Here is a 144179-nt window from a genome sequence, read left to right on the forward strand (position 1 = left end):
CGGCGGCCTTTTTAATCTATGCCAGCGTCTATTGCGAAAAGTTCCCTGAGCGCTGTGTTTCCTTGTTTAAATATATGGATGTTATTAGGAAAGCACAAATAACAAGGAATGATTTTGCATGGGCGCAGTATGATGAAGAGTTCAGGGCGCGCATGGCCTGGGACCCGGAGGCAAAATGGGGGGAGTTAGACACAGATCTTTGGCAGCATACTATGGGTTCCTCTGCTAGTGGTAAGACTATTTTTACTGCTAGTGGTTTTCCTTTGGTTTATCGCCCCTTTCAGGCGCGACCCACCCGGGGAGGGGTGGGGGCCAGTTCGCCAGCGCAATCCAGTTCAGGCACATGTTGGGATTTCAATAAAGGGGCGTGTAATAGAGAATTTTGCAAGTTCCGGCATGAATGTTCCCAATGTGGACGGAAAAATCACCCCTTGTCGAGATGCTGGGGACCTAGGCCTTCCGGGGGTCACCAGGGGCCACAGCAGGGGTCAGGATCTTATGTTGCACCACAGCCACCTCCAGCTCCCAGGGGAGGGAAATCGTCAACTGGCGTTGGGCCCAAAGGCTCATACACCGGTTAATGTTCTTCATCTGGCTGCCACTTTACAGGACTATGAGCCTGCGGAGCTGCGGACGTTTTTATTATCAGGTTTTCAGGATGGTTTTCATCTGGGTTACGAGGGTCCTCGTTTGAGGCGTTGGTCTAAGAACTTGAAGTTGGCAAGTGAACATACTGCTGTGGTCCAAGAAAAGTTAAATAAGGAAGTGTGTGAGGGCAGAATGGCAGGTCCTTTTGATGATTGGCCTTTAGAGAATCTAATTGTTTCTCCTATCGGAGTGGTCCCCAAAAAGGAACGTGGGCAGTTCCGGCTCATCCAACATTTGTCTTGGCCAGAGGGTGGGTCGGTGAATGATTTTATCGACAATGAAGCTGCCTCCGTGTCCTATTCTTCTGTTGACGTGGCTATGGCATTGGTTGTAACAGCAGGCCCTTCTGCTTTAATGGCAAAATGCGATATTAAATCGGCATTTAGACTGCTTCCAGTCCATCCTGAGGACTGGAGTCTTCTGGGTATCCATTTCCTTGGAAAATGGTACGTGGACAAGGCATTGCCAATGGGTTGCTCCATGTCATGTGCATTGTTTGAAACATTCAGTACGTTTTTACAATGGTTTTTCACTCAACAAAGTGGACATACGTTGGTCACACATTATTTGGATGATTTCTTTTTTGTGGGTGCGACAGATTCTTTGGACTGCCAGACTGCTCTGTCAACGTTTCAAACGCTTATGGCTCATTTGGGTGTGCCACTGGCTCCTGAAAAGACCATGGGTCCTTGTGCGACCATGTCTTTTTTGGGAATAGAACTTGATTCACAGACTATGCAGGCGCGTCTACCACTGGACAAGAAGCAAAAAATGTTGGAATTGGTGGGGGTGATGTTGTCTAAGGAGAAAGTTTTGGTGAGGGAGGTTCCAGTTTTGCTGGGTCACCTTAATTTTGCATGTAGGGTGGTCAGGGCGGGCAGAACTTTCTGTAGGAGGTTGGGGAGGGCTCTCTCTGGCCATTACTTGCCACATCACCGAGTTCGTTTGTCAGCAGGGGTCAAGGAAGATTTGCGTATGTGGGTCACTTTTTTGCATTCTTTCAATGGTGTACCTTTATGTAGGGAGGTTGACTGGTTGTGGGATGTTCAGATTTTCTCTGATGCGGCTGGCAGCGAGGGTTTCGGTTTGTACTGGCAGGGAAAGTGGTGTGCACAACAATGGCCGGAGAGTTGGAAGAATGGAGGCAGGAGCATTGCCTTTTTGGAATTGTTCCCGGTTGTGGTGGCAGTTACTTTGTGGGGCCAGGATTTTGCTCACAAGAAGGTTCTTTTCAGAATTGATAATATGGCTGTGGTGCAAGTGATCAATAAACAATCGCTAAGGATCTGCAGATCCTCAAACTTCTCAGAGTTTTTGTGCTAGGTTGCCTTAAATTTGACATTTGCTTTAGGGCCCTGCATGTTCCTGGTGTGGACAATGACATTGCGGATGCTTTGTCTCGTTCACAGTGGGAGAGATTCCGTGGGCTCGCTTTGGAGGCAGACGAGGAGCCGACTCCCATGCCGGAGCATCTGTGGACGGTAGGCAACACAGGGTTGTTCAGTTGGTTTTAGGTTCTTTGGCTCCATCTACTAAGTTGGCATATGAGTTGGCTTGGAATGAGTTTTTGGCCTCAGGAGCTTGTAAGAGGGAGATTCTTTGGCAGAGGTCAGAAGACGTGGTTCAGTTCATTTTGTGGTTAATGGATAAAGGTTTATCCAGAGTTACAATTGCTGGTAAGTTAGCGGGTGTTTCTTTCATGGGTAAGTTGTTATGGGGCTATGCTCCGTCGGCTGGGGAGTTGGGTAGGAGAATGTTGGAAGGGTGGTCCCGGGAGCGGGGCAGTGTTCGGGCGCTGAGGTCCCCTTTGTCTTTGCAGAAGTTGTTCAGTATCATATCAGTGTTGCCTGTGGTGTGTACGGATAGGACGGAAGCTTGTCTTTTTGCCACTTTGATGGTATGGATGTTTTTTGGAGCGTTTCGGGTGTCTGAGCTGTTGGGCAATAAAGTTTCAAAAGGTATTTTGGTGGGGGATGTTCAGTTGTCGGTTAGGGGTGTTCATATTTGGCTGTCTCATTCTAAGACGGATCAGAGGAATACAGGCAAAGGAATTTGGCTGGAGGCGGTTTCCCCCCCCGGAGATTTGCCCTTTGCGGTGGGCTCATTGCTGGTGGGAGCTTTCGGGTGGTGCTGTTGAGCATCCTGTTTTTCAACACTTGGATGGTTCTGTAGTGACCAATTATCAATTGCGCATGGTACTGCGAAAAGCGCTGCGTCATCTTGGCCTTGATGAGACTTTATATGGCACACACTCTTTCAGGATTGGGGCTGCAACCGAGGCCTTTAACAAGGGTTGGTCGAGGGAAGACATTATGGGCTTGGGGCGCTGGACTTCAAACTGCTTTCAGCGCTATGTCAGACGGGAGACTGGGGGAGCGCTTGCGTCTGCTTCTGTTTTGCCTCTCTGATACTTTTTTCTTTTTCAGGTTCCGTGGCTGGTCCTCGCGCCGAGTTCTTAACTGTGTGGATCGTGGGGCATTCATTCATAAAGAGAGCGCATCTTCAAGCTCGTCTGAGTTATTTTGGCTCGATGTTGGGGTTTAATGATCGTTTATTTAATGTTGTTTGGAAGGGGAAGGGGGGTATGTTGTGGAAAGACTTGATTCCAGCCCTAAATTCTTGGTTGGTAGGTGGGGTTTGTCCAGATGTTTTAGTTATCCATCTTGGGGAAAATGATTTGGGTTTGGTTAAGGGTGTTGTTCTTCTTCGTGCTATGAAAAAAGATCTTTCTTTGTTGCATCAGCATTGGTCAGGGTGCCACGTCTTGTGGACTGAGTTGATTCCTAGGAGGGTTTGGAGGAATGCTGTGAAACCGAAGGCCATTGATAAATCTCGTAGGAAACTCAATCTTGAGGTTTCTCGGTTTTGTAGGGATTCAGGCTTCGGGCGCATTGTGCATAGTGACATTCGTTACCATGCGGTGGAATTTTTTTAAGGTGATGGAGTACATTTGTCTAGAATGGGGATGGATTTACATCTCCTTGAGTTGCGAGAGGTACTGTCTCGCTGTTTGACGATTCAGAATTTCTTGGGTGAGTAGTATATCCTGTTGGTGTTTTCTGCTTCGTGTCAACCCCCACCCCCGTCCCCCAGTTATTTGGTTTCTTTGTGGGGGGGCAGAAAGGTGAGGGGTTTCCTTCGGCCTCTTCCCCCACTGCTTTCTGGGTGGCAGATTATTTTGGTTTGCCAGTTTTGGGCCATGATGGGACCCGATAGTTTTTGAAGTTGGATTTGTTGGGGGAAGTTGTACAGGTTGAGTTTGTGTTCGGAGATATGGGTTGGGGGATCTGGATTGGCTTGGGATGTAATTGGGGTTTTGAGTTATGGCTTTGGGAAATGTTGAAGTTATAATGTTGTTGTGGGATTGTGGTATGGTTTATTATGTGATTGGGTATGTACGGGTGGGGGCGGGTTCGATGGAGGGTGAGGGGCGGGGGCGGGTTTTGGGGGTTTGAAAAGTATACAAACAAATTTGGTAAGGTTTAGATTGTTAGGCATTTGCCGAGGTTAGTGTTGTGTAAATGTGCACCTGTTTCATTAAAGCGGCCTTTTTCACACTCTTTCGGTTTCTTGGTCTGCTCACTCTCCCCCACCCCTCCCTCCCAAGGGGGGCTTGGGGGAGGGCAGCCGACCCCTGGGAGGTCTCCTCCCCCGGGCTGTTTGGGAGGTTTGGGTGAGGGTTCTTTTTCGAGCAGTTTCCATTTGGGCTTCTTTTGGGCTTCTTTTGGTTGTTTTTGGAGCCCAGCATATAAATGGGTTGGGCTCCTCCTCCCGGTCACCATTTTAGGCTTAGGTGACCTGGTGGCCGGTTGGTTTTGCAGCTAGTTTTTGTCCCTCCCTTTTCTGCGATTCTTTGCTGTTTCTTCTTCTTTTCTTTTGCATTTATTAATTATTTTTGGCGGCTGGTTGCAACAGGTGGACATAGGGTTTTTTTCTATGTTGTTATGCTTTGTCGTTTGGAACAGGTGCGGGGCGGATTATTTTGTTTGCCAGTTTTGGGCCATGATGGGACCCGATAGTTTTTGAAGTTTGATTTGTTGGGGGAAGTTGTACAGGTTGAGTTTGTGTTCGGAGATATGGGTTGGGGGATCTGGATTGGCTTGGGATGTAATTGGGGTTTTGAGTTATGGCTTTGGGAAATGTTGAAGTTATAATGTTGTTGTGGGATTGTGGTATGGTTTATTATGTGATTGGGTATGTACGGGTGGGGGCGGGTTCGATGGAGGGTGAGGGGCGGGGGCGGGTTTTGGGGGTTTGAAAAGTATACAAACAAATTTGGTAAGGTTTAGATTGTTAGGCATTTGCCGAGGTTATTGTTGTGTAAATGTGCACCTGTTTCATTAAAGCGGCCTTTTTCACACTCTTTCGGTTTCTTGGTCTGCTCACTCTCCCCCACCCCTCCCTCCCAAACAGAGCGTCCTTAGGGGTGAGGGGAGCCGCGACCAAGTCAGCAGGGCTCGCTCCGGGTGCCAGGGGTAAAAATCCTTCAGAGTCAAATCCGACGAGCCGTGACCAGGTCAGCAGGGCTCTCTCAGACAACATCAAAAACGACCCCCTCGAATCAGACCGGTGCACCAGTTATAGTCCTCGTTTCTTTGAAGTCCTCAGCTGTCCCAGGCAGGTCCCTAGTGCCCCGGTGCTGATTAAGGGCTTCCTGCCAGCTGGCGCCTTGTCCCTTTGAAGTCTTGCCGACGGGTTTCCAGACGACCGGCGGGGAGTGGGGCCATCCCTGGGGGAGGCAGGAGGTGTGTTTGAAACTGCTCCACCCCCCTCATTTGGGAGAGGCTTGCTACCCTCAGCCTGGCATGGTGCGTTTGGCGCCCAGGTTTTCCTCGGTTCGGGACCCTGCATGGGGGGTTACGGAGTCAAGGGTCTTAGGAACGGTTGAATCCTAAACTAGGCCTTCTATTGTTTCTACTCTTGTGACTAGGCTTCATGAGCCCGGGGGATCGTGGGTGCTATGCTGGGGTTTCTCTTATTTCCCCGAGGTCCTGGGGAATCGGTGAGGACAGAGACCAGGGTTACATCAGGGGGGCCTCGCACGGGGCTACTGTGGGGGCACAGGGGCGTCTAGCCTGAAGAGTGGGTCATGCACATGGGGGGGGGGGGTTAGGAGAGTAATGTAAGGAGACCCACGTCAAGGATGCCAGGTCTAACACAGTAAGTAATCAGAACATTACTTCTACGTCCCTTGTCCTCGACCCAGTCATAACACATGAGGTATGCTAAAGCACCAATCAAGTGAAGACCTTTGCAACACCACCAGAAAACAAATCAGTCAGCACACAAGATGGAAGCGCTCCTCAGTGAAATGTTTAATAACACATCAGAATCAAGGGTGGGTAACAGGCTCCACAGTATTCAAAACACCACAACCCAAATTCAAACGGTCATCCGGCGAGCAATTCAACTTGTAATGTTTAACAAAGGTAGAATCAGAAGCCCAAGTCCCAGCACAACAGACTGTATCCAAAGACACCCCATGAAAGGCAGCCTAGGAAGCCAGAACACCCCTCGTGGAATGTGCCTGCACCCCTAAGGGACAAGGCAAATCAGAGCCCTGATAAACCAAAGAGATAACAAACTTGATCCAACTTTCCAGAGTAAGGCAAGAAGCAGCCTTCCCCCACCAGCCAGGCCAAACATCCCAAACAGACTGTCCGAGGAACGGAAAGCTACCGAACGGTCCACATACCTGGTCAAAGCACACCTCATATCTAGAGTGTGCAACATCTGATCAGCAGGAGAAAAAGAAGAAGGGTATAAAGAAGGCAAGATCAACTCCTGAGAGGTATGAAACCTAGAACGGACTTTAGGCAGAAAACCAGGGCCCAAACGTAAGATCACAGTGTCGCCCACAATCCTCAAAAGGGGGAGGGGGACAGCGCAAAGCAGAAAGCTCACCCAACCTCCGAGCTGAGGTAATGGCCACCAGAAAAGCCACCTTAAAAGACAAGAACTTGAGATCAACAGACAACAGGGGTTCAAAGGGAGAGGACTGGAGAGCACGCAGGACCAGAGCAAGGTCCCACGGAAGCACTGAAGAATGAACAACAGGAGAGGAGAGAGAAAAACTCTACAGAGGACAAGTAACCTGGGTCACGAATAGCTCAAAGGGCCACCCACTCGCCCTTCAGGGTACACAAACTGTAGAATATCAGAGACAGAACAAGAACTAGAAGATAGACCAAGACCAGAGCACCAGGAGTCGAAAGAAAACCAATGCCTAGAATAAGAAGACAACGTTGACCTCCTACGGGAGGCCTGCACCACAGAAATAATGTGGTCAGGCAAACCTCGGCCCCCTAGTGACCGCCATCCAACCTCCAGACCACTAAGGTGAGAGGAACCAGCTGGGGAGTCAAAGAAGACCTCAGGGTATCTCAGCAAGATCGAAAGAGGAGCCACTACTGACTCAGCAACAATGGGAACCAAGCCCTCCTGGGCCAGTGAGGTAACACAGCCACCACCTGAGCCTCCACCCTCTGAACCTTCAACAAAAACTCAGGAATGAGAGGAAAAGGAGAAAAGGCATACATCAACCAAGGGAGCCACAGGAGGGACAAGGCCACCACCCCCACGCACCCTGTTGTGGAATCCGGGTAACAAAAGAGGATTATAGCTTAGACATGAAGAGAGGCATCATAATGTGGTCAGGATCTTTCCATTCCTTCAAAAGCATGTCCATCACAAAAGGATGAATGGGCAACTCCTTCGTAGCCTGCTTCCGAAACTGGCATAAGACCATATCACTGACATGGGACAGAATGTCCGGCAACATATCCTTAGAGATATATTTCCCCTTAAGGTCCACAGCACCCAAGGAGGAACCATTGGAAGATTCAGAGCAGGAAATATCGGAGTAGAGGTCTTGACCCCCATCAAAGCGCATACCAGCAGCCTTCCTGGAGTACTTCATATCAGATAAATTCTCCAAAATCAGCTTTTTCAGACGAGTTTCATCATACAATTAACTCTGCTTGAAAGGAGCAGCGGAATCCACACTGCCTCCTGACAAAGATGGAGAAGAAAAAAGAGAAACATGCCTGCACTTCTGATAATATTTCCCCATAGTGAAACAAGTGCAAGTGACCAAGGAACCACCGATAGACCCTTAAGTAAGGAAAACTTTACCCCCTTTTATGTAAATAACCATCATTTTTTTCTTATATATGCAGAATAAGCAGCCCTTCCCCGCCGCCAGTTAACGCGAGGAATGAAAGGAATGAAGGGGGCGTGGCAAATGACATCACGCTGTCGTAGAAATTAGGCAAGGAAGCTGCCGCCATAGGCCAGACCGGAAGAGGAGGGGTCCCCGCCCCAACACACAGAAGCGGGCCAGCACAACCTCTGGATTGTCTCCTCCCACTGGAGGCCGAACACGAGTGCCGAACGACAATTGGCTGAGCGAGGTGGCCTCCCATCCCAACGCCAATGAGGCCCCACCTTGGTTCTTCCTACAACGTAGCGGAGAAGGGGAAGTCCACGAGGAAGGCCCGAAATCACCGCATAAGCTGGAGCGCCGCTAAAAAGATGTCAGTACCCCCACTGCGCCATAGAACACCGCGGGGTGCCGACTCAGATCGGAGAACCACCTGGATCATTTAGCATACAGCAATACGGCATCCAAAATGAGTGCAGAGAGCACGCACAGGAATGGGACCACAACAAGATGGAAGAAGAAGGCACGAGGCCTGACAAGCCCAGCAACCCAGGCACCAAGCGCCACTCACCGAGTCTGGGAGGCCATGTGTCCTGACTCCAGCTGTTCCCACGAAAGTCAAAAGGTACCCCCAGAACCCAGCAAAGGAGATGTTAATGTTAATGTTAAGCAGAATTTATAGAGCGCACAGCTACTCAGCAGAGTGCTCCGGCACTAAGACAGAGGAGGCAGGGGACTTGAAAGCTCAGAGACCGAACACAAGCTGGTTTTTAGCTGTTTTCTAAAAGCCAACAAAGTCATGGCCTGCCTTAGTGATAGTGGCATGCTGTTCCATGCACGGGCAACTTGCACTTGAAAGTAGCGGCCACCACAACGGACTCTACAAAACGTGGGTACCTTAATTAGATGATGATGTGCTGATCTAAGCGATCTGTGTGGTGTGTAGAGGAGAACTCTTTCTTGAATGTAATGGGCCCCCAATCCATGCAGTGCCTTAAAAGCCAGAACTAGGGCTTTAAAAAGGATTCTGGACCGCACAGGCAGCCAATGTAATTTCTTTAAATGATGCAAAATTTGTTCTCTAGTCCCTAGCGTAAGGACGGCTCTGGCGACGGAGTTTTGGACAATTTGAAGTCTGCTCAGTAAATACTATGGCAGTCCCAGATAAAGAAAATTGACATAATCCAATCTGGAAACAACAAGTGCCTGTAAATTTCCTGAGCATTTTCAACAGTCCAAAACAGGTGCCCACCACTGCCTGCACCTGAGATTTCATGGATAGTGTATCATCCATCTTTACTCCCAGGTTTTTGACCGTATTAACTGCCGACTGAGGAGGTGACATGTCATCTGGCCACCATTGCTTCCAAACATCAAGAGGCGGGGTACCAAAGAAGATAACATCTGACTTCTCGGGATTGCATTTCAATTGATTGAGATGAAACCAGGCAAACATTTCTGTCAGACAGTTTCTGATCTTCTGTCCATTAAACACGTCCACGTAAACAGTAAATGAGTATCATCCTCGTAGAATATTATTTTTCGCCTCACCAGCTTCCGCCAATGTGGCCGGGGGGGCCACGTAAAGATTAAATAATACAGGGCTCAAAATAGAACCTTGGTGGAACCCCCCATTCAGAGGAGGAATGCTGGCTACGAAGGGAGTGGACAAGACCTCTTGCTTTCTATCCTTAAAAAGGAAGAGAACCATTTCAACACCGTCCCACCTAGGCCACACACCTGTAGCCTCTGCAATAGGCGATTATGGGGCACGGTGTTGAACGCTGCAGAGAGGTCTAAGAGAATCAGTACCGCCTTTCCTCCCAGTGGACATCAAACAATAAGGTAAGAGCCCAGCAATTACCACAGCGTCCACCGTCATGTCCACAGAAAACAAAACAGGAAGTGCTTTCTGCTGGCTATGGTGTTATAGCCCTCTGGCAGGAGGGTGGGTTGAGCCTAAAAGCATTTCCTGTTTTGTTTCTTGTCAGTGGAATATACCTCATGTATTATGACTGGGTCGGGGACGAGGGACGTAGAAGTAATGATTAAATACATGGTAGTTGTGTTTTTAGGTAGTCAGCTTTTCTTATAGCTAGTTGAAGGCATACTACTGCTCTACAGCTCTGGTAAACCATAGTGTACAGGCCAGCAAGTTTTCTAAATGGTGAGGTATATATATACTAATTGTAAACACATTTGACTATATTAACACATGCTGGGGCAGGAAAAGGAAAACGGTGCATACCTCCTTCTGTTCATATCATTTATTTTTAACCACAAATTGAACACAAACAATTCTTTCATTGGGTGGTCAACATTTGAACGAGTTGGCTACCATTTTTTTAATTAAACCTTTATTTTACTGTTTAATGAACAGCATCACCAACAGAGGCAGAAATTAACAGTGAGGGAAATACAGATGGAGCAGATCTTTGTCATCGCACAACATCACAAATCAGTGCATAATAAATTATCAACTTTAGTAGACATTAAACAGCATTAACATTATAGTAAGAATATCAACGCCTCAACAGGCATCCTCCTTCGTTGTATATCCATAGGCATCTGATTAAACCTGATCGCTCAAGTGCCCCACACGGTTCAAGAACACATGGCATAGCTCCCTCCAAGACCTGAGGTCCTCCTCCAGCCTCTCATCCCTTCTACTAACCTTAATGTGCATCCCCTCAGCCAAAGTCCACTCACGTAAATCCCTCAACCATGCATCCAGGGAGGGGGGAGTGCGTCCCAATCCATGTTATCACCACCCTGCGCTTGCCTAGGACCAGAAGGTGTTGTAGTAATTTGTACTCCAGTTTGTGTTTCCTAGGTTTTGTAACATGACCCAGTAGACAATGTCTGCACCCAAAAACCTGTGCCATTTCTTATCATCTCCACAACCCAGGACCAGAAGCAGTGTGTCTCAGGACAGCCCCAGGCCAGATGTAAAAAGTCTGCCCCCGTGACACCACAGCGTGTGCACGTATCTGAATGTGTGGGGTCGAGACGGCTTAGGTCCAACGTAGTTATATATGTGCGATGTAAGTAGTTAAAGTGTATCAGGTTGAAGCACATGTTGCAGGACACTGTACATGTGGGGGTGTTTATGGCTTTGCACTTTGACTTAGACACGGGATTTGACAGGTCTCCAGCCCATGCCAAGCGATCCCTTGGGGGTGTCCCACTACATCCAATCTCATAGCACTATAAAGAAGGGAAATAAGCCGATGGCCTGAGCCGCAAGTAAGCTTTATGTCCAAAGTTTGGGTTGTGGGCTGGATGTTGGGGTGTGTGATCCATGTTTCCTTAGCTAGGTCTAAGAGACCAGCATATTGAAGAAATCGGCCCCTACCCAACCCAAAGCAGTCACAATCCTGCTCGTATGAGATAAACGTTTCGTTTGGGTACACGTCTGCCAACACATGGCAACCCCCCTCCCTCCATACCTGGAATGACATCCTTCCATCATTTTTTGGACTGGTGTGAGTATCCGTATGGGGAGTTCCTGTGGAAAGACGCATGCTTTAATATGCGTTCTACAAACAATTGTCAAACTTGTGTGGTCCGTTTGACCACATATGGCATGTCACCTACTGCTCCAGCATCCTCCATCAGAGCCATTTGAAGTCTCTCTGGCTGAACTCACCCCTCAGGAGCCTTTTTTCCCAGTTGTCACCCTCGTCCAACCATCGGGCAGCATATTGCAACTGTGGGGCATAGTAGTAGAGATCCAACCTGTGGGCTTCAAGTCCCCCCTCCTCATACCTCTGTGTCAATACAAGCATAGCAACTCTGCTGCGGTGACCCGGCCAGAACAGGGAGACCAACACCGAATTTAGTTGCTTCACTACACGCATAGGATCATTGCACATCGAATTCTGAAGCACGTATTGGCATCGCAGCAGCACCACCATCCTAGCGACTGCACACCTGCCCATAAGAGAGAGTGGCAGAGAGTTCCAGAATGCCACCGACCCCTTCAGTACCTCCACCACCCTGGAGACATTGAGGTGCAGGGATTGCAAATCATCACGAGTCACCTGCACACCCAGATATCTGAGGTGACTAGTCTCCCATCTCAGACCCAGATCAGGAAGTCGCTCCAACAGCTAAGCAGATAGGCTAGCCAGAGGGAAGAGTAAAGATTTGCGCTTGTTTAATCGTAAGCCAGAGCACAATCGAAGGTTTCGAAGAGCTGAAGTAGCCTAGGTATCGAATCACTGGGAAAGGATGTATAGAAAAGGGCTTCATCGGCCTATAGAAAGACTACCTGTGGACAACCACCCACCCCTATGCCCCAGCCCTCGAGGTCCCTGCATGCACAGATTGCAAGTGGTTCAATGGCCAGTGCAAAAAGTAGCGGGGAGAGTGGGCAGCCCTGGTGTGTTCCTCAACCCAGTGTCCACCTCTCTGACCAACATGGGCCCACCCATACCCGGGCACAAGGGTCTGTGTAGAGGAGTTTTACCCATCTACATAACCACGGACCAAAACCCACCGACCTCAGAACTTCCAGAAGATACCCGAAGTCAATGGTGTCAAACGCCTTCTCGAAGTCCACGGTCACTAGTGCCAGCTCCTTGTATGAGCCCCGAACCTCATGCATTACATAGGTTAAATGTTGTATTTTCATGCCTGTGCTGCGGCCAGGGATGAACCTGCATTGATCATGTATCAAGATCATGTATCAAGAGGGGCATGTATGGAGACAGACGCGTAGCCAGAACTTTACACGGTATTTTAACGTCAGTGTTGATCATGGTTAGTGGGCGATATGCGGCTGGGCCCCGTTTGTCGCCCCCCTGTTTCAAAAACATGCAAATCTTCCCTTCCAGCATGGTTGGGGAAAAACTCCACGGTCAAACGCCTCATCAAATACCTGTAACAAGGGCTGGGCCAGCTTCTCCGAGAAGCTCTGGTAAAATTCTGGTGGGGGGACCCGTCTCTCCCCGGTACTTTAGCCCTAGGGAGCTCCCTCAGTACCGCTAGAATTTCCTCTAGCATCAACCATGCATCCAACTCCTTCGTCCCCTCTGGAGGGAGGCGGATCCATGCCATTCCCTGCAGGCAATGGACATAACGTTCCACACAAATGGTAGCATCTGCTGTGTAAACCATCTGTACGTGCTGTTTAAAGATTTCCATTGTGCCCGCCCTGGTGTAAACCATTCACCCAATGAAATCTTGCAATGGTGGAGACTGTTTCCGTCTAGGTATCCATGCCAGTAGGTGGCCGTATTCATCCCCTTCGGCGTGCAGCCGCAGGCGATACCGGCAGAGCGTGTATTTTTCCAGCTTGTCCCTTGTGCTGCTAATCCATTCACGAATCTCGTGCTTGTGACCGTCAGCTTTAGAATGTGCTGAGTTATCCATCTGGGCCTCTACTAGTTTGTCTTCTCTTTCTCTTAATTCCCGTTACAGCAGACGCCTAATTCCACAGGTCAACCCCAAAGCCTGCCCCCCGTAACACTGCTTTTAGCGCCTGCCATTACGTGGCTCTGTTAGAGGCCACCCTCCAGTTATCCAACATATAGTCCGTTATACCCCAGGAAAGCATCTCCCTCTCCTGATCTTCCAATATGTCAGGCGACAAACCTCCATCTCCGCGGTCCTAGTGAAGGAGGATGCTACTGAGCCAACAACTAACCGTAGCGTGGTCTGACAGGAATCTGTCCAAATGGGTCACCTCCAACTCCAGAAAGGCCGGCATGCCAGATACTAGCGCCCTATCGAGTCTTCTGTGCATATTGTGTGTGGATGAGTAACTCGTAAAGACCTTCTGGGTTGGGTGCCGTTCCCGCCAGGCATCGTGCATGCCCAGTTCCCCCCATTACAGCATGCAGTTTCTTGGTCATTTGTGGTTCCGTGCCGCTTCTGGGAGTATGCCTGTCCAAGTCGGGATCTAGGATGCAGTTGAAGTTCCCCAGCCAGCAACAGAGGTGGCACATCCAGATCTGCAGCTACCAGGTCTAGTATTGTCTGCTAAAAGGCAGGTTCGTCTGTGTTTGGTGCATAAGAGTTCAATATTGCAAGTTCACGCCCATCAAGGATGCCTCTTAGTAGTACATTCCGGCAACCCACATCAGCCCCCACATACTGCGGGGTGAATGGGACACCCAAGGCCACCTACACAAAAGTCCCTCTAGCATATGCTGAGTAGGAGGAACGAAATGACGGACCCTGCGCCAGCTACCTTGATAGGTTTCTAAGCAAGAATACTATGTGTTCCAAGTATAGTCAATAGATGTTCGCAGATCACAAAAATATTAAGAACTTATTCCCAAAAAGTCCTCAAAGATGCCTCGTAAAAGGGTTCATCAAATATTCACATCTTGAATCATCTTCATTGATAAAACTTTCAACCAACACGTGACATGGTTAACCTGCAAAGTATATTCTTGTAATGCACTACTTGGTGAAAATCCAAAATATTATCTAAAATAGTGCTTAATTACCATCAAAATGAAGATAATATGGACAGATTCTGTTAGTTGTGTAAAGCTAATACACAGCAAAATTGTGTAAGAAATATAATAAACGGAATCCTTGTCAGAATGAACCACAAAAGTCACTAAATAAACCTGTGCTTAACCGTCGGGTAGCTTGACACAAAACTGTCAGACTTAATATATGTGTAAATTATTTATGCAGCACAAAAACACTAATAAAGTGAAATCACAACACAATAAAAATACCAACCCTATATATTTTAATAAATAAAATACCACCAACATAACAAACCTCCCAATCAGTAGAACAGGAGATGTGATTTTTTTAGAACGTTTTAGGTGAAAATAGTGCCAGGAAGCACAAGATGCCACTTAAGGTCATCTGCTTTGGGTGGACAGGGGATAGTCACAGGTTCAGGCCTACTGCAATGGATTGCAAGTTGGATACAGGAACCTGGTTAGTCCTGCTGAAGAGTTATCATTTAAAATCTCAAAATATACTGTTTCCATTGGTGGGGACCACAGGAGGTTGTTTTTGGCATGAGGAGCAGGTCAAGCATCGCTGACTGTCGCTGCTGTAGTGCAAAGAGTCTGTAGTCACTGGAGATTCATGTTGCTGGTTGATGTGGGCAGTCGTTGTCAGTGCGAAGAACAGGTTTCACTGGAGCTTCGAGTTGGTGCTTGTAGGGGGTGGTTGTTGTTGGCGCGAAGAGCTGGTCCTCCTGAAACTTTGCATTGGCAGTTATCAAGGGCAGTCAATTTTCAAAACAAAGAGGTCACTTGGTGGTCAAGAGGAACCCAAATTGCTTGTTTCTACACCTTTTCTTCAGGAAGAGTATACTCTGATGCCAGCCACAGGTCCAGGCCCTGGGGACACCTCTTGGGGATCCACCCACAAGGTATAAAGTGAAACCCAATTTACAATCTCACTAGTAATGTGGTTCCTACTTTTGTGGGAAGTACATTGTTTTTTTAAAATACCCCTCACCCACCAAAAGGGCCCTTGGTGTCATGTTTCATCATAGGGGTCTTCGCACCCCTCTACGGAGCGCGGCGAGCTACTAACTAGCGAATACGCTGGAGCACTTGATATGACCTTTATGTGTAGTGTGTGAGAGAGATTGGAAGTGAGTGGTAGGGTCAGAGGTGAATAGTGAGTAAATGTTAAAAAATACCTGGCAGGTAGGACTAGAAAGAATTTTAATAAACCTCCTGCTGGTATTGTTAAAAGACGTGAGGCAGAGGATTATAATGTATTAATGTACAAAAAGCCTCCTATGTGTCTGTGTCAACGTGTTTCAAAGTTGGATACTTCTTCATCAGGACGGGTACACAGATCCCTACCCTGAAACATGTTTTTACAATACCAGCAGGAGGTTTATTAAAATTCTTTCTAGTCCTACCTGCCAGGTATTTTTTACCATGTACCCTGCACTATGAGTGGTTAGGGCCTACCTTAGGGGTGACTTATATGTTTTAAAAATGAAGGGTGAGTCTGTCAAAAGGTTTGTTCTGACAGGTCAAAATGGCAGTTTAAAACTGAACTACAGGATGTAGTGGCAGATCTGAGACAGATTTTTAAAGGATACTTTAGTAGGTGGTAGCATGCGTGATGGTGTCCACTAACACCATTTAATTTACAGTCCCTCTGTACATATAGTACTATATACTAGATACTTACAAGTAAATTCAATGTGCCAATTAGGCATAAGTCCATTTTACCATGCTTACCGGAGAGAGCACAAGTACTTTGCCACTGGATAGCAGGGGGAAAGTACACAGAGTCCTGAAGCCAACAAAAACGAGTACAGCATAAACTACGGAGAGACGGAAACAAATCTGGGGAATACCACGCCATGGATGTCAGGTCTAACACAGTAACAGTCTCTTTCTTGTGTTATCATCTTTTATAGATATTGTACAATATAACAATGCAAGTATGTTGTTAATTAGTTATCTTTTCCATGATGTACACAAGTCACAGTGACTATACAATTAGATATACCCCAGTGCCAGGTAAGGCAAAAGAGTGCTGTAAATCCCTTAATCCATAAAATACTTATGGCATAAAAAATACTTAAGTAGCCAGGAATGACTGTACATAGAGATTAAGCAAGGATACAGCCAGATTTATTACTTGACTTTACCCTTAAGTGAACCTCTCTGTAAATCCCTTAATCCATAAAATACTTATGGCATAAAACATACTTAAGTAGCCAGGAATGACTGTACATAGAGATTAAGCAAGGATACAGCCAGATTTATTACTTGACTTTACCCTTAAGTGAACCTCTCTGTAAATCCCTTAATCCATAAAATACTTATGGCATAAAACATACTTAAGTAGCCAGGAATTACTGTACATAGAGATTAAGCAAGGATACAGCCAGATTTATTACTTGACTTTACCCTTAAGTGAACCTCTCTGTAAATCCCTTAATCCATAAAATACTTATGGCATAAAACATACTTAAGTAGCCAGGAATTACTGTACATAGAGATTAAGCAAGGATACAGCCAGATTTATTACTTGACTTTACCCTTAAGTGAACCTATGTCATATATGGCAATGGCACCTGTTAGGGAAATACTTTTACACCCTCCCAGGAGCAATGAAAGAAACATACCAGACATTGCAGTTACTCAGTTACAAAATGAAATGTATTTGTAGGTACCATTGTTTGCTGGCCAGAAAGGAAGAAGTCAGTGCACATAATGGTGCTCTCAGTCTGCTTCTTCCCTACATGACTGGTTTTTGGGCCATATATATAATTAGTAATGCAACTTCAGCAGAACTGAAAAAGGACAAGGTGCCAAACATGGGCAAAAGAGAAATGCAAAATCAGCACCGTGCCAATTATAATTAAGGCTCCCGTTTTTATGGTATTTTTTATTTACATTTCCGTCTTTATTTATCCATATTTATTTATTGCCCATCTTGTTGGTATTTATACATATTTATTTTGCGTTTTGCAAATATATGGAGTCATAAAGTGGTATATTTCGACATTTATTTAACAGATAAACATGCACTCATACTTTGCTGCCTGTCGCGTTTTAGCAAATTAAGCAGCCAAATATAGCAAAACACTTCACCTTCAGGTAAATATAAACATTATAATACAAATATATGTTACCATACACCTGCATTTAGGGAAATATAAACCTATTTTTAACTTCCCATGCTGCCTATCTGCTCAGCTGAAAAATCATGAAAAACAGCATGGAGAGTCACCCACAAGAAGCACACGTTTCTGAATTTTTCCACTTTTGAAAATAAATACAGACAGGAACCACTTTGGGGGCCGCCCGCAACCCTATTGGTGCTGGGACCGGCCGCCAGTGGTGCAGCGCTCCCGCACCGCCAATTAGGATGCCACCGCCACCATAGTGGTCGCATCCTGTATATTTAACATTGTGGCAGGGGTGCTGTATTCAGCACCCGCCACAATGTTAAAAGGGCATGTTGTGCATTTGCATGCACAACGTAACAGGCGGTGCCTGCCACTTTGTGCATGGAAATGTCGGGGGTACCATGGGTACCCCCCAAGAGCAGCCACCCACCCTCCAACCTCCTGGGGACCCCCAACAGACCCCCAAAGGCATTCTCCGCATTCCTTTCCATGGCCATGGACTCTGCCATGGAAAGGCATGAGACCGCCATCATCATTATATTGATGGCCTTTTTTCGGCCCGGTAGACAATCAGGTGGATTGACTACCGGCGGAAAACTGGCAGACTGTCTTTCCGTCCACCTGGGTCCTCACCGCCATTGTAATATGGCGAGGGAAAATGTTAGGCGGGCGGACGGAAATGGCGGGCAGATCGCCACCGCCATACGGGCGGTGGCGATCTGCCCTCCATCCTAATAGACCCCTTTTGTTTTCTGTCTGTAATTATCTGTAAAAATCAGTAAAAACGGAAAACCGGAGCCTTACTTATAATACAAACAAACAGTGTAAGCAGAAATGTACAACCTGATGAGCAAACTAACATGGAAGTCAGGAAGAAGAAAGTGACCTCTAAGTTAGTTCTGAACAGCTGTTGAAGCTTGTCCAGGCAAGGTCAAATTGGAAGCCTTTGCAGCTCCATGCCAATTGTTACAGAGAGAAGGGGGGTAGTGTGGGTGGAATCAAGAACTAAGTATCATATCTATGAAGTGCATACATATGGATATATATTTTAACCAACAGTACTTACCAAATAAATATATTACTCTAATTCATACAACAATGTCCAAGAGTCATAAATATCTGAAAATCTAAATTAGACCACTGTGCAAATTAAGTGTACTAGGATGCTGCTGTAACTAATATTACACTGGGCAATGTATGTGAGTACATTTGCTTCTTTACACCTAGCACTGACATCCTGGTTCCATGATGAGTGTGTTTGTGCATAATGAGAGCCTGTGGCACAGGAAATAGGACTCTGCATTTCTATGTCTGAGTACTGAAGCCAGTGAGATCCATATTAGATGCCCTTGGTTGTGGCATGGCATTAGATGGAGAATAGGTATAGCTTCCCCAGAGAGTGGAAGTGTATTGCCTGTATTCCTGTTGCTGGAGGTTTGAGACCCAGACACTGAAGTTAGGAGGATGGAGACATGGGGCTACCTTTAGAAATCCCATGAAGACTTTGTTAGCAAGAGGCTTGCTATTAGTTCTTCCTGAGCTCTGCTAATTGGTAGATGGCAGGGTTCAAAGGTGAGAGTGCAGTATTCAAGGTGGGGACTTGTATAGTCCTGCCCTGTTGTTTTTCTTGTCTCTGATTACTGCTTTAGGATGGCGACCCTACTACACTGAGAAGCCTGTGATGGCTCACCCTCACTTCTTTTAGAGTCAATCATGGAAAGGGTTGTATTTGGCCCAATTTGCAGCCCCATGGTAGGATATGCCCCAGGACACCAATGACAAACGATGGCAACCTTCACAGTTGTGGTCCAGTAACCACTGTCTGCACCGTGGGCCCCCGAGTTCTGACAAAGGGTAATGCAATTTGTGTGTGAAAGTACAAGGTATTTCAAAGGGAACAGTGTTTGTGTACAGGGCAAACTTTGCATTCATGAGTAGAAGTGATAGAGCGCGCAGTTCACCCGGGTCACCAATTTCTTACACGCACTGGGCCCTGGCGTGTATTCAATTTCAATTAGTGATTCCCGTGAACCGGGTGAAATCCTGGCATGCTTCTATGAGTAATAAATAGTTCAGGATAACCTCTGCTTACCATGTACCTGACTTACCACAGATACAAATTAACGACGGACCTAGAGCTATCAGGGAAAATAGTAGACAGGAACCTAAAACATTTCTTTACGGCAGTACATACTTATTCACTTTCTGTAAAATGACCACAGACACCTGATGAAGTTTAACACTTTATATGAAGATTCAAAGAGAAGATGCCAAGATAATAAGCGATATGCAGAATAATATGTCAAACATCAATATCAACACCAATAGGTAACTTTGCACAAAAAATATGACCATTAGGATATATGGGAAGACTAGAGGTAGGGTTTAGAACAGAACTAGTCACTGCAATTATATACTAAGACAAGAGTTATTAATGGACCTAAAAACATGTACTTATCCTTATCACTTTAGACTATTCTTGCTAAGTTCACTGCAATCCACTAAAGGAAAGGGAAAAATGGGAACAAGCTATTACTTATAATAGAATCAATGAGCTCCTAAAGGAGGGGGGGGGGGAGAGAAGGAACCAACTAAATCAGACACATATACTTGATGTTTCAACGGCAATAGAGCAAAATCACAGGTAAAAATGCTTTAATAGATTATACGAGGGAGAGAAAGAAAGAGAGAGAGATAGAGATACGCAAACCCACAATCAATATTTACCTAATTCAGATTGAAGACCAACCCTGGCCACGGGTCAGTTGGGAAGACGGGGACAGGGACCCTCGGAAAAGGAACACCAGATGCGAAAAGGTACAACCCACGGACAGATCAGGACAGGATACCCCTCAGGTTCGGGTCAAAGGACTGGGCCTCCCAGGGTACGACCAACACCCACAGCTTCGGACAGCAACGCCTGCGTTACCCCCTTCTGCAAGTAATCCGCCAGAAACCCCGATTGGATTTTCGAATTTCCCAGCAAAGTGCTTCGCCAGCACTTAGGATTTTCCACCCCTTAGGAGTTTGTGGAAAGTATGGACAAAGTGCTCCGCAGCACTTTCAGATTGAGCACCTATTGAGATCGTAGGGTCAGTGACAGGTCTGCTACTCGGACAAGTCGGACAATTTTCCTAAGCTAAACTAGGGTAGTTATACAGTTTTGGGGACCCTCAGACCACCCACTAATGTTGCAAGTGACAGCTTCTCATATTATGATTGGTCAAGAGAGGTGGTGCGATCATTACCACCTCCTAAATTCAGCTTTCTCATATTTAATATTCAGATTTGCACACCCGCCCCCCGGGTTCACTTTCCCAGGCATAGGAATACAGAATACAATACAAGAGTACAGTATATAGCAACAGTGTATGACAGTTCAAGGTACAATCTTGCATCTTCGGGATGGGTTCCCAGGCGCATTGTGCTTCAGGAGCCAGCTGGCTGGTGTTAGCTTCTGCGCAGTTAGGACTTTCCCTGGTCAGCTGACAGGGTTCAGAGGAGCCTCAGTATGGCGTTGCTCACGTATGCCCCAACCCACAAAGACGCGGTACATGAAAAGTAAGCGAGAACAAATTAAAATCACATCCAAATGATTACTCTGTATACCATGATAGAACATTAACCAACCCTTACTTTATAATGACTATAGCATTATGGTTTAGTGCGAAAGGACAGATAGGCTAAAGCAGCGGTAGCAAGCAGAAAGCGTGGTGAGAGACAAGCGGCCATTTTTGCAACAGTGCGCATGAGCACAAAACTCCCTCCAGAATGCGAGTGCGTCACATCACATGGGTATGACCGACGCATGCGCAGACTGAATTTCGGCGAAGCAGCCATTTTCCTTAATGCAAGCTTCGTTAATATGAAAAAGACATACAAGCAAGCATCCGGGGACACCCGCGTGTTTGGGAAAACGTACAATAAACGACAAACAATGATTTTAGTAGTATTATACATTTGGCGAGGTTCTTGCACTGGGCAAGGCGCTTCACGTGCGAATCCTTGCTCCATCAATCCCCTCTTTGATGATATTTACTATCATCACTACATAAAGGAAACAGATGCCAACTTTTTCATTCATCCATATCACTCATTTCAATTTCAACAAATTTATTGTTCAGTTTTCTTTCAGCTTCTCTATGAGAGTGGTGATTTTTCGCCTTTTTGTAGATTGTATTCTTTAATTCTTCTAATTCCAGTTCATCAATATTTCTTTTCACCCCCCTCTGATTTACTGTGTATTTCTTTTTACACTTCTGGCATTTGCAGCAGATAAAAATAATCAATATAATTATACCTATCACAACTATTGGCATCAGTATTTTCCATAAAATATTTTTACCTAGGTTAGAAAACCAACTACCTATAGAGGAGAGACCTCCAGTCAGTCTCGTCCATGCACTGTCAACCTCCAATGGTTTGAGTTCCTTTTCCAAATTAGTTATGTTCTTCACATATTGTTTTAATTCGATACTTTTGTCAGGAATGTAAGTGCAACAATGTTGCGCCTTCAACATTCTACAGACTCCGCCCTCTTTTGCTAATAGGGTGTCAAGGGCAAGACGGTTTTGTAAAACCATTGATCTGATCGCAACCATTTCAGTATTGACCATCAGGAATCCAGCAGCAGTGTCCGTTGATAACCGGTCCACTACTGTAGACAATTTGCAGATTCTATGGGTGTTCAGAACTACCCCCATTCCAGGTATCAGTGCACTAAAAATATCACCTATAATTTCACCTATACTTTCGCGTTTACTACGCACTAAGCCATTAGTTTCTTCATTGCTTCCAGCTGCATTATTCACATGGTATATTTTCGGGAAAACAATGCCAAAATAGCAGCTTCCATACCAGTGATCCGGTAATTTGAAATACGCCTTGTTCCCACATATATAATATATTCCGGGAAACACAGGTTCTGACCCATTTTTGAAACCCCAACCTCCAATTACCTTGTAATTATGTTCACACTCGCTGGAACCGATGAATTCATTGTTATAGTACTCTGTCTTTTCCCTATGGATACAAAGTTTCCCCTTTCGTTCAAAATCCAGCAACAAGGCAGGATTAGCTTCACCCTGCGAGGTGTTATCCATGTGTTCAGCCCACCTAGGGACTCTATCCTTTTCGTCATTTGCCTTTTTCTGAAATTTTTCTCTCCTTCTGTCTGCCATCTTTATGAACATCTTTTCCTGCTCTTGCAGAGAACAGGTCAGATTAGATTCTCGAGCTTCATTTAAATCTATGTTACCTATAGTCAGAAAATATTCTCCCATATAACGGGTCACGTCACTTGTAGTATGTACACGGTTCAAGTGTCCTCTAATGGGAAGTTCAGAAAATACTACGTCATCATTTGAATAATAGTATTGTAAAGTGCTTCTATAGAACAAGCTAGCTAAAATACTGCAGGAAATTCCATAGGTTAACGGTAGATGATGGTATGTCACGCCTTCAGCTACTGAGGTAGGTAGCTTCATGCAGACATAACAGTCTTCTATTTCCATAGCTTCTACATAATGCACTAACAAGTTAGCAAAAACATTTAAATGTGTCCTGTTTTTCATTTTGTGAAAATGTAGTCCATCCTCATCTGATGCTTCTAAGTTAGGTCGTGTGTGTGTCAGACTCGCTTGTTTGTCGCGTCTTTCTAAGTTTCGTGGTGTTTCTGCAGTCGGGTCAGCCCCTACGTCTACTGCTTCAGGTTCAGTAGGGGAAAAGTTAGGATTCTTACTTATCATAAACGGTAAGAAGATTGTTAGTCCTATCCACATTACTATTAGCATAGCTACGCTACATAAGCATATTTTACAGCAAGTTTTGAGACACCCACATCTGGATCTCCCAGAGACACTCGGATCAGACATTTTAGCTTACAGGAGGCTTTTGCTACCCCTCTTCGTCTCCTTGTACCAGAGGTTCACTTCTGGGCTCTCTCAAGGAGGGTCTTCGTCCGAACTCCGATCAGCAATGGACTCGTCGTCACTGTTGCCACTGAGGTGTGGTTCGTCAATTTCTTCCAACACAAAGTAAGTCCATTCAGGGCTTCGATACAGCCGGTTCTGTTTCTTTATTCTGTCGCTCTTTCTCAGCGATTTGCCTTTGGCTGCCTCCCTTTCACTTTCAGCCCTTTTTCGGTCTTTCAGTCTTTCTCCGACTGTTTTCAGTCTGAGCCTTAGTCTCTTGACGTATCGGGGTGCACTTCTGCCTCCTTTCCTCCCAGTAGTTGAGGAAACTTGCCCTTCTTCGTGCACTCTTTTTTCTGTTTGTTGTGGCACTTCTGTTTCCCTACCTGACTGACTAGTTCCAGGTCTTTCATCTATCTCTTCTGCCTGGTCCCTAGTCTGACCCTGCTCAGATTCAAATCGTACTTGCTTTTTCTGTTTAGTTGGTTTTATTTCTGGTGTCTGAGCACATTGATCTATTTCTATCTGTTCCTGTTCATGCTCTTCGATCTCTTCGTTCTCTTCTGCATGAACGTCAGCTCTAATTACTATCTGTCCCTTTCCGGACTCCGGAGTTCCAGGAGGAGTCTTGATGCCTTGATCTGACCCTACTTGGCCTACTTCCTGATCAGGTGTGATGTGATTCTCGTGGACCTGATCTGCTTCGTCTATTTCTAGCTCACCTGGACTATCCCACTCACTGTCTAAGTAGGAATATTTCCTGGTTCGTATTGGATCATGAACCGGGTCGTCGGCGGGGAACCATTCAATGTCTTGACTTGTGCTCGGCAGTTCGATGTCAGCTAGTTCCGGACTCCCCTCTTCGGAAGCCTCTTCAGCTGCGCTGCCTTCAGCTTCAGTCGCGTCTTCTCCAGTTACCCGCTTGGTGTGGCTGGCGTGGATCCACTTCGGTACACCAGCACACTTTACAGCAGTGGTAGTGACGAGGATCACTTGTCGTGGCTTTCCCCACCTGGGTTTCAGGCAACTGCTCCGGGTGTGTTTCTTTAACGCCACCCAATCTCCTGGTTGCAGTTTATGTGCTGGAGTCTTTGGCCACTCGTCTTCTGTCTCCCCAATCTGCTGAGAGAGAGAACGCACTTGGTCACCCAGCTGCTTGCAGTATTCTAGCACCATATCATCAGAAATGCTTAGCAGTTTGTGTCCGGGTACCCATGCCTGCCGCATCACTCTTCCCATCAACACTTCATGGGGACTCAGGCCAGTCTTTCGGTTCGGGATACTTCTCAAACTCATCAGCACAAGGGGTAAAGCCTCTATCCAGTTCATTTTTGTGGAATCACACATTTTTCCCAACCTGGACTTCAGGGTGCCGTTTATTTGTTCCACTACTCCAGAAGCCTCTGGATGGTAGGCACAATGTAGTCTTTGCTTCATTTTGAATGCTTTACAGAGTTCCAATAGGACATCGTTGGCAAAATGCCCACCTTGGTCCGTTTCAATAGTCTCTGGGATCCCATACCTAGGTATCAACTCCCTGAGCAATAGCTTAGCTGTAGTTAGGGCATCATTCTTCTTTGCTGGGTAAGCCTCCACCCACCTGGAGAACAGACAAACTATGACTAGGATATATCTATATCCTTTGCAATTTGGCATGGTTACAAAGTCTGCCTGCATTCTGACAAAGGGACCTACTGCCTTCCCAATGGTACTCTGTTCTACCACAGTCCTTTTTCCTGCATTAAATTGCTGACACACTAGGCACCTCTGGCAAAGCCTTTCCGCCTGGTTCCTGAATTTTGAGTTACAGAACACCTTGTCAAACACCCGACACATTGCGTCTCTTCCCATATGTGTTGGTTCATGTATCATTCTGATCATGGGGTCTACCAAGCTATCAGGCAGCACAGGCACCCCAGTCGCGCTTACCACCACTCCATCCTCTCTCAACTTGCATTCATTTGCAGCCCACCTGCCTTTTTCTTGCCTGTCTGTTGCCTGTTGCAAATCCTTTAGTTCTTCCCACGTTGACACATTCTCAAACAACATAAGTTGGCAGCTGTTTCCACTCCACAATGCAATTTGGAGAGACATGTGATGTCGAGCACAAAACTGTGCAATTTGGTCAGCGTATCTATTACCGGCGGTCACATCATCGTTTCCTGATCTGTGAGCCGCACACTTGACCACAGCCAATTCTTTGGGCAATTGGATAGCTTCCAGTAAGTTATGCACCACTTTTCCATTTCTGATGGGGGTGCCTGAGGAAGTCATGAATTCTCTTTGCAACCACAACTGGCCGAAGTCATGAACAACCCCGTAACAATACTGGCTGTCTGTGTACACAGTTATTCTTTTGTTCTTACCCCTCTTACAGGCTCTAGTTAACGCGATGAGCTCTGCCACTTGTGCAGATTTCACCTCGCTTAGGTATGATGCCTCTATGGTTTTCGTCAACGTGACCACTGCGTAGGCAGCACACAGACCTCCATTCTCATGTCTCAAACATGAGCCGTCCACAAACATTGTCTCATCCCCATCAAGTAATGCTATTTCACGGATGTCCGGACGGGGCTTAGTACTGAACTCAGTCAGATCAATGCAATTATGTTCCCCTTCTTCTTCTGGTTCTACCTCCAGGGGGACAGGTAACAGTGTCGCTGGGTTTAGGACATTGCACCGGGAAATGGTGACGTTTTCAGCACCAATCAGGATTCTTTCATACTTAGTCAGCCGACTAGGTGTGAGGTACTGGGTCTTAGTTCTAGTTAGCAGGATTACAACAGAGTGAGGAACATATACAGTGACGTGATGTCCCATGACAATGTTCTCACTCTGTTCCAGACTGACACAAGTAGCAGCAACTGCCTTCAGACACCCCGGCAATCCAGCAGCCACCGGATCTAGGGTGGCCGAAAAATAGGCCACTGGGCGTCTAACTAATCCGTGCTCCTGGGTCAGAACTGAAAGAGCACAATTTTCTCTGGTGTCACAGAATAGTTCAAAAGATTTAGAGTAGTCCGGCATACCTAATGCAGGAGCTGTACATAGGCAATTTCTCAACGTTACCCAAGCGTTCATGCTTTCGTTGTCCCAACTGACGGGGTCTTCTACTCCTTTCTTGGTCATTTTTATCAGGGGCCTGGCCAGTGCAGCAAATCCTGCAATCCATTGTCTACAGTAACCCACAACTCCTAGAAACATTCTCACTTCTTTCTGAGTTTTGGGCAGTTCCATTGCTCTAATTATTTTGATTCTTTCAGTAGTTACTTTCCTGATTCCTTTTTCTATCTGGTGCCCCAGATACTTCACTGAGTTCTTGCAAAATTGTAACTTGTCAGGTGACACTTTATGTCCTCCCTTTCCTAGGTGATTCAGCAAGGCAATGGTGTCGGTGACACAGTCGGTCTGGGTTTTAGATGCCACCAATAGGTCATCTATGTATTGCACTAAAACAGACTCTCTTGGCAGCACTAGAGTCTCAAGGCACTTCTTTAGTATCTGGTTGAAAATCGATGGACTTTCAGTGTACCCCTGAGGGACACGATTCCAGACATAGATATGACTGTCAAATTCAAAACTGAAAAGGAACTTGCTTTCTGGATGCAATGGGATAGAAAAGAATGCATGACACAGGTCGATGACAGTGAACCATTCTGCATTCCAGGGAATCTGATATAGTATCACAGCAGGGTTGGGTACAATAGGGCAGCAAGGTACAACAATTTGGTTTACTTTGCGCAAATCTTGCACTACCCGGTACTTCCCACTAGGCTTTTTGATCCCAATGATAGGCGAATTACAGGGGCTGCTCATCACTTCTTCTATTATTTCTGCTTCGAGCAGCCTGGTAATTTCAGTCGCCACTCCTGCTTTCACTTCTGCACTCATTTTGTACTGTCTGGTTTTGGGGTATACAGCATTCGTTTTTATTGCTATTTTAACTGGGTCCACATTTGCCATCAGGCCTACATCTTTTCCTGTGAAATCCCACACTTCTGGTACTACTCTTAACTGGAGCTCTTCAGGTAAATCCTCAACTGTTAACGGTTTTATATCAGCATCTTGTCTGACTAACATCAGTTTGTACAGGCCATCTTCATCGGGGGTCTGAATTTCGACGCCATTTGGTGTGCAGCAAATGGTACAACGCATCTTGCACAACAAATCTCGTCCTAGCAGATTCACAGGACTAGAATCACAGACCACAAATCTGTGCATTTCTTTGAAATTACCTATGGAGATTTCCATTGGTTCGGTTACTGGAGTACTTATTATTTGATTTGAGACGCCCACTACTTGGATCGCTTCTCCCGAGAGGGGTAGGTTAGGAACATCCACTGTTCTTACAGTAGATCTGGTAGCACCAGTGTCCAACAGAAAGGTGACATCTTTTCCTTCAACCTTTCCTTCAATGTATGGTCCAGTCTGGTCTACCGGCAAGGAGGCGCCAAGTACGCACTCCTCATCCTCCCCTCTCAGGCCCCGTCAATCTTGATCTTCACAGAAGAAGGTATCATTTAACAAATATTGTGGAATGACTGCGTTTCTTTCATTCTCGACTTCCCATGCTTCCGCCCTTTCATTCTGCTGACCCTGATTCTTAAAATTCTGTCTAGGAGCGCGAGGTACGGGGGGTAATTTTACCTGTTGCTGGTTCTTCCTCGTCCCCTCTTTCTGCACCTGTGGGGTTAAACCATTTACAGGGGCATTACCGGCCTGCAGGTGTGGACACTCGTCTCTCCAATGCCCCATCTGGCCGCACCCATGGCACGGGAATTTCTTCATGGCCTCTTCCCTACTCATTTTAGTGCGGGGCTTCCCTCCTCCCCCAGCAGTGGCATTCGGTGTGGTTTTATTAGAATTCAAGTTACTTAACTGTTGTTCTTGTTGTTCAGCCAATTTCACCTGTGCCCACATTACCTTCTCCTTGAGGGCCTTCCTTTTGTTTTCGATTTCATCTTCGCAGTATTTTGCATATTTCAAGACATCATCTATTGGTTTTCCCTGCCAACTGATTTTATTGTCTCTAATCCATTGGGAAATTTCGGGCCTTAATCCTAGCACAAATCTGTAACTGAAATGTGTCATGTCTTTCATGTCCACATTGTCGATACCGCTGTATGTTTTAAACACTTGCAGTAGCCTTTCATAATAGGAGTGAACAGTTTCATCACGTTCTTGGGTGGTTCTATCTATTCGGGTCCAGTCTGTTTCCTTTGCGGGAACCTTTTTCTTGAGATATTGTATGACTTGTTCATACTTCCTCATCACTTCAGGTGCAGGCGCACCTGTTTTCTCATCTCTGGGAAATTCCTCACTGGGCCAATCAATTTCAATTTTACAGTCGGTCCACAGATCTACAGGGACCACAATGTCGAAAAACCCATCCAGGTCTTTCAGCAGACATTTCTGAACTTTTATGAAGCGTTCTACCTGCCTGTACCAATCAACAGGCTTCTCCCGTAATTTCGGGAAGTCATTTGTAAATGACACAATATCCTGTCGGGACCAAGGGACATGGACATATTTTCCTCCCGGGACCTCCCTCATGGGGCACAATTTTTCTGTTGGTGTTACTTCCTTTAATACGAATTCTGAAGTTACTGACCCAGCCCTGCTGCTTTCCTTTTTCTTTGCCCACCGGGTCCTCCACTTCCCCACCTCGCCCCACTTCTGCAGGAGTTTCAACAATTCTTTTACTTGGATCTGTTTTCCCATCACATTCAGGCTTTCTAAATCTTTGTCTGAGAAATCCACTCTGTAAGGTTTCTGAAGAATTTTGGAGCGACTAACATCAATTCCCATTTCTTCTGCTGTATCCATTATCTTTTCATGGAGCAACCTAGCACTCCGGGTAAGATTTTTACTGATAAACAGTAACTCTTCTTCATTATACGAGCTTAGGCGCTCAACTCCTACGTTCCCAGCCATCATTTCTTCTATTTCTATTCTCAATTTATATATTTCCAATGCTCTGGGTTGGGGAGTGACCTCTTTCTCTAGCTCCTTTGTCCATTTGTCCAATTCTTCTGGGGAAACCAAGGTGGCACTCTTAATCCCAGTTGCACTTTCAATCAACACTTCCTTTTGTCTGGGCTGACTTTTTGTCCCTATTATACTAGCCCTCGATTCTCTAATGGGCAGATCCATCAGAACCACAGATTCACACTCACTCTCTTGATCCTCATCTATGAATACCTCCTTCCTCGGGGTCGGGATGCTAGAAGTAGGCAGCATTGAGGTGACAACAGGAGGATGGGGACTAGTCATGTCATTTCTATACAGTGGAATAGCTGGACCAATAGTTACTGGAATAGTCAAGGAATCAGGATGGGGATGCATCTGGGCAATGGTTCGAACTAATTCATCTCGCTGTTTAGACAGGGCCTCTCTCTCTTTTTCTCCTAATACCTTTCCGGCAGATTTGTCATGCAATACTTGAGTTACTAAGGACGGATAAATATTCGGAGCTGTCGGAGTGACCAATCGAGGTGGATCTTCTCCGAATGGCTGATAATTCGGGACTGTGGATTTAGGTCTGCAAAACCCGTCCCTTTCACTGGTTTTACTGTCTGTCCCTGTTCCATCTGTATTACTGTCCCTCCTACATCTGGGATAATTTGTAAAGGGATTTCGAGAGGGCACAGGTTCTGAGTCTGCATCATAGGGAGGTGGATTTTTCATTAGCAAATCTTCCAAGTGTTCATCATCTAAGTCCCCCATAGGTGCTAGGTGATGGGTCTTTTCTTTGCATTTTCCTTTCCTTTCTTCCAACACCCCCATCATAGGGAATAGTCCTTCAGTTAACATAGATTGCCTCCACTGTTTCATTTTCTGCTCTTTGGTTGGAGTTGGAAGCTTGGGATACCATTTACTCACTCCCTTATCCATCCGGGGTTTATCTCGCTCTGCAGCCTCAATCTCCCATTCCTCCAGAGCTTCGTACTGGGTCAACCTAGGTCTAGGGTGTAATTCATTCATACGGGTCCTTAAGTTAAACAGGATCCGACCATTAAAGGTACCTTCAACAGGGAATGCTAGAACTCCGTCATCTACAGTATATTTTGCCCAATTTTCTAACCAGACACAAGTGTGATACCCTTTATCAAACATCATGAAAGAAGCAGGAGTATTCGGCGGGGGAATGAGCACACCTTCCCTCGTCCTAATGGGCTTGTCGGGTTTGAAGAAATTCTTTACCTTGTCAGTAAATGACATTTTCCTCTTTATTCCATACATCATGTGTGGTCTACCTCGTCTAAGCTGATCCTTATAAAATCCTAGGTATTTGGGATGAGGTATAAAATCTGGATACCACATATAATCTTCGGGACTCTCTTCGAACTCGGCTTGATTAATTTTGTTTACCTTTGTACTTCCAATGCTAGCGCGACTTTTATTTCACAATACCCAATCAGGTCTGTGAATACAGAAATTCTTAACCAATGGGTGCGCGGCCTTTCACGAGAACAAGTCTCACGCTCCGGCACTCACCCCTCCTTCACAAGTTCAGCTTCACTACACACCCGCTGTCTTGACCAATACCAGCGCGGCACGGAGTGACGTCAGAGCAGCTCTCCGACTGACTCCCTCCTTCACAAGGTAACGGAAACTTTTAACTTTTCCTAAAGTGCAAATGTAAAACTTAGTTACTAACACACAACGTCTGCCACTATGTCTGAGTGTTCTAAAGAGATAGAAAAACTTCCTTTCACTGCAAGTAAACCACTTCTGTCTACTTCTCATTCACTCTGGGTAGACTTCTTTGCCTAACCTCACACTCGAGTAATATAGAACCCGTTATTCTTCCGACTCATCCACTTTCGTCAGGGATATGTACTGAGCCGGGATTTCACCAGTGAACTATTTTACTTACCAGTCAAGCCTCGGAGACCCTACTACTCCTTTCCGTATGCGACCCTTACTAGGTGATATCGCAATGAACGTTTTATACCGGACTCGTAGCTATCAATTATTCAGATATAACAAAGATCCTAATTAGTGCTTCCAGTTATTCTTTTAACCCTGCACTAATGATTCAGACCCTAGTGACTTCAACAGCTAACCGGATTCTGCTCACCGTTAGCTAAAATACTTCCCCGGGGATTCGGACTACACTGAACACTTACAAACAATCCTGGGTTAATTCAACATGTAATATCTATAGCAAAAATGCAAAAAAATCATATACTTTTACACATAAATCCTTAAAATATTTCAAAATATTTCAAACAATATAGTAGAAAATCAGCAGCACATTTTATATTCACGGTTTGTTTCTTAATTTCCCTGTCTACCTAATCTAACTAGTCCAAACCATCCTCTGGCTGCCAGAAATTACTGATAGAGCGCGCAGTTCACCCGGGTCACCAATTTCTTACACGCACTGGGCCCTGGCGTGTATTCAATTTCAATTAGTGATTCCCGTGAACCGGGTGAAATCCTGGCACGCTTCTATGAGTAATAAATAGTTCAGGATAACCTCTGCTTACCATGTACCTGACTTACCACAGATACAAATTAACGACGGACCTAGAGCTATCAGGGAAAATAGTAGACAGGAACCTAAAACATTTCTTTACGGCAGTACATACTTATTCACTTTCTGTAAAATGACCACAGACACCTGATGAAGTTTAACACTTTATATGAAGATTCAAAGAGAAGATGCCAAGATAATAAGCGATATGCAGAATAATATGTCAAACATCAATATCAACACCAATAGGTAACTTTGCACAAAAAATATGACCATTAGGATATATGGGAAGACTAGAGGTAGGGTTTAGAACAGAACTAGTCACTGCAATTATATACTAAGACAAGAGTTATGAATGGACCTAAAAACATGTACTTATCCTTATCACTTTAGACTATTCTTGCTAAGTTCACTGCAATCCACTAAAGGAAAGGGAAAAATGGGAACAAGCTATTACTTATAATAGAATCAATGAGCTCCTAAAGGAGGGGGGGGGGGAGAGAAGGAACCAACTAAATCAGACACATATACTTGATGTTTCAACGGCAATAGAGCAAAATCACAGGTAAAAATGCTTTAATAGATTATACGAGGGAGAGAAAGAAAGAGAGAGAGATAGAGATACGCAAACCCACAATCAATATTTACCTAATTCAGATTGAAGACCAACCCTGGCCACGGGTCAGTTGGGAAGACGGGGACAGGGACCCTCGGAAAAGGAACACCAGATGCGAAAAGGTACAACCCACGGACAGATCAGGACAGGATACCCCTCAGGTTCGGGTCAAAGGACTGGGCCTCCCAGGGTACGACCAACACCCACAGCTTCGGACAGCAACGCCTGCGTTACCCCCTTCTGCAAGTAATCCGCCAGAAACCCCGATTGGATTTTCGAATTTCCCAGCAAAGTGCTTCGCCAGCACTTAGGATTTTCCACCCCTTAGGAGTTTGTGGAAAGTATGGACAAAGTGCTCCGCAGCACTTTCAGATTGAGCACCTATTGAGATCGTAGGGTCAGTGACAGGTCTGCTACTCGGACAAGTCGGACAATTTTCCTAAGCTAAACTAGGGTAGTTATACAGTTTTGGGGACCCTCAGACCACCCACTAATGTTGCAAGTGACAGCTTCTCATATTATGATTGGTCAAGAGAGGTGGTGCGATCATTACCACCTCCTAAATTCAGCTTTCTCATATTTAATATTCAGATTTGCACACCCGCCCCCCGGGTTCACTTTCCCAGGCATAGGAATACAGAATACAATACAAGAGTACAGTATATAGCAACAGTGTATGACAGTTCAAGGTACAATCTTGCATCTTCGGGATGGGTTCCCAGGCGCATTGTGCTTCAGGAGCCAGCTGGCTAGTGTTAGCTTCTGCGCAGTTAGGACTTTCCCTGGTCAGCTGACAGGGTTCAGAGGAGCCTCAGTATGGCGTTGCTCACGTATGCCCCAACCCACAAAGACGCGGTACATGAAAAGTAAGCGAGAACAAATTAAAATCACATCCAAATGATTACTCTGTATACCATGATAGAACATTAACCAACCCTTACTTTATAATGACTATAGCATTATGGTTTAGTGCGAAAGGACAGATAGGCTAAAGCAGCGGTAGCAAGCAGAAAGCGTGGTGAGAGACAAGCGGCCATTTTTGCAACAGTGCGCATGAGCACAAAACTCCCTCCAGAATGCGAGTGCGTCACATCACATGGGTATGACCGACGCATGCGCAGACTGAATTTCGGCGAAGCAGCCATTTTCCTTAATGCAAGCTTCGTTAATATGAAAAAGACATACAAGCAAGCATCCGGGGACACCCGCGTGTTTGGGAAAACGTACAATAAACGACAAACAATGATTTTAGTAGTATTATACATTTGGCGAGGTTCTTGCACTGGGCAAGGCGCTTCACGTGCGAATCCTTGCTCCATCAGAAGCATGTACATAATTTGTAGTAGTATAAAGTAATCTCACTTTATTTCAGCAGGAGTACTAATAACCAACCTCTTATGGTAGTGTCATGGCTATGAGACCATTAAAGTGCTTTGTTGTGGTCGATGTTGCATATTCATCTGCAGACTATTGCTGATGTCCTGTATCGCCATTTCTGTCTATAGGCAAGTGAAAATAGTGCTGCTTCGGTTTCGGTCAGCTAAAGGATCCTGGTCAGTTGATTAAGGCCTTATTTAGAGCTTGGGTATACTCCTTCGCAAGTGTGGCAGATAGCACAAGTTCACTGCAGCCTATGAAACTTGCAATATGGAAGCCAGGAAATCCATCAGGCTTTGATGGAGTATCCCTTCTGCCAAACTTTTAAGAATGCCCAAAGTCTTTTCAGAGAAATTGTATTTTTATAAGTTCAAAAGTTTATTTTCAGAACTGATGTTATGGCCAGGAATAGACATTTAGGACCATTCATTGGGTGCTCCAACCCACTCTGTGGCCTGGGCAGTAGGTCCTGCAGTCAACTCTTCGGTGGTGGCAGGCTGAGCACTCCAGTCATCTTGAGGTGCTATTGGGATAATGGCGATGTCTGCACACTCGGCAGGGAACTGCTGGATGGGCACAGAGGGCATCTTCACTCCTTCGGACCAGTCAACCACCTCGGGCTGGGGAAAATCAGATACGGGTGCGGTCCATTTTCCCTGGAACTCCTCCTTCGTGATGGCCTTTTCTGCTGCTGCCTGTTCGCCCTTTTCAATCTCCTACGGGTCACGGTAGAGGTACAGATCATGCATCACTTCCCACTGGTGCTCACTGCAGTTAGTGCATCACATGCGCAGCACTTCACGCGCAAGCATTCACCACATCAGACCAACAGAGTGGGCTCCCTTGCTGTTGCAGGAGATTGCGATGTCAACATAGCACAGGGGCGAATCCGTGTTGCATAGAGAGATGGTGGAGATATTGACATAGGAGTCCTCAGTGAGCGGCAGGTGGTCAGCTCACGGATCAGTCTCCACCAGGAGGTGCAGTTCTGTAGTAGGGGATCTCTGTGTATAGTCATAATCTAGTGAATAGTCCCACTCATGTGCGTGGACCCCGGCAATTAAAAATAATCTCTTAAGTTGTCAAAAAATTGCAGAACTGCAAAGACACTTAAGAGAGAATTTAAAGACAAATAATGCAGCCTATATCCACAGGTAGGCGTTCCTGTTTTCAGTTTCTATTCTTGGTAAATTCTGGTGGTGTTTTTTCAGTGTTTTCCAGTGATTTCAATACCTCAAAAAAACAGTGCTTTTCAGTGGTTACTCATTTTCGCGCCAAAAAAACCAACTGAAACAGTGTTTTACCGGTGTTTATGGAACTCTTTGCTTTTATTATTGCTTGCTTTCTTCATTGATGCATGGTATATAGACAGTCTATGTACAGTGTATATGAGGTCCAAATACATTTTGACAAGTCGAAAGTTAAGTCAGCACTTTCAGAAATTTGCCTGAAAAGGGAGGCTTTGTGCAAGGCACACCTCTTGAACTGCGGAGTACAGAGAGAACTTTTTGGAAATGAGAGATTTCTGGCGGTGTTGGGCGTTGTAGGCACGCAGGCAGTTCTCATAGTTCATTTAGAATCAATGTGTTGTCATTTGAAGAAAGTGAGAGCTTGACATGTGTTTGGTTTTGGGCACTCCTCACAAATCATGTAGCATGATGGCACAGCTCTGAGTAAAGCTAGGCTGGATTTCACTGCTATTTTTACCCCCTCAGATTTATATAGTGCTAACTTGACCAGAAGGTATTGAAGCGCTTCACATGAGCACCTGTTGGGTTACACAAGGGCACATTCATTTTTGTTAGGGATGGGTGGATTATGTGATTTGCCCAGAATCACAGGATGTTGAGCGTCATTGCCGAGACTCTAACCCTGTTCGCCAGATTTGAGGTCCACGGCCCTAACCATTACACTACATCCTCTCCTGCTGTTATTTTCAAGGTTTATGGAAGAGTCTATGCTTTAAGTGTTTGAGTTTGTGAAGTTGAAATCTTGCCATTGCAGCATCACACTGATTACAAAAACATGTTTTGTAAAAGAATGATAACTGGTTTGCTCAAACAAGTCACCATTACCGAATTTTAAACTAGATAGACCTGTGGTTTTGGAGCCGTGAGAGAATGCCTTCCTGAACTAACAACATACTTTGAATGGTTACAAGTGAATTAGCTCAAGTAGTAAATAAAGATGGAAACGTACCCCTGTACTTGTTATGTAGACACAAGGCTAAAAAAAAAGATGCTCTCAAAGAGAGAGTAGGCGGTCAGCTATTTGAAGGGGAGGGTGTCTTGACGAATTCTACCAAGTAACAAGACCTGGTTTACAGTTTTATCGAATCTAGATGTCCTGCGTCTGTCGATGCACCAGTTACAGACACCAAACTGGTCTTGGGCGGTCAAAATATTGTCTTTTTTGTTTGGTTTTGACAAAACAATATTTTTTCTTTTAGCAAAACAATCATTTTCATAATAAAGTTGGTGGTGAATATACTGTAGCTTTTGGATTTGACTGAGTGTGTTATTGACAGTTACGCAGACGTTTTTGTGTAGCGACTTTTAATTGACTAATATTGGCTCTGTGTTCTTTACATGGAGAGGCGCCTATGGGCAAAAGAAAATAACGGGAGAGGGAGAAAATATGTTGTCTTATATCTTAATTAAATGTCACGGTCATTTTAGTTTAGTATGTGTATCGCAGACAGTCTTGCCGTTTTAGAGAGGAATTATTTTCTTTTTATGGGCCTGTATATTAAATGCAACTCTTTTCAACTAGGTGAAGTTTTAAGGGTTTCATTTTTTTTTGGTGCATTTTCCACCATTTACTCTTATTATCAAAAATAGTTGATTCTTCTTCCAAAAACGGACAGAGGGTGTGGGTAAAGTACAGACTCAACATATACATCACATTGTTATTCTTCCTATGGCTTTAACCCTCCCTCCCACCAGAAACAAAATAAAACTACCGGACCACATTCACAGAAATGACACCAGGGTATACTACAAAACAGAAGGTGGTGCCATCCCATCTGTATCCTAATATTTCACCTGCAGTTTATAGAGGACACTAGTAACCATCCATGTACATGCTTTGTGCTAAATCAAAACACTGTTACGTTTTCAGTGTTCCTGGGCACAGGGAAACAAATCATTTTCAAAGAGAAAGGGTGGTGGTGCACAGACTCACACATTTTGGGTTCTTAGGTCTGGCGCACTAGAGATCCCAAAAAGACTGTCAAATGCACTTCGAATGATTGAGGCATAGGAACTTACCTTTGGGGATTTGAGAAACTGCTTCCAAATGCATGCATCAAGCATGGAGACTACTGCTGCATGGGGCGTCGCTGCCGGGGCTGCCCTCGGGGCCCGGTGCTCTCTGCCTGACTGCATTTCTTCTGCCCCTGGATCCCCTCGGTGCAGCAGCGTCTGCAATGTACCCGGTTAATGCCACTGCTCTCTACATTTCCGCAAGCCATCTGGTGCTCCATTATCAGCCCGGGGACCCGAGGCACTTTTCTGACATCAACAAACTACTGCCCTTCTTCCGACTGTCTCTAGCCTGCTGTTTATAGTAGTGCTGGAGATGATATCAAAACCGAAGAGCTTTTTGGCATGCAAAGTGTCTGTAATGCAGTCTCAGCCAGTGACTTTTGCACAGAGGATATGGACATTTGTGCTTTTGATGATGATTTAAAGTCTGGCGACTTTTTGTTGATTAGTGTGGAGGAAGTGCTCTGCAGTTTGGAAAACGTTTCAAGGGTTTCTTTTAACTTTCTAAAGAAACAAAGTTTGCTTCTCTTTGGGGTTTACCGGCAGCCAGGTCACGGGGTTTCTGTTGCCCTGCCACTTATTTTGACACACACGCTGAGTTTTCTGCCTCCAAGCCACCTCTTGTGGAAAGTCACTGGAGGCAGGCAGCGCGTTCCCCATATCAAAACGGTTATGAAAAAACAAATACATTAGGTAAGCACCCAGCCGTCCATTGCTAATCACCGAGCAAGCTGTGTGGAATATTCAAGGAGGGATGATGTGGATCCGGGCACAAGCTATTTAACCCCACCTGCCCACCGTGTCTCATAATGGGAATACTGCACGCGCCTTGGAAGTATATTTATTTTAATGTCAAACAACATGATTGATTGCGCAATGGCTGTATCAACATGAGAGCATGCCTCTCTCCTGTGGCATGATTGTGCGTGTTCAACATTTAAATAAAGTGGGGACGTTTTGCTAATTTTGCATCCAATCTAGTGGCACACATTGAAAAATAGATCCCCTACCATCTGGTTTTTGCTCGAGATTGTTGTTGCACACCCCTATCCTTTTTATTTTCTTAAATCGTTCAACAACACTGGTTAAATAAAAGTAACGCATCAGGAAAGCTAAACGGGTCAAGGGTTTCTTTCTGTCTGAAGATTTGCGCCGTGTTTTCAAAATGCAATCTTGCTCACTATTAATGTATTACAACACATATAACTACACACAAAATAAAGTGCTTAATCAAAAAGGAGGAATTCTAGTAAAAAGTGATTATTAGACATTGGCTTTGGCATGCCTCCAGCCACCTCTTGTGGAAAGTCACTGGAGGCTGCAGACAAAGCCTCATTAACAAGTAAGTGGTCTTAATGAGCTGTGAAGTACTCGGGTGCGGCTGGCAGACCAAAAACGTGTCTTTGTGTGTGCCCTGGAGGCTGCTCAGCCCGGGCTGACACACTACGGGGGGGGGGAGGGGGGGGAGGTGGGAGGGGGGACGGGACTGAAGCCGGTTTGAGCTCAATATGTGTCTGCTTCCCAGCTTCCTGGTGCAGGGCCGGCTGCCAGACATGTGACAACACCGCAAGATGTTTATGCGCTCTGAGAAGGGGCGACAGAACAAAGCCTCATTAAATGAATGGTCTTTTTAAAGACGTGAGAAGTACTCTGGTGCGGCCGAAGTAAAACAGACGGCAGAGCACAACAGCTGATCTCCGCCCACGCCAGCTATGAAAATCAGTGACACTCGGTTGAAACCGGGTCACCTGATTTTCATCCGGATGTGTGTTGTTGAGGAGACTCGGTTTTAACCGAATTCCGGACAGGCTATCCACAGGCTACACTGTCCAGTACTTCAACTAGAAATTCCACCAAAAACACCAGACATACAACACAGCCTGCCCAGTTTCCTCACAGAGAAACTTGCCTCTACCAGTAAAAACCTCTGTAATGATAGAGAGGAAGGCCTGGACAGACAAGCCCCATAGGCTGTCATTATGTGGCTTAAATAGGATACTGTGCCTTTAAGAGAACTTTTAAGAACTTCTCCCAGTATCCCAGAATGCACAGCAGGTCCCATTTACTTTCAGTTCTTTTTTCCGGCTCCTGCTAACAGGACCCTGGTGCATTGAGCTCTCCCTTTTTCAAGGATTTATTGGATTTTTGTGCACTTTGTGATTTAAAAGTGTTTTCAGTTTGTGTCTTGGTGCTTTCCCTTCACTCCTGTGTGTTTGTTCAGGCTTTTTAGGGCTCTAAAATGCCTGCTCTTTTCGACAAATGCCCAGCATGTGGGAGGAAGAAGGCCAAGACTGATCCACACGACGTCTGCATCATCTGCCTTCCTGAAGCACATGTCCCTGAAGAGTGTGACATCTGCAAGAACCTTTCTGCCATGACTCTGAGGGAAAGGCTGAAGATTAGGCTCCAAGGCCTAGAGGACAGACAACTGCAGGCTGCAGGTGGGTCTGGGCAGACCGGGAAGGCTCCCTCTGCCTCTCCGGGTCGAGACGACGGGAAAGATCAACGTCGAAGGGCCGGAGTAGGCCTCCGTCAAAATCCCAGTCGACGGCCTCTTCGTCGCTGACGTCAGCGTCGAGCCATCGACGTCGAAGAAGGCATGACAGGCTTCGGCGCTCGCCGTCGAGGCGACACCGCCGTTCACCGGCGAGAAGACGATCGGCGTCGAGAAGACGTTCGGCGTCAAAACGACGATCGACGTCAAGGGGAACCTCGCCGTCGAGGTCCTCGAAGGAGCGGTCGGCGTCGAGGAAGAGCCGACGTTCGTCGTCGAGGTCTGAACGTTCGACTTCGCGGAGGCGGCGTTCGGCGTCGAGGAAGAAGCGTTCGACGTTGCGGAGGCGGCGATTGACGCCGGAGTCGCGGAGACGACATTCGACGCCGCAGACACGACGCTCGGCGTCGAGGAGGAAGAGATCAGCATCTAGGAGTTGTTCCAACTCTCCTAAGAGGCGCAGAAGGAGTTCTGGTGCCTGAAGTCACGCTGGTTCTGGTGGAGGGCTCCGGAGACGGCGAACGCCTGCTGGAGGGGCTGGTTCACAGTCCCCTCCCCCGAAGAAGTCACCGGGCTCGATGTACATAATGGTTTATACACCACCTCGGCCAAAGACCTGCCCCTGTTCCTAAGGAGGATCCTCCCATCAAACCTCCACTTCCGCCACTACCTCCCTCAGGACAACCACCACCACTTCCGCCTTGTGGGCCCGTCCCTCAGTCGGAGATACCTCCCGTTCCTCCGCCAAGATCGGCGTCACTGCCTCCCCTTCCAACACCACCTAAGGGGACGCCAAAACCGAAACCCCAGGATAAGCCACGGAGAACACCTCCACGGAAACCTGCGGAACGTCCACGGACTGGGAGGTTGCGTTCTCGTTCCAGGAGGAGGGAAAGATCACGCAACAGGGTCTCGTTCCCTGACGAGGTCCTCAGAGACCAGGGACTACTCCCCAAATCTGTCGGGGTCACCAGAGACGAGAGTATCACAGGTGGACGATCTGGTGTCCTTTCACGACGTCCTGTTAAGGGGTGCAGCTAAGTTGGGCATCTCGTTGACGGTGCCCACTCCCAAGACGTCGGTAATTTTCGAGACGCTGCACCAAAAACATCTGTCTCGACCATTACTGCCACTGGTGCCGGACCTTTTTCTCACCCCGGCGGTGACTAAGGCGGCCCCCTCGAGACTACAGAAAAAGTACCGGGCTCCCGATTCGGATCCGGCCTTTTTAAGAGTGGAACCCCCTCCAGACTCTGTGATAGTGACGGCGGCTCGTAAACAACATGCCACCACTCCGTCATCCACGGTCCCACCAGATAAAGAATCTAGGTGGATGGATTCTGCTGGGAGGAAGGTTTGTGGAACGTCGGCTACGTCTATGAAGGCGGCGAGCGCTACGGCCCTGTTGGGGCGCTACGACCGCGCACTCTGGGAATCCCTCCAGCAGTTTGTGGAACACCTGCCTCGTGACAAAAGGGAAGATTTCCAGGAGGTGTTAAACGAGGGGATGTTGGTGGCGAATCAGGTCATCAGTGCTGCGGCCGATTCTTCTCTCCTGGCGGCGCATGGCTTCTATAATACAAAAAAGAGTAACTGTGGGTCAACTATGTGTCAAAATGTGTCTAGATGACTGAGTGTGTGCTTAGTGTGTTAGAGAAGCACACAACAAGATATCGCACTGTATGGGAAGATATCCATCAGTTACTCGCCCTTTACTGCCTTTCATCATTTGAACCACTTCCCAGAGTGGAGAGTCTTAGTTGTTGCCACCTTCTATGGGAAGGGTTGCTGTTGTAAAGCAGAGGACCTAGAGGGAAGTTCTATTAGTAACTGAGGAGCAGTGCAAAAAAGAAGAATGGTGAAAAACCAAAAGGGGGAAGAATGTGCTCTATGATAAGATTGAATAATGAAAGCAAAACTATTTTATTCTGGTGCCGTTCATTTCCAAAGCTAAAAATAATTCAGTGCAAAGTTGCCAGTGATTAACCCTAATAGTCACTGGCCCAATATGATAGTCGACATGTTTCTGCTGTAAATTAAAGATCACTAAGTATCTCCCGCTTCTTCAGGACCTATAACATTTGCTACTGCTAGATGGTGCGATATATAAAAAAAAGGGATATATGATACAGATATCACCTGATCAAACCTGGTAGTCCTCCTCTAGGGTAAGAGGAACGTGCCACTCCTCGCCTGGCAACAGCTCAGGAAGATAGTGCACTGCTCTGCCCGTCGGTACACTCTGCAGCCATCTGGGCTGTATGGGGAGGATAGCTTCTGCCATGGGATTAACCAGAGACGACACTCTTGGCTCCGCCTCACGTCGTTAAAACCTGACGCCCAACAGAGGGTTGCCAATTTGCCATTCTCTGGCGAAACTCTGTTCGGGAAACATGCGGATGACGAAATGGCCCGCATGAAGGCTGAGGCTGAGACACTCACGGCTGTAGGCCTGGAGAAGCCCAAAGAGACTAAGAAGTCATACCGACCGTTCCAGAGGCAGTTCGGCGGACAGGGTAGAGGGCGTGGCCAACCTTCGGGACAGCAGCAACAACAACAACAGCAGTTCCGAAGGCCGTTCCAGAAGCGCCAGAAAGGCAGAGGAGGCCAACAGTCGGCAACAGCGACCAAAGGCCCGGCCGGGTCTAGGCCCTGAGCGCTTACTTCCCCTACATCCGTTACCCACTCCGGTGGGGGGAAGCGTTCAATTTTTTCTGGCAGAGTGGAGAAAAATTACTCAGGACAAGTGGGTGCTGAATATTGTTTGCAATGGATACAGTCTTCGGTTCACCAGCCCGCCTCCAGCAATTCCGCCGTTCAGCTTGCAGTTTCAACTGCGCGAGCTTCAGGCGGAGGCAGATATCCTGTTAAGGAAAAGGGCGATAGAAGACGTTCCGCTGTCTCAGAGAGGAAGAGGTCTGTACTCCCGGTTCTTCCTCGTTCGCAAGAAGGACAAGAACGAGTTCAGGCCCATTCTAGACTTAAGGCAGGCAAACAAGTGGATTCGCAGAGAAAAGTTTTGCATGCTGTCGTTGCATCAGATTTATCCTCAGTTGCAACAGGGACACTGCTATGTGCTATAGACCTACAGGAGCGTACTTCCATGTGCCCATTGCACACAAACACAGGAAGTTCCTGCGATTCCAAGTCGGCGCCAATCATTATCAATACACAGTACTCCCATTCAGACTGAAGTCTGCACCAAGAACATTCTCGAAATGCATGGCGGTGGTAGCAGCACACCTGAGGAAGAACAAGGTGTTCGTCTACCCGTACCTGGACGATTGGTTGATCAAGGCCTCCTCCTTCTCGGAAGCTCGAGCACACTTCCAGAAGACGTGCGTTCTCTTGAACAAGCTGGGGTTGCACATCAACATGTCCAAGTCTGTCCCGACTCCGGCCCAATGCATACAGTACTTGGGAGCCTCCATCAATACGCTGTCAGCAAGCGTGTCTCCTTCGGAGGAGCGACGCTTATCACTCCTTCGGAAGGCTCAGGCTCTTTTGACCACTCCATCTACAACAGTGAGGACGGTGTCTTCTCTACTGGGATCGATGGCCTCTTGTATCTTCCTAACGCCACACGCACGACTGCACATGAGACCGTTGCAAGAGTGCTTGGAGGACCAGTGGGATCAGAGGAAAGGATCTTGGGATGACAAGATACGACTGTCTTTGCATGCTCTTCAGTCTCTGAAGTGGTGGTGTTCGGTGGAGAATCTCCTCAGAGGGGTTCCCTTCCACAAGGACATTCCCACGCAGACCGTCGTGACGGATGCTTCCCTCCACGGCTGGGGGGCGCATTCCCGAGCCCTACAGATTCAAGGAACGTGGTCCCCGATGGAGTCCACGTAGAACATCAATTTCCTGGAACTCAGAGCTGTTCACTTGGCACTGAAGGCCTTTCATCCGTCCTTCCAGACCAACTCTCTGCTTGTACAGAAGGACAATACGACCACGATGTATTACCTCAACAAGCAGGGGGGTTCGAGATCACGCACTCTGTCGCAGGAGGCGCAGGCGATCTGGCACTGGCTTCTGGCCAGAGGACTGACGATAACGGCTACCCATCTGCCAGGTGTGCAGAATGTTCAGGCGGACGAACTGAGCAGACTGATTCAGGAAAACCACGAATGGGTCATAAATGACGAAGTACTAGGAGAAGTCTTCGCAAGGTGGGGGACTCCATACGTAGATCTGTTCGCCACCGCCGAAAACAGCAAATGCCGAGACTTCGCCTCCAGGTACTACCAGCAGGGGACGCTGGGGAATGCGCTATGGATCGACTGGTCGAACAGCTTTCTGTACGCTTTTCCACCCATTCCCCTGATTCCGGCGGTACTCATCAAGTTGGCCCAGTCCAGGGCGAGGATGATACTCATTGCCCCGGAATGGCCCAGGCAGTGGTGGTTCACGCACCTGCTTCACCGGTTTCTCCTTCCTCACATACGGCTGCCGTGCAGGCCGGACCTTCTCACGAAGTTCGGGGGGCAGATGTTGCACCCCAACCTCTCGTCTTTGAGTTTGGCGGCATGGCTCCTGAGATAGTGCAATATGGCCATTTGAATCTACCTGACGATTGCATGGACATACTGAAGGAGTCTAAGAGGCCTTCCACTCGGACTTCCTATGCTTACAAGTGGAAGAGGTTCTGTATCTAGTGCAAGTCCAAGAACTATGACCCGACGACGTGCAAGGAAGATGTCATCCTTCCTTACCTTCTACATTTGGCGCAGTCTGGACTTAATGTTCACTCCATTAAGGTTCATCTCGCTGCATTGACTGCCTACAGGAAATGCCCTTCACAGACTTCCTTCTTCCAGATCCCTGTGATCAAAGATTTTCTGGAAGGCTTGAAGAAAGTATTCCCTCCTGTCAGGCTCCCTTCGCCTTCATGGGAATTGAATGTGGTGCTGTCCAGATTGATGAAGGAGCCTTTTGAACCTATTCATAAGGCTTCGTTGCAGCACCTGTCCTGGAAGGCGGTGTTCCTCGTGGCCATTACATCGGCCCGCAGGGTGAGTGAAATTCAGGTGTTGTGTTGCCAAGAACCTAATACTGTATTTCATGCTGCTAAGGTTGTTATGCGTACTTAATTTCTTCCCAAGGTTATTTCTGATTTTCATGTCAACCAGACCATAACTTTGCCTACGTTTTTTCAGAATCCTTCATCTCCAGCGGAAAGGTCTCTACATTCCCTGGATGTTTGGAGGGTGTTGAAATTTTATCTGGATAAAACCAAAGATATTCGTAGGTCTGACCAATTGTTTATCAATTATGGATCAGTCAGGACGGGTCTTGCTACCTCTAAGCAGTCCATTTCTAGGTGGATTGTGTCCTGCATACAATTGTGTTACCAAAAAGCTAATAAGACCTTAAGAGGTAAGCCTAAGGCTCATTCCACCAGGGGCGAAGCTGCCACGACAGCCTTGCTCCGTAACGTGCCGATTGCAGAAATCTGCAAGGCAGCCACTTGGAATTCGGTTCATACATTTGCTAAGCATTACTGTCTGAACAATGATGCCAGGACAGACGCTCAGGTTGGACAGGCTTCGCTGCAAAATCTGTTCGCACAGTAGTGGTGTTAATTTTCTTCTCTCCACCGCCGCTTTGGTGTGGGGATGGGCTTGCCATTCTATTCACTAGATTATGACTATACACAGAGATCCCCTACTACAGAAGGAGTAGTTTCTGTCCTGTAACTCCAGTTCTGTAGTAGGGGTATCTCTGTTATAATCATAAGCGCCCTCCCGCCTCCCGGGTGGAGAAAGTTATTCATGTAAGGAATGCTACAGGTCTGGCGTGTTACGCCTTCAAAAAGAACTGAAAGTAAATGGGACCTGCTGTGCATTCTGGGATACTGGGAGAAGTTCTGGAAAGTTCTCTTAAAGGCACAGTATCCTATTTAAGCCGCATAATGACAGCCTATGGGGCTTGTCTGTCCAGGCCTTCCTCTCTATCATTCCAGAGGCTTTTACTGGTAGAGGCAAGTTTCTCTGTGAGGAAACTGGGCAGGCTGTGTTGTATGTGTGGTGTTTTTGGTGGAATTTCTAGTTGAAGTACTCAACAGTGTAGCTTGTGGATATAGGCTGCATTATTTGTCTTTAAATTCTCTCTTAAGTGTCTTTGCAGTTCTGCAATTTTTTGACAAGTTTAGAGATTATTTTTGATTGCCGGGGTCCACGCACATGAGCGGGACTATTCACTAGATTATGACTATAACAGAGATACCCCTACTACAGAACTGGATTTACAGGACAGAAACTACTCCTTCTCGCAAAGCTGCCTGGATCTGGTTGGTGAAGTTTCCAGGGGTGAAGCGACTGGCAATGGGAGTAGCGCCGCACGATGAAGCCAACTTTAGTACAGCAAGCTGCCCAGTGTTTCTGGACGGGAGGACGCACACGTCCGCTGGGTTGTCAATGGCGACAAAGGCGCGGGCAGCCAGCAGCATCTTCTCCCAAGTGCGTTTTAAGTTTTTGATGTAAATTCCATCGCTTTTCCTCTTGTAAATGTACTGCTACATCTGGAAGTTTAGGTTGGTGCCTCCCAGGTGATTTAAAAGAAACAAAAGGTCCTCAGCATAAAGGAATAAGTACAGGGAAATATTATATAGACCACAATCGGCTACTATATACTTCAATCCATAGTCCAGCCGGACAGGGAATTTAATAATCAAACACATCATTCAAATTTAAGAATACATATAAGCAACAAAGCATTGTAGTTACAGTAGAGCACAGTCCTGTGACGTACAAGAGAAGCAAAAAGTGAGAAAGTAGTAAAGTGAAGAAATATCAGGCAAACAAGGTGAGCTATCAGGCCACTGCTTTGGATCAGAATTGGCAGTGTGTCCTGGAGTAAAACATACATACAGCAATATAATAGGGTGAAACGTATGTCTACTCAAAGGAGTCGACGTTTCGATCCTGTGCTCAATTTATAGGGATCATCTTCAGGACTTAGGGAATTGTTATTGCCTGAATTGGAATTTACACGCCTGTAGGGAAAACAGGGGAAAAACAAAAGATAGAAAGGTATAGTCATTTTTAGGAAGAATATTGAGGGACATCAGCTTCAACCATTATACTTACAATATTCGGATCCGAAGTGAAAAAGTGTTGCCTGATGGCGTGGGCATTCAGCGCAAAACATATCTGTAATAGGTGAAAAGTGAATTTGCCGCAGTGCTAGACAACTATCTGCTAATGTTATGGAGGCCAGGTTCTATGCTGACATCTATTGTGGGACAAATTGTTAATTTAACATTGCGCGGTGATGTGATTCCGGATTGTGGTTCATGGCCGGACGTAGTGAGCGTCAATGCTAACAGCAGGGTGATGGCATCCTTATGATGCAAAGTATTGCTGCTGGTTAAGTAGAACGCTCAGAAACAATACCGGTGCTGATTTATCCGGTGTTATTACATGTTTCTTTGAAGGGTAAATTATGCAAGACCTACCCATGCGTGGGCTTGTGGGACTTCAAATGGGTTGGCAGCTATTAATTAATGGCCGGTTGCAGGAACTTGCAAAGCCTCTGTGGAGGGTGCAGTTGTCTGATCTTGGGCGTCCAAGCTATCGGATGCTGGGGAAAGAAGAGAGATGTTTAGGACATTGTTAGGGGTGCGTGAAGCAGGATAATTACAAGGCGCCAACATTTACCGTGATGATTTGTTGAAGCCACCTAGCAGGGTCAACATGGATAGATAGAAGGCCAGTGTTAAGGCTCCGTGTGGGCTTCAATTGGCACAGATTGGTGTGCAAGAAGTGCACCACTGTTGAGGAGGAGGAGAAGATTAGGGCCAAAATGGGAGTGATGAATCTTAATTAAGCAAGTAAAGCGGTGCGTGCAGTTTTACCCTTAGTTTCTCGATATCCCTGAGTGGTCTGAGTGAGCCGATGTCCTGATAAGGGCGTGGCAAGCGTCCAAATTCGCATAGTTGAAGTGCCGAGATTGCGCTACTATGGGGGGAGAAAGGAATTAATACCAAGTAGGGGGCCGGTTACGATTGTAGCCAGTGATGGGCCGCGCGATATTACCTTAAGGGTCAAGTAATCCTCAAGTAGTCTCTGCGTCTGATTAACCAGGGTGTCAATGTAACCAGCTTATGCGTTGATGCCGTCTTGGGAATGCGGTCAGATAATTGACTGATCCGCTAAAGAGGAAGGAACACTAGGTTAGAACAGCGTACAGCTCTGTACATAAGGGAGTCTATCGTAGTGAGACTTACCGGAATTCAGTGGGATGACTGGACGCAAGTTGCGAGCTGTGCCTTGCCGGATCGCAGTCAGCACCCTAAGGTGCTGGCATCTTATTGGACATGAGGCGGTCACGTGACGTGAGCCTTTAGGGAGCCAGTATAGCTTCAAATATTACGCGACCGCCATCTTAGAACGGTGCGCAATTAGTGTTAGCTATGTGGTTGTAATAGCCTAGCAATCTAGTTGTGGTTACAGGGCGCGTGCACTGTAAAGATGAATCAATACCTTGCAGCCGCCATCATTGAACGGAGCGCGAATAGTATTACCTATGTAGCTGTGATAGCCTTGCAATATGGTGGTGGTTACAGCGCGAGTGTGTTGAAAATAATTAATTAAAATTACGTCGCAAGTGATAGTGAGGGAAAGGATTAAAATAATGTAACCCGGAAAGGGAGATGTGAACAGTGTGTCAAACGTGACATAATTATATATTAAAAAACATTTCAGATGTCAGAAAATTCGTCTGGGGCCATAGCTCTCATTGTTTTGATCAAAAGTGCTCAATTTTGATAAGGACACTGTCTTTCAGGGTATGATTTCATAGGAGAGCTGTCCAGTCCTCACTCCTGTTCAATCCTGTGTGGATGGTGTTAAATTGGATAATAGTTTTAAGGTCCTCGCGGTTTAGGATCTAGCCCAGGTTGCCTCCTCTTGGTGGTAGTTTTATCGCTTTCAGAATTGTCCATTTGATGTCGTCTGCGGTGTGGTTGAGTTCAGAGAAATGTTCAACAAGAGGTGTGTTGGGAGTCCCGCATCTGATTTGACTCCTGTGTTGACATATTCAGGTCTTTGCTTTTTGGGTGGTTTGGCCCACATACATTTTGGGGCAAGGGCAAAGAATTGCATAGATGACGTTACAGCTGTTGCAGTTGGTGAAACTTTTTATTTCTACAGTCACACCATTGTGACTAAAGTGACAAGCCTCAATCGTGAACTCACATACAGTGCAGCTTCCACACTTAGTGTGCCCCAAGATAGGTGGTAATCCCCAATTAGATTCAATGGTTGTCCTGACAGTGGGGGCAGGTAAGGCTGCTCTGACCAAATGGTCCTTTGTAAATGTAAATGTAAATTGATACTTGTATAGCGCACTACTCACCCGCAAGGGTCTCAAGGCGCTTGTACGAATACCGCTGTGGAACCCATCCTGGCTTTCCCTGTGAGGTGTCTACTCCTGGGCACCCCCAAGGTGGAGGCCAGGCCTCCTTAGCGTTGTGGGGGCCGTTGTGGAGATTAAGCAAGCTATTGCCCAGAGTTGCAGAGTGGGACTCCATGATTGGAATAGGCACCGAGGCGAGAATTATCAGGTCCGTGGAATTTTGAACCCAAGACCCGCCGAGGCGGGGAATTGAATCCTGGTCCCGGGCCAGACCTCTGCATCAGGGTCTGCCGCTCTAACCATTGAGCCACACTTCTCCACCTTTAGGTTCTTACTTTTCTTGAAAGCGAAGAGTGGTCTCTCTAAATGTATGGGACCTGCGTTTAACGTTGGCCAATGTTTAAGGATAGATTTGCGAATTTTGTTAGAGACAGGAGAAAAAGTGGTTACACAGGCTATTCTCTCTGTTTTGTCATGTGTCTTGGGTGTGAGGAGGACCTCTCGTGGGCAGTACCAGGCCCTTTTGGATGCAGTTTTTACAAGTCTTCTAGGGTATCCACGAGTTTTTAGTTTGTTAGCAAGTGTGTTGGCTTCCCTAAAATAGTCTGCCTTTGATGAACAATTTCTCCTAATCCTTAGAAATTGGGAATAGGGCATGGAGTCTTTTGGAGCCCTAGGATGATTGCTATCATAGCTAAGGAGGGTGTTTTGTTCCGTTGGTTTCCTGTATAGGCGTGTTAGTAATTCGCCTTCTTGGTGGAAGATAGTGAGGTCTAGGAAGGCTATTTGGTCTTTGTCATAGGCAAGGGTGAAATTAAGTTCTGCACAGTTGTTATTTAGCCAGTGATTAAAAGAGTTCAATGAAGCAATATCAAGGTTCTAAATCAGGAAAATGTCGTCTATATAACGACGCCAGAGTGCAATTCCTGTAAAAAATGGGTTTCTTTCTGTTAGGATACTACCAGTTTCGAGTGCATCCATAAATAGAATGGCCAGGTTGGGGGCGAAAATCGCCCCCATCGAAGTTCCCTTGATTTGTTGATAATAAATATTATCAAACAGAAAGTAGTTTCTAGAGAGACATAGCTCCAGGAGCTGCAAGATGAAAAGTGTGGGGACCCTGTGTGGACGAGGACGTGAATCAAGGGTTCTCTTGATGACCAGAAGAGCCGCTGTCTCGGGGATATTAGTGTAGAGCGACTCTACGTCCATGGTGCAGAGGGTGTTAACTGCAGGGTCATAGGGATAGTGTTCGACTAAGTTTATCATCGCCAGGCTATCTCTTACATAGCAGGCTGTGGATTGTACAAATTCTTTTATGAAGTAATCCACATAGGCTCCTAGAGGTTCTAGGATTGAGCCACAAGCTGAGACTATCGGTCTCCCAGGTGGGTTCTCGATATTCTTATGCACCTTCGGGAGGGTGTAAATGACTGGTAGGCGGGGACTTTTAACATTAAGGAAACAGTGTTCCTTTGTACTCAGGTAGCCTTCAGACAAGGCATCCGTTGTTAGTTTCAGTTTGGTATCTTGGATACTTTTGGTGGGGTTACCAGGCAATCTCTGGTAATGGTCTGTGTTGCTGAGCTGGCTTTGAATTTCATTCTTGTAGGATTCAATGTCCTGGAGAACAATACCGCCACCCTTGTCTGCACTCTTTATGACAAGTGAGGGGTTATTTTTTAGTGTGCTTATGGCATCTTTCTCAACTCGTGAGATATTGTAAGGAACATACAATCTCTTCTTCTCTACATCAACGAGATCTTTCTGAACTAATTTCTCAAATGTTGTTATCTCAGACGGGATTCATACTTGCGGATGGGAGGAATGTAGATTGGGGTCTGAAAGGTGTGTTTGAGTTGGTTGTGGTAGATGGGTGGAGTTGGAAAAAGGCCTTTAGGCGAATTAACCTGAAAAATCTTAGTAATTCAGTCTGCAACTCCATAAAATAGGGGCGGATTTTGGGAACAAAGGATAAACCTTTTTTCAGAATTGCAACTTCTCGATCCTGTAATGTGTGCTTGGATAGGTCTAAAATCGGTATTAATTCAGAAGTGGGTTCCATGGAGAGTGGAAGGAGTGAGGAGTCAATACCAGCAGTTTGTTCTACCATTGGTAAAAATTGTTCCTGGTTTTGCGCTCGCCTGGGGCATTGAACCATCGTTGTGGTTTCTTTACGCGCCCCCTTTGAGGCGTGCCTGGTTGGCCTCTGGATAAAAAATTAGACTGGGCGCCTCCCCCTCGTCTTTGGTTGCTTGCTCCCTCACCTGGATCTGAGCTGTCAGAGGAGTCCTCCGAAGTGTCGGAGAATCCAACTATGTTCTGGCGTTTATTGTATCTGCCCCAAGGTCTGCTATTAGGGTTAAATTGCGGTCTATTGGTGTAGAAATCTTTATGTAAGTAGGGATAGGTGTTCTCTACGTTATAGTTCTTAATATCTTTCTTGATTTTATTAGACTTTTTGTTCTGTTCAATTCGGTGAAAGTCTGCTACAGTTTTTTCAACTTGATCTAACAGCTTCTTACACTCTGCCGTGGGGTCTGAGTCATTGATTTGCTTCAATAGATCGCTGATTTCTGTTTCTAGCGATTTGAGTGTTTCTGTGGCTATGTCGATGCCTAATGCGAGCCTGTGCCTAGAGCATGTGGTTCCAATATAACTAAAATTGGAGATATATTTTGGGTTGTCCGTGAAAATACCGGGAATGTTGCGGACCTGGAGGCCTACTGGTATAACATCTGCTTTTAGGTAATCTGTGAGCATTAATACCATAAGCTGTGGGTGCGACTGTTTCTCTTATGCCCATGCCTATTGACCCCACCAAGGCCTCTTCACCAGCTGACTCTGTTTTAAAAATTCTATCTTGGAATGTGGCTGGTCTTGGTCGTAACTTTGACATCCCGGAATGGAACGACTTCCTGGAACCCTTTCATATCTGCCTCCTTCAGGAAACCTGGTGTTTGGAGCCAAGACACCGAGTGGGATTCTCCACCTTTTTTATCCCCGCAGTCCAGGAACAAGGATCCAAAGGTCGTCCGTCAGGCGGCCTTATTATATGGATTAGTATTTTTCTGGGCTTCAGGGTGAAAGAAAGAAACACCCAATCTTCGGATCTCCAGTGGCTAACGATAACACACAAAGGGGGAAGAAGTATGGAAGTCTTCAACATCTACCTGAGGGGTGCCAAAGGCGGTGTATCCCATCTACCATCCACAGGTCTAAACCGCAACCTGGCTGCCTGCGATGCAGATTCCCATATAATGCTTGCAGGGGATTTCAACTGCTGTTTTGAGCCCTTGGCCAGCGAAGATATCTTGGACACTTTTGAGGAGGACACCAGGAGAGGTATTCCTATTTTGAATCTTGACCCGATTCCCAAATGGTCGCAAAACGCAATAGAGATCAATGCCTTGTGCATGGAGCATAATTTGCGACCGACAAATGGCCGATCCAAATCTGACCATATGGGCGCTCACACCTATAACAGACAAGACCACACGTCTAGGATTGATTATATCACGCTTAATTACAACCTCTGGCAACACCACCTAGATATGGAGGTTATAGTGTCGGGTGATAGCGACCACAACCCCTTATCGCTATCTATTTCATCTCCTTGGCAGGCTAGAAGGCAAGGCCTAACCGGTCATAAGTGGAAATCCTCCCATGAATTAGTCCCCACAAACTGTAGCAGGCGCTTAAAGTGGGCAAAAGTCTCAGCCGATGATACAAGGATGGCCCAAGCCGGGACAATTTTGGAAGAGGTGGAGCCCCGGATGATCACTTTAAGCCAAACCGATAATAAGATCCTACCTCTATTCACTGAGACTGTACTGGCGCTGAGTGACTTATTTATTGTTCCCCAAAAGACTCGAAGGGGTCTTTCGAAAACATTTCCTAAACAGTCAGACAAGTGGTATACTCCAAAATGTCGTGAGGCTAAGAAGGAACTTGTTGTGACATTAAAGTCCAAAGACGTAGTTGCTATCAGGGCTGCTAGAAAATTTTACAAAAAAATCATAATTGAAGCTAAACAGATTTATGATTTTAACTTTTGGGGAGATCTAGTAGAGGCCAGCACTAGGAAGGATGCCAAGAGGTTTTGGGACCTATTAAGATCCAGGGAAAAGCCCATTGATCAGCAGCTAACTTGTAACATTACAGGGGGTGCATGGTTCGACCACTTTTCGCAACTGTACTCTGCTCCTTCAGGCCCAGCCCAGGTAGCTTGCCCACCCATGGATTTTACAACTAACCTCCCGTGTTAGGATGGCGTATTTACCAACTTAGAAGTAGAACGAGCAATCCAATGCATTGTCTCGAACAAAGCAGCGGGTCCTGACGGAATCCCAGGAGACCTAATCAAGAATTACCCATCTCCTTGGAGTAGATTAATTGCCTCGCTTTTGAAAGAAGTGATGTTGGGTGGAGTCTTTCCTGACTCATGGAGGGGCGCTGAGGTCGTACCTATTTTTAAAAAAGGCTCTAGGGACGACCCAGCGAACTACCGCCCAATTAGTTTATTAGACTCTTCTCAAAAGGTAGCAGGGAAGGTGGTATTGGGCAGGATCATGGAGTGGGCAGACGAAATCACATCCTGTCAGATCTCCAAGCGGGCTTCAGAACAGGAACAGGCACAATCGAGCAGACGTTCCGCCTTCTAATGATCTATTGGAAAGTGGTGGTGCTGGGAGGGGGCAGTCTGTATTTAGTCTTCATTGACCTGCGGACTGCCTTCGACCTGGTACCACGCGCGCTTCTATGGAACGTCCTCGATGGGTTAGGCCTCCCCCCCTATTTGCTGTCTCTGCTTGTAAAATTCCACGATAGGAATTTTGCCCAAATTAGATGGGGTGCACAGGGAGAGAAAACATCTCGTATCCCCGTGGACAGAGGCGTCCGCCAGGGGTGTGTGCTTGCCCCCACTCTGTTCTCTCTTTATATTAACGGAGTGGTGGAGCATCTTCTACAACAACCATCAGATGCACCCACCCTGGCTGGAAGGAAGATCCCAACGCTCCTGTTCGCGGACGATACCCTCCTAATTTCAAAATCACCGATGGGCATCCAATCGTTGCTTTCCAGCTTCCAAACCTTCTGTAATGAAAGGGGTTTGGCCATAAATATAGGCAAAACTAAGTTTTTAGTCCTCAACCCGCCAAAAAAATCTGTCTACCCCCCAGTCCTAGATTCTGTCCCACTTGATCGCGTGAAAGAATTTGACTACCTGGGTATACGAATCAGTGACACCATGAGCTGGAAGGCACACCATCAAAAAGTCTTCCTTACCCACAAAAGGGTGGCAGGTGCGCTGCTCAAAGAGCAGCGAGCATCATCATCAAAACCTATTGGGGCTCCCCTAGATATCTACAGGGCAAGGGTTGTAAGCGCGGCACTCTACGGTGCTGAGCTGTGGGGCACTCAAAGAGTTGACACTCTGGCCCACCTTGAGAACAACTTCCATAAAGACCTAATGGGTTTGCCCCACAGCACACCAACAATCCCATTGCTGATAGATGCAGGTACCCGGGCAATCTGCGATCAAGCGAAACTACGTCCACTCCTGTTATGGTCCAGAATCTGGAATGTGCAGGAATTAAGTAGTTACGCAGATGCTTTGAACGACATCCTGTCACTACCGGGTTCTCATAAGATCATCTGGCTTAGGGAGGTTAAAAAGCTGCTCTATAAATTAGGCCTAGGAGAGGCTTGGTCCAACAAATCTGCACCCACGAAACATCAGCTAAAGAAGGTCTATTGGGCATGGGTAGACAGTGAGAGGGCCCGAAGCACAAACCATTGTAAATCCGTAGTTCTGTTTCTGTCAGTCAAAGAGTTACCGTTAAGGGAACCTTATCTAGACACCATTCAGAACTCAAGGGCTAGAGCTCTGTACATCAAGTTCAGGTTGGGGGTGCTTCCATTATGTGAATTCACGTCCACTTGGAAACCGCCCGCTCAAACTGTACCCTATTGCCCCTTTTGTGATCTAAGGGTAGAGTCTGTGTCCCACATGTTGTTCGAATGTAGTGTCTATGTAGTCCCGAGACGTAGGTGGTTGAAGCCCCTTTGCAGAAGTCTGGGAACTCGCTCTCACTTGGAAGCCCTGCGTATTTTACGTACAGATGCTAGACCCTTCTTTTCCACTTGCATGGCAAAATTTTTGGGTTGGGCTTGGCGTCTAAGAACTGCAAGAAAACTGTTAATCCAGTGAACGAGCCCACCCACCCAATATGCTGTTTTGGATATGAAATGTTTTTATGTTGATGACTGTTGTTAAAAATGTTTTTAAAGATGTGTAAATGCTTTTATGATATGTTTTTATCGAATAAAGCTACTACTACTACTACATAAGCTGTAGGCGGACCTGTTTCTTTTTTAGTTTTTGGAGTTGCTCAGGTAGTGTAGAGCTGGTAGCTGTTGGCACATCTGGGGTGTCAGTCAATAAGGAGGGCCCAGAGCATAAATGTTTTAGGTACTCTGCGGAATATAATGGAGCATGGGCTGACATCACTTGGGAAATGAAGAATAGATTTTTAAGGGAGAAAATTAAATTTAAGTACTGGTGCACTAGGGTGGCCAACCTCGTAGGACGAGGATTAAAGGTTAAAGAAAGCCCCTGCAATCCAGCGATTGCACTCAGTTCATTTGAAAAGACAAGGGGAACCCAATGGGTGGCTAGGGACCATGGGTATCAAGTGTTTTAAAAGAAACAAAAGGGCAGGCTGTGTTGTATGTGTGGTGTTTTTGGTGGAATTTCTAGTTGAAGTACTGGACAGTGTAGCCTGTGGATATAGGCTGCATTATTTGTCTTTAAATTCTCTCTTAAGTGTCTTTGCAGTTCTGCAATTTTTTGACAAGTTAAGAGATTATTTTTGATTGCCGGGGTCCACGCACATGAGCGGGACTATTCACTAGATTATGACTATAACAGAGATACCCCTACTACAGAACTGGAGTTACAGGACAGAAACTACTCCTTCTCGGAAAGCTGCCTGGATCTGGTTGGTGAAGGTTCCAGGGGTGAAGCTACTGTCAATGGGAGTAGCGCCGCACGATGATGCCAACTTTAGTACAGCACGCTGCCCAGTGTTTCTGGACGAGAGGACGCACACGTCGGCTGGGTTTTCAATGGCGACAAAGGCGCGGGCAGCCAGCAGCATCTTCTCCCAAGTGCGTTTTAAGTTTTTGATGTAAATTCCATCGCTTTTCCTCTTGTAAATGTACTGCTCCATCTGGAAGTTTAGGTTGGTGCCTCCCAGGTGAGTCACCGCAGCGAGGAACTTAAGGACATCCTCCTCCTTCATCTGCAGGACATCAGTTCCTCTGGCTATTGTGAATTCCCTTTATGTAGCAACGACAGGGTACTTCAAATCAAAGCCATATGGAGCCACCGATAGCTAAGCACAGAAAGAGAAATTATATTTTTAATAAAGTGTCTGTGAGTTCATGATCTTAGTAAAAACAATAAAACAAATTAGTTACCCTTGGTAATGCTCTTTCTTGTGAATACTTTATTTAACTGGAGATTCTTCACCTGTAGAATATTTTCAGGCATCAGACTGTATCTGGAGATTCTTTCAGGAATGCTCCATGGATACTAGTAGACAGCACTGTATGGTGACTTCATACTTCCCAGGAAGTGACGACCTGAAGCCGCATATAAGTGCAACCCCAGCGTGCTATCTTCATTTTCTTCACCCCTCTTCTTCTACCCCTCAGATCTGGTGCACTTCGAACAAATTGCAGGTTACCGTGTGCCATAACCTAACTTAGAATCTGATTATGCTCTTCGGGAGTTCACTCCAGGGGATAGAAGGGCAGTGAGGAATCTGAGGTTAGGTAGAGCATCCACTAGAAAGAGCAATCCTGAAGGTAAGTACTTTGTTCTTATGATGGATACTTCTAGCTGCAGATTCCTCATCTTTAGAACAGATACCACAGACGTACCTCCCAAAGTTGCAAGGACTGAGAATTGGACAAAGATTAGTTAGTCTTGCAACCCTCCCATCGGACCTTACCAACAAGGAAGTAGTCCTTTCGGACCTAACAGCAGTGTCACTCACCCCCCCCCCCTTCGGGCTAAATGGGAGGCAGAACTCCAGAGGCCGCTGCATGATAAAGAGTAGGAACAAGCACTAGAGTACCCAAAGAAAGTATCCTGCAATCCCTGATTTAAAAACATAACATTTTTCATCTTACATTGTGCATACCTAATGCCCAAGCACCTTCAAAGATACTATCCTAGCACACCATTCTCATGCCCGAGATGTCAAATCCCCAGCGCAACTTTCTTTCACATGTTTTGGAATTGCACAGCGCTACACTCCTATTGGAATGCAATACATACCTCACTACGCGAAGTAACAGGACTCACAGGCTTTACAACATGGGATGCCTGTGCATTGGGCATATTATAACGTCGGAAACCCCACAAAGTCGAGGCGCGGTTTGCGTCTCTGGCACTACTTTTAGGTAAGCGGGGAATTGCCATGCACTGGAGAACTCTAGCAGGGCCTGCATTAGCAGCCTGGGTAGGAGCAGTGTCGGTGGGCCCGATTCCAAGAACTAACTTAAAACAAAATCCTCAACTTACTACCAATTTAGTATTCACAGATTGCACTTACTCATTTTGGTATTCACAGAAGGCACTTACTCATTTTGTTATTCACAGAAGTTAGGACTCCTAACTTTAGGACTCCTAAATGCCTTCTGTGAATACCGAAAGTCTTAAAGTTAGGATTTTTCTTAGTTTAGGAGTAGTAAAGTTAGGACTCCTAACTTTAGGACTCCTAAATTCCTTCTGTGAATACCGAAAGTCTTAAAGTTAGGATTTTTCTTAGTTTAGGAGTAGTAAAGTTAGGACTCCTAACTTTAGGACTCCTAAATGCCTTCTGTGAATAAAGAGAGTCTTAAATTTAGGATTTATTACAGTTTAGGAGTCTTAAAGTTAGGAGTCCTAACTTTACTACTCCTAAACTGAGAAAAATCCTAACTTTAAGACTTTCAGTCCACGTTTAAGATGAGGACAAGACGCAGTTAAAATATAATAATAAAATTGAAATCATACCCCTCGCTGGGTATCGATCAGTACATCAAACCTAGCATGCTTGAGTAGATATTCCGAAATGTCAACCAATTGCATGCACACACTCTTGTGTATATCTTGATAGAAGATGTTGTAGTATTTCATTTATGAACGATGAACACCAAATAAAACAGTTTTCAATTAAAAAAGGAAGTAGTGTTTAGTGAATGTGTGCACCGACGCCTACGTTGTAGTTTGGCAGATGTGCAGAACTGACACTCTCCTTTGCCAATGCCATCAAAGTGGCATTGGCCCTGGTGGATTGAGCCTACTGGCCTTCGGGGCTGCCTTCTTAGCCAGCACTTTAGATGCAGAGGATTTGCCACCTCTTTTGCACCGCCTTGCCTTTCTTATCCTGATGAACCCCACAAAGAGCAGGTCATCTACACAGCGGTCTCTCATATGGTCAATTTAGAAGCTCAAAGTCCTCGCAGGGTCTAGCCGATGGAGCCTTTCCTCCTCTTTCAAGAGTTATGAGAGCAAAAAATTGCAGCAAGATGATTGATTGTCTGATATGGAAGGGTGATACCAACTTTGGCAGGAAAGCAGCCCAAGCCTTTAGCACCAATTTGTCTGGGAAGAAAGTGTTGGAAGGTAGCATGGAGTGTTGCTATAGTTCACTCATGTGGTGCTCAGAAGAGATGAGATAATTAAAAATGTGTTTTCAGAAGCTGTAGCGAGCAACTATGCATAGACTTAAATTGCGTGTACATTAGAAACATCAGGACTAGTTCTAGGTCCCACAGAGGCAGGACAAATGGCTTTGGAGTGAATGTATTCCTCAGGCCCTTCAGAAAAAAGCATCAAAACTAGTGATTTAAAGAGAGATGACTGATCAGACATTCATTAAAAGGCAGAGAGGGCTGCTAAGTAACCTTTAAGTGCACCAACAGCAGGATTGTGCTGGGCTAACAGCAAAACAAAGAATACACCAAAACGTTTGACCCTCAGAGGGTCAAGTTCACAGATCCCACACCGTGCCACAAACCTCTCCCAATGCCTGACACAAGGAGTTTGTGGATAGGCAACTAGCTGCAACTATGATGTCTACCACTGGCGGCAAGTCAAAATAATTTAGCTGTCTCCTCTCAATCTCCAAGCATGGAGGTGTAGGTTGCAAAGCTTCAAGTGTAGAACCTTCTCCTGTCGCTGAGACAGGAGGTCATCACAAATGAGTAGCCTGATTGGAGGGCAAATGCTCAGACTCAGGAGCTCTGGGTACCATGCTCTCCTGGCCCATTTTGAGGTTATTAAGATAATTTGGGTTCCTGGCTGTCCTGAATTTCCTCAGAACACAAGTAAGGAGATGAAGCAGTACAGGAGACCAAAGTCCCATCACAGATGGAATGTGCCTCCCAGTGGCCTTGTTGGAGGAAACTCCACTGTGCTGAAGCTTATACCCTGCACGTTCTCACTGGTGGCGAACAGATGCATTACTGATAGAGGATGTCTTGTGCCACCTCAGATAGAAAATGCATGCGTCGTCCACTAGCTGATGTCTGCTCAGCTGAACTGCTGCTGGCCCGACCACCTCTGGAGCCATTGACCCTCTCGGCACTGCATCCAGGGTTCCACACCACCCTGCTTGTTGCAGTACCAATTAGTGGTTACATTGTCTATGGGAACCTGCGCCTGCCTTTCATTGACAGTGACTTAAAAGTCTTCCGGGGTCCGGCGGATCACCCACAGCAACAAAACGCTGGTATGGAGCTGGCTCTCCACTGACGACCAGAAGCCTTTGCTCTCCACCTCCCCCAGATGGCCTTCCCCACTCAGTAACAACTCATCCTTTACAACTGTAACATCCAGGCGAGGAAGGGAGAGAGACCTGCCATTTTTTAAAATATGTATTTATTAACATTTTCAGTCATATTACACAGTGTGAGACTTCAACACGGTGCTTACAGCAATGGTAGAATATCATACAATACAATATAGCGTGCCTAGGGAGCCAGCCTAGGCACGGGGACTTCCCATCAACCCCCACGGGTCCCCCCCATCCAGCGAACATGGAGTAGGACCCCCCCCCAACCGGCAGTGTCCCACCAATTGTCAGGTTTGAACCCTTCTCCTACCGAATAAGGTACTGAGCTCTCTCTTGCAAGATATGGATGAAGTCAGAGAGGCAACCTTGGTGCTGGGTCCTCTGAAAAAATCTTAGGTTCCACTGCGGGATTGACCCTTGATTGAGATTGAAATGTCAAGATCATATCCTGAATGTTACAGACTCATGGGTGTGGGGACTGCCTTGAACACTCCCATGTCTAGGATAGCGCCTATGAAGGGGATTCTTTAAGTAGGGCACAGGTGGAACTTTGGCTCGTTGATGGGAACCCCAAGAAAATAAAGAACTCAGCTGTTGTCCGGAGGTGAGCCAGTCATCTATAGGTATCCCACTGCCATCACTTTCATGAACAGTTAGGCTCTGAAGAAAGGCTGAATGCAGGCAAGGAATACTGGAAGATCTCCATCCCCACTGTGGACCACAGGTAGTGTCTGTATGACTGCACTGTGGAAAATACATATTCTGCAAGTGCAGGGACACTATCCAGTCCCCGCGGATCCAAAGCAGAGATGAGCTGAGACACATTGAGCATTTAAAATCCGTCCTGATTCAGATAGACATTCAAAGTCTGGAGGTCCAGTGTAGGCCGGAGACCTCTGTCGTTCTTCAGCACAGGGAAGTAGTGCAACAGCCTCTCTTGCCCCTCTCAGAGATTGGCTCCCACATGTTCTCCTTTGACCAGGTGGATATTGATTTCGTGCACCATGATTGAGGTGTGAGGAAAATCAATGTTATTTGGGAAGCGCTGCTGCATGGGAGGAGAGGTTGGAGGAATTCTGCCCCTGCTGGTGTGAATGGCTTCAGCTTCCACCACATCCTCTGCCCTGGAAGGGCTGAGTTTGCTTCTACACCAGCAGGGAAGGTTGATCCTGCCGCTAAGAAATGTCTCTGGAATAGCTGAGGTAAATACTGATGCTACATGAGACATCTGAAATAGCCCCTAAACTTTCAATATTGCTGGTGCAATACATCTATTCATCTCTCTTCCAGCTACTCGAGTCTCCTCCTCAACCTCCGACTCCACTCCCTCTATCATCTGCTTTCAGCACCACACCGGCGCCAAGTCCTCTGCCTGGGAAGGCACCTCTCCCAATACATAGATTGCACTGAAGTACGTGCCATAATTCGCGCCATCTCATCTTCCAGGCGCTCTTGCCACCGAAGTGATGTATCTCGCTCCAGGTCCAGATCACGCACAAGATCTAGGAGTCGGTCAGGATACACTTCCTCCCTTTCTACTGGGAGATATTCGCTGGCTCTGTTGGATTCTTCCCTGCCTCACATTTCTTCTGTGGACGACATTACAAATGTCGGTTGCTCCGCCTTCTGCTTCACTAATTTTTTAGACACTTTTTCCAGGAGGCCCTGGTACGAGGAGTTGCGTAGCTCAACATACCATGGTCAATGTCAAGATAACTCCTACCTTTAGTGCCGGGCCTCTTAGAGCCAGCAATGGAATTGTTCTTGATTCTGGCCTCTGGTAGTCGAGGCCACAGAATAAATATAGACCGCCAGAGAAGGAACCTCTTTTCCTCCGCTCTGAATGTTCGGTCTCAGTGGTCACATTGGCGGCCATCATGCCACTACTCCTGCCTCCTTTGTACCACCCAATAAGGAGAGCAAGTAGCTGGACTCTGTGGGCTGTGAAGTCTATAGCACAGCCTCAACCACCATGAAAGCGGGCACTGCAGCTGCCCTCCTAGGCAGATATTATAGAGCACTCTGGGAATCTATTCAGAAGTTGGCAGATGTTCGTCCCAGGGATGATGAAAAGACTTCCTAGATAGAGTTAATGAGGTCTTCATGTTGTTCAATCAGGTCATCAGTGCTGTAACTGATTCTTCCTTGTTGGTGGCACAGGAATATTGCCATGGTGTAGCCTTATGAAGACATTCTTGGCTCCGTCTGACGTCTCTTAAACCGGAGTCTCAACAGGATCCTCATTCTTCCTTATCCAGGTTCTTCCCTCCTCGGCAGCCACACTGTCGACGAGATGGCACAAATAAAATCTGAAAAGGAGAATCTTACGAAGGTCGGCCTGGAAAGGCACAAAGAACAGGAACGTTCCTTCAAGCCCTACCAGCGTCGGTTTTTGCCTCAGATGGTTCATACCCCTCATTAGTATCAAGGTTGCTACCAACCACAGCAGCAACAATCTTACCAATAGAGGAAGATCTACCCAACAGGCTGTCTAAAGGGGTAAATAGACAACAGGCGCCAAGCCTTACATTTTTCGTTCTCCCTCTTCTATTACAATTTCTTCCAGGATTTGGAATGCACTGTCCCCTGAAACAAGACGGCGTCCCTCTCCTACCTCCTTTAAGCAAGAAGTAAAGTCGCTACTCCTAAGGAAATTCACATGAAACATTTCATTTATTTAGCACTACGGCGATTTGTATATCAAGACTCTATGGGGCATATTATCAAGGGGGTTTATCTCCGCTTTTTTGGCTTTAAAAGCCAAGAAAGCGGAGATAAATTTATCTCCCTATTACCTAGCTGTCGCTAACACCAGTTAGCGACAGCTAGTAGGAGATAGCGACCATCTTGGGCCCCACTTTGCATGTCAGTGATATTTATCACTAATGACATGCAAAGTGGGCGTGCCAAGATGTTAGCGACTGGAAACAGTCACTAACATTGCTATCTCCTATTACCAACTTTTGGAGATATTCGCGCTAAGCGCGAATATCTCCAAAAGCTAACACCTGCCCTGAGCAGTTCTTAGCCATGTTATCCAATGGGAGGTGGATAACATGGCTAAGAGCATTAGCTCGGTAATGCATGAATATCGCTGACTTTTCAGTGATATTCATGCATTGCGTCCAATTTTTATCGCATTTGCGATAAACCTTGGTAAAACCAAGGTTTATCTGCGATAAAAATCGCCGCAGCTCAGCGGTAAAATTTTGTCTCTAACCAAGCAATAGCGATAATTATCGCTATTGCTTGGTAATATGCCCCAAAGTTTTGTGTTTGTTCAGTACTCGTTTGTACCTTATTTCCACCCATGTAAAGCGCTCTCATACCCGCAAGGGTCTTGTTCGCGCTATGTAAAACCTTCAAATAAATAAATAAATACTCACTCTGGTAGGGGAAGCATCTTTCAGTTTCTGCAACTGAACATGCACGTCATTCAACGGTTGGGTCTTCACAAACGCTTCCCTTGGAAGTCAACATCTGGCTGCAAAAGCATGCGGTGGAGGTCTATCCTCCTAATCACGAGGAAAGTGCATTTGCTCCATATATATTTTTGAGAAAAAAAAGAAAGACAGGAACACATTAAGATGCATTCTAGGCTTGACACTAGCAAAAAAATGGATTTAGTGAGAAATGTTTTGGAAACTGGCATTGCATTCGATCTATCCCCAATTAAACCATATTGACTATGCTCCATAGACCTCCAAAAAACATACTTTCCTGTACCGATCAGCAAGACACATTGCAGATTCTTTAGGTATGTCGTGGGGCAGGATCACTATCAGTATCAAATGCTTCCATTTGGCCTCAAGTTCGCACCCAGAACTTTCTCGAAGTGGCCGCCCACCTCAAGATATATTGGATCTTTTTCTACCCCTACCTAGACAATTGGTAAATCAAGGCATTTACTCTGCAGAAAGCCCAGATGAAGAAGCTGGGTGGAAAAAAATTCACAAAAGACGCCGGGTATTGAATATTGTTTAAAAATATGTACTGTCTCAAAATTGCGAGTCCTCCACCAACCATACCACCTAAACCACCCAATCACATCTTTTGGTGGAGAGACTGTGATCAATCTGTCATAAATGTCATGTTCTCATGAAACCACTAATCCTACGGTGCAATCAGTGTCATCTTCTCTCCACTCCTGGGCCTTGTGGATCTTCCTCACTCCGAATGCACGACTCCACAGGGTGCTCTTCAGCAGCATCTTGAGGATCAGTGGGACCAATTGACTGGCATCTGGGAGGACAACATCATCTTTCTTCATGCAATGTCTCTAAAATGGTGGTGGTCTCCGACCAACCTGCTTCAAGGAAACTCCTTTCACTAACAGTTTTCCTCTCAGGATATAGTGTCAGATGCATCACTGCTGGGCTGGGCAACATACAGAGATTATCTCCAGATTCATGGGAAGTGGTCTTCAAGAGAAATTACCTATCATATCAATCTCCTTGAGTTCCGGGCAGTCCACTGAGTTCTTAAAGCAATCCGCCTGCTTTTTCAAGTTCCAGTCCCTGCTTGTTCACACGGACAGCACAACCATCATGAACTACCTTAACACGCAGGAGGGAATGATGTCCCTACCCCTATCCCTCGAAGCCCAGACAATCTGGAAATGGCCTATAGTACAGAACCTGCGACTCTCAGCAACTCACCTCCCAGGTGTACAAAATGTTAATTCATGGTTTTCTTAGCATAGTACTGCAAGAAGACCATGAATGGGTCCTTCCGAACAACGGCATGAAAGACATCTTCAGGCTGTGGGGCGCTACTCACATTGACTTGTTTGCCACAGCATCAAACAAAAAATACAAAGGCTCCATCTTGAGATATTCCCAACCAGAGAATCTGGGGATTTCTCTAGGGATCGACTGGTCTGTCAAATTTCTCTACTCCTTTCCAGTGATTCTGTCAGTCCTCATGCTCAAGAGCCAGAATGATTTTAATAGCCGGAATGGTCATGCCAATGGTGGTTCACGGGCCTTCTTTACTGGTCAGGGCTTCCATATCTCAAGCTCCCATGCAGATTACACCTAGTAACTAAGTTCGGAGGCCACTTGGTTCACCCCAATATCGCTTCCTTGATTTTAGCAGCATGGCTCCTGAGCTAGTGCAGTAGGGACACGGCGTGCACATCCTCAAGGAGGCTAAAATGGTTGTCCACCCATTCAGTATATATGCCTTGAAGTGATAGAGAGTTTGCATCGGGTGCTCGCCCAAGAACGCACACCCTACGTCGCCTTCCTAACAGAAACATGGATGAACGCCTCCTCAGCCCCAGACATCACCATTGCCATCCCGGAAGGCTACAAGATCATCCGAAAAGACCGCAACCAGCAAACAGGAGGAGGCATTGCTATCGTCCACAAGAATTTCATCCGCATCTCAACCAGCTCAGACGTCAACCTCGCCAGCGCCGAACACCTCCACTTCAAAATCCACACCGACCCCAAGACCACACTCAGAGGCACCCTCCTCTACAGGCCACCAGGACCCCGTGCACAATTCAGTGAAGACATCACTGACTTCATCACACCACACGTTCTCCCCTCCGAGGACTACATCCTATTGGGAGACCTCAATTTTCACCTGGAAAAAAGCAACGACAGCAACGCCACCAGCCTACTGGACAATCTCGCCAACCTCGGACTCAAACAACTTGTTAATACCCCTACTCACTACGCAGGGCACACACTCGACCCTATCTTCACCTCCAGCAGACATATCTCCTTCAGTCACACCACAGCTCTCCATTGGACGGACCACAGCTGCGTTCACTTTATGTACGATAAGACCACAACCCACAATCATCCTCAACCTACTCTGCGAAGAAACTGGAACAAAATCACCATCGACCAGATCTCCTCATCGCTTCTTCTAAAACCCCCTGCCCACTCTTCGAACCCCAACCAAGCAGCCATTAACCTCACCCAATGGCTAACCAACAGCGCTGACAACCTAGCACCCCTGAAAAAATGTCAAATCAAACTAGGCTACAAAAAGGCCCCCTGGTTCAACGATGTTCTCAAGAAATCCAAGAAACTCTGTCGCTCCCTTGAGAAGGCCTGGAAAAAAGACCCAAACACCAGCACCAGAGACGCCTTCAAAAACGCCATCCGCATACACCACCAACTGATCCGGACTGCCAAGAAAGACGCATTCAAAGACCGACTAGACAACAACGCCTACAACAGCAAGGAATTATTCAACATCGTCAAAGAGTTTACCAACCCCACGGCCAACTCCAACGACATCACTCCCTCTCAAACCCTTTGCGACTCCCTAGCTTCGTTCTTCCATGACAAAATCGCAGACATCCACAACAGCTTCGACAATCAACCCGGAGACCAACCCACCCAACCTTCTGTCGTACCTTCACCCCCTGTGAACATCCTTAACGAATGGAACCCAATCTCCACTGAGGACACCATCCGCCTGATGAACTCCATCCACTCGGGTTCCCCCACAGACCCATGCCCTCACCACATCTTCAACAAAGCAGATTCCATCATAGCACCACACCTCCGAGACGTCATCAACTGCTCCCTCAACTCCGCCACCTTCCCGGAAAGCTGGAAACACGCCGAACTCAGCGCCCTTCTGAAAAAACCCACAGCTGACCCCACCGAACTCAAAAACTACCGCCCCATCTCGCTCCTTCTATTCCCGGCCAAAGTCATCGAGAAAGCTGTCAACAAACAACTCGCCACCTTCCTCGAAACCAACAAATCCCTCGACTCCTCACAGTCCGGCTTCCGAGCAAAACACAGCACTGAGACCGCACTCATCGCAGCAACAGACGACATTCGCACTCTACTGGACAATGGAGACACAGTCGCCTTCATCCTCCTCGACCTCTCCGCAGCCTTCGACACAGTCTGTCATAGCACCCTGATACAACGCCTCAAAAACATCGGAATCCAGGTAAAAGCACTGGATTGGATCACCTCGTTCCTCACCGGAAGAACCTAGAGAGTCCGCCTCCCACCATTCAAGTCAGAGGCCACTGAAGTCATTTGCGGCGTGCCACAAGGATCCTCGCTCAGTCCCACCCTCTTCAACGTATACATGAGCCCCCTCGCTGCCATCGCACGCCAACACAACCTCAACATCATCTCCTACACTGACGACACTCAACTTATCCTCTCACTCACCAAAGACCCTAACACCGCCAAAAACAACCTACATGAAGGAATGAAAGAAGAAGCGGAGTGGATGAAGCACAGCCGTCTGAAACTGAATTCCGACAAAACAGAAGTCCTTATCTTAGGTACCTCCCCCTCTGCTTGGGACGACTCTTGGTGGCCAGAGTCCCTTGGAAATGCACCCATCCCGACAAACCACGCACGGAACTTGGGCGTCATTCTGGACTCCTCACTCTCGATGACCAGACAAGTCAACGCCGTTTCCTCGTCTTGCTTCAACATCCTTCGCATGCTCAAAAAAACATTTCGCTGGATCCCCACCGAAACTAGAAAAACGGTCACCCACGCACTGGTCACAAGCCGCCTGGACTACGGAAACACCCTTTACGCCGGTACCACCGCAAAACTTCAGAAAAAACTCCAACGCATCCAGAACGCATCAGCCAGACTCATACTAGACATCCCGCGTAACGACCACATTTCTGATCACCTGAAAAACCTCCACTGGCTCCCCGTCAATAAGAGGATAACATTCCGCCTTCTAACCCACGCACACAAAGCACTTTACGAACTTGGACCCGAATGCCTCAACACACGACTTTCCTTCTACACCCCCTCCCGCCAGCTACGCTCCTCCAACCATGCCCTCGCTGCTGTACCTCGTATCAACAAAACCACCATGGGAGGAAGATCCTTCTCCTACCTGGCGGCTAAAACCTGGAACTCACTTCCCATTCACCTTCGCCTCACTCAGAACCACCTAGCATTCAGAAAGCAACTTAAAACCTGGATATTCGACAAGTAATCCCCCACCCTTCTCCTAGCGCCTTGAGACCCTCTGGGTATGTAGCGCGCTATATAAATTAATTAATTGAAATTAATTAATTCCATAAAGGTTCACTTGGCAGCCCTTACTGCCTACATGGAATGTCCCCCACAAACCTCTTAGTGCAGTAGGGACACTTGAACCTGCCACAAGACGGTGTGCACATCCTCAAGGAGGCTAAAATGGTTGTCCACCCATTCAGTATATTTGCCTTGAAGTGATAGAGAGTTTGCATCGGGTGCTCGCCCAAGAACGCACACCCTACGATTTGCCAGGAAGATGTCATTCTTACCTACTTCCTCCTTTTGGCAAAATATGGCTTGCAATTCTCTTCCATAAAGGTTCACTTGGCAGCCCTTACTGCCTACATGAAATGTCCCCCACAAACCTCTTTTTTCAAAATCCATGTAATAAAGATTTTTTAGAAGGGTTGAAGAGGGGTGTTCCATTCTGTTGTTTCCGATTCTGAGAGACACCAAGGGCCAGATGTACGACGCTTGCATTTTGATACTCGCAAATGGCATCGCTTTGTAACTCACAATTTGCGAGTCGCAAAATGCAATGTACAACAGTGTCACAGACACTGTTAGTGATTCCCAATGGGGTCGCAAATTGCATGCCTCATCAATATTCATGAGGAAAGCGCAATTTGCGACGCCAATGCCTATGGCTAGCACTCCCAGGGATAGTGGCCTGCTGGGTTCAGCAGACCACCATGTCTGGGACTGCTTATTACATAAGGCATTTTTTTTTAAATGCAGCCCGTTTTCCTTAAAGGAAAACAGGATGCATTTCAAAATGAAAAATGAAACTCTTATGTTGCCTGCTCTTAAACAGTAGTTTTGCACCCATTCCGGACTCCTTCCCATTTGAGAATGGTTTACCACCTACTTGAAGTAGGTGGTAAACTGCAAGTGTTTTTTGACCGCAAATGAGGTAGCAAAACAATGGTACATAGCCTTTGGACTCGCTATTAGGAAAGGACGCCCTTGGCACGCCTCTTCCTAACAGCGAGTCGCATACGCTATTTTGCTAGTCCGTGACTCGCAAATTAGCATTGGTACATACCACCACCATTTTTTGCAGTCGCAAAAGGGTTGAATACCCTTTTGCGACCGCTAAAAACGGTCGTACATCTGGCCCAAAGTGCTGAAATATCAGAGTTTGAGGGCAGTCCAAAAACTCTGAGAGCTGCTATGATACAAATAAAAGTGTTTTATGCCCACTGGCACATTTTTATGTAAGAAAACCCTGTGTCTCTTTCCTGAACATCAAAATCACTTAAAGAGACAGCTCTGATAACCGTACTACGCCTGAAAATGAGAAATAAACACCAATTTCAAGGAGTGCCCATGGCATAGAAATGCAACCACTCCACCCTTACAAATGCAAAACAGTGTTGTCACTCACAGAAATAGCTCTGCATGCCATGCCACACAAAGTGCAAATGTAAATTGACCAATGGAGAAACCAGCAAACATAATTCCTATATATTAAATATATTCCATATATATTCCATTTGAAAGAAAAGTTTTGCAACCACATCTCTGGGTTCACTCAGTTTATTTCAGATGTATAAGAGTGGCAACATGCTGTCTTTCAAGTAATTTCTCTTTTCCTGACGTGTTTCATCCCGCCTTAGGGCCTTGATCACAGGTGCAAACGATTGGTAAGGGTCATAACCAGTTAATTTGAATGGGGCCATGATGCGTTTTTTAGTCATGGCAAACTGCAGGAACCATCTTGTCATGCTGTGGTTAAATAAGTTCATGGTCGTATGCTGGTAAGTAAAAACGTAGTGAATCCAAGGTCCCAGGAAAATCCGTTTGCCCCAGGGAGTCAACACCCTCCTCCAGACTATCGCGAACCTCCTAACATTGTTGGCTTTTACCATAAATGTGCCAAAGTCACACCTGATTCTTTCACAGAAGCTCCCTTTTATCTAAGCCATTCTGGACATGATGCAGTACCTCTTTTCCACTTCTCCCTTTGCTATGCCCCAGTGGGACTTAAAATCAGTTTTGACTTTTCTCATATGTTCTCCTTTCAAACCTATGCATAGTTGTCCTCTTTTTGCCAAAGGTGGGGACTCCTTTTCATTTTGGGCACTCTGTCACTCTCCCAGCATTCTTTTCTCTGCCTCACCCCTCTAAGGAAGAGGAGAGAGTACATCCTCTAAATTCTGAAAGAGCTCTCAGCTTGTATATTGATCGTACCATACAACACTGAGTGGATGATCAGCTCTGTATTGGGTTTACAGAAGCAAAGAAGGAAAGGCAGTGCAGAAAAGGATCATCTCTCACTGGATCATGCTCTGCATTACGATCTGCTACAAACTGGCTAAAAAGCAGCCTCAAGAAGGCTGAACATTTGCCAGGTGGCTCTGTGGGCGTCTCTTTATGTTCACGAAGCACTACTGTCTGGACAGCCAGGTGCGTTGAGATGGGCACTTTGCCAGCTCGGTCCTGTTGGACTTCTTGGTTTGAGCCATTTCACAGACATTATTGCTCTAGTCCCTATTCAAAAGGTAAGGAATCTGCTGTAAGAAGTCTCTATCAGAAGAATACGTTACTTATTTTCGTAACACTCTTTCTGGCAGAGACCCTATCTAACCGCAGATTCCTCACTGACACTGCCATCCTCCCTATTCTGTGAACTGCAATATTTTCTGCCTTGAAAGTCCTCAAGTTAGATTTCTGCACTCTGGTCCTGACCAATCTGATTTGGCTCCATGTCTGCGGAAGGCAGAAGAGTCAGAAAGCCACTGTCAGTGTGTATGGCTGCACGTCACTTCCTGCGTGGAGCGACATCGACGCAGAGTCACAAACATCACCCCCTGGTGAGCAGGGGTACTGCTTAAGGTTTTTCAGATCCATTCTGATGCCAAGCAAAATATTCAAAAGGTGAAGAATCTGCGGTTAGATAGTATCTACCAGAAAGATCATTACTGAAGGTAATTAATTGTTCATTTTGTAGGTTTGTCAAGCATCTCATCTGACATGTTTTCAAACTCAAAGGTATTGCCACATACTTTTCTTCCCTTCCCACCTTTTGTAGTTTCCGTGCAGGACTCTCTACTATTTCTTTGTGTTTTCTTGTCTGTTTCGTAACCTCTCATGTAATTTAGGCATCATTAGGCACTCTGGGGCATATTCTCAAGGAGTTATTGCCTAGTTGAACAGCACTTTATCACATCCAAAGTGGAGATAAATATATCACTCTATTCACAAGCTGGTGCAAACAGCCCATATCACCAGTTAACCTGCAATAGCAGCCTCAAAAAACATTGCCACGGATGACCCCGCAACTATCGCTAATGAAATGCAGAGTAGGTATTTTCGTGCCAAAAGCTGCGACAACATCACTCTGCAACATTCTCAACGACCAGCCAGATCGGCGATAAGAACCCAAAACAGGCGATAAGGCGCGTTAGCGACAGAAAATGAACATCTGCTGTGGCCTGGCATATAGTCGGATGACAGCCTGCACCAGAAAATGGAGCCCATCACAGAGCCACACCTGAAGGGCAACAGATGCCATGGAGCCAACAAACATGCAGCTCAGACACCCAAGAGGGCCACAACACCCACCGCCACCACCCCCAGGACTCCCCCCCTCCCGGGCAAAGACATGCCACATCAACTACACGAAATATGTACAAAATATTCCACCTGATGTCGCAAAATCACATTTGGTGACATGCATGTGTCTTCTCAAAAATGAGCATCACACATTCACCTTCGAATTAACAAATGAAAATGTATTTAATTAAACACAGAACAGAAATGGAGTCACACGGCGGCTTTCCTCGGGACAATCTGTAGGTCACAGCCTGCAAGACAAAAATCCAGACGAGAAGGTGTGACTTGTGCTCATCAAAGGACAGAGAGAGAGCGAAGGCGAGAGAGAGGTACAGAGAGAGAGAGAGAGAGAGAGAGAAAGACAGACAGAGAGGGGGACCAAGAGAAAGACGGACAGAGAGAGGGAGAGAGAGAAAGACGGACAGAGAGGGGGACAGAGGGATAGACGGACAGAGAGAGGGAGAGAGAGAAAGACGGACAGAGAGGGGGAGAGAGAGAAAGACGCAAAGAGAGGGGGAAAGAGAGAAAGATGGACAGAGAGAGGGAGAGGGAGAAAGACGGAATGAGAGGGGGAGAGAGACACAGATAACAGAAGAGATGGACCTGGAGAGAGAGTGCTGACACTGCGCATCCAGGCCTCATTGCTCACCTGCTGACACCGGTGTGTCTCCAACCACGTGCCGGTGTGTTGTGCAGTTCACCAGGTCCCCCCACATCTGAAACAGATCCATCATCTGAAACAGAGTCCAGATACATGAATGGCAAAGTACAAACAATTGCACACAACATCATCGGCTGTCCACCCCTGCGCACCCAGGCAGCTGCACCCAGCCCCTCCCACTGCCCAGCGGTGCATGCCCGCCCCTGCTTACCCAGGCAGCTGCACACCAGCCCCTCCTGCCACCCAGCGTTGCATGCCCATCCCTGCACACCCAAGAAGCTGCACCCTAGCCTCTCTCACCATCCAGCGGTGCATGCCCGCCCCTTCGCACCCAGGCAGCTGTACCCCAGCCCCTCCCACCACCCAGTAGTGCATGCTCACCCCTGCGTACCCAGGCAGCTGCACCCCAGTCCCTCCCGCCGCCCAGCGGTGCATGCCCGCCCCAGTGCACCCAGGCAGCTGCACCCTAGCCCCTACCACCGCCCAGTGGTGCATGCCCGCCCCTGCACACCCAGGCCTCACTGCTCACCTTCTGCCACTGGCGTGTCGCAGTGAGGGCCCACCACGTACTGGTGCAAGCCCCAAGCCCGGGGCCTGTGAACATGGCACCCTCCACATCATGCAGCCCCGCTCCGCAGGCCACTAGGTCTCACATTTGATTCTGGGTCTCGATTTCGCCATGGCAGAGGACATACCAGTGCACCCAGCATTATCTCAGGCTGCACATCCGCTTAGCCCTGGAGGTGCCACTAACTCTGGGATCCGGGACGCGACGCCACTGCCCGCTGCCCGCTGGCCCTGGCCTACGCTGCGGTCCATCAGGGCACACATAAACTGAGCAGACCGGACTGCCGGGACGGGGTATCATCGCAGGCTGCACACCCGCTCAGCACTTAAGGTGCCCTACCTCAGTGCACCGAAAGTCACAGTCTTGTGGCGGTGTGCCTGTGTCGGCCGCAGTGCATCTGGTGCCACCAAGTCTGTGCTCCGCAAGCCATGGACCCTGTATGATTGGATATCGTGGTGCGGACGCCATCATGTTGTCTCTGGGCCGGGTGAAAATTATGTTGCCGGGCCCTAGGCCCTCATACCTACATGAACACCACCCAGCTAGAGTTAGGATATGGCGTCGAGCACGTGTGCCAGGCCCTTTTTATTGGCAGGGTCACATGTCCTGTGACCCATGTGCTAGATGGGTGTGGTGTGGGTGTACACCAGCCGTGTGGGAGTGGCTGTGGCATGCTGACAACTAGACATGTGACCAGCATATCACTACAGGGAAGACCTGGGACATGTAGCGTTGCCCCCCTCCCCTGTGAGTGTAAGTGGAGTGGGCTGCCCTGGTGTATGCCAGTCCAGCGTAAGGGTGTGAATAATAACTCCAGGGCTCTGAGCGTGGTTCCGTACTGGGATGGACAAGGAAGTAACTAATGTGTGTGTCACCGTTGTTGTGTCTGCGCCACCCGGACCGCATTCGGTAATGTGTCACCCTGTGACCCAAGTTCTATGACATGAGCCACATGGACGTAAGAGGAATTCACTGAGCCTACATTCATCCATACTGCCACACTTGAAAGACCATAGACATGAAGCATCTGTGTGGTTGGGAATGTTTAATGCACATTCAGTGGAGTGTTGCATCTGGAGCACTACAGGGCCATGTAAAGCCCACATGATAATGTTGGCCCGTGGAGGGCCAGCCAGAGTCCTCCAGGGAATGACAAGTCCAAAGGAAGAGGAAGATTTCAGTCCGCAGTCTGATTGCTGTGTCCTTGGCGATCAAACGCCACATGGCAGTCCATGTCGAGGTCCAAGGTGAGTGTCGCAGAGTGCATCGGGGACAGTGGAAGGTGATGATGCAGAGGACAGGCCCAAGCAGAAACAGGCCATATGGCGGAAAAGGATGCTACTGCGTCCTACGTACCACAAAGGCAGGTTCATCGCATCTTCGTCCACTGCTGTTGCATGTGTCTCACGTGTGGGTGGTGGTGTTCTGTCTCCTGCACTGTGTGGCACTGACACTTCAGGAGCGGAGATGTGGATGGAGTGGTAGCAGCAGCATGCATAAGCACCAGGCCTTGTGGCAGCAATGCCATGAGGATGGTCTTGAGATCATTGAGGAACCCAGCTACCACTCGCTGGTGTGCAACCGTGGCAGCCGCTCTTTCTGCAATCGCCCGCTCCGCATGTTTCCCAACTCCTAGGTGATATCGCTAGAGCCACTCTGACTGGACTGTTGTTTTATCCTCTGAGTCAGAGCTCCAGCGATGTCAGTCATGGTCCATTGGGGAGCATGGAGCAGACTGTGGGTGTCTGTTAGGGACTGTGAGGGGTCCCTGATGGGACTTAGACACCCACGTATGGCATCTAGTTTGTCTGCCATGCAGTTGAAGCCCACCCGCACCTGTTCAGCCAGATTCTCCTGGCACCCCAACACACGGCGTTGGAAGGCCATGTGTTCTTAGTGGGGGTCCTGGGAGGCAGCCATGGTGGCGGGTGGTGCCTGCTGTGTGGTCTGTGCAGCAGGTGGGGTCTCCTTGTAGCAGCTGGGCTGCCCTGGTCCTGGAGGTGGGCATCGGAGGCTGCCCACGAGCTGTTGGAGGGCATCGGAGTCGAAGCTGGGGTAGTCCTCTTCGTCTGGAGGTGTTGATTCTCCCTCTGCAATGTGAAGGGGAGATGCAGTTTAACAATGTGTCCACATGTATGTTGTCACATTTACATGTTTTCATACAGACTGCATGACTGTGTACATTGTGGATGTTTGCAAGGTGCTGCCTATTTGATGGGGGACAGTGGACATTTCGACAAGATGACGTGTGTGTGTTTGTACTTGTACATTATCAACTCACATTTCCCTGTAATGCCAAAAGTGATTGGTCAGTGTCTACACCCAGGTGGCACCAGTTGTGTCTTGTGTCCTGTTCTGGACGTGTTGTGGTTTGTACCACATTGTTGTCAGTGTTGATGTGCTCTGCATGTTATGTGTGTGTGCTGCATTTTGGGTGAGTCACCCCTGCAGCTCTGATTTGCTGTCCCTTCTCTATTTCATGCGATGTGCCTTTGACTTCTGTGCCTATACAGTGCTGAGATGTTGCATACTTGGGTACATTGGTCTCTTGGTAGGAGTTGGGGCTGGGGCATGGTTTGTCCGCAGATATGCTCAGCTCAATTGTACATGTGTGCCATTGCACCGATCTCCCCCGTCCCCCTAGTCCCTGGTCATTATTCACCGTGGTGCTGTTGTGGCTGGTCATGGTGAGGAGTGTCCGGTCCCCCAACTCCTGCCACTGTCTCCCCACTGATGACTGTGGATACCATTTCCTCCATATCGTCAAGCTCCTCCTGTGGAGCTGGACTCCCACCTCCAGTCTGCATTGCTGCCTTCCGGTTGTTGGCAAGTTTCAGCTTGGTTTTGCGCTTGACATCATTCCAGCACCTCTTGACCTCTTCAATTGTGCTCTTCAGCACTCCCACTCAATTCACCTTGTACACGATGGACTGCCGTAGTCCATTTTTGGTTGCCAATGACACAGTGGAGGTGACGAACAGTTGTTGAGGGTGTTCGACAACCTCTGTTATCAGGATCCTGTTTTCCTGCGGACTGAACCACTTCTTCCTATTCTTTTTTCCTTGGCCTTCCCTGACCCCGAGGTCCCAGGCAGGTCCTCTGGGGGGCTTGTGGGGTTCTGGTTCTCCTCCATACTTGCTCCGGCAACATCCATTGTGCCTTGCTGCTGTTTGGCATTTGTTTTTCTTTTTTTCTACTTTTATGGTGATTTTTTTCCCACCTGAAGTGCATGAATTGCAGGCCTGTCGCTAGTTTTCGCTGATTTTTGTATAGCAATTGGCCTCATCGCAGCTTTTTTTGCAATCGTATTTCGTATTTTTGCGGCGTTGCTTCGTTTTTAACGCGGTCATTTGACACATTATCGTGTGCCTCTAGCATGGCACCGCTGTGTTGTTAATACTTAGTTAAAACGGCATAATTTTCCAGCAATAGACTGCGATGTTGAAAGTTGTGTTGAGCTAATTTTGCAATAGTTATCACACGTTCTTGAGAATATCACCCTCTGTGTATACCTGGTGCTGCAACTGGCAATAGGAAAAGGCTCTTAAGAGTATGCCACAGCACATGGGGAAACTTTCCTTCTACTCTACTTGTATTTATTTTTTGTTATAATGTCAACGTGTCCCCATCAATGATGAGGCAGTTGCCTTGCATCAAATAATTGATTTAGGAAGAGCAGAAAACTACATTGTTTCAATTGAAGAGTATTTTCAGAATGTTTGTGAAAATTTGCAGGTCACTTGGAGGGTTTTAAAACTCTAGGCTGTGCATTTTGACGATGTTCGCCAGTAGGCCGAATTGGTCTCGCAGGATAGATTGCATAGAAACCTTGTCACCCCCTCTAGGCAGTTTGTTTTTGATGGTGGGATCAACCTAGATCTTAACTTGCTGAAGCACCTGTTTGTTGGCATGGTTAGTCTTGTATTGCAACCTGTGCAGCCCAGTGTCGTCAACTGTGTAGGATGTCTCCAATATCTAAACTTATCATATTACATTTAATTATTATTAAACTGAACCCTAGACTAAAGTAAGCTGTTATATAAGCAACCTTATCCTAATTTTAACCTTAAGGTAAAATAAAATAGATGAAACTGCATAAAATTATACTCAAATTCATACTAACCCTACAACAAAAAACCATTGAAATTAAATGATCTGTGCCCTTATTATAACTCCAGCCCTATATTAAATTAAAAAAATAATTAAAACTAAAATATACTCTAAAATATTGTCCATTAAATTGAAAGAACTAACCTTATTCTAACCACAAACCTAATCCCCATGTAAATCAAACTAATACTATTCTCTAATCATACATTAAGCAAAGGTGAAATAATTTAAATTAAACTAATTCTAACCTTCCTTGAATTTCTGATGGTTTGGCAATGAGATGTCTCACTAATGTTGATCGAAGAAAGCGTAGTCAAAGTGATGACAGGGGATTAAAGGTTAGACAAATAAATACGGCGCAAGTGAAGGTTTGGCACATTAGGTGTGGATGGATGTGTTGCGTGACATCTCTTTCGGACATTTTTTGCAAAGAGGGGATGTTTGAGATGGACAGTGTATTTATGTGTTGGTGTAGCCATAGCAGTTTTTTTAGGATGAAGTGATCATTTCTTGGTGTTTGAGTGTAGGGGAGGTCTGTTCACTGTCAAATGGGGATTGATTGTATCTGCGACTGTCAAATATATGGTCTAAATTTAGCTTTTGAGTGTAGATAGTTTTCTTGGTTCTTTCTTAGACAGCTATTGTTGCTGCACCATTGCCAGCATCAGATCCATCACAAAATGCAGCACACATAAAAAAATGAAAGCACGAGGAGAAATGATTTCATTTATCTTCGTTGCTCCTCCATAATTCCACCCCAGGGGAGGCGTTAGATTCTGATGAATTCCAAGGTTTACAATTCCTCGTAAATCTTGAAATGTGTCAGGTTCCATGGGTGTTGCTTGGTAACACCCACAGCTGCACCCATTAAAAAAACGCCCCTTTCACGCAATTTTCTGCGTGAAAGGGGCACATATTTATAAGGCAATGAAAAGCCACGTAAAGTGGCTTTACATGGCCTTACGAATATACTTGTGACACCTGGACATCAAAAAAGTGACGTCCCAGGGGCGCAAAAGTGCCAGTAGGGGCCTTGTAAACGAGGCGCTCAATATTTAGCAAATGCAAATCATAGTGATTTATTATCTCATTCCCTGTGGCTTTGTACCTATACTGAAACGATTCACATTGTGTGAATTGTTATTTGTCGCGAATTACAATTCATTATTTTCACATTTCCTGCCTCAGGCCCTGAGCCTCTTAGTTTAAGCCTAGAATATGATACAAATTCTCTGAATTAGGTTGATCCCTGGCATCCTCAGAGCCATGGCACTCAATAAAAGTCCTTGTTATTCAACTAAAGGGTTATTTTATTTTAGCATTTAGCAACAGAGCTCTCAATGCAAGATCTGTACGTTGTTGCATAAGTTCCTGTCACATTTCCAAGCATCTGCGTGGCTGGTTGTATATTTGCTGATGAATAATTATGCAAATGAAAACTCCAAAGAGGCAATTACACAAGAATAACATTTTTTTGAGTTTTCTGTGTTTCTTAATGCATGGTATACTTCATAGTGACGGATCCAACTATCCTCGTTCATTGGCTGATTTGCCTAAATATTTTGAACCATCATTTTTCACGTTTTCGAACACCAAACCAGTGAATGTGTCCATTATTATGGGTTGTTGCAATTTGCAAGACCTATTTTTTTCCAACAGAGGGCGCTCACCAGCACAGAATAGACCAGGTCCCAGTGATCTCCTGTCACGAGTGTTTACAAGCTTCTCTCTAGAGTGAGTCATCACATTTTCAACATTCTCCTGTAGGCCCTCTCTATCCTACCAAAACCGGTGCCTCCTGTCCTCAAAGTTAAAATCTACCTCATATTTTCCATATGCAGAAAAAATTACTCTCGGAATCTACCCGAAAAAGGTAACTACCACAAAAGTCTTCCTTATTGCAGTACAGTAAAATTGCAGTAAATTATCAGTGGGCACTGCCGTTCTTTTTGAAGTTCAAAGAAGTGCTTAAAATCTAAGGGGCATATTATCAAGACAGGCCATAAAATAATCGCAGTTTTAGCGGCAGAAAACGTCCGCTAAAACATCGATAATGGGCTTGATAATATGCTCTATGGAATTCCAATTGAAGCCCATGTTAAATGTCCTTCACATTTAACATGGGCTTCAATTGGAATTCCATAGAGCATATTATCAAGCCCATTATCGATGTTTTAGCGGCAGTTTTCTGCCGCTAAAACTGCGATAATTTTATCGCCTGTCTTGATAATATGCCCCTCAGTTTCTCCCATTTCAGCAGCACCCAACCCATCCCCTAAATCCCTCAGTGCTTCTACAGCGGTATACAAAATACTTTATAGTTATAGGCTGACTCGAGTAGTCCACAGGAAAATATTTTATTTCAATAGTTTTATAACCATAGCCACACGTGAAGAATCTGCGCAAATTGTTGTAGATAATGAAAGAGTTCACAGAAGGAAATTGTGGAAGGCAGAGGACAAGGTCTTCATACAATAGTTTGAAGCCACTCAGATAGGAAGTTCATTTCTTTAATTCATTTGGCCATTGGGCTACAGCAACAGCTGGTAGGTCCTGTCGGGCTCCATTCTCCCTCCAGTTCTTTCTATCCTAACTGCGACTCCACACCATACATCAACATTCTTTTATGTCATTCACTCTCAGCATTCTAGACACCAGTATAGACAGTGGCGACTTCTCCGCAATGGTGGAGGAACATCGCCCCAGTGCTTTTAAGCAGTGCAACGTAAAGGAAACATAAAATGATAATAACTTTGAGTTATTATCATTTTATGTTTCTGTGCTGCTTTGCGGGTGGGCGGGGCTGCAGGGGAGGAGTGTTTTTTCCATTCCTAAGTGCAAATGACTGTTGGGCCGCCCAAAAACGTCATGCGCACTTTTCCCGTTCTCCATGCAGGCTTCATTACAGCTTTAGTTCATAACATGCCCAGGCCCCCATTCCCTTTCTGAGTATCGAACCAGGACGCTCAGACCAATCACAACGCTGCATTGAATCATTGTGATTGGTCAGGAGAGCCTGGCTGTGCTTCCTGTTCCTCCAGTCAAGACAAGGAGCACAGGAGCAGAGACGCGGGACCCGGCTGCAAGGTAAGCGTAATTTTTTTTTTTACATTGCGCACAACCTCCCCGCTGCACGCCCTTCACACCCCCCTCCCCCCCACGCCAGCCCTGCCACCCACAAGCCATGCCGGCAGCCACTGAGTACAGACGTCCTGAGAATAGGGACACACGGGATACTACACACCTCCCACTCTTCTATATTACTCGGCAAGTCGTTTGCTGTTAACTTTCACTAAGAAAGTCGCACCTTTGTTTCTAAATATTCTATATTCCCCCTCCATTTTCTATTTGTTGCTTCTTGACCAATGATCTGGCCATGCAGAGATGCGGGACCTGCTGACCCAATATTTCTAGCAAAGGCGTCATGTAGTAAAGAGTCAATGTCTTGTAACCAAATTTTATCTTCCAGCAGTAACTTATTGATTTGATTGCGTTTCGGTGGTATTCTCATATTTAATTCAATTGCAGCATGATCCATAAAGCCATACAAATCTAGCAGCGCTGCAGATTTATGTCTCAAGGATAGACACAAGAACTCAATTTTCTCTGGATTTTTTTCCTACAAGGATCATAGAGAGTTAAATCTCTAGTGAATATTTCTGCTTTCTGATTTTTATTCTACTTGTGGTTCTTGCTAGAGGAATCTAGCACTGCATTTTGGATAAAGTTAGAATCTCCCTCTATAAATATTTCAACCTTCAACAGGACTACAGCTAGTAGCAGATTCTCATATGGGATAGAATCATCCTATATAGAGGCATACATATTTACTATTATGAAGTGCCTGGAGCTGTCTGAGTAAATCACACACCCATTGAACCCCAGAATTCACTTCATAATTGTGGATATTTATGTCGCATTTTTCAGAAGAAAATATGACAATCCCTTTGCGTACTACAGTTGGGGGCCAATGACTTGTATTGAGCCCAAGATTCAAGAATATTCAGATCTCATCATCACTTTTTAAGGACATGTGTCAGATGGCAGGATTGTATGTAATAACCTACGACTCCATAACTTTCCTTTTTGGCGTTATTATTTAGTTAAATTGTATTACATGGAAGAATATTTAGATTTGCTACTGTCATATCTTATTTAATGGTTTTCTGCTGGCAAGCACATGATAGCTTCCGGAGGTATGCTTACATGTTCCTATGAGATGCAAAACAAAGGGCTTGCATGCTTCTATAGAGCAACATGTCAAGTGCTTGCGTGCTCATGAAAAAGTGCTTTAATATGTCACCGTAACTAGGGACTTTAATCAAAACTTTCTGCCACCTACATCACAGGTCTTAAGTTCATAGGACCCTGGCTCAGTTTACAACATTAAATATCCGCATGTATTCTGCCGGGTAAAAACAAAGGATTGACTTCTTTAAATAGATGTACCTATAAACATTTGTAAACTCAGGGTATAGATCACTCAATGGCAGTCTGGCAAATGATCAATCTGCCAAAACAAATTTCAGGGCCCGATCTGCGCAAGTCTCAATTGATTATACCTTTCTCTCGTAGGGTATTTTCATTATAGTCATAAGCACAGAATAGTCCAGCCCACGTGCGGGGACCCCGGAGCACTTTTTTCACAATATGTCTTCTTAAGTGTAGATGTTCGCCTTTCTTCAGGAAGGCCTGCAGGGTCACTTAAGAAAGAAAATGATTATTCAGCCTATGGGAATATTTCTTTGCACTCTACTACTTCTGCTTTCTACCGATGAAGGGCTAAACCCAGAAACCCATATATAAAGATAGCAGCACTACCTGCGCCAACTTTGGTGAAAAATAATGGCAACTTTGAGGTAAATGTACTGCATTTACCAGAATGCAATGGGGTGAAATTTGCTGGGATGAGAGGCAGTGTGCTCCCTCCTCCCTTGTATTTATAAGGCTCCCTTAAGCCAGCGAGCTGACAAGCTCACCTGGGTTGCACCCATGTGTCTGTGGAGTGCTACTGTGACCTCTGAAGACTTGGGCAGCAATTCAGCAACCCCAGATGACTTTTCTCTGCTCTCTACTACCGCTGCTCTCTACTGATGAAGGGATAAACCCAGAAACACATATCTAGAGATAGCATCACTACCTGCACCAACTTTGGCAAAAAAGTACAGAGTAAGCGTTCTGCATTTGCCAGAAAGAAATGGGGCGAACTATTCTTGGATGAGAGGCAGTGTGCTCCCTCCCCCTTGTGTTTAAAAGGCTTCCTTGAGCCAACGAGCTGACAAGCTCACCTGGGATGCACCTGTGTGCCTAAGTGAGGAGTGGCACTGTGACCTGAGATGACTTTGGCAGCATGTCAGCAACCCCAGATAACTTTTCTCTGTTCTCCACTACTTCTACTCTCTACGGATGAAGGGCTAAACGCAGAAACACGTGCCTAGAAATAGGAGCACTACCTGCACCAACTTTGGTGTAAAACTATACCAACTTTGAAGTAATCATATTGCATTTACCAGATTGCAACGGGGTGAACCGTGCTGGGATGAGAGGCAGAGTGCTCCCTCCTCCCTTGTATTTAGAAGGCTCCCTTAAGCCAACGAGATTACAAGCTCACCTGGGTTGCACATGTGTGTCTGTGGAGTGCTACTTTGACCTCTGAAGACTTGGGCAGCATTTCAGCAACCCAGATGTCTTTTCTCTGATCTCTACTATTTCTGCTCTCTACTGATGAAGGGCTAAATCTAGAAACACATATCTCGCGATGGTGCCACTACCTGCACCAACTTTGGCGAAAAAGTACAGCAACTTTGAAGTAAACGTACTGCATTTGCCAGAAAGCAATGGGGTGAACTATCCGTGGATGAGAGGCAGTGTGCTCCCTCCCCCTTGTGTTTTAAAGGCTTCCTTGAGCCGACGAGCTGACGAGCTCACCTGGGATGCACCTGTGTGCCTAAGTGAGGAGTGGCACTGTGACCTGAGATGACTTTGGCAATATTTCAGCAACTTCTGATGACTTTTCTCTGTTCTCTATTACTTCTACTCTCTACTGAGGAAGGGCTACACCCAGAAACATGTGCCTAAAGTTCCTGCTATTGCACCAAACACCACAAGCGCATCGCCGCCGGCGCCACTGACGCGTACTCTTATCAGAAGCCCATTGTGGCATTTTCAGATACTTGACTGGTTACAGAAAGAAGCCCATTGCAAAAATATACTCTGGCCCAACTCATCAGTCTAACAAGTACCGGCCAACCGACCGTAACTGAACATCCTACAAGCTGTAGGCTGGAGGCCTATCTCCTCAAGGCATTTTAATTTATTACGGTTAAACACCAGGCAATTCTATTGTTGTAGTCCTGATGATGATCCCCACTAATTATGAGCTTGGGATCGAAACGCCGTCAACATAATGATTAGTGCCATTAATTACTATTTTTGTTTGATTAATGTGGTCACTATGTGGGTTAGCTTGCTTCACTGTATGACTAGTTCAAGCCCCCAATGCTCCAACTATTGCCTGTGTTTTTTTGTTTTGTATGCTTAACTGTTTATTCGTTTTTCTGTTTCTCAAATATCTGGTGCAGGACTGCTTCCCGTTGTATTGTTCTTGTTTAAATTGAAAAATTTAATTCTAAATTTGACATTAAAGTTCTTTGTCCGGCTGGACTTTGAAGTACTATAGTACCCATCTGGGCCTATATTGCATTTTTTCTTCATACTTTAATTATTAAGGACCATTGTTCATAAAAGAAGATAAAGAGAGAAGCACTACCTGCACCAAATTTGGTGTAAAACGAAATCAACTTTGAAGTAATCATACTGAATTTACAGGAATGCAATAGGGTGAACTGTGCTAGGATGAGAGACAGTGTGCTCCCTCCCCCCTTGTGTTTGAAAGGCTCCCTTCAGCCAACGAGCTGACAAGCTCTACTGGGATGCAACTGTATGTCTGTGGAGTGGTACTGTGACCTTTGATGACTTGGGCAGCATTTCAGCAATCCCAGATGACCTTTCCCTGCTCTCCATTGATGTAGGGCTAAACCCAGAAACACATGTCTAAAGATAACAGCACTACCTGCACCAACGTTGGTGAAAAACAATAGCAACATTGAAGTAATCGCACTGCATTTACCAGAATGCAATGGGGTGAACTGTGCTGGGATGAGAGGCAGTGTGCTGCCTCCCCCCTTGTGTCAAACATCTTCAACGTTCGCTATGATTGTGCAAAGAGATTTGGTACTTCATGCTAGGCCCATCAGGACTCTTTGAGCTTGCGTTATTGTCAGACCCCCTTCAAAATTAGCATTTCCACTTCTGGAATGGCACAGTTGCTTCCTCTATGATCCCCACGGGACAAAGGTTCAAACTACGAGATCTATTTTCTAAATTGTCTTCTTTCACTATGAATTCAGTCAGCCCTTTTTTCATTTTTTGTTTGTTTTTGTCACGTTTGTCTGCATGTCATCTAAATCTGGTCTAGGCAATCTAACTAAGGTATCAGTTTTCTTGTTGACTTCATCAAGGCACTCTAACACTTTTCACTGAGTTTCCTTGAGACATTTTTAACACTCCGATCTCTTGCAGTCTATTAAGGAGCAAGCCTTCCTCAGGCCGTTCTGTTATCCCTTAGGTCTGACACGTCGCTGCTAGTCTTGACCAAGGTTTTCCTCTTTATAGTAGGTCTACAAAGTGGATATAAATCTTGATTCTGCAACATCCCAATCTGGCATATTCACCCATCTAATAGGACAGCAAAGCTATCACCGATGAAGTTTCCCTAGTTACATATTGTTTTGGGCCTTCATGTTGATCAACTCCCCATTGCCTTTTGGTAAATAGGGAGTAAGAGATTTTCATTTTGTCCTCCTTATTAAAAGACTTTCTGCATTGGGGTAAATTGGATCATTTATATCAGCATTATAATATTATTGTTACAGCTACTTTACTAATTTCGAGTTGAGCAGAAGAGTCACTGAATATCTTCACACATTCCAAGGCAGGTGATATTTCTAGCAGAGGCAGTCTGTCTGTTACCCCGCCTGTACCTGAAGATCACTACTCGGTCCATCTAAGGGTCTTTTATGCAGCTGAAGTGTAAATGTACTAGGCTCTGAAGGAGGGGAGATCTCTACTCTTAAATTATGCAAACCACTAGGCATTTGTTTTACGTCTGGTGGAGCCTCACTGTGAACGGTTGGTAGGTTATAGAGCACCGTGGTGGACATTGAACCAAGCATGATCTTTGATTGCTGATCTTCACTAAACTTGTATTTAAGGAGAAAGCCACAGAAACTGATTCCTTATCAAGGAAAAGGGGGCTCTGTGAGTTTGAGATATCTGTCTGCCATTTCAGCGTTTAAATACTAGGGGGCAGATTTACAAGCCCCTTGTGCCACTTTTGCGCCACTTTTAACATGGGAAAAGTGATGCAAAAGTGGCGCAAGGGGCTTATCAATAAGCCCCTAGATTCTTCTTGTTATCTGGATTTGCAGCCCCTTTACCGCCTGACTGATGAAATGTTTTCAGTTGTGATCTCAGTGGATCTGAAAAAAATCACACTTTTTTCAGTACTGACACCTTTCTGTGCAGGGGGTTTGGCTTCCTTGTGCCAGCTTAAAAGTATTACTGTTATTGCTGTATTTGTAATCTAAGGGAATGTGTCTCCATCTTATTCAACTCCACAGCCTGAAAATAAACTAAGAAGCTCCCTGGAAATCTGGCATACCGGTTCAAGCTTTTCCCTTTTGTATCTCCTGGTGTACAGATCAGGAAGGGCTCCCACGACTGCCTTATTGGATGGTGATTTGTGGTACTTAGGGCTTCTCACCACTAGAAGCCTTCATCGGTGCCTACTGCTAGGAAGGGCAGCCACAACTCCATCAGAGGTCCTCTTCTCTTTATGTGCAGTCTCCTTCTACCGACTCTGCAAGGGTGCATCATGCACAACCACCCTTGGTGTGCAAGGGCATCTTAAGGATTTGGGGGTTCCCAGGACATAACTATTCTGGGGGCCTCTTTTTCCAACAACTTTGAATGTATGATCCATATTCAGCTAAATCACGCCCAGTGAGCCATGCCTTAACACTGAAGAAATGGTCAAAGAAAAAATACAAATATTAGGTGATCGCTTATTTAAAATCAGGACCTGTACTCTTTAACATTCTTCCTTCTCTCAAGTTGCCCAAGACTGCCTTGATCCACATGCAGCACACTGGTTGGCATGGTTGTGGACCGTGGGGCAGCCCTCACTGAGGTTCTAGCAGACTTGCCAACATTCTATGACAAGAAGATCTGGGATTTTCCAGATTTCTAACATCCTATTTTGCATAGTGATTACATCAAAGACAATAGTATCATAGGGCCTTTCAACTGACCATGAGATCACAGGAAATGACCCCATAACACATGACTTGGAACTCAAGATTCTCCGTCCATCCCCACCCCCTTTTGTACCGCTTTTGGCCACCATAAGTGTGGCAGGGTATGCTCAGACGTGAGTCCCTTGCTCACTTTGCCACTGGATTCAAGCAAGCCGGGCTGAAGACGGCTGGAATGCCAGAAACCGGTCCTCGGAAGCTTATTTCCGGTCCAGGGAAGACATGGCTTGGCAGTTCGGGCTGGACTGTTCCCATGAGGCACAGGGTCAGACTGATTTGCATATAGCCATGTCTGAACTGGGGTGGCAGAGTGGGCTAAAGAACGGTGATGGATGAAACCCAGATCTTTAGACTGGGTGTGAGTGTTTGATTGATTCAGATGCTCCGTCCATCCCCACCCCCTTTTGTACCGCTGTTGGAACTCATCACAGCACAAGACTAGGTGCCCTTTGATTCAGAGGACATCACCACGGGGTGGAATAGGGATGCTAAACTTATAGCTATTTTATTGTGCATCCTAGAAACATAGTAGTCGGTGAGGACTGCAAGCCCCATCCAGTCTAGACATTAGATACCCACAGTTTATTTATCAACCATATGTGATTGTTGTGATCTTGCAAATTGTTAGGAAGCTACCATGTCATGCCTGGAACCCTAGAATGTTGTGATGCATGCCTCTGGCAGATCAGGCATTCTAGAACGGACCTTCCTGCTGTACAGTTGGTGTTATGTTTTGCTCTTGGATTAAAGATGTACACTTCTACCTGTGAATATTGTACCATCTTAACACTGGGGACAAGGTATTGTAGCCTGATTGGGAACAGGCAGCCTTCAACACCAGCTCCCCTGTTCATCTTGACTTTCCTATTTTTTGGGATTTTTCCATTGTCCTCACCAATCACTGGAGGCCATTCCTGCACTATGGATGTACTGTAAGTACTATGTTTTTTAAATTGATTTCCACATCTTGAACTTTCCTGGAGGAGCGTAGTGTGATGTGCTGTTTGGCTCTGGCTCACTGTTAACTGCCGTGAAGCGAGCCATCTTTCTATCCTGTTTGCGCTCACTTTTTCACTGTTGTCTTCGCAACGCACAACACACTCCAGCATAGCAACGCTGCACTCCAGAATAGCAACGCTGTGACTACGCTGCGTGCCTGCTTGTTCGTCGGTGAAATGCACGCTGCATTCCAAGACGTAACAGTGATTACAGCGTGATTACGTAGAGCGGCCATTTTGAATTCCCTTTGTTTATTCGGCCGACTGCAGAGTACTTGCCTGCACGATCTGAAGTGGTCTGACTGTCATCAGATTTAATCGATCCCACGCAAGGACATGCATGGTGAGACTAGGTAATGTTTTAAATATTTTTGGCATAGTACAGCAATTATTATTTTATACAGAACGGTTACATTGAAGAAGGACTGTTTTTCATATTTTGTTTTACTTGTGTTTTTAATATTTTTAGCTTGTAGCAGCTGTGAGAACTGTTTTGTGGTTAATCTTTCTATACCACTTTCAATTTTTCACTGGTCATGGCTTCCACAAGTATGTCCCAGCCACCACCTTTTTAGTCTGAGGAAGGCGAAATTATTCTCCCTTGGAAAAGATGGAGAAATCTATTTGACTCCTATATAGTAGCAATAGGAGGGGAGAAGTTCTCAGCGTTCAGAAAACAAGCTATTCTTCTTCATAATTTAGGAGTGGAGGGAAGGAACATTTATGATAGCATGGATCTTATCCCTATTGGTAGTGGGGACGTAGAGCCTGCTGACGCCTACGAAATGTCCATGACCATGCTAGAGAAATATTTTAGTCCCCGCATTAATGGGGTTTTAGAAAGACATACGTTTTTCACTAGAGTTCAAGGCTCTGTTGAATAGGCTGGGAGCTATATTGCATCTCTTAAAACTTTAGCAAGGACTTGTACATTTGGTGAACTCTCGGACTCACTTGTCAGAGATCAGCTTGTGAGATGCACTAATAGCATTCGAGTTCAAGAAAAATTATTGTCAAAGAACTGGTCGTTAGCTGAGGCTGCTGCCATTGTAGAGGGTATGGAGAACACTTCTACTTGGGTGAAAGAGATGAGAAAAAACCGAGAGGTAAAAAAAGAGAGCAAAGTGATGTCCATGAATAAGTCGACTGTGAAACCTTGGAAAGTCGTGGTAGTGTCGCCAAGGTCTCCCCTATTGAGAAACATAAGGTCTCAGAAAAAGATGCACAGTCATGTGGTTCTCCCAGAGGGTTGTCAACAAAACCAGACCATGAGAATCGATCTCCTAATGCCAATAGTAGTAATGCCAATGACAAAGCTTCTGGTGAGTTCCCTAAACCTAAGTGTTTTAGGTGTGGCAGCTTTTCGCACTTTTCAAATAATCCTCATTGCTTTGCCAGGGAGTCGACTTGCAACAAATGTGCTGTGAAAGGACACTATGCCAGAGTTTGTAAATCATCATCATCTTCATCTTTCAAAACTCACAACCCAGAAAAAGGAACTGACACTGTGCATACTGTGATACTGAACATCGACTATGGCAAGGATGAAGTTGATGCTGAGAAAATAGTGATGAAGGTTGGACAAAACAATGGAGAAGTTGATGCTGGAAAGATAGTGATGCCTGAATGTGACATTTCCGTGGATGGCTATGACTTTGTAGTTCTTGCTGATTCAGGCTCATCATTCACTATGATAGGCAATAAGCAATGGGATGAGATTGTGGGTTTAGACAATGTGACTTTATTGACACCTGATATAAACCCAGTCAGCTATGGTGGCACAAAAATTGATGTTATAGGATATGTTGAAGCTAACACCTGTTTTAAAGGAAGATGTACTGTTGGAAAAGTTTATGTGGCTGTTAGAGGAGATAATCTTTTGGGATGGAGACACCAATGTGACCCGGCCATCATACTTAATCCTAGTGCGCAAGATCCCAAAGACCAAGTAATGTTAGTAGACTGTGGAAATGTAGATCAGAGTTCGAGTTTTTTCAATAAGTTCCCAGACGTTTTTCCAGACACCTTGGGATGCCTTAAGGGGTTTGAGCACCGGATTGTCCTCAATGATAGGGCTGTACCCTGCGTACATAAGGTCAGAAGGGTATCCAATATGATGATGGCACCATTAGAGTCTGATCTCAAAAGACTCTTGGATTTGGGAGTTATCAAAGAAATTGAAGGCTCGGAGTGGTTGGCCCCCATCGTTTTGGCCCCTAAGGATGGTGGTACCAGCGTGAGGATGTGTGTGGACTTGAGGTGCCTGAACGAATGGATATGGGTAGACCGCCAACCCCTGCCTAACATTTCTGAATCACTTAGCATGCTCAAGGGGGCGCAGATTTTTTGTGTGTTGGATGTGTCGTCCACCTACCACCAGGTACTTCTCCACAAAGACTCTAGGCACCTTATGTCTTTTGTTACGCCTCTGGGAGCTTACCGCTTCCTGAGAATGCCTTTCGGGTTAGCATCGGCAGCGGCATGCTTCCAGAGGGTAATGAAGATGGTCCTGAAAGGTATAACCAACATCATGTTCTTTCACAATGACATTTTAGTCTATGGGAAGAATGAGGTTGAACACAGTGTGACGCGCACGTCTGTTTTGGAGAAGTTGAAAGAGAAGGGACTTACTGTAAAGAAACAAAAATGTCGGTTGGGGTTGAAGTCAGTTACAAATGACTGCTTAGGGGCCAACATGTTTCTGCCAAATTGGGGAAATACTCCCTTGCCTTTCATCAGGGCCTCTGTTCTTGAGGACTTTTGCTACTGCAAGTGCAAACCACACTCTTAAACAAAAAAGAAATAACAGTGACAACTGTAAAGGATATAGTCTTCCTAGTCCTCCATGTCAGCTGGTGTATAAATCACCTACAAAAATGCAAGATGGTATAAGTGCATAGGATATAAAACAATATAATACAGTTTGAAGAAGGAGCATGATAGTTCCTTACTCACCCTTCTCGACAGGGGAAATTACCTCACCTCACCTGGACCAAACTCAGAGTAAGGGAGGCCACGCTCTAGGGACAAGAAAAGGCAGTCCAAATCAAGATAAAGCAAAAAGAAACTGGGCTTATCTACGTGTTTGGAATCCCTATCAATATCTTATCCTTAGCTAAATATTCTGACAGCCAGTATCTAGCTAAGCTCACCCACAGGTACTAGAACTACCTAATCTCGGTAAATAACTATCTTTAGTGATATAAACTAGGGCTCCCAGATTAACTCAGCCCCATATCACAGAGGTTACACTCACCTCTCCGTCGTTGCCCCGAGCTAAGTCTGAGGTTGGGGGAGGCAACGTGTGGGAGGAGTAATGCTACATTTATAGGCACATCTTTCGTAGTGTGCTCCTATCGCCGCGCGCTGTAAGGACCAGCCTCTGTCAGTAATAGCCGCTAAAAACGCGCCAAAACTAGCCCGTTTCATGGTCTCCTTTTACTAAACACTCACGTTTTCAAAAAGCTGCTTCGTTGGTGTCTTGCGGCCGATAACAGAGGCTTGTTTTGATTTACGCGGCGTGTCAAGGATCCTCGACGCGTATTAGCGCAAGATTTAGATTGAACTACAAAAGATGGGTATTGTAGTTCAAGTCAAAGACGCGCGCGACCATGGGACATAGAACTACAAGTGATGGGAGTTGTAGTCCAAGGTAAAGTCCGCGCGAGGACAAGGGATTTATAGTCCTGTTCCTATTTGAATAAAAGATCGAAAATAACATGCCCAGAATTTTATAGATTAGTAGAGTCAAAGATACAGAACGAATACATAGTTCTAGCTGTTAATTAACGGTATCTTTCAATAAATGATTTAACAAAAGGCATACGGGAAGGACAGAACACGGGAAACATGCCCAGGTATAAAAGGATTCAGTTTCAGAAAATAAAATAGAAATAGGTACAGAGTCCGTATGGTGACTCAAATTGCAGACTCGCACCGCCCCCAACAGAGGTATGGGTACTGAATCTATATTTATTGTAATGAGATATGTTGTGATTTTAGTATCAATAAGATATGTGTGTATCAGAGGTCATTTTGGTGTCAATAAAAAGGGAACACACCTTACTGGGTAATGTAAATCCCGAGCACAGAGAGGTGAAAACTACCCCTCATAATGCTCTAAGAATTTGTACAGAAGAAATGTTTGTTATTTATCTGCACTGGTATAAATCGTTGGTGTCACATTCGTGGAATAAAGATGGTCTAGTATTGTATTCATACACCCATAAATGTGACTACAAATGTGCAGCTATAAAAAACGTCAAATATGATATCCAGCCATTAATCATAGTGTGATCCACTGAATTTCATCATTCAAACCCCGGGAGTGTAGTTTGCACTTGCAGTAGCAAAAGTCCTTAAGAACAGAGGCCCTGATGAAAGCCAAGGGAGTAATTCCCCAATTTGGCAGAAACATGTTGGCCCCTAAGCATTCATTTGTTTATACTGCGGTTTTGCGCTGTTATGGTTTTTAAATAGAAAGAGACTTACAGCCATTAAAGTTTTCTTACTGTGAGCCCTCTATTCCTTTTTAACTTCACTTTTCCTTACACCTTCACCCTATGCACTACACTTTGTTCCATTTGGTGATCCCACGCATGGTCAAACAAGCGATTGTGGGCTTGACCCCAGTCCTACCAGGCGGTCCTGGAAGTAGTCTCACTGATCTAGAGACACACCAGCCCGGCCCTGTGGATGACCAGATGAGAAAAATCAGATCACCAACAAGATTTTGATGGTAATCCATCTCTGGATCTTGGGTCTCACCTACTCTTGCTGGTGGTTACATGCGTTGGATTGTTAAACTTTATACAAAGACCATTCTGTTATTTAGCTATACATTTTGCAGACCTTATACAGTGTATGGTCCCTGAAGCACATTTGTTTTCTGCTAGACACCCAGGTTTTTGTGTATTCATAGATTGTATATTAGGGGATAATAACCTGGCCCCCGTTGATGTTTTCAAAGAGCTTTTGATGACAATAAGACTGACATTGGAAAGTTACCGACTTTAGGGCACTTTGATGTCAACAGGAAGACTGTACTAACCACTGATGCCAGCCTCAAGAGGTTAGGGCGGTGCTTTCCCAGATTGTGGATGGTGAAGAGAGAACTGTTGCTTTTCCCTCTAGGGCTCTTAGGGTGCAGAAGCCAACTATTCGTGTATAGAGAGAGAAGCTCTGAGTGTATTTTGGGCTATTCAACATTTTAAGTTTTATCTTCGGGGCATTCCATTCTCGGTTAGAACAAATCATCATCCCTTGATTCAAATCTTTTCATGCCGCCATAGTGAGCATATCACGCCCAGACTCAAACGCTGGAGTGAGGGACTTCAGGAATATAATTTCCGCGTGCAGCATATATCTGGAAAGAGTAACAAATCTGCTGACTGGCTGTCACACTTACCGTTTGAGTGTGAGCAGAATGGGTACGACATGGAGAATGTTTTTTGGGTGGCTGAGTCAACTTTGTCTGGTGAAGAATGGTTGGATGGTGTAAAGAAAGATAAGATTCTTTCTTCCCTCAGGTTGTGGACAAGTCACGGCTGGCCTGACTATAAAACTTTGGACCAAGAAATGAAATCATATTGGGCTGTGAGGCATGAATTGTCATTTTATGGAGGAAATCTTATGAGAGGAGATAGAGTAATTCCTCCTGTGTAATTTAGGAACAGAATAATTAATATAGCGCACGAAGGACACTTGGGTAGGAGTCTCACCAAGGCCCGAGTTAGAGAAAGATACTGGTGGCCCGGGATGGATCTCTTAACTGTAGATGTTGTTAAGGACTGTGGGGCATATTATCAAGGGGGGCGATAGACAATTTTTGCCGCTTTAGCGGTCGTATTTGGCTGCTAAGCGGCGATAATACTGTTGCCCTATTAGCAAGCTGTCGCTAACAGCAGTTAGCGACAGCTTGTAGGCCATAGCGAGCAGTTTGGGGCCTGCTTTGCATGTCAGCGATATTTTTTGCTAATGACATGCAAAGTGGGTGTACCCAACCTGTTAGCGACTGAAAGCAGTTGCTAACATCGCTATCGCCTATTAGCAACACAGGCGTAGCGATGGAAATATTCGCGCTAAGCGCGAATATCTCCAAAAACTAACACCTGCTCAGACCAGTTCTTAGCCATTATATCCAATAGGAGGTGGATATAATGGCTAAGACCCTGTTAGCGATAATGCATGAATATCGCTGTATTCTCAGCGATATTCACGCATTTTGCCGCTGTCGCCGGGAATTTTATCGCTTTTGAGATAAACGTTGCTAATAGCACGTTATCTCAGCGATAAAATCCTGTGATGCGCAGCGATAAAAAAATTGCTGCTAACCCTACTTAGCAATAAATATCGGTATTTGTTGATAATATGCCCATGTGTATTGTGTGCCTCCAGTGATAAGTCTCGCATTACCAGCCTTGCACCTTTGTCCCCTGTGGAAGTTCCTGATGTTGTGTGGACAAAACTGGGGTTGGATGTTGCTGGTCCGTTTGAACTCTTCCCTTCTCATGAATGTTTTGTTATCTTGTTAGTGGACTACACTTCAAAATGGGTAGCTACCAAATGTGTGTACCCTGTGAACACCAAGAATGTGATTGATTTTCTTAGAGATTTATTTGCCACAGAAGGTGTACCCAAATTCTTAGTTACAGATAATGGGGTGCAGTTTGTTTCCCATGAAATGTGTAAGCTTCTTAAAGATCATAACATCATTCATCAAAAAACAGCTTTATATGCACCTCAAGCTAATGGTTTAACTGAGAGGATGAACCGTGTTGTCAAAAGTTGTGCCCAGCGTGCTCTTGAATCCAAGTTGCCTTTCAATAGTTTTTTAAGGGATACTTGGTGGGCACACCGTACCACTCCCAATGTAGTCACGCAAAAGTCACCTTTTGAAGCCTTCAGAGGAAGGAAAGTTGTTTCAAAGTTGAATCCAGTTTGGCTACCGGTTTGTGTTGAAGGTGGCATTTCTGTTGAGACTAGACGTGCTAGAATGTTTGAGTATCAGGAAATATACAAATCCAGTTATGACTCTAAAATGTGTGTGAAGTGGAAAAAATGGCACCTTGGAGACAAAGCCATGGTGAAAAATCCCAGACACACTTTAAAATGAAAATCTGGTTTCATTGTTTCCTTTACCATAGTTGCCATGAGGAAGAATGTGGTGAAGGTTGACGCAGGTTGCATATGGAGCATGTCTAGACTTGTGAGGTATACTGGAAAATTTTTGGATTCATCTCCAAGTTTACATGTGCCTCCTATGGATGATTCTTCTGATGATCATGTCTCCTCAGATATGAATGTCAGCTGCAAAGATGTTTTTTTCTCTGGAAGATGTAAAAACTTACCTGTCAAGTTTAAGGATTATGTTCTATACTGATGGTAAGTTTTTAATATTTTGTTTTCCTTGTATTTTTTATATATTTTTTTCATGCAGGATTTTGTATGTTACGATTGCTCTGCAGTGTTTTCCTACTACCTTTATTGCATAGTCTTTTCACGATTTCTTCTTTTCATCTATAATTGTTATTTATTCTCTCTATTCAAAGGGGGATGTGTTGTGATCTTGCAAATTGTTAGGAAGCTACCATGTCATGCCTGGAACCCTATTATGTCACAAAATTCAGTGATGCATGATTCTGGCAGATCATGCATTCTAGATCGGACCTTCCTGCTGTACAGTTGGTGTTATGCTTTGCGCTTGGATTAAATGTCTACACTTCTACCTGTGAAGATTGTACCATTTTAACAGTGATCTCCAGCCATATCCTTTCCCTTTTCCAGTTCTATTCCTATGCTATATCTAAAGACATTTAGTGTACCCTTTACTGACTTTTCATTACTCTTAAACCACACATAACTTCCAGCTTTAAAATTTCTCTCTAAAGAAGCTCTATTATCACGTTCTTATGCTTTTATTAGTAAAGTTGAGGGGCAGAGAGAAGTAATTAGAGAAAGGAGAAAGGGATAGAAAATAATAGGGAATGAAAGAGGATGTAGATCAAGAAAGGGGGTACATGGCAGAAGAGATGAGAGGAAGTAATGAGAGAAGGCATGGAATGTAAGGCCAAGGGGCTAAAGAAATGAGGAGCAAGGATAAATAAGGGTAATAGAAAGGAATATAGAGAAAGGATTAAACAGGACAGGGGTGGCTCCTCTACCTCGTTGCCCCACTGCCTTTCAGCACTGCAAAAAAGGAAAAATAAAATGATAACGCACTGTTATCACTTTATTTTTCCATGCTGAGGCAGTTTTGTTGGGCGGAGCTGGGCTGGTCAGCGGAAGAGTGGTGGCACTCTCCGAGTGTGCATACATGTTTGACCGGCCGTCTCAGGCCGGCCAAAGAGTCATGCGCACTTTGCATGTTGTCCACCCAGGCTGTATTACAGCCGGGGTGGAGAACAGGACCAGGCTCCCATTCCCCATCTGAGTGGCAAACCAGGGTGCTTAGACCAATGATTGGCTTAGGGGAGCCTGGGTGCTTCTTTCCTCCTGTTTGAACAGAACCAGGAAGAGGACAGAGAGGACTGAAGAGAGGTGGCCGGCAGGTAAGTGATCTTTTTTTAAATTAAAAAAAAAAAAATGCTCAACAGCCTCTGACAAAAGAATGCCAGTGCACACTGCCCTCTACAACATAACTTGTGGGACTAAGAGAATCCCAGTGGACTCGACTGGCCGGACCCTAGACCCACATTATGGTAACCCATGATTTTTTTTTTTGGTAGACCTTTATTGTACATTATACATTTACACAGCGGTGTGCCTACAACCCACTGATAGGGCCGGCCGCAATCAGAGCACCACAGAATAGACAGGGCAAACAATACATCGTGTCAGTTCAGTTCAAACGCATATGCAGTGTATGCTAAGCCCATGAAGGCACCACAAATGTTCCAGAAACATTGTCCAAGGTACACTATCAATTCCAACCGTATAGCCCTTATGTGATCTCGGTCTTTTTCCATGTTTGTAGAACTAAAGGTAACCAACATCCAACCCCAACACCCTCCCACCCTTCTCCATCCTGGTCCTAACGAAGATACCAAATCAAGTCAGTGTGTGGAACATATGTCGGCCGGTTCAACAGGGTACAGAAAGTATATGAACGAGTTGGGCATTATCCCACAGTTTCTGTTTCAACACTCACATTAGTACGGAGCAACAAAGGCCAGCAAATTCCCGACATTTCTCAGGGCAAAGGCGAGAGACCCAGAGGGTATTACTAGTCATACATCCCACATAGCAAGGACGTCCCACACAGAATGTGGCCGCATTCAAGCAGATTCCTGGACCCCCCCGGCAACTCAACTATCTCACTCCTTTCGCTATCAGAATCGTCCAATGACAGCACATAGAGCGTAAACGGCTCCCACACATCCCTCGGGCGAGATCTCTCTGGCAGCCCCTCATAATAGCAGTGCAGTTGGTCTCTACAGTAGGCCATGTCATTCAGCCACAGCTGTATATTAGGCGCCCTTCTCCCTCCCCATCCAACCGCGACTCTTCTCTTAGCCAACTGCAAAGCCAGGACCACAAGCCGTCTCGATTGGGCTGGTACCCCAGAAGCGATGCCCAAGAGGCAGAGACGCACATCCAATTTTACCTCGCTAGAGATCATAACAGTCAGTCTTACAGTCACCTCCTTCCAAAAGTCATACACACGCGGACAACCCCAGGCCAGGTGTATAAAATCGGCGTCGTCAGCACCACATCGAACACATTGGGCACTAGCCCGGAGCCCATATCTGACCAGCTGGACCGGCGTGTAATACCATTGGTGCAGAAATTTAAAGTGCAGAAGGCGAAAGTTGCCGTTAATCACGCATCCCCCAGTCATGCTACAGCATTCTTCCCATTCATCATCGCTCAGAGGTTCTGGTAGGCTCCTATCCCAGCGTGCCCTGGCCAAGACCGCCCCTCCTCCCTCATCCTCCTGCGCAGCCTTATAAAGTCTAGAGAGTAATTTAGTTCTATCTTTGGCTGTGTAGAGCAACTGTAATGCCCCAAGCGTCGACGGCTCCGCCGGATATGTTGGAAACAAATCTCGTACTGCTGCCCTCAATCGTGCATAAACAAAGGTAGCCATAGTTGCGTTGGTGGGGCCTGCTGTCATGTCTTGTAAAGAAAGAAAGGATGCCCCCGGGAAGAGATCCCCCATGGTCTGAACTCCAGCTTCCCTCAAAACCTGCAATCCCCCGGGTTCACTGGTCACTGAAATATCTGAGTGGTACAACAGAGGCATAGCCGGGGCATATAGCGGCAATCTGGCAGCCCGTCTACCAAGTTCCTCCCAGGCGGATGCCGTGCGCCGCACAGTATCGATCTCCCCTTTCTCAAATATCGAATGTTTGTTAGTTATCATCGCCCTCAGCGGATACGGCAAGACTGCACTAGCTTCAAGCGCCACATGTGGTGTATACGGCGGAGCCTGTATCCAATAACTAGCAAATTGAGCTTGCGCGCATAGATAATACAGCTTCATGTCCGGTAAGGCGAACCCACCCAGTGCATGCGGCTTGATCATGACATCCCAAGTCACACGCGGTTTCTTGCCGGCCCAGGTGAGCGAGATCAGAAGAGACTTCAGTCGCGCGAAAAAGTGCGACCTCAACTGTACAGGGATATTTACAAATAGATAAAGAAACTTCGGCAGAACTACCATTTTAATTAAAGAAGTGCGATCAGCGAGCGTTAGAGGGAGCCGAGTCCATCTCGCCACCTGATCCTCCAACTTAGAGATGGCGACCCCGTAGTTAGCCCTTATGACCTCCTGGCAGTCCCTATGCACCCAGACGCCCAGATAGCGAACCGACTCCGTCGCCCACTCCAGAGGGAATTCCAGCGGTATCTGGCTAGTCGCATCCGTGAGTGGGAGTATCACCGATTTGTCCCAATTGATAGTCAACCCGGAGTGCCGACCAAACTTAATGAATTCGCGGAGTATATTTTCGAGATGAAGCCCCGGGTCTCTTACATACAGGACCATGTCGTCCGCATACATCGACACAGCCAGAGATCTGAGGGGGAACTTCAACGTTGCTTCCGCATATCTTTGCCGCAGAATACAGGCCAAAGGTTCCATCATGATGGCAAATAGGAGCGGCAATAGAGGACACCCCTGCCTTGTCCCCCTCTGGATCGGGAATGAAGAGGAGACATGCCCGTTGACCCTGACTCTCGCAGTTGGCGCAGTGTACAATAGAGCAATAAGGGAAGTGAAGAAAAAAGGCACCCCCATCCGGTGAAGGACAGTTATCATATATTTCCATGCCACCGAATCAAAGGCCTTAGCCACATCCAGCATGACTGCAGCTGCAGGAAGGTCTGGCTTAAGCAGGTGTAATACGGCGAAAAGGGTCCGCAGATTATGCGTCGTGGACCTAAGAGGGATGAAACCTGATTGGTCCGGTAGTACCATGACCGGCAGGAGGAGACGCAGTCTTGTAGCTAAGACTTTGGCAATGATTTTGACATCCGTATTCATAAGCGAGAGGGGACGATAGGAATCGCATTTATCTGGCGGTTTCCCAGGTTTGGGCAGCGCCACCAAGAGCGCCTCTCTCATGGTCGCTGGGAGTCGTCCGCGCTCAAACGCTTCTTCCAAGACCTGCGCCAGCTGCGGAATCAGGATATCAGCATATTTTTTATAAAATTCGGAGGGTAGGCCATCCGTGCCGGCCGCCTTCCCATTCGGAAGTGCCGCAATAGCATCCCTGAACTCAGCTTCCGTAATATGGTGCATTAGGAATTCTTGCTGACCTCTGGAGAGCCACACCAAGGCAACACCCTCTAGGTAACGGTTCACTTCCTCCTCATCAGCCGTGTCCCTTCGCTCATAGAGTTGCGCATAATGCTTCGAGAAGCAAGCCAAGATGCCTTCAGTGTTAGTCACCACTTCCCCTTGATCCTCGATCTCTTGTACCGTGCAGTGACGTGCCCACGGCTCCCTGATGCGATCCGCCAGTCCCTTTCCCGGCCTGCCCCCTTCTCCATAGTATCTAGCAGTAGCGTGTTTAGCCATGAATTTCACCTCTTGCTCCGCCAACTCATTGTACTCAGTGACCTTCAGCCTGATATCTGCAAGTATCGTGCCCTCCGCACCCTCTTCCAACCGTCGCTCAAGGGATAGTAACTCCCTTTCCAGCCTGGACATGGAGTCCCTGATGGACGTGAGCACCCCTGATCGTAAACCTATACATGCACCTCTCACCGTCACCTTAAAGGCCTCCCACACCGTACCTATATCTTCAACAGATCCCACGTTATTAACAAAGAAATCCTCCACTATCTGCCCCAGGCGTTCGGAAAGCACCTGGTCGGTCAGTATCCCGGGAGAGAGTCTCCAAGTGAAAGGGGGCGGAGCATGTGATGGTATCCGCAATACCAGTGTAGTAGGTGCATGATCTGAGATAGTGCGAGGCAAATGAGCAGCTTCCACCACCCAACCACTCACATCCCTAGTCGCCAGCCAGAAGTCCAGTCTCGACCATGTGTCGTGTGCCGATGTGTAGCAAGTACCCACTCGCGCAGTTGGATTACGTAGTCTCCATACATCCAGCAATTGCAGCCCAGCCATACCCTCGCATACCGCTTCCACCGCTCTCTTGTGCACAACAGGTCTATCATGTTTCTTGTCCAGCTCTGAATCCAGCGTGACATTCCAATCCCCCCGCATAAGATAGCTGACGGAGCAAGCAAATAAAGTTTGTTCCAGAGCATAACATAGAAATCAGGATCATCAATATTTGGACCATACACATTGAGCAAAGTAATCAGCGTACCACATAGTTTGCCCTGTACAATAATAAACCTTCCTTCCTGGTCTATTTCCTCATGTACCACTTCAAAGGGTATATTTCTCTTGATCAAAATCATCACCCCCCGAGCATAGGAAGAGTACTTAGTGGCCAAGCGCACCCCCGCCCATTGTCTGCCCACCATTTCAGCCGCCCTGCCCTGAAGGTGTGTTTCCTGCAGGAACACCACTTGTGCGCCATGTCGATTCAAAAATGCAAGCATTTGTCTTGTTTTTTGCGGTCTATTAAGACCCCGTACATTCCAAGTGACGCATGTGATCTTACCCCCCCTATCCATATCTCCCGTTCTGTAAGCCTCCCAAGAGCTAGTAGAGCAGCCCCCCTGTCCACCCCGGAGACCTCACCTTTGCACCCCGTAAACCATAAGCAACAGGAATATCTGCATTGAGAAGGCCGACCCCCAACCAGTGGAGTCGAGCATACATTACCAGCATCACAGACCCTTCATCCCAGACCAGAAAAGAAAACAATCCCCCAACAGCCCTCAAATCCCCGTCCCCCATCCCACCACCCACTTCAGCGCACCCAATTTGCCAAAGCCATCCCGAAACCCAACACCGCACAACCCTCAACAAGTCAACCAACAGTGTGTGGGGGTCTCCCATATCGGGGGCGTAGAGGCACACTTCTCCCGCCAAGAAGTGACGGGAGCGTGGACCACTCTAAATAAGAACACCTCCAACCTTACAACCCTGATCTCATAAGCAAAACACCCAGTAGTGAGTCAAACATTTGCAGTACATTGCCAGGAGAGCCCCGGATGTGTCCACAACCAGCAGCGCTATAGACATAACCAAGAGCACGGGCAGCCCCAGTACTAGCCCCCCCCGTGTCCACCGCCCGGCCAAGCTTTCAATCTTGTGCATTGGGGACAGAGCCAGCAAATCGTAAGTCAACAGCAGATGTAAAAATGCCACCCGCCAGCTCCTCCCTCATTCCGCAATGTCCATGTTCTCGCTCTTAAACTCTCCAGGCCTCAGTGGACCGCTCAACTTTGTTAAGAAATAAGCAGATGAAAGACCACAGGGGAGAACTCAGCACAGCGCCCCGCAGCAGCGCCCCTGTCGTAGTCAATCAGTCCAAAAACAGCTCACGCGGCCTCTTCCTGCCCCTCATCCTCAGCCGCATGTCTCCCGTCCGGTTCTTTGGCGCGTTTTTTCAATTTTTTGGCGTAGTCCATTGCTGCCTTGGGGGAAGAGAAGATCTTGTTATCCGACGGCGGCCCTATCCTCAGGCGCGCAGGATACAACATGGCGTACGCAACATCATTAGTCCTCAGCAGTTGTTTCACCGGGGCGAATTCTTTACGGGCTGTTTGCACCGCCATGGTGAAGTCGGGGTAGAACTCTAGCCTGTTGCCCTGATATTCAATGGCGCCCTTCTCCCTGGCGAGCCGAAGTATAGTGTCCCTGTCCCTATAGTTCAGAATTCTGGCTACTATCGGCCGCGGCGGTGCCCCAGGTGGTGGACGTTTGGCCAGTGAGCGATGGGCGCGCTCCACTATGAAGACTCTAGACAACTGATCCGCTCCAAATATGTCAATGAGCATCCTTTCCATATAGTCCTCCATGCGTCCTACATTCGCGGATTCCGGCAGGCCCGTGACCCTTACGTTGTTCCTCCTGGACCTCCCTTCCAACTCCTCGTTCTTCGCCTGTATGACCGCCAGCACCCTCTCCATGCTGAATACTTTAGACGAGACAGTGGCCAGCCCGTCCTCCGTGGCAGACACCCTCTGCTCCACTTCCCCCATTCGCTCATTTTGGCGGTCAAATTGCGTCGCCATTTGATCGAGACGGTGATTGACTGACTCCATGGTGCCCTTGATGGATTGTAGGGTTTTTTGCATGGCTACTAACGTGGATTCCAGATTCGGGGCGCCCCCCACGGCCCCCCCCTGGTCAGTGTCCACCGGAGCCTGGGAGGACGTGAGTGCAGTCTTTTTTGCCTCGAATGTGATTTTCGGCTGGTTTCTGTCCGTTCGGCCCATGGTGGCAGAGCACTCAGCACAGCCAATTACACGAGTTAGCAGATCCGACGTGCCAGTCAGGAGCAGCCGAGTGGGTCTGTTGCAATTATCAGGCGGGCTGCGCAGTCTCAGCCCACTGCAATGTACCTGTCCGAAGTTCAGGCAAGGTCACCGCTCTTAATCAGCACCCCAATCGAGCCTAGATAGTCTCAACGCTCCCCCCCCAATGCAGCGAGTCACAGCACACCACTCAGGGACCGATAGCCTTAAGCCTGCAGCGTGAGAAAGCAATTTGGCGGGCTCCCCATAGACCTCTCATGCATCCAACATGGCTATGGAAGGTAGCAGTGCAGTGGCGGCCAAACTAGCGCCCATTCGTTGTCCAGGGTGCAGGCGCTGCATTCAGTGGTAGCCCCGCTCCGCTTTATCGCTCCGCCGACCCCCTTTCCCTGCCCCCACTGGAATCGGCTCACGCGGCGCGGCCTCGGCAGGCCCGGCGCCACCTCCGCAGCCCCGGGCTCGCGTAGCGCCCCGCCCCACTCACCAACCCCGGCGGAGCCGGGTCCAGGCCGCTCTCTGCTCTGGCGCCTCTCCGGGGACACACCGCGGGACGACTCCGCCTCCGCCTCGATTCCGCCGGTCCCAGTCCCCGTCTCCGCCGGTCGGCAGCTTCAGGATCCAGCGGGTGCCCAAGTCAGCCAGCAGCGGCAATCCGGCTCCACGAGGCGCGAGCGTTGCAGGCGGCAGGTTCCCGGCTCGCAGCGCTCCGTCCCCAATTGCGCTCAGGACAGCCTCAGACTCCGGCCAAAGGGTATGCAGCAGGCCCCCGATGTCAGCGGGGCCCCCCCAGCTCAATTACAGGGTGCAGGTTGCGAAGTAAGCAGGATTAATGGACGAATATTATGTGGTCCTGACAGAGCCTCACGCAAGTGCGGCCATCTTGTCCGGCGCCCTCTAGCGCCCCCCATGGTAACCCATGATTAGCGTATAGGCAAGAACAGCAAATAGCTTTCGGCAACACACCCACCTTCCTACTTTATATATCCTGCCTCAACACTTTTTTGGACATACATATGTTTACTGACTGCAAGGCTGCTCATGCATTGCACTGGGTAGTTCCATAGTAAACTCGCACTGTTGCACAGTCCTCCCCTTCAGTTAGGTTTGAGGGCAGAATAAAAGGCTTGTGCAGTTGGGCTGAGCTTGAGTACTTACCAGAAGCTTCACCAAGCCCAACTGCAACCAGGATGCCATTATAAAATCTTGCTCAGCCTTGCAGGTTTTAGTGAGCTGAGCGCGGCTGGCTCTCAAAACAATACAAAATGAAAGGAGGAAGTAACTGTTTTTTTATTAAAGTAGTTATTACAGTGTAATTGTTCAGATAAATTGAAGGGCCATGTCATGACCAATTGACAAGGGACCTCATTCAAACGTGGGTACCTGAGCCAGAGCCCCCTTTGCCCATGCCTTAAAATGTCTCTCTCTGCTGGTGAGCTCCTCCCCCCCCCCCCGCCTAGCCTCTACCATGATCTCAAAGCACTGAGATGGGCATTGAGTTCCAGGGGCTTGCGGATGCTTGGTGTGTGGGAGCACGCCACAATCGAGAGCACCCTAATGCTAGCTGATGATTCCTCCTACTTTTAGATGCCCTTGTGCAAGTCTCAGGTGCCCCCTCATGTTTATGTTTTGCTTGTCTGAGGCTTGAGGGGGCGGGCCGGGGGGAGGATGACCAGCGCAACGCTTGAAATCCCTGTCCTGAATCCTGTCAATGGCTGGACTTGCCTTGACTCGAGACCCTTTCCCCCTCGCCAATAACTGCCACTTGAACCTTCTTGCCAGGCCTGGCTCCAGGATTTGGGATCTGGATGGGCCATGAAGAAGTATGGGTAGGCCATAAAGATAAGTGGGGTTGATAGCTGAGTCTGTGCATGTTGGGTGAGCTGCAGCCCATACCAATTGCCGGGTTCTGACTACTAGTTATTCCTGTACATTTCTAGAGGTTTAAATCTATAGGTTTGATCTCTTATGCTCTCTCCACCTCACCCTCCTTTCTGTCCACTTCACCTTGCTGTCCCGCTCATTTCACCCTCTACATCCTCCCATCTCACTCGCTTCTCTCTTTAGATCATCCTAATCTCTCTCCTTTCACTTTCTCCACTTCACTTTCATAGTTCTCTCACCTCACTCTCCTCTCTTTTCACCTCATCCTACTTTCTCTCTCGCCTGCCCACGCATACCTCTCACTGTGTATTAATGTATCTCACTACACTTCACCCTTCTATTTCCACCTCACCCATCTCACTCTTCCTTGCCCTTTTGTCTGTTTCTCGCCCTCCACTCACTCTTGCGTACTCTTCCCTGTCTTTCTGACTTGCCCTCCTTTTCTCCCAATCACCATCCTCCTTTTGTTCTCACTATCCTCCCTCTTGCCTCCGCCTCATTCTTAATATCCCTATTACCCTCTCATCTGGCTGCTTCACCTTTGCTTCTCTCCACCTCACCCATCTCTCTGTTATATTTTAGGACCAGAAAGATCTTCATCCTCTGGAACTAAGCAACAGGGGAGAATCAAATTATGCACCAGGTTGACGGAATTTTGCAGTCTAATGTAGGATAGTATTACTTTAATATTTTGTCGTTTTTAGATTGAGCATGCACCCTCGCTTGTGAGACTCTTGGGCCTCATTTATGAGGCCGTGCGTCACTTTTACGCCGCCGGTGCGTCACTTTTTGTGATGCACCAGTGGCGTAAAAAATGCGCCTTGTTGCGCCATATTTACAAAGTGACGCATCTAGGTAGATGCGTCACTTTGTAAACCCCTGCGCCACATTATACCTGCGCCAGGTATAATGTATGCAAGGCGGGCGTATTGACGCAAGGAAGGATCGTAAAAGTAACGCAGTGAAATCTATGAGATTTCACTGCGTCACTTTTAGGACGCTGTTGCATCAAAATCTTGTGCCTGACTCACAGCAGGCGTAAGACTGATGCAGGCCCTTTCACATGGGGCTTGCCCCATGTGACAGGACGCATTACTGGAGTTGCGTCACTTTTGTGACACACTCCAGCAATGCGTTACTTTTGCGCTTACAGATACGTCAGAAATACTGACGTATCTGTAACTCCTTGCGACATGATAACCAAACGGCGTGTCTTGGTGTATATATATATATATATATATGCAGGGAAGATCACTCCAACGAAGAGACCAGAGGACACACCAGGGGAATTCAAACAGCGACCATTTATTTCACAAATGCAAGGCATAATGCATTTTGGCTCCTGCCTTCTTCGGATGCCTTCTTGCACTGGATGACACAGAGTCCCTCCTTTTTATATATATATATATATTTTTTTTTTTGGGGGGGGCATGCTGTTTCTTTCCCGTCTGTGGCTTTGAGTGCAGTAACTTCTGCCGGAGCGGCGAATCCTCTAAGGGCAACCTTTTGGATAGAAAATTAAGCGGCCGTGCCTGGTCGCGGATTTGCCCCACCGCGGTGCAGCGGGTCCGGATTGCTCGAACATTTGGGCATTTTCTGGAAGGCAGAGGGCCTGAACTACAGTGGATATTGGGAAAGTCCATGGTGATGCCGCTGTTGCCTTTACCCAACTGGGTTTGAAAATAAAGGATGTTTTTCGGGACAGCGCACTTGCTATCAAGAACCTGATTCATGTCATGGCATTTACACGGACTACCTTATCCAGAATGCCTGGTGGAAACGCCCACTGGGGCGGGACATAACATTTGAATAAATCATTGGTTCCAAAATCACCTGTTCTCGTCATTTCAACCAGCCAGTGAACAAGAGCTTACCACATAGCTCGAAACGCGTATGGTATAGTAACTAAGGCATGGGGGCATGCTGTTTCTTTCCCGCCTGTGGCTTTGAGTGCAGTAACTTCTGCCGGAGCGGCGAATCCTCTAAGGGCAACCTTTTGGATAGAAAATTAAGCGGCCGTGCCTGGTCGCGGATTTGCCCCACCGCGGTGCAGCGGGTCCGGATTGCTCGAACATTTGGGCGTTTTCTGGAAGGCAGAGGGCCTGAACTACAGTGGATATTGCGAAAGTCCATGGTGATGCCGCTGTTGCCTTTACCCAACCGGGTTTGAAAATAAAGGATGTTTTTCGGGACAGCGCACTTGCTATCAAGAACCTCATTCATGTCATGGCATTTACACGGACTACCTTATCCAGAATGCCTGGTGGAAACGCCCACTGGGGCGGGACATAACATTTGAATAAATCATTGGTTCCAAAATCACCTGTTCTCGTCATTTCAACCAGCCAGTGAACAAGAGCTTACCACATAGCTCGAAACGCGTATGGCATAGAAACTAAGGCATGGGGGCATGCTGTTTCTTTCCCGTCCTGTGGCTTTGAGTGCAGTAACTTCTGCCGGAGCGGCGAATCCTCTAAGGGCAACCTTTTGGATAGAAAATTAAGCGGCCGTGCCTGGTCGCGGATTTGCCCCACCGCGGTGCAGCGGGTCCGGATTGCTCGAACATTTGGGCGTTTTCTGGAAGGCAGAGGGCCTGAACTACAGTGGATATTGGGAAAGTCCATGGTGATGCCGCTGTTGCCTTTACCCAACCGGGTTTGAAAATAAAGGATGTTTTTCGGGACAGCGCACTTGCTATCAAGAACCCGATTCATGTCATGGCATTTACACGGACTACCTTATCCAGAATGCCTGGTGGAAACGCCCACTGGGGCGGGACATAACATTTGAATAAATCATTGGTTCCAAAATCACCTGTTCTCGTCATTTCAACCAGCCAGTGAACAAGAGCTTACCACATAGCTCGAAACGCGTATGGCATAGTAACTAAGGCATGGGGGCATGCTGTTTCTTTCCCGCCTGTGGCTTTGAGTGCAGTAACTACTGCCGGAGCGGCAAATCCTCTAAGGACAATCTTTTGGATAGAAAAAAAAAAAAAATATATATATATATATATACACATACATTTATATATATATATATATATATATATATATATATATATATTACCTACTGGCGGTCGCCAGTAGGTAGTTATAGTTAGGATAATTTTCAATGTTAAATCTCAACATTCTATTTTGAATAACTTTGGCGCCGGTTGACGAATCTGCCTGAAATTTTCAGGAAAATGGTCTCATGGCGGTCCGGTCCTTCCCTGAAAGTTTGGGGGGGATTCATCAAGCGGGGCCCGAGATAAAAGGGGGGTCCCAAAACGTGTTTTCCCCATGTTAATTTCCATAGGGCGGTCGATTTCACTTTTAGCCCGAACGGCTGAATGGATTTCCACCAAACTTGGCAAAATTGTAGGGACTGGTAGCCCGATGTGCCTTTGCTATGTCTCAAGATATGTGCTCCAGTGGATTTTGAGTAATTAAGGTTCAAAAAAATATATATATCTATAGCAGCGCACCGGTACGCGCACGGGTGCGCGTACCGTGCGCGCCACGCGACTTGCGCGAGGAAAGCTGATTGGCTCTCGGGTGTCTGTAAACATTCTAAACAGTCCGGAGCGGCCGCCATCTTGTGTCTCGGTAAAATCGAGACACAAGAGGTGGCCAAAACAAAGAGGGAAATGAACATAAGGGGGCAGAGTAGACCCCCCCTGACCCCCTAGGTTTGATGTGGGGGCCATAAAAGGGCCCCGCAAGGCAAAAAAAAAAATTTTTTTTTTTTTTGATTTTCGCGGGGGGAGCGCCCGGTACGCGCACGGGTGCGCGTACCCGGGAGCGTAACATGGGGAAAAAGAATGACAGTTTTAAAAGTAGCTGTTTAGAAAAAAAAATGTTTAGTTGTTTTTTTTATACATACACATACATATATATAAATGCATATGCACATATATATATGCATATATGTCTATATGTGTGCGTGTAGAGAGAGGTAGAGAGGTAGAGGTGTAGAGGTGGAGAGGTAGAGAGGTAGCGGTAGAGAGGTAGAGATTAGTAGAGAGAGAAGAAGAGAGAGGTAGAGAGGTAGAGAGTAGAGAGTGAGTAATAGAGAGTAGAGAGTGAGTAGTAGAGAGTAGTAGAGAGCAGTAGAGAGAGTAGCAGAGTGAGTAGTAGAGAGTAGTAGAGTGAATAGTAGAGTGAGTAGTAGAGAGTAGTAGAGAGTGAGTAGTAGAGAGTAGTAGAGAGTAAGTAGTAGAGTGAGTAGTAGAGAGCAGTAGAGAGTGAGTAGTAGAGAGTAGGAGAGAGTAAGTAGTAGAGAGTAGTGGAGAATATTCCAAAGTTTGGCACAGCACCACTTTCACAATGAGTCCAATCAAATCATATCACTTAGAGTACTTATTGAAGCGCTGAATCTTGGTGTATATTCAAATGCTTTTATTTTCCTTAAGTTTATGTACCACAGCCAGCCGAAACGTTTCGTTCTGTACAACAGAACTTCTTCAGGGCGTTCTTATTTCCTTCAAGTTATGTCGGTATCCCGTTGTCATATAACTAGATATTTCTTCCAAATGTTAGACGAGACATAAGTATATTCTTATTAAAAGTGACTAGGTATCAATTTTACCCACACAATTCGGGCAGACTTGAGTAATTTATAGCATCCTCAAAGTCAGTCTTTCAAAAATTCCAAAGTATAGGACATGATAATCCAAATCCAAATGTTTCTCAAGAAAAGTCATTTACAATCGTTCGGAATATCGGTGTTTGGGCAGATATGATCCAGGGACCCCCAGTATGCAAGGGGAATTAGTCCCCCCTCTACAAACATGCACGGGGGCTGCGTTGCAGAGAGGTGTAAAAAGGGTTGTGGCTTCATTACACCTCTCTGCAATGCAGTCCCCTGGCGCATACTGGAGATTCCTGGTGGGCTTTCAGGTCTTATATAGTTAGGAATTAGCATTAAAAAAACCTTTGAAATTCACTGAAAAAACCAAAGGTTTCACACCAGTTATAGTTAGGAATTAGCATTTAAAAAACCTTTGAAATTCACTGAAAAAACCATAGGTTTCACACCAGTTATAGTTAGGAATTAGCATTTAAAAAACCTATTAAATTCACTGCCAAAACCAGTTATAGTTAGCTGGAAATTTTACTGACATAAAACCATTGAAATTCCCACGTTATAGTTAGTTGGACTCACTATAACTTGCGCGCCTGCAATGCACTGCTGATGACGTCACATATTACATCACTCATGACATGGTCAGTGACATCACTCATGACATCACTGATGACACCATCCAGTGAATGTGTGTCTTTCTGAAAAATAAATTTGTTTTATATATGTATTTGTAAAGGTCGATGGAAGAATAAATGTTTAAATAAGTGGGTAAATGGATGTTTTTTTTAAAAAAAATTGGTTGGTTAACTGGCTTATTAAGTGTATCTTAGTGAATACATATATTAGCGAGTATTGTTTAAATATTTAAATGTTTGTATCAGTGTTTCTCTTTGTGTATAAGTGGCTGCAGGGGTTGGTGACTGACTCACTGTTTGTATGTGTTTTGAAGACAGAATATGTGCAGGACTGTATGGGTGGACGAGTGTGTATATGTGTGTGTTAGTGAGTGAATGACTGTCTCACTAGTGTCTTCATTACTAACGACATATGTTTTAATCTAGTATATGTGAGTATTGATGTATATAAGTGAGTATAGTATATATAGTGAGAGATTGTAGGAGTTCCTGTTTAAATAAGTATGTGTTTCTATAAGTGATTGTTTAAGAGAGTAAGTATGTGTAAGTTTCCTTAGAAGTAAGGTGGTAGTGTGTGTATAAATGTATATGCAAATAAATGGATGTTCAATAGTTTATGTGCATGTGTGAGTATGTGTGTGAGTAACTTTTGGATGACTGCTGATGTGTAACAGGATGTATAGGTGTATCACTACATATGATGAGTGAGTATATATATGAGTGACTATATAGAACTGTTGGTGAATGAGTGGATGAGTATATAGATGGTGGAATTACTGAATTGGTTGTTGTTACTGGTTTGGGTATCTCCATTTTTTTGAAAATGTTTGTTTCTATTTTTGAATATTTGTTTCAAGCGTTACATTACACTGAAATTAGGTCTGTCACTCTGTCACAAGGATGGTGTCATCAGTGATGTCATGAGTGATGTCACTGACCATGTCATGAGTGATGTAATATGTGACGTCATCAGCAGTGCATTGCAGGCGCGCAAGTTATAGTGAGTCCAACTAACTATAACGTGGGAATTTCAATGGTTTTATGTCAGTAAAATTTCCAGCTAACTATAACTGGTTTTGGCAGTGAATTTAATAGGTTTTTTAAATGCTAATTCCTAACTATAACTGGTGTGAAACCTATGGTTTTTTCAGTGAATATATATATATATACACAATATTTTTATACAAATGGTTGCTCAATTCAGTAACACAAAGTGCTCAGAAAAAGTGTGTGTAGAGATTAAAGAAGAAATAAGGGGATCACATCCTCAATTGGATACACTGTCCACAGGGAGGCAAAATGTACTAAAGTAGTTACCTCTTCATAGTAAAATAGAATGGAATTGGTTGATTGGACACAAACAGGCTCTGTTTTAAATGATATTGGTTGTGTTAATGGGTGTTTTCCAACATTTTTCTTCTTTAATCTTCACACATGCACTTTTTCTTCTAGGACCAATTTTGTATGTATCAGACTATATACCCAGGTCCTTCAATTTTAAGGGTAAGCCCATTAGTATGCAATGGCTTCTATGCAGAGTGCAGATGCTTTGATTCTCAAGAACTTCTGCCACTGGTAAAGCTGTGCATGATATAGCGCAAACAGGATCCCAGGATATCAGGAATCAGAGCGCTTTACATGAGCAGCAGTTTCGTTACAGATAGACACATTCTTCTATTTTTAATTTTGCCTTGTTCGCCAGAGTGACTGAAGTAGGCAGATTGCTCTGGCTTGCTTTTGCAGTTGGTGGGTTTCATTGCTCTGAAAGTAGTATGCAGATGTACAACTGCAGTGTGTTTATCAAAGACTTCTGACTTTCATACAACCCTTGCAGGTAGGATTTGCAGTACCGTTGAAGTGTAGTTATGTGCCCCTTTTTAGGTCGAACCTGCGAAAGCATGCACTAGCACATGTGCTCTCGCGTGTGCAACTCTTGTGTCTAATTATGGGTCTGGAACCCGCCCATAGCTTACTATTCTTTGGCATCATTGTCACTCTTCTTTGCTGCTTTTTCTCTCGCTCTTTTAAAAAAAAAAACATATTTAACTTGTCCCAGTCCTCCTCTGTTTCTTTTCTCCCTTCCACTGCCCCGTGTTTCTATGCCTTTGCAAGACCCTGCTGTCAGAATGTTTTTATTATTTGATTTGTTACTATGCCACATTTTAAGGCTTTCTTTACCCTATAATTTTGCTTTCTTTCATACACCTCCACTTACTCTCCATTCTCCCCTAACGTCCTCGATCTCTCGTTCTTTTTTTTCTTTTCTAGTCTCTCTTGCTTTTCCCCTCCTTCCCACTGTCTCATTTCACATTTCCCTCTCTTGTACTCTCATTCGTCCTCCTTCCTTTTCTCTCCCACCTACCCGTCTCTTCAATCTGGACCTAAAAAGCATTAAGAAGTAGCCAGTAAATGTAAATGTAAATGTAAAGTATTTGTAGAGCGCACTGGTACCAAGCGGTTTCGTGGCGCTATTACTCATACCGCTGTGGAATCCTTCCTGGCTTTCCCTGTGAAGTGTCCACTCCTGGGCACCCCCAGGGTGAAGCCAGGCATCCTAGAGCTGTTGGGGCCGTTGTGTAGATTAAGCAAGCTATTGCCCAGAGTTGCAGCGTGGGACCCATGATTGGAATAGGCACTGAGGCGAGAATATCAGGTCCGAGGAATTTTAGAGCCCAAGACCCACCGAGGTGGGAATCGAACCCTGGTCCCGGGCCAGAGCTCTGCATCAAGGTCTGCCACTCTAACCATTGAGCCACACTTCTCCACAGTGTGGCCGCATTATAGTTATTTTTGAGATTATCCCGTTATCCACCCCTCCTCACCCATTAGCCACCACCACCCAAATGCCACTGAGTGTGCTGGGTATACTCAGACGTGAGTCCCAGGCTCTCCACACCACTGGAGTCAAGCTATCCAGGCTGATGAAGGCTGATAGCCAGAAACCGGTCCTCGGAAGCTTGTTTCCGGTCCAGCGAAGACATGGCTTGGCAGTTCGGGCTGGACTATTCCCATGAAGCACAGGGTCAGACTGATTTGCATATAGCCATGTCTGAACTGGGGTGGCAGAGTGGGCTAAAGAACGGTGATGGATTAAACCCAGATCTTTTGACTGGGTGTGAGTGTTTGATTGATTCAGATGCTCCGTCCATCACCACTCCCTATTGTACCGCTATGCTGTATTAGTGACATTTTCTGTCTATTCACGTAAGAGGAGCCGCAACTTTGCCATTGTCAGAGTTTTTTTGCTTCATATAGTGCCATAAACAGGGCCTCTGGAAATGTGTTTCAGAGGCTACAGCGCATTTCGCATAATTACGAACTTACCCCATTTGCAGATTTTAAGAGAAAAAAATGTTTTTGGCACAAATGGACCAAAAGTTACTACAAACGCAGTGACGTGTTACTTCGCAGTGGAGACCCTTCTCAAAGGCTGACTGGTCAACTTTCAGTTGTCTGTTGCTGCATTTTAGTCTTAAACTGCTACTAACGAAGCATAACCTTTGCCAAGACAGTGTTAACGTGTAAAAAGAATGACGTAATAATGTCTCAAAATGTGCTCCATTACACTGTGTAAGTTGCCTTTTCTTGTCACATAATTTAGTCAACACTGCTGCATAATTTCGTTTTCCCCAGCCGCATATTTCCAGTGAGCTCAGCCATAAGTAAAGAACAGCATTACAGCAGAAAGCATATAAAACAAGAGGCTACTAAGATGTATGTCCTATTCATATGTACATTTTCACTAAGTTTCTGACATAAATCTGTTTTCATCTCTTAATTACTGTGTGACCGGAGCTTGTGGTATCGCTATGGTGGGGATGTCTCTAGTACCCCTTTCGTTTACACATTCATAGTAAATATCGTTTACACATTCACAGTAAAAGCAACAATGCCCTGTGACCTCACCCCTGCTCCCAGGCACTTAAAATAGCCCAAGGCAATTTGCGTTATACATGAAAGTTATACAACAAGGCTTTAATAGTGTGGCTGCAGGCACGTATGATTGTTTCATTATGAAAATGAACAACACATGGGATGGGTCTTGGGTGGACCACTGGGCTATCTTGGGAGAGCCTGGTCCACCTGGCCCTCTACAACAAGGCCTGCTTCTTACACTAATAAAACGTCTGTGCTCTCAGTCTCTCTTCTGTCTGAGTGTGAGGGCCACAAGTCGGTTCTGTTTTTGCTAGGGCGAGCAAAACCCTTTGCTGGATGTGATGGACTTCTCTGTTAAGGCTGTTACAGTACCGCCCGTGACCTGGTGTGTGGATCCAGTGTCACTCTTAGCTGCTACCCAACTCTTCACCCACGCACACAAAGCGCTCCACAACTCTGGACCAGCGTACCTGAACGGCAGACTCAACTTCTACACCTCTGCCTGCAGATCCTTCTCCTTCCTCGCGGCTAGGACCTGGAACACCCTCCCAACCCACCTATGGCAGACCCAGAACCTGCTCGCCTTCAGGAGGCTCCTCAAGACCTGGCTCTTCGATCAGAAGCAGCAGCCCCTCACCCCCCCCCCCCCCCCCCCTTAGCGCCTTGAGACCCTCGCAGGTGTGTAGCGCGCTCTATAAATACTGTGATTGATTGATTGATTGATTTGCACCCTTCTCCCTGCAGACATCCAGACAATTCCCTGCAAGTCCTTCTGCACCACTGCCCAACTTCCAGGGGCTTGCTCTAGCCCACATTTATACCCAGATGCAGAGGGGGAAGGGGGTCTCTGCATATGATTCCCTGCAGTTCCTCCTTCCTCCCGCAAGGCGAGGAGCTTCACCCTACTGCTTTTTGAGCAGTGCAAAAATAAAAATATAAGGGTAATAACAAGATGTTATTATCATTTTACTTTTCTGTGCAGGACTGGAGCCAGTGAGAAGTGATTTGCAATCCCTAAGTGCACAGAATACATGTTCTCCTCTGAGCTGTGTTAGACAGCCCCTTGGAGAACATGCCCAGGCTCCCAGGCTCTGCCTGAGCGGCCAAACAGGCCGCTCAGACCAATGACAACACTGCTCATGCAGCGTTGTGATTGGCTGGGAGAGTCTGCTTCTGGTGCTGACAATGCAGATGAAGAGAACAGACTGTGGTGAAGGGAAGGTAAGTTTATTTTATTTTTTAAATGTATCCATTCCCCCCGCCCAATAACCCCCGTTCTGAGGGAATCGCCATTGGGAGTGCCTAAAAATCAAACATGTTGTAAAATGATGAATGGTGGCGATGGATGGCGCTGGTGGGTGCTTTATTGTCGATTGTGTAGCCTGACGCAGGCCAGTCTTTGAAGAACATGTACAGGCTGCGGTTGAGAAAGTGAACCAACTTTTTCTCTTTTTTTGCCATGAGCAGAGTCCTAACCACAGCTGTAGCTGACACTGCGTTTAGGGGCCAAATGACATTATTTCAACTCCGTTATACAATAATAAAGGGACTTTTAACTTTTCGGCAAATATTTCAGAACTGGGGTAAGAACAGTAAAAAAGCTCTAATGCTTGAATTGCTATCCAGCAATCTTCATTACTCATGTTCTTCCTCGCTCACACCAGTCCTTATGTAATGAGTGAATATGCCCATTCACTGCTTACCACTTCCCAAGCTGTTTTTAATTTCTATTCACAGAACAGGGAATACCCATGAATCCCCTTCCTCCTCACTACACTGCCTGTTCTCTACCTAGACCTTAGCTAGAGCCTAAGGAAGGGAAACAGAGAGGGAGCGGGAGTCGTAATTATTGGTACGAGTAAGGAAGAATGACGATTCTCATATTCACATGCATTGAAAATCAGGATTTCATTAAAGACACGGAGGCTAACATTATGCAATACTCTTAATTGCTACCTCAAATCAGCAGCACCTTAAAAGAACTTCAGACAGTAAAAACAATCCAGAATCAGAACACCACACTACATAAATGTCTCTGTAATAGAACACTCTTCCTCTTCTAAATGTGAAACTGTGAAGTAAATGATCTTCTCCTTTCAATCCAAAACACGAAGCTCCAAATTTTAAACTTGCTAAAATTGTAAATCTGAAAGAAACAAACAATATATAAACTAAAAACTTGTTAAATGTTATAATTGAACCTTTCACAAATATATACATAATTTCTGTTTTTATTACCTTTTTTTGCCGATTAACCTTTTTTTAAATTTTCTATTCCTTTACGTGCGAGGCAGAAGGGATAATGTTAACCTCCGTGTCTTTAATGAAATCCTGATTCTCCATGCATGTAAATCTTCATCAAAACTGTATGTCCCTGTAATATATTCCTGAAACTCCTTAGGGCATATAATCCTGCTGTTAATTCCAAATAGTTTATATGATAACTCTTCTCCTTTTCTGACCAAGCACCACCAGTCTCCTGTTCTCTCAAAAGAGTACCCCAACCAATCAAACTGGCATCTGTCTCCAAAACATAGTCTGGAATGCCCCCCAAAATTTCTGTTCCATTCCATGCCTCCAGATTGTGCAACCACCAATCCAACTCGTCTTTCGCCTCTTGGTTTAAGATGACTCTGTCCCCATACCATAATCCTTTGCTTAATGCCTCTGACTTTACCCTCTGCAGAGCTCGATAATGCAGAGGGCCTGGGAATATTGCTTGGATCGATGAGGAAAGCAATCCAAATAAACTCGCTAGATCCATCAGTATCAAATCCTCCTTCTTTAAAACATGCAAAGCCTCCCTTTTTATCATCTTTATCTTACTCTCTGGTAACAATAACAATTCAAAATAAAAAACACGAGAAGTACCAGAAGTCTGAGTGCTGGAACCTATGAAGTGTCCCCTCTGCAAGACAAAACCAACAGGTTAATGTACAAGGAAAAACATTCCTATAGCGTGAATGTAGAGACACAAAGGAGAAGAAGCTTCAGAAAGAAGACTGAAAAGTGCTTGAAAAAATACCCATCAGCCCACTCAATAGCGGAACTTCGTCATCTGGGTTTATATGGTTGACAAAGTGGTATCCAGTATGCCCTTCCTCAGGACGAACCTGGGGCTAGCAGAACTTGGACCACATGATTGACCCTCAACCATAGAAAATGAGCGAGTACAGGCTGTAAGGACAAAGTTGCAGTGCTCAAAAATTGTGCAAAAAGTAAAAGAAAGGAAACGAATTGTAATCCAAGTGTTCTAAAAATACCTATCTTGATGTCATAAGAACAACTTTATTGGGTCTGACCATCAAGGTGGTATGATTAAAAGCTGAGTGACAATAGCATGCAAGGAATTGCTATTCACCATGAGTGTAAGTTGGTCGACATGTTTCAGCCTGGATAGGCTTTCTTCAGGACCTATGATTCACTACTGCAACACTTACTTTCTATGTTGTGAAACCTACAGAACAAAATCCAATTTTAAAGTGAAAAAATTGGTATATCTTCTCCCAATTTGTAGGGAGGAAACACCTCACCTCACCTGGCGTCCGCTCAGGATAGAGGAGGCCACGCACTCTCCGTCGTTGCCTCGGTCTTTGTGCAATTTTTGAGCACAATTTTTGAGCACTGCAACTTTGCCCTTACAGCCTGTACTCGCTCATTTTCTATGGTTGAGGGTCAATCATGTGGTCCAAGTTCTAGTAGCCCCAGGTTCGTCCTGAGGAAGGGCATACTGGATACCACTTTGTCAACCATATAAACCCAGATGACGAAGTTCCGCTATTGAGTGGGCTGATGGGTATTTTTTCAAGCACTTTTCAGTCTTCTTTCTGAAGCTTCTTCTCCTTTGTGTCTCTACATTCACGCTATATGAATGTTTTTCCTTGTACATTAACCTGTTGGTTTTGTCTTGCAGAGGGGACACTTCATAGGTTCCAGCACTCAGACTTCTGGTACTTCTCGTGTTTTTTATATTGTCTAGTTGGGGGACAAGGTACCTAGAGGTCTTTAAACACGACTCCCCTAAGGCCCTCCAATATTCTTAGTCTCTTGTTAACAATAACAATTCCCCAATTGTATCTATCTTGAAGCCTAAGAACTCCATAATTTGAGATGGTATCAAAATAGATTTCTCCTCTTTTATGACAAAACCTAGACTTTCTAGAAGCTGAACTGTAACCTTCAGCTAAGACAATAGCACTTCCAGATCCTGTGACATCAAAAGCATGTCGTCTAGATAGATAATCAAACTGTGATCCCTCACTCTCAAATATGCCAACACTGCACTCATCACCTTTGTAAAGAACCAAGGTGCTGAAAAAAGACCAAAAGGAAGACATTTGAACTGATACAACTGCTTCTTCCATCTGAACTGAAGAAAACTCTGACTTTCTACTTCCATAGGAACTGTGAAATACACATCCTTCCGGTCCAATTTCAATAACCAGCCTCGACCTTGGAGCATGTCTCTAAAAAAGATGGATTTCCTCCATCGTGAAATGTCTGCATATCACTGATTTGTTTAGAATACTTAGATGTATGACAAGTCTCCATCCTTTGTCCTTCTTTTCCACCAAAAACAACGTGCTTACAAAACCTTTTTAGTGCTCTTCCACCATACGTATAGCTCCCTTTTCAAACATCGCCTTTAACTCCAAATCTGCTATATTTATTTTTTCCTGATTTATCCTTAATTCCTCCGGTTCCTTTTCCTGACATGGTAACTCCACGAAATCTATCATGAAAGCCTGAATCATATTCAAAACCCAAGGATCATTCGTAATACGTTCCCAATTTTCTGCATGTTTCTCTCAATCGTCCTCCTACTCTTTTTTGGAAAGAAACAAAACAAATCTCCATACTCACCGTGGGAACTTGAGGAAGCCTGTCCTCTTTCCTGTATACCTCTTGATCTTGTGGATCGTCCACGCTGAGGAAAGAAGCCAGACGAAGGTTGAAAGCCTCTTCCTGACCCTCTGCTGTAGTAATTAAACTGGGACCTCTGGTATCCCCGGCCAGCATAAGTTCCTCATCTGCTGGCCCTTCCAAAAACACCACCAAATACTTTACACCAGTTATGTTGAGCCTTGTCTAGTGCTGTGAATGTGGCAACATGATTTCCTAAGCTTTCCACCATTTCTTCTGCAAAAAGCAATCCTTTTGCATTTGAACCTGGCTCCTTACTAGCCATATCACCTAACTTCAGATTAATTTTCATTAATACTGATTTCCTCCTTTCTGCCAATAGACCAGAATTCGCATTGCCTAAAAAAATAATGACTCTTTGGCTCCAACCTCTTAACAAATTAACATCTACACTTAAACCATTTAAATGTACTTCCTCTGCCATGTCCATAAACCTAACCAAAGGCCCCAAAGCATCGAGAAAACTATCCTGACATTGTTTCAGGGATCTCTTCAGGCACTTATGTGGGTCTCTTCCCATCTTTAAAAGATATGAAATCATATCTGGCTCTAGATTCAGAGTGTAATGAACCTTATCCTCAATCTGCGGTCTTGTGCATTCTGCTCTTAAAATATTCCACACTGCTCTCTCAAGAGGTTTCCTAATCCACTCTTTAATAAAGTAACCCACATTGTCCAAGGGCCACAAATCCACACTTCTAGGATGGCGTATATTATAGGGACTAAACATGTCTTTCCCCAATTGGTACTTTATAATAGCATTTACAGAAATAGATACATAATTTTTAATATCGTCATTTAAATCGTCGTCTTGGTTAATGTTCAAAACATATTCATCAAATTTTTTACTTACTCCTTGGACGACAGTGTATACTGAATCTCTCGTCATTTGATCCTTTGACCATTCCTGTGTGTCACTTAGGTCACCTTTGCTCTGCGTACAGCCTTGGGTACCACTCTTTCTCTTTGAGTTCACTCCATCTTTATTTCTCTTATCCATATGCTTAGGTTTCCTAAGCGTCTTTCCCTTTTTCCACATATTTCACTCTCCTCATTCTCAGGCATGGACAAAAACTCCTCACCTGAGGCACAATCCTTCCTTTTCTTATTCATCACCAATTCCACCACCTCTGTCATAGAGGCTTTTACCACACTTTGAATAAGTCTCCTCAAGCTTTCCTCGCTTACTCTTCCTTCCACCACATTTTTTCATTACTATTTCTGCTGACATATTGCCCTTACTCATTGAACCTCCAATCACTAATCAAATCCCTAAAATAATTTTCTCCTATTACTCTACAATCGGATATTGAAAATATACATCCCCTTCTTAACTTCCTCTTCTAACCAACCTGTCTCCGACTGTCAAATCAGCTGATCTAACCTTCCTTCGCAGGAATGCCGATACACTTTCGCAGCGTGAACCTTTTTTTCATTTGAATCTATCCAGTAAAGCCTAATCCAAGATAGAGCCTGTATCTCGCGAGATTATGGGAGTCAATCTCTGCGCATTACACTTTTCTCTTAACGCGAGAAGTAACTACTTTTCATACGACCGCTCCTTCATTATTTTTTAAAATATCCACTGCGTGCTACCCCGCGCCTTCTCAGTAGAGAATAAGTTTATAGAGAGTCGATCAGACCGTACGCGCATGAGCCCCCATGCCACCACTTGTAAAGAATTAAGCAGGAGCGCACCACGCTTACGACATCAACCGGTAAGCCTAATACCACTATATTCCGGCACCAAATTACGTGGAAAGAAAAACAAATTAATCAATAGTTGCGCTCCCAACATGTAAAACTCCTTTTCTATTTTTATAAAACCCTCACTTCAACAACATTAAAAGGCCTTTTATACATACAGCCACACGCTAGCTTCCATAAATTAGAAGCCCTGCTTTCATATATTCTATCACTTCTAAAACTTCTTTTCTTAAATATATGTAAATCAAAAAAAGGTACTTATCTGATCTGAAGTGGCATTTAAAAGAGGAAGAGTGTTCTATTGCAGAGACATTTGTGTAGTGTGGTGTTCCGACTCTGTATTCTTTTTGCCGGATGAAGTTCTTTTAAGGTGCTGCTGATTTGAGGTGGCAATAAAGAGTAATGTATAATGATAGCTTCCGGTCTTGTAATGAAATTGAAGTAATGAAGATTACTGATAAGTAATTACAGCATTACCTCTCTGTAGGGAGCTGGCTCTGTTTATACAATACCAAAGTAAGTTACAGTGTGCACAGAGTCCAGTGGATCCCCGAAGGTATAGCAGAGGCTAAATTAGATCATCTCTAACAGCTCTCTTTTTTGTAGTTTGGTCAAGTAGTTAGGCTTATCAGGAGGGTGTGTTAGACATTTTCTGTATTCAATCAAGGCTGAAGGCACACACTCAGAGACAGAATCCAGACCAATTAGGTAAGTATAAAAAAGGTATACTTCTGTTTTATTTCTAGAACCAAGCAGGACTTGATACAGGTAAGCAAAATATATTGAGTATTTGCGGTGATATACCGAGATATCACACGCTGGATCTTACAACATTCAGGTGGGTACAGCAATTTTGGGTTTAAAGCAAAGTTACTTTGTTTTCATACAAAAATTCAGTTTGGCAAAAGACATTTCTGGAACAAAAATCATAACATTGGCCCTTATGGAGGAAAAGAGGGTTAACGGTTTACAGGTAAGTAAACGACCTGCAAATATTGCTTTTTAGGGTTAGAACCAAGGTTCTCCAAGGTTTATTTAGGCACTCAAATCGCACCACCAGTGGCACTAGGGCGGCCGGATGCAGAGTGCAAGGGCCCATCATTAGCCAATGGGGCGGCGGGCCTGCGGTCAGGGACTGCTTACGAGCAGGCCACTTGGGAGTGGGAGCAAAGCTCCTGGGTTTATGGTCTGCACTGCAGGGGCCAACAATCAGCACAGGAGCTGCACCAGCACCGGCATGGGACGGCCAGATGAAGAGTGCCAAGATGATGTCAGGAGCCTCTGGTTTGCAATGGAGATCTCCGGTTTGAAGAAACTGTTGCAGGCTCTGGAATGGCCATGCGGTGTCGGGTGCAGGGGTGTCTCTAGGCATCGGATTTTCATACCAGCTCTGGTCATGGTCATAGGGACCCTTCATGTTGAGGCTACAGACGTCGGTCTAGAGCTTTGTATCTCAACAGGCAAGAAAGAGAAAAGAAAAAAGTCTTAAGCCAATATGGATCCCAAAATAAGTTGTTTTTTTTATTTCAAAATATTTTATTGAAAATAAATTTTACATATACAAAAACAAAACAGTTTGTCTTATTTCATGGCAGTTTCGACAAATGTGTACTGTTGGCTTAGTGGAGCCCGATAGAGAAGAAAACAAGCGAGAAGAAGAGGAGGGGGGGGGGGTGCTTACTGCCTCAGGTGGGCGTCAAGGGCTTCCCACATGTCTTCCCTGGCAGTATGGTTCGCCGCCTGGTGTTTAGCGGTGATGTTGTCTGCCCCCCGTAGGAATGTTACCCAGTTGAACCAGCGTTTGAAGGTGGCTTTGCTCGTGTTTTTCCAGTTCCCCAGGATTGTTTTAACGGCTGCCGTAAGCAGAACATCGACTAGTTCACGTTTTTCTTTGGATTCAAGCTGGGGTTCCAGGAAGGCCGTGGCTATACCTTCTAGGCCATGTTGTATATGGCAGCCTGTGATCGTGTCTATGAGGTTGTAGACTTTGTCCCAGAATGTTTTGACTTTGGTACAGTCGTATAGCATGTGAGCTAGGTCTCCCCTTGCTTTATGGCAATTCCAGCAGGTGCCGCTTTCGCTCGCCCCCACTGTTTCTAGCTTCGCTGGTGTCCAGTGTAGCCTGTGTGTATCCAGTATTTTGTTCGTGCTAGTTGTGGGGTTACTTTGTTTTTGCACGCCGATGTCCATAGTCCAGCCCTCTCATCTTCGTTTAGTGTTCTCTGTATTTTCTCTTATCAGAAAGCTATTGTTTTGTTGTTTAGAGTGGTGGTGCGTGGTGTGATTAGTTTGTAAATCTGTGCTGTTTGGTGGCCTGTCTTGTTTAAATTCTATTAGTACTGTATGATGGTGGGTTTGTGTTTCGAGAGGTTTGCTTTGGTGATGGCTGCTTTGATTCTTAGGAATTCATAGAATTCCTTGTTTGGAGGTTTGTGCATCTGCTGCAGTGCTTTGTAAGTGAGTGGGTTGCTTCCTGCCTCTAGTTGTGCCGGCACCGTGATGCCTATGCAGGGAAATGCAGATTGCAGCCTTACAGATTTCCCTAATGAAAATCCCCCGCCCATTTGGCCAGGGTGATGCCATTCCCCTGGTGAAATGAGCTTGTATTGTGTGGGGATCGTCCCTTCCACAATCCTGATAAACTGAGGAGATTACTGTTATTATCCACTTTGCTAGAGTGGAAGAAAAAGGCTTCTCCCCTTTTTTAACTGGACCGGAATTAACAAACAGAGCATCTGAGAACTTACACTCGGCTCGCTCTTTACATAAACTCTGACTTCCCTGACTACACTCAGGAGACAACCTAAAGGGGCCTCACTGGTCCCATCTGGAGTTAGGGGAGGGACGATAATCTCCTGATTCCTTTGAAGGTCAATATTAATCTTAGAAAGAAATCTGGGACCTAGGTTGTCGGCATACTAGAGAACCCAGCTCACCTACTTAATCACCTAGCTGAAGTGATTGGGCCAATGCTGACCTGGGATCAGGTGTACCCTAACCTACCTCTAGCTTCTGGCCAACACCAGCAGCCCCAACCTGAAGGGTTCCCCCGACCGCAACCAGAGCTGGTAAGAAGGGCCAACGCCTCAAGACACCCCTGCACCTGACGCCCCCACGGCCTTGGCATAGGAGAGAAGGTCTTAAAAGTAAGACATTTCTCAGATGATGACTCCAGGAGTTCAAATGGGGTCCTCTGATGAAAGGATAAGACCAAAGGAAGATCCCAAGCTGGAAAGGGGTTTTGAATCTTGGGTCGTTAGAGACCAAAGACTCTAAAACGCTTTGACATAAAGGCTCAACTGAGAACAACTCATTCCAAGCAGTGTTGAACTCCCTTATTGCAGTTCACTGTTGTCTAAGGGTGGTTTTAGATAACCCATTATCCAATCTCTCCTTTAAAAACCATAAAATATTGGAAGCTGAATTATTAACTGGAGATAAAGATCTCTCTACACCATGAATCAAAAGAAACCCAGTGTCGGCCATAAGCCTTATTAGTGGATTCTCCTATAGAAACCTGTAAAGATCTGGACATAGACAGAGTGAGAGCCCCTTATGCAAAAACCCTACCCTCATAATCTCCAGATCAACAGCCTTAGGTGGGCCAAGGAGTATTAAGGTATTAGGGGGATCAATAGGGAGAAGGATACAACTAATCAATTTTTGCTCAAATGCCAGAATCCTCAGGAGAGGAAAACAGCATCACCTTTCCCAGAAGGAAAGAACCAAGATCATTTCTGGCTACTCTTTCTGGATTCTTGCCAGGATGCTCCCGATCAGTGAAATGGGGTAAAGACACAAAGAAGCCCATCCAGCCAAAGGCAGGTCGCTGATGCTGGTATCTCAACAGGAATTGTGGGAGATGATAATTCTGGTATTTTGCAAATCGGTAATTTATAAGAACTCTCCATCACCTGTAAATTTCCAAAATTGTAAGGGGCTGTGGATAAAGTCCTTGGTGCTTGGAAATGTTCTTCTGAGATCATCCGTCTCTCGAGTTCAGGGATCCGTTGATGTAAATAGCTCTGAGGTCCAGTAAAATGTATTCAGCCTAGATAAAAATCTTCTGAACTATCAGGTTCAGGGAGGCGAAACCCATGACGAATTGAGGGTTCAAATAAGACATTGTTACCTTATTGTACCACCTAGGGTCCAAATGTATCAAATTGTTTTATCCTATCTGTGTCTATGGGAAAATGTAAATAATGCTCTAAATGCACAAAAGCCTGTATTGCTCTCAAGACAGCCATTAATTCCCTCCAGCTGCAGGATCAGACAGCCTGAACTATTTGGTCTGCTTACACTCATCCCCAACCTCTGCTGCTGGCGCTAGTTGTTAAGACCATTGAATTGAGCAAGCAAAGAGCCCTTCTGTTCAAAGCTGTTGGCGTCATTCACCATGGAAGACACTGCCAGATTAAGAATTACAGGAATCGGATCCTCATAATTCTCTTAGAGAGGTAAGCAGTGATTCAAAATGTGATGCACCACAGGGCCCAAGTGGAACTGTGCCCAGGGAATGATGCTCAGAGTCGCTGCCTGTAAAGGAAGAAAGGCATGAGTATAACATTAGATAAGCTAATACCTGGGGAAATAATTGTGAATTACTCTATTTGCCTGGGCTCAAAGCCACTCTCTCGGGGGCGTGGTTTGGCACCCGCGGTGGATGGTGGCGTCTAGGGGAGGTGCTCCGGTGGGTCCAGGCATTACCGAGCTTAACGACATTGTCAGGCGAAACCAGAATCAACGCGGGATGTCGGAAGAGTTATGGACTGAAGTGAGCCCCCCAGCGCTCTTTTAAATGCGGCGGAAATGCTTTTATTTTACAAGTGAGTGTCTTGTACTTCGCGGCCGCCATTTTGTGACTCTCGGAACCGGGAAACATTGCCGCACTGCCACTTCTCTGTCACTCGCATGCAGCCTTTGACTTTTTGATTGCTTTCTCGTATGCATTAACGTGCGAGCACTCCCTGCAGCTGCAATGTGGCATTTTGGCTCCATATAGATTTCTCTTCAGCATTCTTTTCGACTGACAGTCATCTCTGGGGGCCATTTTGAGTCTCTCCTCGGTTCCTCGCAGAACACCTAATTATGGACAATGGAACTTTTTGAATATCACACCTCTCATATGCTTTATTAACCCTCAATATATATGCTGTATGCATTATCTTTTTTACTCTAAGCACCTTTTCCTTGAGCTTGTGATTCATTTAAAGCTTTGGATATGCTTTGCATGATATAATACTATTTTCAGCAGTTTCTTATGCATTTACCTTCCTTAGCCTTCCCTACCCACATAGAGACAATTTTTGCGCCTACTGCTGTTCGACGGTTGTGCTGGTACCTCTATGGGAAGAACGAAGGGTACTACTTCTAAACCAACACAACAAAATCATGCCTTCATTAAAAATTCTAAGTTTTTCTCCGCTTACTCTAAATTTGGAGGATTCTCAGAAGTCTGCACCAAACTCTCTGGAACTCAACATGGAATCCCTACCTTCGCCATCGGGGAAAGCACTCACCAAGCGCCTAAAGCAGAATCCTCCCTCTCCTCCTAAATCAGCTTCTCCGGCTTCTTTGGAGATGTTGTTGGATTAGATCAGAGCTCTTCGGCCCTTCGTGGAGGAAACCAACTCTAAGCTACAGATCCTTACGGATAACTGGTCCCAACTCGACACAAGAGTTACTGTTGGCGAACAAAGCATTTCCACCTTTAGTGCTACAAGTGCGAACGTCTCCCAGCTCCAATCTCAAGTGTCAACGCTCCAGAAGCACATCGAAGACCTTGAAAATCATAGCAGGAGAAATAATCTACGTATTTATGGTCTACAGGAGGGAGTTGAGGGGTCAGACCCCCTTGCATTCTTCACTTCCTTTCTGCCCATTGTGTTGCACATGGCGGAAGGTACTTCACTTAACAATCAAAGGGCACATAGACTAGGTCGTCCATCCTCTTACATGTCTTCATCACACAGACCTAGAGGAGTAATTTTATACTTTCTGGAATACACGGACCTGCTGTTGGTGCTATCTGCGGACACATCGGCTCAACGTATTACCTGGTCTGGCTCAACTTTGTTTTTCGCACAGGACTACGCCAAGGCTACTGCTGCCAGACGAAAAGCATTTCTCAATCTGAGGCCAGCTCTCCGTTCACTAGGTGCCGGTTATGGCCTTTTCCACCCTTGCCTTTTTAAGGTTACGTATAATAATAGAACAACAACTTACGAAGATCCAGTAAGGCTACAAAATGTTATTAATTCATGCAACCCGGCTGCTATGGACACTCAACGGCCTTCATCATCGGATAATGTTTGAACTTGTCTACTTCTTGAATTTATACAATCCCTAACCCCTTGTGGGTTAAATGTTTCTCCTCTTCCTTGTTCTATTATCCATTCACTGTTTTGTTTACATTATTCTTAGTTGCTCAGATTCTAATTTTTCCGATATGCAGCTGTACACTTACATTGTCTCCTTATTTTGTCTTGACTTGGCTTCTTGTTTTTCCTCCTCATCCTGAATTTTGTTTGGTTTATTGGTTTGCTGTGCTCTCTTTGTTCTTTTGCCTTCCTTTAATTGCTATCCTCTGTTTTTTATGCATTCTATAATGTTGGCTCAATCAGCCTAGTTTATTATTATACTATTGATGTACATATCTCTGTTTATCTCAAAATACATCAAAACTCAATGTATCAATATTTAACCTAACCCTTGTTTTCCCTCGCCCTTACAGATTTCCTATTCCTGTAGCGTGGTCTCTTCTGGATCCTCCTGTTTCGCTGACCCTAGATGTGTCGCCTACTCCATGTGGTTCCATCTCCCTCACGTTTCTCCCTGAGTCTTCTTTTATGTAGGTATGTTATTTATTCGTACGTTGTGTTTCTTGTTTTATGTTTTGCATTACATCCTTTTATCTCTTTCTTTAATTATCCAGCTTTTTCCCTTGTGACTTCCCTTTTTCTATTCTTTTGGCTATGTTTATGTATCTTCTACTATTTGCATTACTCTAAGCTCAGTTTACTTTTCCTACTTTTGTCAGAAAGCGTACCTGAATTCCTTTGACTCCGTGGAAGCAGATGGCCAGAAGGTTCTCGCTAATGGTGAGAATTTCCCAACTCCCCTACACCCCTGTACCCAGAGAACTCTGAGCCCAGGAATGAAAGGGAAAGGGGAAGTGGATAACAAACAGAGAGACTGCCTCACACATAAATCTTCTACTCTTCTTTCAGGAAGATCATCTCCTGCAAAAATAAGCAAAACATTACTACAGTTCCCCACTATATTCTGGCACCTTCTCTTATCTCCCTCAATTTATTCTCTACCTTTAAGTACCTGAATGTGTGCGGACTTTAGCCCCTCTCTTGTAGATAAATATGTAGGTTTGAAACTTGGAAACCCAGGTAGGTAGCTTTTCATAAGTCTTTGAGTGGGATTCGAGCTGAACTTGAAGAATTAAACTTTGCTGCAGGTTCTCAGTTGGTATAATACTGTATAACCAATATGCATATCAGAATATACCCTACTATACTTGAAGTCATCAAGGCACAGGAAGGATGATTGGAGATAGCCGCTTGAAATAATCCACAAATGAGTCTGTAACTCAAGCAAGTGAGTTTTTGTCTAAATAGTTCAAAAGTCTGATTCACTAGGATGTCGAGTCTTTCTCTAATGAAGCCCCAACCGGTCCAAATGAAATAGAGTTCAGCTACAACGTTGGAGTGAATGGGATTCACTCGACATGACAGTTCACAGGTAAGTATTGGCTTTAGAATTGGAACAGCGTTAGGCTCTTACCTCGCTCCAGTAGACTTTTACACACAAGCACGAGAGGAGTCCTACCAAGAGAGGAGGCAAGGTGCAGCGCCACTGCTGAGGAAATTCCGGAACTGGAACGGAAGCACTAAAGACTGAAAAGTCTAGCGCTAGAGAAGGGAAGGGACCGGGAAGGCTGGGGACCTGAATATCGGAAACTAGGAAACTTCGAAAAGACGCGCTAAAACAGAAGCGTCTTACTCACAGGAATTTGACTGTTGAAGTGCGCAGAGAAAACGGCTCGAGCGCACAAAATGGCCGCCACGAAAGACTAGAGCGTAAGGCAACTAGTCAGTGGCACAATCAGGAAGTGTATCTTTACATCTGAATTGCGCTACAAGTCGCCTCCAAAGACAGACAGGATGCGTGTGATTGGAACCTGTCCTGATCTTAAAACGAACCCTTGATGCCGAACTCTCCACCAACAGCTGGGACCTGACAGTACCCCCCACCAAAGCCCCCTCTCTAGGCTTTTGAGGATATGTCTTGTGAAATTCAGCTACCAGCCGCGGGGCGTGAACATTCTTGCTTGGTTCCCATGAACGATCTTCAGGACCGAAACCCTTCCAATCTACCAGGTAGAACAAAGTGTTTCTTCTCAATTTAGAGTCCAAAATTCTCTTAACCTCAAACTCCTCTGCAGATTGGACTTGCACTGAAGCAGGTGGCTGGGAACGTTGAAAGTTTGGTGGATTACGTTTAATCAAGGAAACATGGAAGGTGGGGTGAATCTTCATAGATTTGGGAAGAGCCAACCTAACACTAACAGGATTGACCATGTTCACCACTGGATAGGGACCCACAAACCGAGGCTGAAATTTTCTGTTCCCCTTCAATCGCATATAGCGAGTGGAAACCCACACCAAATCCCCTGCCTCAAATTCTGGACTCTCCCTACGCTTCTTGTCTGCCTGCTTCTTATAACTCTGTTTTGCCTTAACCAGATTCTCAGATGCTGACTGAAAGGCCTTATGCAAATCTTGGATTACCTCTTCAGCTGCGGGGACGTCTACTTCCATTCCACCCACTAACATATTCGGATGTCTACCTGAATTAAGGAAAAATGGAGAGTATCCCGTGGCAGAATGGACTGAGTTATTGTAAGCAAACTCTGCAGTACTCAATAGAGAGGGCCATTCTCCCTCTTGATCCATCAAATACAAACGGAGGTACTGCTCCAAATCTTGGTTCACCCTCTCCGTCTGTCCATCCGTCTCTGGATGAAAGCTGGTGGACAGACGAGAATCCACCCCCAAGCCTTTCAAGAAAGATCTCCAAAATCGAGAGACAAACTGAGCACCTCGATCAGAGATCACAATCTTAGGGATTCCGTGCAGCCGCACAATATGTTGAACCAACAAGTCTGCCAATTGAGAAGCTGTCGGAAGATTTTTTAGGGGAACAAAATGACTCATTTTAGTGAACTGGTCAACCACCACCCAAATTACCGAATAACCTTGACTGGAGGGTAGATCTACAATAAAATCCATGGAAATGGTATGCCAAGGAGATGGTGCTACGGGCAAAGGCCTAAGTAACCCTTGGGGTGGCTGTCTAGAACTCTTCCCCTTTATACACTGTTCACAAGTGGCGATGTGCTGCCTAACCTGTGCTTCCATGCCTGGCCAAAAATACATCCTCTTCACCAGTTCCAACGTCTTGACAGCTCCTTTATGACCAGCCAAAGGATGATCATGACACTGCTGGATGATTAATGACTGTAATTCTTCAACTGGAACAAACAGTTTCCCTTGAAAGTATGGTTTCCCATCCTTTAGTACTCTCTCTGGACCTTCGGAAGTCCAATCTGTGAATTCTTTTCCTTGGAAGGCTTCTCGAACCTGCTTTTCCAGCTCATCCTCCACAATAGCTGCTACAATCTTATTCTGGGGAATGATGTAACCTTCCTCCTTCTTGTCCGTCACATCTCCCAGACTCAGCCGAGAAAGGGCGTCAGCTTTTCCATTAGCCGACCCAGGCTTGTAAGTCAAAACAAAGTCATAGTCCGCGAAGAAAAGGGACCATCTCAACTGGCGAGGGGAGAGTGTTCTGACTGACTTTAAGAACTGCAAATTGCGATGATCTGTGAACACAGTGATGACATGTTGAGCTCCAAGCAGATAATGCCTCCAAACCTTAAAAGCTTCTTTGACTGCCAAAAGTTCTTTGTCGGAAATGGGATAATTTATTTCAGCAGCCGCAAGCTTCCGGGAATGATAGGCCACAGGATGTAATTGTCCCGTCTGTTTCAGTCGCTGAGACAGGATACCTCCAATGGCAAAATTGGAAGCGTCCGCTTCCACATAAAAAGGTTCTTTCAAATCAGGATGTTGCAAGATGGGTGCAGATACAAAAGCTTCCTTTAACTGTTGAAACGCCTCTTCAGACTCTTTTCCCCAAACAAAACGCTCATTTTTCTTTAAAAGTCGAGTAATAGGTCTGACCTTTTCAGAGAAATTCTGAATAAATCGCCGATAAAAATTGGCGAATCCCAAAAAACTCTGTATTTCCTTGATGGAGCGGGGAGCAGGCCAGGACCTTATGGCTTCCAGTTTAGAATGATCCATGTTGACACCTTCGGAGGAAAGGATGAAGCCCAAGAATTCCACCTTGGCTGAATGGAACACGCATTTCTCCAATTTCACATACAGCTGGTTCTGGAGCAGGCGTTCTAAAATGACACGAACATGGCGGACATGTTCTTCCATGTTGTTTGAAAAAATGAGGATGTCATCAATATAGACAACGGCAAAACGATCCAGAAATTCTCTTAGAAGGTCATTTACAAAATGCTGAAAGGCTGCTGGTGCGTTGCATAACCCAAAAGGCATGACCTGATACTCAAACAGACCAAATCGAGTGCGAAATGCCGTCTTCCATTCCTCACCCTCCGCCATTCGCACCAAATGGTATGCTCCCCTCAAATCCAGCTTGGTGTAGATTCTTGCACTCTTAACTTGATCCAAGAGTTCTGAAATGAGAGGCAATGGATATCGGTTCTTTTTGGTGACCAAGTTTAACGCACGATAGTCTATGCAAGTCCTCAGGGTCCCATCCTTCTTGGGAATAAAAAAGAGAGGGGAAGAGACTGGCGATTGAGAGGGTCGGATGAAACCACTCTCTAAATTCTGTTCAATATATTCTTTAAGATGCTGGTTCTCTGGTTCCGAAAGTGCATAGATGCGACTACACGGTAAGGTGGCTCCAGGCTCCAACTCGATACGACAATCATATTCCCGATGAGGAGGTAACTTTTTGGCTTCTTTTTCGTTGAAGACCTCCTTCAAATCAAGATAGGCTTCAGGAATTTCTGGAGCTTCCACAACACAAACCATGGGCATTTGATTTGCCAAATGGGCGGACATTGTAGAAGGAGAGGTCTCTACCGACGCATGGAAACAGTGTTCAGTACAAAATTTAGAAGTCATCTCAACGGTACGTTTTGCCCAATCGATCCTAGGGTTATGTTCAGTAAGCCAAGGCAACCCCAAAATCATTTGAAACTGAGGAGCGTCAATGAGGTTAAAGTTAACAAAACTCCGATGTTCCTCTGGACCAACGACAGTAATAACCTCAGTGTCAAAAACTATTGGGCCTGAAGATAACTCAGTTCCATCCACTGCTCGCACCGGTTCTGGCTTTGGTTTCTTTTCAAACTGAATCCCCACCATTTTGGCAAATTGGAGATCACAAAAGTTTCCAGTGGCTCCGGAATCCAGCATTATAGACACCCTTTCACTCCGACCCTTACCGAACCATACTGTGCATGACAAGATCAAATGTGGAGCTACAGCCTGTCCTTCATTAGCTAGTAGCTGAGTCTTGGGAGTTGTCTCAGGGGCTGCTCCCACCAGTGCAACTCCGTCTACTGGTGGAGCTTGTCTTTTACCCATGAAGTGGTCTTTGGTTTCTTCGGACATTCTCTGACAAAGTGACCAGGCTGCCCACAATACATGCATAATTTTCCTAAGCGCCGCTTTTCTCTCTCCTCCTGAGACAATGGACCACGAACCGCACCAATCTGCATGGGTTCCTCACTGGTATGAACTTCACTACTCTTAACTGGCTCTGAACGAACTCGATCAAAACGTGGTGGAAAGGGTTTGACATCTCTTCGTTTCTCACTCCGACGTTCCGCTTGCCTTTGATCAATTTGGAGGACCAAGTCGATTAACTCAGAGACATCAGTAGGTCTTCTTGGAATTTGGGACAACCCATCCTTTAACTCGTCCCTTAGGCCTCTATAGAAAATTGCCGCTCTTTTTGCTGCAGGCCAATTAGTTTCCACGATTAGCTTGTTGTATTGTGCCAGATAAGCAACTAGTTCTCTGTTTCCCTGTTTTAGATCCAAAAGCTCGTTATCCGTGGTCTGAGAAATTGTGCGACGATCAAAGATTCGAAGAAACTCTGCTTTAAAATCTTCAAATTTATACAACACCGGATCATTAGAGGAGACCAAAGGCAATGACCACGCTGCAGCATCACCACTAAGATAGGACAGCACAAACGCCACTTTGGACTGATCCTCTTTGAATAAAATGGGCTTGCAGAGGAAATGCAGGGAGCACTGGGTTAAAAAGATCTGCGCCTTATGAGGATCTCCCTGAAATCTTTCGGGAGGGGCCAACGGAATAGTTGGGGACATTGCATGGACCACTTGCGTAGTTAACGCTGATGATGACGTAGAGGTAGGAGCAAAGGTAGGAGCCTTTAACCCTCCGAAATTTGGACTGGGACTCACAGAAAGTTCCTCTACCCGCTGCCTAAGGTAACTAGCCTCCTGATTGGATTTCCTAACCTCTTCCCTGGTTTCACTAAGCTGCTTTTGCAAATCCTCTAGAATGGTTGCCAAAGCCTTAACATCTAAACCCTCTGCCATTCTGCCCAGACGGAGAGAAATGTTCTTGGCACTTCAATCTGTCAGAAAGCGTACCTGAATTCCTTTGACTCCGTGGAAGCAGATGGCCAGAAGGTTCTCGCTAATGGTGAGAATTTCCCAACTCCCCTACACCCCTGTACCCAGAGAACTCTGAGCCCAGGAATGAAAGGGAAAGGGGAAGTGGATAACAAACAGAGAGACTGCCTCACACATAAATCTTCTACTCTTCTTTCAGGAAGATCATCTCCTGCAAAAATAAGCAAAACATTACTACAGTTCCCCACTATATTCTGGCACCTTCTCTTATCTCCCTCAATTTATTCTCTACCTTTAAGTACCTGAATGTGTGCGGACTTTAGCCCCTCTCTTGTAGATAAATATGTAGGTTTGAAACTTGGAAACCCAGGTAGGTAGCTTTTCATAAGTCTTTGAGTGGGATTCGAGCTGAACTTGAAGAATTAAACTTTGCTGCAGGTTCTCAGTTGGTATAATACTGTATAACCAATATGCATATCAGAATATACCCTACTATACTTGAAGTCATCAAGGCACAGGAAGGATGATTGGAGATAGCCGCTTGAAATAATCCACAAATGAGTCTGTAACTCAAGCAAGTGAGTTTTTGTCTAAATAGTTCAAAAGTCTGATTCACTAGGATGTCGAGTCTTTCTCTAATGAAGCCCCAACCGGTCCAAATGAAATAGAGTTCAGCTACAACGTTGGAGTGAATGGGATTCACTCGACATGACAGTTCACAGGTAAGTATTGGCTTTAGAATTGGAACAGCGTTAGGCTCTTACCTCGCTCCAGTAGACTTTTACACACAAGCACGAGAGGAGTCCTACCAAGAGAGGAGGCAAGGTGCAGCGCCACTGCTGAGGAAATTCCGGAACTGGAACGGAAGCACTAAAGACTGAAAAGTCTAGCGCTAGAGAAGGGAAGGGACCGGGAAGGCTGGGGACCTGAATATCGGAAACTAGGAAACTTCGAAAAGACGCGCTAAAACAGAAGCGTCTTACTCACAGGAATTTGACTGTTGAAGTGCGCAGAGAAAACGGCTCGAGCGCACAAAATGGCCGCCACGAAAGACTAGAGCGTAAGGCAACTAGTCAGTGGCACAATCAGGAAGTGTATCTTTACATCTGAATTGCGCTACAAGTCGCCTCCAAAGACAGACAGGATGCGTGTGATTGGAACCTGTCCTGATCTTAAAACGAACCCTTGATGCCGAACTCTCCACCAACAGCTGGGACCTGACAACTTTATTCTCTTCCTTCTCATACAATGAAATGTTTATATACGGTTTTAGACTTTTATATTACAAGTTTGAATTCTTTTATTGTTGCTCATTCCATTGTATTGAATCAGACTATAATTTTGGAGCGTTATCTGTACCTTGTTCTCATATGTAATGTCACCTAAGTTGGTTTCTTGCAACATGAGGGATTAAACTCTCCTATTAACAGGCAGAGAATTCTAACACATTTAGCTAAGTTAAATGCTGACGTTGTCTTCTTACAAGAGACTCATCTTACGGAAATTGAATCTATGAAATTAAAAAGAGGTTGGGTGGGTGAGGTTTACTTTTTTCCTGGGGACGGTAAACAAAATGGAGTTGCAATATTATGTCGCAAATCTCTTCCAGTCATGTTATTGTCACAAGCAATAGATGTGGAAGGTAGATGGCTTATTGTCAGATTATCGCTGAAAGGTGTTCCAATATCCCTCCTTAATATCTATGAACCTACAGGTGGAGAAACTTCCTTTTGGCCTGCTTTATCTGCACGCATATCTAGTTGCATCGAGGATAATTTTATTTTGGCTGGGGACTGTAATCAAGTATTATATCCTTTTGTAGACAGGAATTCTAAAGTCCCTTTCATTCCCAATAGGGTACAAAAATCATTTAGTCACACTTTTTCTCAGCATAAATGACTTGATGCCTGGCGCTTATGCAATACAACCACTAGAGAATACTCTTTTTATTCCTCGACACATCACACCCAATCAAGAATTGACTATATTTTTGTTTCCCATAACATTTCACAATCCCTCACATTTGCAGACATTTGCCCCATTCTTTTATCAGACCACGCGCCCGTCTCCATAGGTTTTGATATATTACCCAAGAACATTGCTCCTAGAAGACGGCGTTTTAACAATGCTCTCCTCTTAGATCCTACATTTTCAGCATCATTCATTTCCTTCTTCACTGATTACTTCAGAGAAATCATACTGACTCTCTATCACCTGTGATTATTTGGGATGCATTTAAAAGCATCAGCAAGAGATTTTATTATACGTTATGTGGCAAAGAAACGGAAAATTGCGCGTAAGGTTACATCAGATCTTCTCCAAGATATCAAGGCACTTGAACATTCATATTATACTCTAATTCAGAGGATTGCTTAAAAGCCCTTCTCAAAGCTAAATTGGAATTTAATAAAAAGTCAACGGATGACGCTTCGTTGTACTTGCTGAACTCCATTGCTAAATTCTATGGGGGTAAAAATAAAGCTGGGAAAATATTAGCTAACTATCTAAAGGTACGCCAAAACAAATTAAATATTGATTCTGCCTTTGACGAAAATTCAGTCCTAAAATTTAAAGATGCTGACATATTAAATGGATTTTCCATTTTTTATAAATCCTTATACTCTTCAGAAACTAAACCTACGGATCACTCATTAGCACAATTTTTTTCTGACATCCAAAAACCACAGCATATACCTTCAAATTTAGTTCAATTAGAATCTGACCTCTCTCAGCAGGAATTATTTAATGCTCTCCAAAATCTTACAAAAGACAAAGGCCACGGTCCAGATGGCTTCACGGTCGAGTTTTACTCTCATTTTTCTAAGTTCTTACTTCCTAAGCTACATTCCCTCATTAGTTTTTTCCTCTCCTCTCATAATTCCTCTGGTTCTTTCTCAGAGGCTCACATTTGCCTTATCCCTAAGGAAGGTAAGGACTCCAAGCACTGCAAATATTATAGACCCATTTCACTTGTCTATCGACTATAAAATCTTCTCCAAAGCCTTAGCCATGCGTCTAGACCCATACTTACTGAATTTACTAGGGAAAGAACAATCTAACTTCGTCAAGGGTTGAGTCATTTCTGATAACACTCGACTCTTTTTCGACATTTTATCTAAATAATCCCATTTTGATTATTCTTTGGCGACAATAGCGCTAGACGCTGAAAAAGCTTTTGATAGAGTTGAATGGAAATATTTATTTTATACTTTAAAATTGTTTGGATTTGACCCAAATTTTATAAATTTAATATCTCTCTTATACTCTAATCCTCGTGCAGCAATTTGCACTAACGGTTTAATATCCCCCTTTTTTAATTTGGGCAGTGGAGTACGTCAAGGTTTCCCCCTCCCTCCTTTCCTTTTTAATTTGGCCCTTGAGCCATTTCTATCCAAATTATGCCAAAATCCCAACATCTACGGGTTTCAAGCCCCAAACACTCATATCAAAGTTGCAGCTTATGCTGACGGTATTCTGCTTTTCATATCTAAGCCAGAAGTATCAATCCCTGCCTTTTTGGTAAAGGTGGCAATGTACTCTTCTATTTTGGGTTACAAGTTGAATAGTGACAAATGCAAAATACTGCCTTTAACAAAATATACTTTTACTTTTGAATTCCAAACCTTCCATTTTAAGTGGAGTCCGAATAACATCAAATATCTAGGTCTACACTTTACATCTTCAATTTCAGAAACAGTAACCTTATGTATGAATAAGTGTATTCAAAAGATTTCAGATTTAACTGCCAAGTGGCACCCTCTTTTTTTGTCTTGGTGGGGTCGTTTGGACACCATAAAGATGATGTTATCGCCCATAGTTTTATACACCATCTCCAATATCCCAGTTCCAATCACAACTAAATTACTTTAAAAAGTCAACTCCATTCTGTCCCCCTTTTTTTGGGGTAACAAAAATCCTAGAATGTCCCTGCTCAAGTTAATCTGTCCAAAATCGGAAGGAGGAGTTAATTTCACAGATTTCCATGTCTACCAGAAAGCTTTCCGATTGCGTCAGTCCTCTTTATGGTTGCTTGACTCCATAGACGATTGCCCTTTATGAACGTCAGTGGAACGCCTTTTTATAACACCTTACTCATTCTGTGAATATCTTTCCTTTTCCCGCAAACCACAGTCCATCTCAACTCCCATTATGAAGCATACTTCCAATCTACTCGAGACACCTTCACACTATATTCATGAATCAAAACAGTCCCTCTTAAACTCAACCATTTGGCATAACAAGAATTTATTGATCCGCAACAAACCCTTTTACTGGAAGACCTGGATGAAAAGAGGCTTAATATGAATCTACCAATTATTTTCAGACTCGCAGTTTATTCCTTTTGATACGCTTAAGCAGGCATTTAATTTACCTACCTCATTTATCGCTAAATATAATTTACTTAGAACTACTGTGCTAGATTCCCTTTCCCTCTTCCCCACTACACTTAACGCTTCTGTACATTCACAACCCTCTACTGACATTCAGACCTTATTACTGACCACACCCAAAGCCTCTATTATCTACAAGCACCTACAAGGTAATAATATCAATAGATTGAAGACAAAAACAGAAGAAGCTTGGGAACATGTCCTTACTACATGTTGGCCATTATCACTGTGGAATGGCATATGGACTAAACTACGTAAGGCCTCTAGGGGAAACAACCTTTACAACACAACTTTTACAACGCTCTACCATTACAACAAAACTTTTACAATGCAACATCCATTACAACGCATGCATTTACAACGCAACCATTACAACGCATGACACTACAATGCACACCACTACAACGCATGTCATTACAACACAGTCATTACAACGCATACCATTACAATGCATAGCATTACAACACATAGTACTCTTACACTATCCAACACTTACTCTACTGTTGCACCCCCTGGAGTTAGAATAGTAATTTTTACCCCTACACTTACCCTACTGTTGCACCCCCTGGAGTTAGAATAGTAATTTTTACCCCTACACTATCGAATACTTACCTTACATGCAATGTAATGTTATGCGTTGTAATGGTATGCGTTGTAAATGTAGTATGGGTTGTAGTGGAATGCGTTGTAAAGGTAGCTTCAAAGAATTCGTTGTAATGGCATGCGTTGTAATGGTATGCATTGTAATGGATGTTGCGGTGTAAAATATGCGTTGTGCGGGTAGGCGTTGTAAAAGTATGCGTTGTAACGTCATACATCCACCCTCTAGAGCAGCAAACATTACCCAAACATTATTCTTTGTATACAATAGACTGCTACTCACTCCAGCCACCTTATCTAAACGCTTCCTGTCTACCCCACGTGCATGTTGGACATGTTCTTCCCCTGATGCTGACCTACTCCATATGTTATTCAAATGCTCACAGGTACATTGCTTCTGGAAACAAGTATGGTCTCAAATTAACTTAATTTTTGATAATAAGTTTCCTTTTTCTGTTACACACATATTTTTAGGTAGTCTTTCATCAATTTGAGATGATACTCCTCTTAACGTCAAGATTATTGACTTATTATTGGCGGTTGCCTTTCAACAAATTACTGTGAATTGGAAAGACTTATCAAAAATGTCCTTTAGGGCTTGGTGGTATAGTGTTTGCCATAATCACAGGTTGGACACTGCTTTTGTATACCCTCCCCGTATGGCTGTCAAGCGTGCTGACTTATGGTCCCCTGTTACAACTTTTATTGATGCCTGTGCCAAACGATGTTCATTGCCTCAACCCTCTCAGCAGGAGGTTCCTAAACCACCCTAGAATCCCTAATAGTTCCATGTGTTTCTGCTTTATACCTAGCTGACATGTGTATTTCATCTATTCTACATTTTTCTGTCTCATTTTTGCTCTTGTTTTTATTTTGTATACAATGAGCTTGAAAGGTAAACTTGTATAAGTTATTTTGTATAATGTATGTAAGTCACTTTGAATTCTTTTCAATAAAAGTTATTTGAACTTAAAAAAAAAAGCCACTCTCTCGCTGAAGCTTCCGGTCTCATTAACAATCTCTGTAAGAGGCCTCTGAGTTTGTCCTTCCTGGGCTCTGGAAGTAAAAACCATTCCCTGGATTGTGTTGAATAGTGCCCCTGTATATTTGAACCTTTGAGAATGATTGAGGTGTGATTTCTGCTAGAACATCAAAGCACTTCACTGTTAATGCTGTGGCCCTCATTGACTAGCTGTTAGAGGGAGGTTGGATTAGCAGAACATCCAAATATGGGTGGACTCAGGGCTTTAAGTGGGCTGGATCTCACTGGTACTGAGCACCAGCAGTTTTTTTAAGCGGACCTCGAAACGGGTCTCTAAAGGATTCTGGGGCATATTACCAACAACTAGCGATAATTTTTGTCTCTAACTTGTTTAGAGACAAAAATTATCGCCGCACATCGGCGATTTTTATCGCAGATAAACCTTGCTATTAGCAAGGTTTATCGCAAATGCGATAAAAAACGGCTGCAATGCATGAATCTCGCTGAAAAGTCAGCGATATTCATGCATTATCGAGCAAATGCTCTTAGCCATGTTATCCACCTCCCATTGGATACCATGGCTAAGAACTGCTCAGGGCAGGTGTTAGCTTTTGGAGATATTCGCGCTTAGCGCGAATATCTCCAAAAGTTGGTAATAAGAGATAGCGATGTTAGGGACTGTTTCCAGTCGCTAACATCTTGGCACGCCCACTTTGCATGTCATTAGTGATAAATATCACTGACATGCAAAGCGGGGCCCAAGATGGTCGCTATCTCCTATTAGCTGTCACTAACTGGTGTTAGCGACAGCTTGGTAATAGGGAGATAATTTTATCTCCGCTTTCTTGGCTTTTAAAGCCAAAAAAGCGGAGATAAACCCCCTTGATAATATGCCCCTATGTTTTGTGCCCTGGCACAACGGTCCGTTTTTTCCCGGACTGCAGTAACAGCAGGCACATCGATGTGCGCTTCTCACTAGTGGAGAAATTACGGCATGACGTAATGCTAGGTGAGCATTGTAGGGGAAGGAAAATTCTTTAAAGAGTCATTTTCTACCTGGATTTCCCTTCTCTTTTTGAAACTCAGAAGCAGCAACATTGTCGTTGTGTCACCAGGGCTTTAGGTGAAAGTTTTTTCAATATTATATACCAGCCGTAGTTGCTGCCTATTTATCTTATGCAACTAACAACCATTGACAAAGCCAATAGTCCTGACTTGTTGTAGGTATGATGTAGCTTCTTGTATCATATAACTGGATGCAACGACAGAAACAGCAAAATGCAAGTTGGGCGACTCCCTATGCTAACCACAGATGTTTAGCGTACATGTTTTTAAGCAACGCCCTTAATTACATTGGCCACGCCCCTTTGAGAGACCACCCAGTTTTTTAATCCCACTTAAAGCCCAGGGTGGACCAATAACCTTTGGGCATGAAGGAGACCCAGGACTAAATCCTGGACCTTCGTTAACCTATAGGAGAGATCTTAAGCCCAAAAGGTAACACCCAAAACTGCCAGTCATGATTCCTGACAGCAAATCTGAGGAATATCTGTTGGAGAAGTGCTTTTGGGATACACAAATATATATTCTGCAGATCGATCTTTGTAAGAAAATCCTCATAGGAGGTGAGAGGGTTGACTTATTGCAGTGTGTTCATGAGTTGTGGGAATGTACAGGTTCAGGAATCTCAGGTCCATAATCATTCTGAAATCTCCTGAAGCTTTCTGGACAAGGAATACTCTGGAGTAGCATCCCAGACCGCTCTCCTCTAAAGGGACAGGAAGGATGTCCCCCTTGACCTGAGAAGGAAAATACTGTCCCATAGGAACTTCTCCCTCATTTTGTCCTGGGGCTAAGATGTCTGCATAAAATGCAGCTCTGGAAATTCTGGAAGAACCTCTATGAAGTTAACTTCAGAAACAATCTGCTTGAGCCACTTGTATAAAATTGAGTCATTGCAAACCTGATGTAAAAGTCATAGAGGACCTCCCAGTGGTCAAGTGAAGGTTCCGGCATAGTAAGGAACTCTGTTTTGTGTTGCCTCTCCCACCTGCCTGCCGAGAAGAGGAACCGTACTGAGTTCCTTTAGGCTGAAACCAATTCTCTTTTTGCTAGACAGCCATTTTCCTCTTTTTGTAATGATCAGACTTTTTCCTGCAACATTCCCAAATATCTCTGTGGTGAAATGGTTGCGTATGCTATTGACCCTTGGAAGTTTTCCACAGAACTTCCTCCAGCTCCTAGCCAAAGAGTTTGGTATATGAGAAGGGCATTCTCAGCAGACAGTTCTTTTGAGCTACTTCCACCTCCCAACATGTAAATGACTTCTGGTAGAAGCAGAGCCTCAGTGCACAGGCTACTTACCGATCGGCACACAGGAATTTTCACTGCGACTCAACATGGCTTACATGGGTTGCTGACTTTCCTCCACACATGGGTTACAGCTCTATTGGCACAGCCTTAATCTTTACGATGGCCCCACCTGGCATACAGGGTCTTCGAATTGGACAGGATGGCAGTTATCTTCACAATAGCCCCCCTGGCATACCAGGCCGTTGACTTCAGTCCGCAGATGGGCTACAGTCCGATCGGCATGGTAGTGATGCTGATCACTGTAAACTTCACAGCGGCCCCCTCTGGCATACAGGGTTGCCAACTTGAACCTGCACACGAGCAATGACCCAATCGGTGCAGCAGCTGTCTCCTCACACCTTGCTAGAGGGATTCACTCACAAAGTTCCCTCACTGGACTTGTTCCATCCAGTGCTCTCCTATTTCTCACAGGGCATACTGGTCTTGGCAGACTGGCAGGCACTGGTGCTCTAGGCTCAAGGAGCAGGTGATCATGGATGCTCCTGAGTGATATCCCCTCACCATGCTGGTGGACTCGCCGGCCTTAGCCTCCAGCTCTGGTCTAAGGGATAAGTCTTACAGAAATTCTCCTCTTTACACAGCCTGCGTGGCTGCTTTACAGTTAACAATCGAGGGGCCTTGAGCTCCCCTCCTTATAGTCCATTTACAGACTGAGTCTTTGAAGTTTAGGTTGGGAATCTGCTTCCTTTTGAGTGCTCACTCCTCTGCCCTGCCCTTCCTCCAGAAAGCAGTCTGTCATGGAAGGAGCAACTCAAAATCTGATAGCCCCACAACACAGGTCATTGTAGTGGACTAGCGGTTAACACCTGGATGTCAGCCACAGCGATATGTGCATCAAAAGGTTATGCTAGAGAACCCGCCCTACTCTTTATGATTCTCTTATCAGGCCCATTTTCCTGAGATGTGCCTGGGCACCTTTCCAGTGACTACTCCCTAAATCAAAGAGTACCCTTTAAAGTGTACTTGAAGAGCCTGGCTCTTCTTCCTCTAGTGTGTGTCTCACCCAGCTCACAGGAATACAGCAATCCACAAATCTGTCTCAGAGGATTCCTCTACCTTTTCATGCTCCTCCAGTCAACCCTGGGTCCTCCAAAATGCAACCCACAATTTCCATACATTGTACCATTCACAGGCACACTTACTACCAGCCCATACATACAAAGCACACGCACTGTATAGCGCTACATACTAACATGATGTAGGCCAAGGGGGAGTTAAGCACGGAGCAGAGGAACTTTAAATGAGTGAATCTATAGGCTTCACTCCAGTGACACCGGTAAATAGGCATGTTCACTTCTACTGATCACTACATGGTATGCTGCCACCACCACGCTTGTGCTACTTAACTCCTAGCAAAGGCAATACTCCTTCACCACTATGAGGCAAGCACCTGGGGCACCCTTCCTGGTCCAACAAGACTGCAATCTGTGAGACAGGCCTACAACATGGTGCACATGCATGATTTGTGTCTGCCCTGAGAGCAAAAAATCAGAACGTGGGATATAAACATCGTCGGAGCTGGGGCACTCAGAGCGAGAGTACATGTCTGTCACCATGCAAGGGACTCTTCCGTCCCAACAATGGAGAAGAGTTGGACAAGCAAGTCTTGTCTGAGGATTGAGGAAAACCATGAAAAGGGGAATTCTTCCTCCAGTGGCGATTATAAGCCAAAGACAGGAACTGCACCATCTCCTGTAAATCCTTGTCAGAAACTGGAGGAGACATTGAACCTTGCCCCTGTTGTTGACTCCATGTTAGGTTCTCTCAGAGGAAGGGGAAGAATGATGTGTACTTCTAGTATGCATCCCCGTGATAACAGCATAACAGCAAGCAAGCTATCAGTAAGAGAAATCACAAGGATTAAACAACTAAAACTCCTTTAAATACACACCTGGGTCCTATGTTGTGGGGCCAACCAACTTCCTGGCCTAAAATTAAGCATCACAAATAAAAAACAGACACCTAAAATCTCTCTAAAAGAGGGTATTATCAAAGCCTCTGTAAGGTCCATAGGGGAGGGGCTAACCCCATAGAGTTACAATCCTGCCCAGGATCACAGCAAACCAAGTCTGCAACAGAATCCCTCTCCTCAAACATTAAATAGTCAGCAGCTCGACCTCATTACTACCTCTTAAATATGGTGAGCAGCTAAAAATGCGACCTGCTTGATCATTCCTTTAAAGAGAGGCAAGGGTATATACTCAAAGAAGCCCTTTTTAAATTCTGAAAAGACATTGCCTAGTACAGCTGCAATTATATATCCATCAAAAAAACTCTGTACTGGAAGCAGATGAAAATACATCTTGTAATGGGACCCCAGCTGCTGCAGAAAAAAATGAAACGTGGTGCAGAAGGCAGCCAATGGTCCTTCAGAGAGCGTGGTGCCCAGCTCCATAAAACGTGCACGTGCCACTCCCATTTTAAATGAAGCACTACACACTCTGTATGGCTGTCAAGAACTGTGTCTTAAAAAGAAATAAAGCTTGGATTTTGGATAAATACTACGTGATTCCTTTGGACAAAGAAATAGGGTCTATACGTGCTTACAGCAAATGACTAAAAGAGACTTTTTGTGATGTGCAATTGATGTGTTTGTATCACACACTCTGTATGTGTTTGGAAGTATCTGGCCGCAGCTCTATTAATCACATGGTTTCAAAACATGTATCCAGCACAAACTTTATTTGGGGTCATAAATCATTCAGACTGTTTACATGTCATATAACCATAACTGGTTTTTACAAACACAAACGAAAGACGACCGAAGTGAGGCTGGAGGCAAACATGTCCCGGCATTGATTTTAACCTGAAGAAGTCTACCTATGTAACCACAGTAAGGGGGATTAATAATTTGGAGATTGTTCAATCCAAGAACTCGAGTGACAGAAAGTCAGAATATATATGAAGACTACATTTCATTGAAGGCTCAGAGAGAGGGCCCCAAATTTGATGGACATACCCTAAAAATAGATGGGTGGCACTTGATCTTGAGGAGCCAGTTCCCAAGAGTGATGATTGAATGATAACACATCACCAATTCCGATCTGAAGTTGTGGGAGACACCAAGTCTTTTTCCTGAAGAAGGTGGTCGGATCATTTTAACCCACCGAAATGTGTCGCGCTGGTTCTACAAAAACACTAAATCAACCCTATCTTGGCCAAACAAGAGACCGTATAAAATAGTTGTTTGACCAATGAATTTCTTTGTGATTAGTGTGTAACAATGACAAAAAATGAATGTCTATGATATTCTCCCATGTTCATTTACTGTAAGCATGGGCGAATTTTGCGGATCTCGCGTTCGCGAATTTTGCGGATTTGCGAACTCGCAATCCGCAAAATCCGCGAATTCCCGCGAATTTGCAGATTTTTTTTTTGTGTGTTCGCAATTGTTTCTGCCAGTTCGCGAGGATTTGGTACTAGTTCGCAATTGCGAACTTACTTGTCGGCTCGCAACGGTCGCGACTATGTTGTTTCTACGTCTGGTTCATCATCACAGCCTCCCAGCACCCTCTGTTTTACCACTGGCACCCTCTCTGTGACCCATGCCACCCTCTGTTACATCAATGCCACCCTCTGGTTCATCATCACTGTAGAAGATGGGGGGGGAAAGCAAGCCCACCTGCCCTGCTTGAACTGA

The 144179-nt window shown here is 45.5% G+C and overlaps 1 pseudogene; it reads right to left on the minus strand.

Moving 5' to 3' along the window:
• Nucleotides 1-34199: 34199 nt before the first annotated feature.
• LOC147748288 (small ribosomal subunit protein uS2 pseudogene) lies at nucleotides 34200-86939 on the minus strand (annotated as a pseudogene).
• Between the last annotated feature and the right edge of the window lie 57240 nt (nucleotides 86940-144179).

This window comes from Lissotriton vulgaris, chromosome 1_1, assembly GCF_964263255.1.
Source record: "Lissotriton vulgaris chromosome 1_1, aLisVul1.2, whole genome shotgun sequence".
Classification (NCBI taxonomy): Eukaryota; Metazoa; Chordata; class Amphibia; order Caudata; family Salamandridae; genus Lissotriton; species Lissotriton vulgaris.